We start from the raw sequence: 117,801 nt of genomic DNA, 5'->3' as shown, positions 1-117,801 counted from the left end.
ATTTTACTGTAAGAAAAAATGTTTCATGGGGAGAAAACCGTGTAATCTTTGTTCTGCTGGAGACAAAGCTGAGTTTTATAAACTGCTTGTAGCGAATTTTTACAAACCGTTCTTTGTGTGGGGGTGTGGAGCACAGGAAGCACACCAGTAAGTAGCAAGCCATTTTTCTATTATGTTCCTAAAATAGATCAGAGGCTGGCACCCAGCGCTGCATCTTGGCCCAGACCCCTGAGCAAAACCAGGCAGAGCGGAGGCCCCTCCGGGATGCTCTCAATTGTTTGGTTCTATCTTAACGTAGAGAAAGAATTTCCAGATTTTTCTCATGAGAACGTCTTCACAGCAGTACTCGGCATAACTAAAACTTGGTGAAATGTTTCCTCTCCTTAAACACTGCCAAACCAAGGACACAGAATGCTCTCAAACACCACTGTCAAAAACGTGGCAATCCTCTCCCTATAAGAAGGAAAACGACCAGCACCGCCTGTGGCCAATTTCTGCTTTGCAGGCTGGGCGGAATACCTGATAAGGGTGATGTTGGCTCATCAATCCAGTGACCCCCTCTGGTGCCTATAGGTAGAGCAGCACCATGAGTTTCTGCTCCCACACCTCACCAGATGCACAATTTGCAAACTGCCTGGCTGCACAGGAACCTGCCTGAGACCAACATCACCTGTGCAGTACCGAATGGAAACAGACAAATCTAAACACAGCCCAGAATCCCCGGGCTCCGGGCTCTGGGTTATAGGCCTCCAATGACCAAGAGCAGAGGAGCGCTGACAGGAAGACGGCACCATGGGAAATGGTCTGTCCCCGAGAGACAGCCAGAGGCTTTGGCCAGCAGCCAAGGTGCTGAGCAAGGATCCAGAGCCCCCTCTCAGCGTGACAGGACTGGAGTCCTTGGAGAGGACACGGAGAGGGGTTAAAGGAGAAAATATAATTTTGGGGGGATTCACTGACAGGGAGGTAAACAAGACGTGAGCTTCGTGACTCCCCTCACAGATGGCACAGTGAGCTGACCCAGACTGTGGGCCGATCGCCTCCTTATCTTCAGGTGCTCGGGTTCCCTGTGGTCGTTCTGCAGGAAAACAGCATGCCACGGGGATCTGAGGCCCCACAGCAAGTGGCAGGGGCATGGATGCAACTCCTCCAGCCTCCTAACTCTCCCAGCAGACAGGTGGCAGATACGCTGACCGCCAACATCCCCTCCTGGCCTCCACATCCTGGAGGAAGTGATAGAAGCGATGTGTGAGGCGGCCCCTTAAGTTGTGGTCCTTCCAGAAGCCATTACATTAAAACTATGAGTTTGGGGAGGGGGGGAGTGGAGGTAAGGGCAGAGGGTGGGGCAGGAACTGGGTGGTAGGGAGCTATGGGGGGGGGGGGGGGAAGGAAAAACAATTATAATAATCTGAGCAATAAAGATTTATTTTTAAAAAAACCTATGAGTTTAATATGATGCCTGAGGGGTAAATGCTCTTTTGTTACTCACTTTGGTTTTGTTGGTTTGGTTTGGTTGTTTTTCCATCATTGTTATTAAAAATACTTTTTTTAGCCCTAACCGGTTTGGCTCAGTGGATAGAGCGGTGGCCTGCAGACTGAAAAATACTTTTTTTTTTTTTTGCCCTAGCTGGTTTGGCTCAGTTAATAGAGCATCATCCTGTGGAGTGAAGAGTTGTGGGTCTGATGTCTGATTCCAGTCTAGGGCATGTACCTGGGTTGCAGGCTCTATCCCTGATTGGGGTGATGTTTTTTGTTCTCTGTCTCTCCCCATACCTTCTGTCTAAAAATCAATGGGAAGATAACCTTGGGTGAGAATTAACAAAAACAAACACCCTCTTTTTTTTTTATCAAAGTAAAATCTACACATAATCAGATGCACAAATGTTAAGTGTGCATGGACTCTTACACGCATGTAGACATGCACACCAAAATTCTATGGTTTGGTGTGGTTTTCTTTATCCCCACCAGAGGATATGCCTGTTGATAACAGAGAGAGAGAGAGAGAGAGAGAGAGAGAGAGAGAGAGAGAGAGAGATCGCCACCATCGAAGAGAGACATTGGAGACACATAGATTGGTTGCCTCCTGTGCGCGCCCCAATCAGGAATAGAACCTGAAATCGAAAACCTAGGCATGTGCCCTGACCGGGAATTGAAACCCCAACCTTTTGGTGTACTCGGCCAGGGCTCTGAAATTCTCTTCATTCATTATCTCTCTCTTTCTAAAAGTTATTTTATACAACCTCTCTGCCAATTTCAACATCTGGGTTATCTGTGAATCTTTTCCAATCCATTATTTCTCCTATTGACTCGAGTCTCATTTTCCTGATTCTTCTTATGTATAGTAATTCTTCATTGTATACTGGTCATAGTGGGCAATATATTTCAGAGATTGTGGCTTCTATTATCTTCTTTTGAAGACTTCTGAATTTGGTTCTAGCAGGGAATTAAGTTACCTTGATCCTACATATCACCTTCATCTTCTTGAGACTGGTTCTAGGCTTTGTTACACTGTGTTTTGATTTTTCTGTCCTAGCCCTTTGTCCTCAAACATTGCCTTACTCTAAGGCAGTGATTTTCAACTGGTCAGGGGTCCTGACTTCTGTTCCCTTAGGTTGTCAAATAAATAAATGACAATAGCCAATACAGCAATAGCTGTCTGGTCTGAATGAATCAAAATTCTACCTATATTTATGTCATATTGACAAAAAATATTTTTGGTGTGACACATAATTTTAGTAATTAGTTTACGTGTGCCATGATATGAAAATGGTTGAAAATCGCTACCATTCTTTCTGAGGTTTCATTAAAGGACTTGAGGTGCTTACCGAGCCCTTGGACTTTAATTTCTAATTTTATCTCCCCACATGGGGCAGCTGCTGAAACCGCCACCCAACACTCCCAGGCTTCCAGCTGCTTTCTTCTGAGTGGCTTGGGGTCTCACCCCACATAGGCTCAGTTCAGGATTCAGCCACGGATTCTGCATGAGTTAGTATGCAGAGGCTCAACTCTCTAGGTACCCCAGTTTTCTGGGGTTTCCTCACTAAATATCCAGCTGTACTTACAGCCCCAGATCCTAACATCTAACCCCTCAGTCCAAAACATCTTGAGTTCTAATCCCAGTGCACCCTGAAGATAAAAATGTCCTCTGGGGAAGTAGCTGTATTAATTCAAAGGTTGTACCTACTCTGGTCCATATCTGCTTTTGGTTACTCTACAGTGCGTGCCTGCAAATAGTTACTTTTTCTATATTGTTTGAAGTTTATGATTGCTATTGGTAGGAAGGTTACTGTGATATAAGTTGCATCCCCATTGCTAGAATCTAAAGTCCTCTGCCACCTGTTTTGAAAAACAATTTAATTAATAGTTAATAATACCCATGCTAGGAAAAAAAAATCAATCCCATTGTTAGTCTATAAGTCCTTGCAGTATTTGTCTTCCATAAGTAAAAAGAGAATTGGACTTCACGTCCTAATTCATATAGCACCTTTCTAAGTACCCACAGGTGCATAACCCTGAATAAGACTCTCTGAGAGATGAAGAGATTATCTTGGTCCTGAACCTCAGGAACGCTATTCTGAGAGAGCCGCTCAGAGCTGCTCAGAGGGGTGGGCTCAGGAGCTGACACTGTGTATAGGAGACCAGACACCCTCAGCCTTTCTCCGCAGAGACACCCATGGCATGTAATTATCCTGAGAGCGACGCCCTCTTGCCAAGGCACCTGTTTATGCAAAATTCTTGTCATGGGGCAGCACTCGGTAAGGGTGAAATTATTATGGTAACAACACTTAGAGCAAGTAATTTCACAGGCCTCATCTTTTACCTGCCCCTAACAACAAATGACCAGCGACATGTTTCACACCTGCTGGGGCTCTCCTCTCCAGAACTGCCGCGATAGCACGGTGGAGCGCCCTGCAGTCTGGAGAGTGCAGGTGACAAAGTGTGTGGGAAGGTTATCTTGGCTTTGGTAGCTAGGAAGGCTTTCAGGGGGACTTATAGGCCGGGAGGCAGAGAGCCTGTGGATGGACTTCTAACTATCACCCTTTAAAACTACTCAAATGTCCTGTTCATATGTTTTTGTTTTTTTGTTTTTCTGGAAGAGGAATCCAGTTTTCATCAGATTCTCAAAGACAGTCACTATCCCCACAAATGGAAAACCCACTGGTCTAGAACCCAGACTTTTTTGTGTATATATATATATATATATATTTTTTTTTTTTTTTTTATTGATTTCGGAGAGGAAGGAAGAGGGGGAGAGAGAGATAGAAACATCAACAATGAGAGAGAATCATTGACCGGCTGCCTCCTGCATGCCCCCTCCTGGGGATCTAGCTCACAACCCAGGCATGTGCCATTGGCCAGACTGGGATCCTTCAGTCTGCAGGCCGACACTCTGACCAGTGAATCAAACTGGCTAGGGCCATACTTATTTTTTTTTTTTTAACCATGAAATGTATCACTCAGTATTTTTAAGTGGCCCCCAAATATTTATATTCTTAGTTATGTATAAAGTATGTCATCATCATCATCATCCATCACGATATCCACTTAAAATGAGGTTGTTAGTGACAGGCAATGGGAACTCATGCTTTGTTTCTTATGATTGCTAATTGTTCTCAGAGCTAATGCCTCAGAGTGAGGTCAGTGCAGAGCTCCTCCCAGGCGTAAGGAAACTCTCTCATTTTCTTGTCTGCGATTTGGGGGAGTGTCTCTTTGAGGATCTTTTCAGTCCTTTCAAGCCATTTGTCCACTCTTTGAGTTTTAGCTAAGATTAGGTTATGTAATCCCTGAACCCATTTAACCTGGCTCATCCAGAGACAACATAATCTGAAAAGGATCTAATGAGAGAAAGTGCCACTGCAGCCCACAGGGGTACCTTGTGACTGGCAGATGGCCCCTTAAACTGCAGTTGTGTATGAAATGCTACAATTCGATACATAACATTCTTATTTTTAGTTTAAAATATTTAAATAAAATATTAAAATATTCAGGGACTTTCTAGTATGTTCTTCCTGTACCCCGATGGGCAGGAAAGCAATGGCTTTGTATACCTTACCTGATTCTCCTGTTTACTTTTATTTATTTATTTGTAAATATATTTTATTGAGAGGAAGGGAGAGGGAGAGTTAGAAATATCGATGAGATGACATTGGTCAGCTGCCTCCTGCACACCCCCTATGGGGGATGTGCCCAAAACCAAGGTACATGCCCTTAACCAGAATCGAACCTCGACGCCCTTTAGTCCACAGGCCGACACTCTATCCACTGAGCCAAACCGGTCAGGGCTCCTGTTTACTTTTAAATCTACCTGTAGCTTATGGAAGGAAAATTTCATGCCTTTCTCAAAACTATTCATGCCTTTCTCAAAACTATTTATTGAGAACAGCTGCGGTGTCCGCCTCTTCCCAGAAGCTGGGGGCGCAGGGGTGAGGAGGGAGGGCTGGCCAGGTCACAGGGCCTGGGAGCAGGAGATGGAGCTGACCGCCCCTGGGCTGGACCCCGCTCTCATCCCATCTGTGCTGGGCCAGGGCTCACAGAGTGCCACTCTGAACCTCGTCCCTGCGCCTGCCCTTCCGCGCAAACCTCTGCCACCCAATCCCCGCCAGCCCTCCGCGCCATGCGGAGATCCCCGCTCCCAGACACCCACGGCCCTGGGGCGGGTAGTTACAGCGGGGGCTGCACCCTGCAGTGCCCCGGCCCGGCCCGGGTCCGCGCCCCAGGCATCTGGAAGCACCGGACGCCGGCTCCTCTATTCCCCCCTCCCACCTCCCACCGCCACCACCGTCCCCGCGCCCCATCCCCGGAGTCCCCATCCCCAGAGCCCCCAGCTGAGTCACCCCGCGTCCCGCGTCCCCGACCCCCAACCATCTCAAACCTCCCGCCGCCTTCAAGCTCCCGTCCCCGTCCCGCCCGCCGCGCACCAGACCGTGGGCTCCCGGTCCCGGGGGCCACCCGTACCCGCGTCCCCGCGTCCCCGCGTCCCCGCGCCGCTGACGCCATGACGCCGGCGGGGGCGGGGCGGAGCGGGGCGGCCGGGAGCCGGGGGCGCGGGCGGCGGGAGTAACGGTCCCGCAGCAGCGGCGGCAGCGGCGGCGGCGCTGCCGATGGACATGGGCACCCAGGGCGCGGGCCGCAAGCGGCTCCCCAACCGGGAGCGGCTGACGGCGGAGGACGAGGCGCTGAACCAGATCGCGCGCGAGGTAGGAGCCGGGCCCGTTATGCAGGGCGGGGGCGCGCGCAGCTGTCAGGCAGCTGTCCGTCTGTCCGAATGTCCCCGGGCCTCAGCGGGGGTCTCGGCGGGCGGGCCGCCTGTCCTCCGGCCGCCCAGGGGACAAGCCGGCGACACTGACCGCTCCCCCACCCCACCCACCCCCGGTCCCTTCGGGCGCGTGGAGCTGGGGCGCCGCCCCTGGTGCAAGGTGGCTCAGGCGGAGGAGGGTGGGGGGACAGGCGCCCCGCTTTGTTGTACTGCACCAGAGGGGTGCTATAGGCCCGTGGACGTCCCCGGAGGCCACATGGCCCTGGCGGAATGGCCCGGCCCCTGCCTGTGACCGTTCGTGGTGGATTATCACACATGGTGCGGCTTGGGCAGGGACTTGGGGGTCAGTGTGACTCTTGTGAGACCGGGTCCAGGCACACAGGTTTTCACCAAAGTTTCCTGGGCAAGAGTTCATCCTAGTGGGATGGGCGATGCTCCTCCCAGCGCAGGTTCGCCGTGTGCTGGTCTGTGCCCGCCTCTCCTCCAGCGAGGGCGCCGCGGAGGGTTGGACAGCCCGTGACAGCTGGGAGGAAGCCCAGCGGACTGGGAGCAGCTCCCTGGGGAGGGGGAGCCATTCCTTGGGCCTGGGGTGGACAAGGAGACGTGATTGTTTCAGGGTACACCCTTTTGTACCTTTTGAGCTGTGTGTGTGTGTGTGTGTGTGTGTGTGTGTGTGTGTGTGTTCGCGCGCGCGTACCCACGTGCTGGGGCAGCGGAGAGTCCCACAGAGCATTGTCCTCACATGGAAAAACTTCCAGGGATGAGGCTGGGTGTCTGTGGTGTCGAGTTACCTCGGCCAGCTGTTTATTGCCTCTCTATTCAATGAGCAGTTCTTAGGTGTTTTTAGTGTATGGCTTTTATGGACACATGGTTGACTATTGATTGAATACAGACTTTTGTTTTTCTCTGTATGAGAAAGAAAAGGGCTTTCCAGGCAAACTCCTATTCATCCCTGAAAGCCCAGCGTAGATTTGGTTCTCTGTGAGGCAGAGCCTCCCTGCCTCCCTCTGTACCTCAGCTGTCGCCCCTACTCCTGCTGTGGCAGTCACGTGGACTCGGCGTTATTTGTTCACCTGTCTGTCCCCCTGTGGAAGGGGACACCCAGGCAGGCAGTGTCTTACTTTTGAATCCCCAGAGCTCAACACAGAGCCAGGCACTTCGTAGATGCTCCTCGGTGCCTGGTACATTCATTAATTAAAAAAAAAAAAAAAAAAAAAAAAAAAAAAAAAGTACAAGGCACTTATAGTACACTTGGCTAAATATAGCTGTTTGCTAAGTGCAGTAGCTTGAATATAATCTCCCCATCAAAGACAGGTATTTATGTATGCATTTGATCAACAGATCAAACGCATTTCTCTGGGAGGTCAGTGGCGACAGATGACCATGGCCTCATCTTTCTGTCAGTAGTTTTGGGGCAAAGAAACAAGAATGAGCGTTCCTGAAGCTCACCTCCTACCTGCTGGTTTTTATAAACACAGACTGAAAGGGACAGCTTTGTGTTGCTACTCCCCGGGTTGACATCCTGAGGTCCTGTTCTTAGGTGTTTTGGCCCCCCAGCCAGGGAGACGCAGTTGGAGATGGCATTCAGATGTGGGGTCGGACGTCGGCTTTGAAACTATACTCAGCTCCCCATGTACTGTGCCGCCCCAGGCAGAGAGCTACCCCACCCCTCAGCCTCGGTATCCTCACTTTTAAATGGGGAAAATGAACCCCCGCCTTGGTGTAGGATTAAAAAAAAAGTAAAGCGAGTAACCAGGTAAATTGAGAGCCACCCCCACACATATCCTCACAGTCAAACCAACCATGGATATGGGTGTTACAAGTGCTAGCTGGAGGGAGCAGATGCACTATTTTATCTTCTTCTACAAATTGAATTGTATTTCCCAACTGTGAATATTAGCATCACTATTCAGATAGAGTTCTTATAAAAATTAACAGTAGGGTCTTCAGTCCGGTGTATTTGCTCAGTGATTGAGAGGATGCCTGCCGGGCTCCCCACACTGGTCCCAGGGAGACTGGGAGGCAGGGCTGGACCAGAAGAGCCACCCTGAAGGGACTGGGTCAGAAAGGGGTCTGACCATAGAGGCAGGAATTGAAGGCAGAAAGAGATTTGATATAAAAGGGCATGGGTATCGTGCTCTGGAGGATTGGAAATGAGGGTTACACTGGCTGATAGGCCTAGGAATGGCGATCAGAGGTGGCAATCCCAGAGAAAGTGGCATTTTGAGTGATTTTGTTGTTTTTGTCCTCACCCAATGATATTTTTCCATTGATTTTTAGAGAGAGTGGAAGGGAGGGGGAGAGATGGAGAGACAGAAACATGGATGTGAGAGAGATACGCCCTGACTGGGCCCTGGGATGGAGCTTGCAACCCAAGTACTGTGCCCTTGACCCAGATCAAACCAGGACCCTTCAGTCCACAGGCCAACACTCTACCCACTGAGCCACACTGACTAGGGCTTTTGAGTTACTTGAAGGGACAGAAGCCCTAACCTAGACTGGCATCTACATTGGTTCGCGTGCGGATTCTCCACCAGCCTCACAGACAACACCGGCGTCTCTGTTCACACAACCTCTGCAGCTGACTCTGCGGGGCCATCCTCTGTGGGTGGCCTGGTCCTCAGGGTGACTTGTATCTGGCAAACTGGCTGCTATGTTCCCAGGCTGCCCCACATGAGCCCACACCCCATCTCTTCTGAGAGCTAGGAGTACGCGTTCCTGTCATATTTCCTGGGCTGCTCCTCACGAGGCTCTGTGACCAGGACAGTTGGCTCAGTAGCCCGCACCAATCCTTGTGGTGAGGGGATGGGGGGCCCATCCTGGGACTGGGGGAGTTGACCACCCCGGAGCATTTGGGGAGATGTGGGGCCTGAACAAACACTGGGGAGCACTGGAGAAACTGGCAGGGAGTGGGGGTGGATGTGGGTCTGGCATCCAGGAATGTGCACCAGACCCTAAGTGGAGAATTCCATGCAGAGATGGTCACCAGTTAGGGGAGCAGGGCCCAGTCCCACTGGATCCCAGTTAGGCAGAGGGGACCAACTCCCTGCAAGCGATATATTTTCTATAATATTTGTACAGTTACGTGTGGCTTAATGAGGGCATGTTTGTAGGGAATGGAGGTACAACTGTCAACTCTGTATATGTGTTTGCAGGAGTAGCTTGCTTCTCACTGTCTGTCTGAGTTGGCATTTGGGCTCGACGTTGTCAGGATGAACATCCAGGAAGCACTCTGAGGCCGTCCCCATGAGGCTCGGGTACCGTTTCTCACAGCTGGCCGAGGTGTTTGCGGAGCAGGTGCATGTCTCTCCTGGCGCGATTAGCATCCTGTTAATGACTTCTGGTAGCTTCCCAAATCTCGCCTTCAGCACTCTGCCTCTGAGTGAAATGATACGGCCCTCAGGACACCGGTATTCCTGCAAATGGAGAACGCCTTTCCCCACACGCACACGACAAGTAATGATGACAACGGTGTTCGCATCCCTCTGTGACCGAAGGCCGTAGTCCCTTTTCCTTCCGCACCCACAATGCAGTGCTCTCCCCCGTTGCTGGTCCCACTGCGACTGTCCTCGGAGCACATGTTCCCTGCAGGCGTGCAGGTGGTGGCTGCCAAGATCCCCCTGAAGGCAGATGTTGACTCCCTGGCCTGTGAGCGCTGGCTGTCATGGGTCACGGACTCCCCCTTCACTAGAGATGCTCCCATGGCCCTTAGCAGTCACTCTGTGGGGGAGAGACATGCCACCTCAGCCAGGGGCAGCTGCAGCTACCAACTGGGGCAGTCCCTCCAGGTGAAGACAGCTCTGGGGTGCATTCAGGCTCCAGAGCCCCCGTGAGATTGTGGGATGGGGTGAGGGAGAAAGCCAGCTGAAGACCCCACCTCCCCTGGCCTTTCTGCTCTCCTCAATCCCTCTGCTGGCACCCCCCTTCCAGGTCCCTCCCTCAGGCTCTGCTTCTGGGGACCTCAACTTAAGACAACCTCCCATGCTTCATTCTGGGGAGTCCCATAAACACAGGTCACTCTAGCCCTAAGTTCCCCGTGTCCTTCCCAAATAGCCCTCATAGGTCAGCCTATTAGAAGGACCCTGTCTCCTTTTCTCCTCCAAGGACAATCTGGGGTGGGACTCATGCTCCTTCCAGAGCACCCCAAAAGCTGGCCCAGTGTGGGGCCAAACCACCTTCCAGGGCTCCCACAGAGGGCCTCCTCCGGGGTCCTGACTGAGCCCAGCGGCAGGATGCACTCCAGATCTCCTGGTGCAGTCCCTGCCCTTGGGCGGGTAACAGGGCCCACATTTACCTGACGGCAGTCTGGTTGCTACAGCCCATTTCACCTCATTTGAGCTGTCACCCTCATGCCTTTTTCCAGATGAATTTGCTTTTTCTGAGGCAGGCCAACATATAAACACCAGCTGGATACCGACTGGACCATGTCATGCGATGTGGCCAGCAGTTTGTGACCAGGAGGGAGTGGGAAGAGCTGGGTCAGACACTGCTCACAGGGAACTGAGCTGCCCCACATCCCAGCAGGCACTCGGGGGACACCCCCCCCCACCCCACCCCCACCTCACTCATCTTCCGGAGACAGACACACGCATCTCGGCACATCACCCACGGGTGATAGGAATGTGACAGGACAAGATTCCAGGGGTCTTTTATCACTATCAGGGCTGTTGGGGAATTGCAAACCCTGCGCCCTTGACCTTGGGCTGTTTCTGTGAGTCCTGACAAGATGGTCTCATCAGAGACAGACTCAGAAACTCAGCTGTGGGCAGTCCTGCTGGTTGCCACTGGCTTGGGCCCACCCTTGGCTATTTCTGTCTGAGAGCCAGCTGTCCCCTGTCTCTTTTCTGGGTGAACCTGCGGTGACTCACTGGCTCTGTGATTAGGGCTGTGATTTGTGTGCGGATGGCATGAAGAGGTTCCATAGCAGCATGGAAATCAGGGGACCTGGATTATAGCTTAGTCTATACCCCGCGAGCCTGGTCAGGGGATGGGATGGAAAGCAGGGAGATGGGAACTGAGGCTGCTTTTGAGGCCAAGCTGCCAGGTACCCCAGAAGCTCCTCTCCACAATTACATTAAGTCCCATTGCTGGAGGTTAGAGCATCTCTGTCTGACTGAGAGCAGCGGGCTCAGAGGTGCTAAGTGACTTGCCTAAGGTCATCTCGCAACTAAGAGGCTCCAGTTCTTCAGCCAGGTCCCTTCCGCATCAGCTTTTTGGCTCCGTCCATGGCCTATTCTAGGCAGTGTCCTACAGTCAGGCCGACGGGCCTCCCATCTCTGGCACTGCTGTCCCCAGCTGACCTCGGAGCCACCAGGCATAGCAGTTCATGGGAGAGTCCCATATTCTCATTTTATTTCAATTCTCTCATCTTTTCAAAACTAATTTTTATTTAATTAAAATAAGAAATGTTTTTACCCTTGTCCCACATTCTCAGACCATCCTTTTAAAATATGTCACATCATGTCACTTCTCTGATTAAAGATCTCCAGTGGCTTCTCATGCCACGTGGTAAATGCCATGTCCTAAATGCCATGCTCATAATGGCCTTGTAAGACTGTCTGATTTATAAATGACTAGAGTCCCAGTTCACAAAATTCATGCACTTGGGGTGGGGGTGTCCCTCAGCCCGGCCTGCGCCCTCTCACAGTCTGGGAGCCCTTGGGGAATGCCTGACTGACAGACATCATTAGGGCTGCTGCAGAGGCTCCCACCACCATCTCTGTGCTCACCAGCCGTGAGCCTGGCTTCTGGCTGAGCAATGCTCCCCCTGTGGGAGCGCACTGACCACCAGGGGGCAGCTCCTGCATTGAGCATGTGCCCCTGATGGTCAGTGTGCGTCATAGCGACCAGTCATTTTGTCGTTCAATTGATTTGCATAGTAGCCTTTTATTATATAGGATATGAGTATGCAGTATGTATGGAGTTTTGAATTTCAAGTACTCCCTGCTGGCTTCCTGGTTTGCGGAGTGAGGACTTAGTATTCATGGGTGCAGCCCAGGCCCTCTCCCCACTTTGCTTTCTCCTCATCTTCACAGCATAGTTACACTGTGAGTTTAAATTAATAAGTAGTCACAGCCAGAACACTGGTAGAGTATGGGGACTCAATTCCTGGCTCTGCCACTTGCTTCATGAGCTGGAGCACTCTGTGCCTCTGCCTCACCCAGCCCCTCATCCCCCTGCGTGAAATGGGGAGATTTAAGAGTGTACTTCTTCCAGGTGCTTATGAGGGCAGGTGAGATGTCTCATGAAAAGATCTCAGGACGATGGCTGGCACGTCGTACATGCTGGTGGTGATGATGATGTCCTCCCTTACACAACCTCCTGCCTTCTCAGGGTTATTTCAATTTTTTCCCAATTGCTCTTCTATCTACGTATCTATCACATCTAATGCTTCACAAACGTTTCAACAGAACTCCTCACAATATGTGTTTCTGTATTTTTAAACGGATCAGATCTATCAATTCCATGATATTCCTGCCTGGAAAGTTGAGGTGCTCAACTTTATCTGCCACTCCTACTAAACTCCTCTGTTCTATATTTAATTTCTCTTTTTAAAATATATTTGTATTGATTTCAGAGAGGAAGGAAGAGGGCGAGAGATAGAAACATTAATGACGAGAGAGAATCATCAATTGGTTGTGTCCTGCATGCCCCTTACTGGGGATCAAGCCAAAAACCTGGGCAAGTGCCCTGACCAGGAATTGAACCGTGACTCTCACAGGTTGACTCTCAACCACTGAGCCACCCCAGCCAGGCTGTATTTAATTTCTAATTGTTTTTAGTTGTATTTTTTATTGTTGTTATTGTTATTGTTGTTGTTCTTTGTTCCTTTTTTTATAGCATTTTTATATTTTTTCTTGGTTCACTACTACGGTGCCTCATCCTGAGAATATTCTCTTTTTTGCCTGAACTTTTCTTCTGCAGGATGTCTGCTTCTCTTCACCCTTTGCCTGCTCTGGTCTCTGTCTGTCATCTTGGTGCCTCCCCAAGTGTGTGGGGGTCCCTGGCTGACACGAGAGAGAGAGTGAGGCACTAAAAACCTCCGGAAACAATTCCGGTGAAGGCCAGAAGGGAGATGCACAAGATTGTGACCAGGCCACATCAGAGGTGCAGTGGGATGGCTGCAGCGCTGGCACCAGGCATTCAGTAGTGGCTGGGGGCATGGGCACACAGCCTGGGTCCCCTGTCTTCAAGGCCAGTGCCCTTCACCACAGGGTCGGTGCTCAATGCTAAGGAGCCAAACTTCTCTATTTTGGTGCCTAAAGATAGAGTTTTGTTTTTGACTAAGGAGGTAGGTGGTAGGCATTGAGAAGAAAGTTGAAAGTTAATCTGAGCCATATACCAGGGAAGCACAGTTCATCATATCTGATATCCAAACGGGACAAACAAGGAGACAAGTCATTTTGATAAGTTTTCTACTGAGAGTGGAATGCAATGTCAAATTAGGTGAGCAAACACAGGGCGTTACAAAAATAAGATTTTCATGGCTGCGGGCATCAAGGATAATACATTTGTTTGTTTGGAAAATTCTCTAAGAACTGAGCTATACTTTCCACAGCACAGATCTGAAATGCCTGGAGAGTTTAGGTAGGCAGAATGTGATAGGGGGTTGGCAGTGGGAAGCTCTCGGGTCAGCAAGTATGTCGGAGCCAGAACTGGCCCGAGCTTCCAGGGCGGATTATCTTGCAGTGTTCCCACCACTTCTTGGCCTGGGCAGTGAATGAACCGTTGCACCGAAAGAAACCAGGAGATTAACGTTCATTATACATTCACCTCTGTCACCTAACTGTCCACTTTTCTACCCTTATCCTTGCGTCCTTTTATTTTTATTCCTCACCTTCTCTATGGCATCCCTTAGGCATGTGGAGGTTTCAGGTTGACACTCAGAGGTGGGCTATCCATGTTGACTGAGCAGCTGGTGTGACTCCTCCCTGGACACCCTAAGACACTGCGTTAAGTCACCCCAGATACACCGAGAGCCGTTGCAGCCATGCAGGCCGGCAGGACCTCCTATGGGGACAGAATGCTGTCCCTGTGCCGGGTGTCAGGGCAGCCACTGGCCCGAGTGCTGTAGAGCACCTGAAAGGTGACTAGTGCACCTGGGAAAATGCATTTTAAATTTCACTTGATTTTAATTCATTTACATGTAAAGAGCCACCTATGGCAGCGGTCCCCAGTGAGATAGCACAGCTTCAGAGCAGTGATCAACTCTTGGTTGACTATGTTGTCATAGAGGCACAGCCTATAACACGGGATTGTTATGGAGTCCCATGGGGGTGCGTGTCACTCACCACCTGGCGTGGAAGGGGAGTGACCTGATGACCCAGGTGGCCAAGGGAACTGACCAGCATGGAAACGTACGGGTTAGTGCAGAGAACTCCACCTGCCTTTTCCTCACATTGTTCCTTCAGACCTCTCTTTTTCTTGTTTTTATACAATAATTCCCCCCCAATATTTGAAGGGGATGGGGTCATAGCCAGGCTCCCACTGTTCTCTCTAGTGGGAGAGGCAGTGCTGCTTGAAGGGTCAGGATGTGCCCCGAGGACAGGGGTGGCACTCAGGTATCAGATGAGGACTGAGAGGAGAGAAAAGAGAGCTGGCTGATGGAATTGGGGGGAATTATAAAAACAAGAAAAAGAGAGAGGTCTGAAGGAACGATACGAGGAAATTACCAGGAGGTCTGTGCCTGTGGGGAGGGGTACAGACCGCCCTGGGCATTGGGTAAACGAGCTCAGAGTTGAAGCACTGAATGCCACGTGTGGGTCACGTGTGGGCGTTGCGTGGCAGACCTGTGGACCGGCTCCTTCCCTGTCACCGAGAAGGGCCCTCTGTCTTCAATGCAACTTTTGCTTCTTGGTCGTGAATTTAAGACTCAACAGCGAGATGCCACCATGTTTTTCGAGCTGTTGTCATAGCCAGGCCTGAGTGCCGGCCTGCGGTTGATTCCTGGGGGTATCGATGGGCCCGCCTGCCCTCTCAGAGCGATCACACAAGCTGCCTGGCTTTAACCCAGGCCTGGAGCCCACGCCAGAGTGAAGCGGCCACAGGGCTGTGGTGAGTGGTGGCCACCAAGTCTCCCAACTCTGCACTTCTTTTCCCGGGCTTTCCTCCTCTTCTCTGCCCGTTTCCCAGCCTCGCGTGCTGGACATTCGGGCCCAATAACTCTCCGATGTGGGGCTGTCCTGTCCTCGTTAGGGTATTTAACAGCGTCCGGCTTCTTCTCCCAGGAGTGACAACTGAAACGGTCTCCAGACAGTGACAAACACCCAAGGCAGATGGCCATGGAGGACACTGCTCTGCGTGTCCATCCCTGTATGTGTTTGTGCCGCTGGCCTCAGCTACCCAGCTGCCTCCTTCACATGAAGCGCCTGTCGGGTGCACAGCTGTCCTCCAGGAGGCCAGAAAGTGGGGCTGACGAAGCCACGTTCTCCCTCCTGGACTCTCCCCTGCAGGGGAGAGTAAACCTCCTGGAAGAGAGTGGGAGGGCTGAGTGCCCAGAAAGCTCAGGTGGGGGTTAGGGAAGCTGTGCCCTCTCAGGAAGCTGGGCATCAGCTGCCAGTGGGATTACACTATTGCTGTGCCAAGTTGATGGTGGGTGGGGTGAGGAGAGGGCACAGAGAGGTGAATTGCAGGCACAGCAGTAACTTCTTGCCGCCTCTATGGACGAAGGTGCAGGTGGGTGAGAGGGGGTCTTTGAGTGACATCCTGTGGGGCCAGTGGCTCCTTTCTGCCTGTTGGAGACACCCATTTCCCGGTGATCCCGGGCATGCCGGAGGCCAGCGGGTCGGTGCAGCCTGACTCAGCTGGGCCGGGAGAGTGTGGAGACACACATCTTTCTCTCCCAAAAAGGCGAGGCCCCACGGCGCAGGTGCGCTCCAGGGACACAGGCCAGAGTGGCATCCCTGTGGCTGCTGCTGGACAGCTGCTGAGGGCCACCTCCACCCTGTGTTAGCAGCCACCTGGTTGCCTTCCAAGCCAGCAGGTTCACGTCCCCACGCTGCTCATGGGCTCTGCCTGATCCCTGCGCCTTCACAGCAGGGAGCGGGCAGGAGGCCAGGGAAGAGACAGTATTGTCAGGCTGCCTGGCCACTAAGCTAGGTGCTTCCACCAGGCCCTTCCGCCTTCCGGTAACCCTGAGGTGGCATTTCCATCGGTGCCCGCTGGGCCAGAGAGGGCAGTATCCTGGGAGGGGGCCAGGAAGTGGTGCTTCTGTTCGTTTGAAAATCCCCGAAGCGCAGGGAGCCCCCATCACTCAGTGAGTGTGAGGGTGTGACCGAGCTTCCTCCCAGCTTCACCTCCTCCCTGGAAGCCCAGTGTGCTGCTGGAGGAAGGGGGGGGGGGGGCTCTCTCAGCCTCACTGGTCAGTATGGGGGGGACTGGTGGCCCATTAATACCAAGATCCCCTCCCCCCAGGGAGGCCCACCACCCAGATCAGGGGGCCTGGGTGTTGGAGGAACTAAAAGACCAGTGACAGCACATTCATGGGATTAACCGTGTCCCCGGATCTCCTGCCAGGCACGTTGCATGTTGCTTTTGCCATTCACAGCTGAACTTCTTAAAATAGCCGGCCGGAGCCCAGGACGCCTGTGCTGTAAGCGTGGCCTCTCTCCCTTCTCCGTGTTCCTGGTGGCAGACCCTGGAAACCATCCATGTCCACCGAGGCCGCCATCCCTTTCCCGGCCCCCTGTCCCCAGGCTGCAGGATGAGACAGGAAGTGGCTACAACCACATGAATGCCCTGCGTCCTGTCTCAGTCCCCTGGGGGTGCAGATGTCCAGCTTCCATCTTCCTGAGAATCTGAGGAGGAAAGCACCCCAGATGGCACCCCTCCCATTGACTGAGAATTCGGCTTCCAGATTCCTTCTGGTTCAGCACATCTGTTGTACTTGGATTTTCTGGTTTCGGGAGCAGTGTCACCATTTCAATATATCATTCCGTTCCTAACCCCTTTTCTCTAACCAGCACGTGCAGCTAATGGGCTGCACTGGGCCTGGTGGTGGAGGGACGCCGCGGGGACTGCTGTTCCGTGTGGTTTGATAGAGACAGAGTGACAGGCAAGAAGCACAAAGTGACTTACCCGGACACTGTATAGTGATACTAACTCCGCTCAGACAGCTTCTACGCAGCACTGAGATTTTTTAATTCTTTCAGAAAAGGATGCGCCCGGCCCTCAGGAGGGCTTCGGTGGCGGGCAGCTTCCCTCCGGGCCCTCGGCATGTTCATGCAGAGGAGTCATTTCTCCAAGAGACACACAGGGCGGGCCAAAGTAGGGTCATTGTGCCTGAGCCATTATTCCGAGTTAGTGAAGCTGTTGTAATAATCGTGACCTGCGTGTCTTTTTCCACACGAACAACTGTAAACCTACGTTGTCCTCCTGGTGTAAGCGGGCCCAGCTCTGCCACTGACCAGATCCTCTGCTGTCTCGCAGCTTCAGTCTCTCACCTGTGGAATGAGGAGAGCTGAGGGGAGGGGGGGGGGTGTCACTCGGGAGATGACTCGCGTCGGCTGCCGAGTTCTGCCTCTCCGGTGAGGGCTCAGTCCCCTCCGGCCTCGCCTGGCCTCCTGGACGCCTCCCTGCCCACCTGTCTCCCACCCCGGCCGGAGATGGGCCTCCTTCCCGGCTCTCCTGTCACACCTGTCACCGGGATGCTGTTCCTTCTCCCCGTCAGACCCTGCAGTCTGGCCATGCCAGCCCCGTCTCCGGGGGCCCATACCTCCATGCGGGTCCCTGAGAGCCTCCTGCGGGATGAAGGTGGTGAGCACAGTGGGAATTCGCCTACAGCATGGTGGCCAGCATCTTCTCATTAACATGAAATCCTGTGAATTCGGGGTTTCCTCCCAAGTAGCTTAATTTCCCTTTGTCAGAATCTACATATGAATCGCATGTCCCTCATCCTAAATCCTGATGCTCTTGCTGGCCATCACAGGATCAGGATACAGAATTGTCTGTCCTCGGATTGAAGACCCCATCAGGGTTCATTAGCAAGAGGCCAGCACCACCCAGAAAGCACACTTGTCCCCGATGTCACACCGGTCGCTGCGTAGGGGCTTTGACACGTTGTCTCCTGGCATGATCAGATGCTTTTAGAATGGAGAACAGCATTGTGGGAAACTGTGAGACCAGTGAAATCAAGCTTGCCTCCTAATTCCCATGACGGAGATATTTTGTTCACCCTGAAGATCATCTTTAGAGTCCGATGGAGGCATTGCCACGTGGAAGGCCAGATGGGACTCTGGTCAGAGCCTGAGTCCAGGCCCAATGTCCCACTTGCTGGCTCTGCCACTTGGGACAAGCCAAGTGGCTTCTCTGAGCCTTGGTGCTCCCACCCATAGCATGGAGGTGAGGCGTGGTTGTGAGGACTCGATGAAGGGTAGAAGCATGATGCTTAGAACGGGGAACTCCTGCCAGTCACCGGGCATCCGGGCTCCTCACACACACCCTCAGGGACCACACAGGGGATCGTTGGGGCCACGGCCCACGGGTGTATTGTGGCCACCTGCCTGCCGAGGACTAGGAGACAGAGACCTGGCTCCAGCCCAGCCCCAGCCCAGCCCCAGCCCCAGCTGCCTACCTGGGGGAGCGCAGGGCTGCAGCAGGATCCCAGGGACGAGTCCTGCTCCGTGCTGACCTTCTGAGCGAAAGAGGGTTACACCTGCTTCATCAAGTTCACGTGAGGCCCAAAGAGAAAGCGTCTGAGATCATGCCCACCAGCCCTAAAGAGCTTTGCAAATATGAGAAAGCAATGGTGTTATGGACAGAAAAGGGAAAATAAATTCCAGACACCCACAGAATTCCAGCCGTTTGCAGCTGCTCCGGCTCTGTGAGGCCGTGCTCCCCCCCTCCCCCCCATGGCTGTGCCTTTTCTCTACGAGAGGCAGCCTCTGTGCCTCCCGATGGTGACGCTGCTCCCTTCTCACACGGGAGGAGGAAGCAGGTGCGAGCCCAGCGTGTCCGTCAGGAAGGGTAGGAGGAAGGGGTGTGGAGGGAGACACGGGAGCCATGGCCCCCTCCAGGCTTCCAGGCCCCTGGACCCTTCAGGCCCGTGTGGAGGTGAGGACGGAGTAGACTAGAGGCACCATCACCAGGAGGACCACGGGTCCCCACAGGCTGGTCAGGGTTGGGCCTCCGGGGCAGACACGGGTCTTCCCCAGCCTTCCCCAGCCTTCACTGACACCCTCTGCCTCTGATCCCCTGCATCTGCCCGTGTGAGGCCACGTCTCACGAGAGCTGCTCCTCATGTTTGCATAAGCCGGGTCCCATCACTCACAAAGGACATCACTGGATCGAGCACCTGGAAGAGCAGTGGGAGCCCAGGCTCTGGGCCTCTATTGGACTTGGCCGTGAACAGCACCCCTTGGAGCACAAGGCGAAGGGTGGCGTGACACTGAGATTCCGAAGGCGGCAGCACGGCTTGCCCGGCCCACCTGCCTTCGATGAGCCGATGCCGCCAGTGATTCTGTTGTTTAAATGGTCAGATTGTTTGTGTCCGGCCTGTGGCACTGTCACAGCAGCCCGCGCGGACAGGACGGGTGGGTGGGTGCCCACACTCCCGCGTCCACGGTGGGAAGGTCACAGAAAGGAGCGGGGACGTGCCTGACGGGCCTGTTGGTCTGTCCTTGACTACTCTCAGTCCTGCTTTATACACATAAGGCCCTGTTGGTAGAGGTTCCTGGAGTTACAGCTTCCTTTTAAATCTGCCCAGTTATTCCCCGTGGCCATCGGGCTGCCCCGGATCTGCCGTCTTCCCATTTGAATTCTCTCTTTACTGCGGATCCTGGAAAGCCGCTGCGGGGTCGTGATGGGATGGTGAGCGCCCCATGGTCCAGAGAGGGTTCCTCAAACAGCAAATGCTGCCTGGCATGTCGGAGAGGAGGAGCTCAGGGGAGGGGCCATCACAGCCTCCAGGGGACCTTCCGGTAGCAGCGTCTTCTCAGGGCTCCCCCGTCACAGCCGTGGTCGGGGTCAGGGTGAGCTGCTCCCTGGTTTTCAGCGCTTCTGCCCTGAAACGGCACATCATTCGGGCACAGGCGGCAGGGAGGACACTGGGCAGGCTCCTGGGGTGGATGTGAAGGCCTTTGCGCCCAGTACAGAGGGACGAAGACTCCGCGACCTGTGCAGGGCTGGCAGGAGGAGTGCCCTCCCCTCGATGGCGGATGGCGTGTGGCCCGTGGGGAAGCAGGGCTGGATTCCACCCTGTTAGCCCCAGGGCCAGGTCTGCACGCCCACGGTGGCCCTGGTCCTGAAGAGGAGAGGAGTGGTCGGGGAGGACTTCCATCCCATCCCCCGGCCAGCTGTGGCTGTCACTGTCCCAGATGCTGGCCTGGCTGCGTCTCCCCTGAGACCGTGTGATGTCTGCCTCCCTTACGCCTTCGTGGGGGTTTTTCTGAGAAGTTGGGCTGTTCTTGGAGTAGGAGCCAGCTTTGCTTGAGACGTTTCCAGACCTGGAGGAAGCACTTTGTCTTTTCTCTGATGCTCAGACAGGCAAGTGCTGCCTCTCCCGACCGCCTGCAGCCGCACCAAACCTGGGGCTGAGGCTGAGTCTGGTGCCCGGGCCACCGCCTCGCTGGGCCGTCTGTATTCGGTGCTGATGTCACGCTCGTCTGTTCCCACGTTACCGTATGTTGGAGGGACTCGCTGCTTCTCCATGAGCTGTGGGCGGAGGCCCTCGAGTGTCCCGGGGGCCATTGCACTGAGGAACCGACAGGGAGGCCAGAAATAGCCACGGCTGCCCCCTCACCTTCCCGGCAGCTGCCGGCCCTCCTGACCCCCCACCTCCTCTTTCCCTGGGTGGAGGAGGTTCTTTCTGAAACCATGTGGCCACACGTCAGAGGCGCTTCGTTCCAGTGTCCAGAGTGTCCGTTTCTGCCCGTATAATGGACACCCACAGCTCAGAAGACCCAAGGCTCCATCCAGTTCACCTCTAGGATGTTTGCTCTCTGAACTTGGAAAGTGACGGAACCTCAGCTTTTCTCTGCCTCTCTTGCCTTTGGGTAGTGAGCAGGTGAAACCCCTTCTCTGAGAAACCCCCACACACCCTCATTTCTCTGCCCAAGCAGTCCAGACAAGAGGGGTAGCTGGGGGTGAGGGGGTGTACAGCTGGGGTGGGTATCCAAGCCTCATGGTCCAGAGAGGGTTCCTCAAAGCAGGGAATGATTTCGGGGTTCCACGGAAGAAAGAAACCCCTGAAATCTAGCAGTTTATTACATGTTACCTCATTTTCTCACATTCCCGAAAGACTCACAGCTTTTCAGGATTTTCTCTCTTTCTCCCTTCTGTGTATATACTGTGGTGAGATATGTCGTTCTGGCTGCCCCCAGGAATCCTCAAAGCAGGTGTCAGGGGAGGAAGAGTGGGCGTTGGTGTTTAATGGAAACAGAGTTTCTATTGGGGAAGCTAAAAAAGTTCTGGAGATGGATGGTGATGATGGTTGTACAACAGCATGAATGTACTTAATGCCACTTAACTGTACACTTAAAGATGTTAAAATGTTAAATTTTATGTTATGTATATTTTACCACAAAAAAAAAAAAATGGTAGGGGAGAAGGGACATTGAGGTCCGATGGACTGCGGGTGTGCAGCGGGGGTGTGAGTGCCAGAGGGGAGGTGGGGATGAGAACGTGGGAACCAGCAAGAAATAAAAAATTAAAATTAAAAAAAAAATAAAAACACCAGAAAATGCAGGAGCTATTCTGCAGAGGAGCTTGGCTCTATAGAGGACCAAGAATACAGAGAAAATTTACAAGGCTAAGAAGAGGAAGCTTGCTTTTTGGCCATTTCTCCATGGTGACCTCGGAGGCAACAAAAAACTCCAGTCAGGAAGCTCTGACCACAGCACCGCTTTAGGCGGGGCCGAGGGGGCTCTGCAGCGCCCACTACACCAAGCGGGTGACCGGAAGCAGATACCTCTGGGGTGACGGCAGCGCTCTAAAATTAGATGTGGTGATGGTTGCACTTCACCGTCAACTTACTAAAACTCCTGGAGTGGCGCGCTTAAAGGGGATGCATTTTATGGTGTGTAAATTACACCTCAGTAAAACTGTCAACACACACACACACACACACACGCACACACACACACACACACACGCACACACGCACACGCACACACGCACACACAACTGTGCTTCCCTGGAATCCTTGCTTGTCCCTTACACAGAGGCCCTGCCTGCTGCCCGCTGTCCCCATTTCACCAGGAGAGGAGCGTGGTCACGGGGAGGGGGCTGCGCCTCCCGTATCTGCCGTCTGTCTGGGCCCTTCACAGTGTAGAACTGGAGAGCGTTCTAATCTAGACGTGGTGACCTCATCGGAGGCAACTCAGTGGCCCAGCGAGTCTCGGCTCTACTTCTGGGCACCCGTGATGAAGACTTCCCCGCAAGTGGGGGCCATCAGACTGACGCCAGCTGGTCACAGCTCCCTCAGCTGCAGCCATTCACTGGCCCTTGGACTGGGCAGCCCTTGAGGAGTCTCGGAGGGTGGGCCCTGCCTTCCCCAGCCCCGCCTGTCACTTGGGACTGTTTCCACCCCGTGGCGTCAGCCCAAGAAGCAACAGAGGGTCAGCAGATAGGAACTTGGCAGAGCCGACCCGCAAATAGCTCGGAGCCCTGCCTTCTGTTTCAGAGCCATTCATCACCTCACCCCTGTCTGTCTGTCACAGGCCCTGGTGCCATGAGGACATGCCCACCGGGGTGCTTATTGTTGGGGAGGCACGCAGGCCTCCGTATGGGACAGAGAGCAGCTGTTCCCACCCGGGTTCCAGCTCCATAAAGAGTACATATTAAGCAGCCTCACTGAGCTGTCTGCTCAGATCAAACAGGGACGGTTGCTAAGAGCGCTCCTAGATTAATAGCATCAACTCAAACGATCATAATAACTTAGAACAACTAAGGTTATTAGAGATTGTTTATCTCCACCCCATTTCCTTTACTTAAAAATGAAATTCAGAGGCCCCATGGTGCACCCAAGGATAACACCAACTTAGGGTCCTGACCCAGATGGGAGCCCAAATTTCTGGTAGCCCCAGGCAGGACTGATTCCTTTACATCGGGCCCAGTGCCCCCGGGGCCCCTGTATGTAAAGGCTTCAGGGAGAGAGTTCTTGCCATTCTGTGGTTCTGTAGCGTCAGCAGGCCTGTCTGTTAGGGAGGAGATCATTTTCCACACTCGAAAGGAAAGCAACCTGACAATCTTGGGAAATCCGTGAATGTCTGTGACTCAAGCTGGAAGCAAGATCTTAATCTAGAATGAAATTAATTTAGATCAAACTATCTCAGCCCAAATAGTTCAAGGAGTTCTTATCCACATATTTTTTGTTAATTCACATAATGCTTTATTTTGGTGTATTTTATTTTTTTTTATTAAGATTTTTTAATGTTTCTGAGGTATTTGGTTGGTTTCATTGTTTACAAGTGTCTTGAAGTGTCAAAACTGTCTGGCACATACAAAACACTTTTTTTTATTATTATTGATTTCAGGGAGAGAGTTAGAAACATTGATGAGAATCATTGATCAGCTGCCTCCTGCATGCCCCCTACTGGAGATCAAGCCTGCAACTGGTGCCAGAATCAAACCTGGGACCCTTCAGTCCACAGGCGAGGCTCCATTCACTGAGCCAAACCAGCGAGGGCCGGAACGTGTTCTATCGCTGGTTTTCTTTCACACTGAGAACTACTAATTTGAAAGCAGCACCTGGTGGCCTCCCCCTCTAGGGTCCCTCAGTCTGAGAGGCTCAGGGCCGTGGATGCAGCTCATGCATCTCAGTCACTTTAAAAAGCATTTTTTATGTATAAGTCTACATAGGAACTACTCTGCTAGGGCATAATCATCAAAACTAATTGTTGAAACTGCAGTTGCATAACAAGAGGTTACAGTGATGTTGGTTTATTTTTTATGTGAGAGGACTCAGCATCCTCATCGTTTTCATGGATAGGATTTTTATGTTTAAAAGGAATATGGATGTCTGCAATTTTTCTAAGATGCTGAAATCAGGTGAAATAGATGATTAAAATCTACACTGTTGAGCACTAAATGGCATTTCGTTGATTTGTAAATTAACTACTACTCCGCCATCTTTGAAACCAGTGGGAGCGCGTGGGCAGGTGGGCCAAGCCCACTAATGAAGGAAGCTGATATGCTTGCTGGACACTCAGCACATCTTTCACTGCATGATGGGATCTGAAAAACCACTGCGAGCAAGGCAGGAGCTCAGCAAGGTGGCCTCATGTCCGCTCTGAAACCAGTGGCCTCCATATGTTCACGCCCTACCCAGTTAGAAGATAAAAAGGAAGAAATGCCCCATTTTTAATAACTGCAAAATGCATAAAATACCAAGGAATAAGGTTAAGGAGTGCAGTTTATGTGAAGCAAACTTTAAAACAGTACATAGAGACACCAAAGATTTCAGCAGCAGGAAAGGCATACCATGTTCTTGGATAGGGTGACTTACATTGTAAAAATACCAAGCCTCCAGACGTTAGCCTACATAATGCAAGCCCCCGTAAAAATAGCAAAATGATTTATTTTGGTACTAGACCACTTGATTCTAAATTTTATTTGGAAAAATTAACAATCAATAATAACCAGGAAATTCCAAAAAGGGCAAATTCCCGGGGGAGAGGGGTGGAGCACTGTGCCCAGGGACAGCTGCAGGAAGAAAGATGACAGCGTTCTCCTGTTGGCTCTGTCCACCACCTGCCCCAGGCACCTGTGCAGCTCAGAATAGGAGTCACCCAGATCCCTTTGGGGAAATGTAAGATGTGGCTGCAGTCGGTGTGCCTCGGGTGACACATGGCAGCGTGTTTGCGTTGGCTTCTGAGGCCGCCGTAATAAATGGCCGCATACCAGGTGGCCTAAGACAACAGAGACACATTTATGCTCTCACAGTCTGGAGTCCGGAAGTCCAAAATCGAGGTGTCGGCAGGGTGGTTCCTTCAGGAGGCGCCGAGGAAGGCTGTGCCTGGCCTCTCTCCTCGCTCCTGGTGGTCGCCCCAAACCTTCCGTGTCTTCACGGAGCATTCTCTGTGTGTCTCTCTCCACACTTCTCTCTTCTTAGAAGGACACAGGTCATCGGAAAATGGCCCACCCTACTGTGGTGTGACCTCAGGCTAGCTTGAGTGCGTCTGCAAAGAGGCCACTTCCAGATAAGGCCGGGACACAGGCTCTGGGTGGGCGTGGTGTTTGGAGGACAGGGGGCAGCCTGCTGCCGTGAGAAGCATCATGTGTGTGGATTCATTTTTCAGGGTTGGAATGTGTGGCACGTGTCATGTGCTCGTAAGCCCCTTTTTCAGGTCCAGCTACAAAGTGAATTTTTTCCTTTCTCTGGTCCTTGAAGATGTGTGACGGTATGTCGTAAACTGACCTGAAATATGTGTTTGTTCTGCAGCAAAACCCGTGAATAACGCCTCATAACTAGGGCAGTTCATGCTCCCATTCTCTATCTGGCTATTTATAGTGGGACCCATTTTTCTCTGGGTCAGAGGGCATTGGTTAGCATTAACAACCAGAACTTGTTTAACAAAGATGACTAAACAATGCTAAAGATTGTGGCCTTCTGCGGACCAAGGAGCGGCATGACTTCCAGGCTTCCGATGACGAGGCTTGGGGAGGACTGTGCCGTGTCCTGGTGCCGCCTGTGGAGCCTGGGGAGCCGGTGGGTAAGGCAGGGAGAGGGGCAGGGAGAGTTGGGTCTCAGTCTGGAAGTGTTGCCAGGACGGGGAGTCCCCAGGCTGGGGAGTCCTCAGGCTGGGAGGGAAGAGGGCAGTGTCGCATGCAGCAGAAAGACCCCAAGGGACTCAGGTAGAGAAGCCGCTGGAGCCTTGGGAACAGGAGGCCCCTGGTGGCTCAGCCTGAGCAGTTTCAGTGCTGTCCTGGAGGGGGCGGTGGAGGGACCACATAGACTGAAAGGACAGTGGGCTGGGGAAGGGCCCCAGGTTGGGGCTGGGCTCAAGGCAGAGACCATGGCTCCCTCGGGTGTGGTTCCATTTGCCACAGCTCATGCTGACGGCTGCTGTCGGGGCTCCATGCTGCTGCTGACTCCCAGGAGCAGGTACGATTGTTGTTCCCTGAGCTCGGGAAGCACCTGGTATCCAACCTGTTTGCTATTTCGGGCAGCATCTCAGGCACCTCCTGTGGGACACCTCGGCTCTGCCGCCCCAGCAAGGCCACTTCAAGACGAGAAGGCTTTTCTGGGAGCCGGAATGAGCCGGCCTTGGACACCAGGCACCCGGGCACTCCAGTGGGAGCCGGCCCCCGAGGCCCAGGGGCCCAGAGAGGAGGCCGTGGGCTCCGGGGCTTGGATTCCTCCTTTGGAAAAAGCAAGGGATATTCTGCCTGGGGGCAGAAGCTCCAAGGAGACAGGGCTTGCTTTATTCTACGTGAAAAGGAACTTTTCAGAAAGGAACCCTGCTCCAAAATGGACTTCCTCTTGAAGGTGTGAGGGTCTGATCTCTGGAGGTGTGTTTTGCTGCCTTCGTTGAAATTTTCTGCTTGAATTTTTAAAGTGTGAGCAAATATCATTTTACGTAAGTCGTCCCAAATGTCCACAATGGCTGGGTGGAATTCTCTGACGTTTGTCAGTCTATGTACTGGGCCCCGTCTCCTCTGCTGCAGTGATCTGGGGACAGACCCCTGTTTGGTCACCTGCGTGCGTCTGTGGATGTCGCAGGCTGAGAGCGTGGGAAGCCTGGCGCAGACGGACGTCCGCCCCCTCGCCTGGTTGTCCAGAGCATCGCCGAGCTTCAGGCCGGGAACCTCGTTCATGAAGCTGACCTGGGGTTTTCTCCGGCAGCTGACCGACGACTCCAGGCTTATCCCCTTACCTGTGTTTATGATTTGAATGATTCCTGACACATTTAAACGTGCTTCTTCCTCCCGGGAAGTACCCCGCTTCTCTGCTTGCGGAATAAACCGTTTACTCAGGCGCTGTGGCCCTTCTGCGGGACCAGGGAGGGCGTGGCTTCCCGCTCCCGCAGTGGGCAAGACTGAAGTCTCAGTTTCATTCCCATGTTAAGGTAAAATACAATAGTAATTTATATTAAATTAAAAAAAAAAAGAAACAAACAAATGCTGATTTTCTCATTGACTGGAGTGAATTGTTCCCTGATGTCTTTATATCTTAAAATAACTTGAGGAGCCTGAGATTTTGAACAAAACGTATATAAATGAAATAACGTGTAAACCTTCAAAACATAGGGGTCCCAACTCCCCCGGCTTCTAATTGGAAAGCCAGCGGGGTTGGCATCCGAGCTTCACACGAGGATGCGTTGGTTCCCAGAAGTAGCAACAAGCCAAATATCTTCATTTGGTGCTTTGTTTATTATCAGCACAATGCTTATTTTTTAAATATATATTTTTAATGTATTTTTATTGATTTCAGAAAGGAAGGGAGAGTGAGGGAGAGATAGAAACATCAATGTTGAGAATCATTGATCAGCTGCCTCCTGCACGCCCCCTACTGGGGACCGAGCCCAAAACCCCGGGCGTGTGCCCTGACTGGGGATCAAACCATGGCCTCCTGGTTCACTGGTCGGACTCAGCACAACATTTAAAGTGGGAGTTTTATTCTGAGGAACTCGCTTCCTGCCGTGACACTTCCAGGAGGCACTGCAGCCGTGAGACTTGCTCTCCGTAAACGTGGTTAACTGGAAGGTTGGACACACGGAGCAGTATCACTGTGGGTTTGTGGAGCTGTTAGACATTCTCTGCTGGCTGGGCTGGGCTGGGCCGGCTCGGGGAGGACGCAGAAGCCCCTGGCCTTTTGGGGGGTGCGGCGCCCCATGCTCGGAGCAGGACAGCCGCTCTTCACTGATCGAAGGACCTCTGACTGTGGTCAGCACTGGCGTCCTCCGGGGCAGGGGTTTCATTTGCGGGACTGCCTCTGACAGTCTTTGGATGGTGAATGCTGAGAGTTTCCATGACAACTCAGTCCTGCTCCAGTGACCCCTTACCCCATGTGTCTTTGGTTCGAGACACCCAGGAGCCCACAGCCTCCCGTGGAGATGCCTCAGGGTTCCAGCCACACGAGCCACACGACTTGGGGCAGGCTATTGCGCCTTCTTGTGACTCAATATACTTACTTGATAATGGGCTCTCACCCACAGGCTTGTGGAAAGAATAAACAGCGCCCACACATGGCGCTGGCTGCAGAGCCTGGCGCAGGGCGAGCTCTGGGGCTGGCCCACTCCTGGGTCCAGCAGGTGCTGGTCTGCACTGGAAGCTGGCTGTCCCAGGAGAAGCGTCTCGCCGTCACTCCTGGTTCAGGTTGCTTTCCCAGCTGTTAGGCAGTCCCACCTGCTGGGTATTTTATCCTGTGAGCCCCATGTAAATGTGAGCAAAATGTACATGTGGAAGGGTGAGCGTGCCTGTGGGGAACCCGGTGCTTGCCTCCAGGTGGCTCTCCTGAGCGGTAGTGTCAGTCACACTCGCCTCGTGTTGTCCTTCCCACCACAGGTGAGGTGCTGTGACTAGTCTTAGCCTTTCTCAGTTGGATAGCGCAAAACTGGTGGCTCTTTCTTTCTTCCTTTCTAATCCTCGCCCGAGGATATGTTTTTATTGATTCTAGTGAGAGAGGAACAGAGAAACATGAATGTGAGAGAGAAACCTCGTTGCCTCACATACTTGCCCCAACCAGGGACCGAACCCACAACCTAAGTGACCTGACTGGGAATCGACCCTGCCCCCTTTAGGTGTATGGGATGACACTCCAACCAACTGAGCCCTTAGCCAGGGCTGATTCTTACATTTTGAAGTTCTATTTCAAATTGTGGAAACATACCTCGAAGTGTTAGCATTTATTTTTTCAGTGACTGATGGATAATACATTAGCCCTTTCATAGCTGTTGTAAAGATTTCTCTCGTCGCCTCACCTGGATCCTGTGCCCCTGAAATAGTTCCTCCACACGTGGTCTTCTAAGACGTGGAAGCAGGAAGCCGGAGTTAGTGGGACCACATTGGTGACTCCACCCTGGGTAAACCCTCAAACACATTCCACTCTTCCAAAAACAACAACACGATCATCTCCTTAAATGTGGACTGGCTGAAACAGACACCAGCGAGCAGAAGCCTACCAGGCTGCTTCACGGCCACCACTGTGTGAGGCGTGTCCATCCGACACGCAGCCTGGCAATCACTGCCCTGAGTCAGCCCCAGTCAACTCCTGGCAGAGAGGAGCGTCTGGACAGCTCTGAATATGAGACCATGAGCCGTCTAACGAAGCCCAGCTGGGAGGAGCAGGCTTCCTGTGTTCTTGGACATTTGACAACTGGGGGTGGATGGTTAGCACTCTGCAAGGGAAAAGTAACGTATACTCTGAGGACTATTTGAGGAGAAAGGCTGAAATGGCCCAGGAAAAGCGACTGGCTATAACCCAGCTGGTGGGGTAAAGGGGGGGTTGTGGATGGAGGTGGGAAGGCTGGGGGCCGGACTCCAGGGCCAGGTATAGAAGAGCTAGTAGACACTTCGGGGAACCTGGGCCTCTATCCTAAGATCAGCAGGGTGCTTTCAAAGGGTTTGCACAGAGTCCTCACCTGTCCCCTCCCTCTCACTCCTCATTTCCCTGTTTCTGTCTGTGCTCCCCTCATCTGGCACAGTGTGGGGATATTTCTATTTTATGTCACGGTACTTATCCTATATAATAAAGATGTACAATAATATGCAAATGGTCATTACTCCGTGAAGTGTAATGACTGATCACATAGCAACCAGATCATGGATCAGCAGGAGTGTGGGGCAGCGAGCTACAAGCAGGTGGCAGAGACCTACAGGAGGTGCCTGGACAGCAAGCTATGAGGGGTGGCGGAGGCCAGAGGCAGCTACAGGAGGGCGGAGCAGTGGGCGGAGAGCTACTGGAGGACGGTAGTGAGCTACTGGCGAGCTAATGGTGCATGGATTTGTGCACAGGACTACTAGTCTATATAATAAAAGGGTAATATGCTAATTAGACCAGGTAAACCAGACATCCTCCAGTCATCCAGTCCTCCTTCCAGACAAAGCCACAGTGGTAGGGGCCGAGGCAGAGGTGATTAGGGGCAACTAGGAAGGCAGGTAGAGGTGGTTAGGGGCAGTAAGGCAGGCAGCCAGAGGGATTAGGGGCAATCAGGCAGGCAGGCAGAGGTGGTTAGGATCGATCAGGCAGGCAGGCAGGCAGGTGAGCAGTTAGGAACCAGTGGTCCCGGATTGCAAGAGGGATCCCCCAAGGGTCCCGGATTAGAGGGTGCAGGCTGGGCTGAGGGACTCCCCTGCCCCCCATGCACGAATTTTGTGCAGCAGGCCTCTAGTCACAATTATAAGTAATTACTTATTGTACAATTACGTAACATCAGTCTTCTGTAAGGTTTGCTCACCCCTTGTTCACTGTTACACCTGTAGTAGGCATGTGGCAGGTGCTCAATCCTAGTTTGTTGATTGGATGAATGTATGAGTGAATGAATGAATGAATGAATGAATGAGATTACACTGGCAGCAATAAGGGGACTGGGGGGGGGGGGTGACTGTTAGGGATCATTCTAATCATTCTGAGGAGACATGCGGCCTAATAGTAGTCAGTGCCGAGGGGGTGCCCTGAGGGGCTATTAAGAGAGGATGTCAGCCCTAGCCGGTATTGCTCAGTGGATGGAGCATCAGCCCAAGGACTGAAGAAGGATCCTGGGTTCAATTCCGGTCATACGTTGTTTGCAGGCTCAATTCTCAACCCTGGTCAGGGCACATGCGGGAGGCAACCAATGTATGTATCTCTCTCACATCGATCTCTCTCTCCCCCTCTTTCTCTCTTCCCTCCTCTTTTTCTCTCTTTCTCCCCCTCCCTCCCTCCCACTCTAAAAACCAATGGAAAAAATGTCCTCAAGTGAGAATTGACCAAAAAATAAATAAAAATAGAGACATTGACTAGATGGAGAGCTGAGGGGAGGGCAGGAGGGACGGTGTCTGAGAAGCCAAGGCCCTGTGCTGCGCACCCTGCAACATTGTCTCATCTGGTCCTTACAGCACCTCCGGCTCTTCTGTGCTTGCTGGTCCCTCACAGATGAGGGTGGGGAGGCACAGATGCTAAAACCTTGGGAGGAAGTACAGGAGAATGACTCTAGGGGGCGAGTGGAGCTGTGTTGGATTTGTGTCAGAGGAGATGCCTGTGGGAATTCCAGGCAGAGATGTTGTGCTGGAGGTGGGCTGAAGGTCGGAGAGGCCAGGATTAGAAATACAGCTGCAGGGCTCAGGGATGCATAAGTCATGGTCAAAGTGGTGGGTCTGAGAGAGCCCAGGGACCCTCGCATGTGCCCCGTGAGTATGGGGCCAGCGTGTGTATTGCCTATTTTCTGTGGCATTTGGAATAGACCAGATATGGCCGAAACCGGTTTGGCTCAATGGATAGAGCGTCGATCTATGGACTGAAAGGTCCCGGGTTCGATTCCGGTCAAGGGCATGTACCTTGGTAGCGGGCACATCCCCAGTGGGGAGTGTGCAAGAGGCAGCTGATCGATGATTCTCTCTCATCGATATTTCTAACTCTCTATCCCTCTCTCTTCCTCTCTGTAAAAAATCAATAAAATATATTAAAAAAAAAAAAAAAAGGAATAGACCAGATATGACCCACGCAGGAGTGTCTGCTGTTTCCGTTAAATGAGAGGTCTGTGCTAAGGCCGGGCTTTGGGTTAGATTTCCGGCGCTCCCTGGACCTGGCTAGGAAAAAGCAGCATTATCACCAGTGATGGATGCGGGCCAGGAACTGCAGTGGGGTTGGAGTACGTGTGACATTGTCACCGATAGAAACCCCAGGTATTTTCACAACACGCCACAGTGGCTGTGGACAGCTGGGGACATCACTGTGTCGGTGTTACAGCAGGTGTGAGCCCTTGCCTAATGCGTGAATAAAGACACATACACACGCTGGTTCTAAGCTGGTGCCTCTCCAGGCCCTCCGGTCGTGCCCAGCCCTGAGATGCCCGGGCCAGAGCTGGGCACGCCTCCTCTCAGCTGGCACAGCCAGCAGGCGCAGGGGAGGCGGTGAGGGGGAGGGAGGGGAAGGAGCCTGCCCTCCCTGTCTGCTTCCTGTTTCTGGGATCATCACCCCAGCACCGCTCCTCACCCCGGCAGCTGCAGCTGGTTCTCTTTCTAGTGTTTTCCACGCACTCAGAAACCACCTCCATCCTGCAGCCTGTCAGAGCTGTACCTCTCCCCCCGCCAGGAACAACACCCCAGCCCTAGGTGTTCCCACATTTGCCACCTGTGTGTCTCCTGAGCCCCCTTTGCCTTCCCAGCCACCCAGCCCGTGGAGTGGGTCCCTGTATTAAATTACTCCCATTGCCCGGCTGGTGTGGCTCATGGTTGAGCCTCCACCTATGAGCTAGGACCCTGGTCAGCAAACTCATTAGTCAACAGAGCCAAATATCAACAGTACAATTGAAATTTCTTTTGAGCTGAAACCAGTTTGGCTCAGTGGTAGAGCGTCCGTCTGCGGACTAAAAGGTCCCAGGTTCGATTCTGGTCAAGGGCATGTACATTGGTTGCGGGCACATCCCTGGTAGGGGGTGTGTAAGAGGCAGCTGGTCGATGTTTCTCTCTCATCAACGTTTCTAGCTCTCTAGCTCTCTCCCTTCCTCTCTGTAAAAAATCAATAAAATATATATTTTTAAAAAATTTATTTTGAGAGCCAAATTTTTTAAACTTACACTTCTTCTAACTCCACTTCTTCAAAATAGACTCGCCCAGGCCGTGGGATTTTGTGGAAGAGCCACACTCAAGAGGCCAAAGAGCCGCGTGTGGCTCGCGAGCAGCAGTTTGCCGACCACAGAACGAGGACGTCATAGTTGGATTCCCAGTCATGGCATATGTCTGGGTTTCGGGCTCAATCCCCAATAGGGGGCGTGCAGGAGACAGCCAATCATGATTCTCATCATTGATGTTTCTGTCTCTCTTTTCCTCTCCTTTCCTCTCTCTGAAATCAATAAAAACATATAAATAAATAAATAAATAAATAAATAAATAAATAAATAAATAAATAAATAACTTGGGCTAACATAACTGGTGCACTATCTTTTTTCCTGACCGGTCTCTGATGGACACAGTATATCAGGATTTAAAGATGAATCTAGATAATGTGTGTCAGAATGATCCTTTTCCTCTGTAACCGTGTGTACTTTGTTTTAAGCACTTAAAGATGTTATTCTGAGGCTGGCCACAGGCTTTCCCAGCCTGCAGGGACCCTGTCCTACGAAAAGTTGGGAAGAACACAGAGTGGTCCCCCACAGACCTACAGTGCCTCCTCCCTCTCCCCATCCGGCCCCATTAGCTCACAAAGCCCCCAGGAACACAAAACAAAAAGGTCATTGTTTTCCATTCATCCTTCCTTTCTTTACAAATAAATGAGCTTGGTGTTATTTCTTACCCTTTAAAAATAGTACTTGCTCATTGAAAAAATAACTGAAAACAGAAAGGAAAATGGTTCATAAAGACAACCATGGCTCTGTTTTGGCGTATTTCCTTAGAATCCTGGCTGTTGTTATTTTTTTATATATATTATTTGGGACACAGTGGTACATGTGTGCTCACGTACACTCTACATGGTCATAAGCATGTGTGTTCTATTACATACTTGTTATAAACACCGTCTTTATAGCTGGACAGGGTGCCATAAAGTTGACATTCCAAGGCTGACTTGGCCATTTTCGTATGATGGATCTAAAATTTTAATAATAAACTATTTTTATATTGTGGTAAAATATGTATAACATTACATCTACCGTTTAACCATTTCTAGGTGTGCATTGAGTGGCATTAAGGACACTCACATTGTTCTGCAGCCATCACCACCATCCACCTCTAGAAAGCTTTTATTTTCTCAAGTTGAAACTTTGTCCCCCTTAAACAAGCCTCCATTCCCTCCTGCCCCCAGCCCTTGGCAGTCACCTTTCTACTTTCTCGCTCCATGAATTTGGTTAACGTATGTTTTCACTATTGTGTGTTGCTTTTCCAATAAAAGTTCATGATAAAATGACTTGCATGTATATACTAAATGCAAGCAGTGCTTGTCTGATGCCTGCCTGCTTTCTTTCTTTAAAAAAAAGAATAATAATAATAATTTAACGTAGCCACTGCCAGCATAGAAAGCCACCTTGCCAGCCCTCGTTCTTCTTTTTTTGAAGCTATCTGAAAATTCATGGAGGGTCATGATGGCTAAAACCTTTCCATTTCTGTGGATTTCAATACAGATTGCTCATGGGAAGGAGATAGTTTTTAAACAGAGATGTGCTCTGCTCTGGTCAAATTCTCTGGAGATTTCTTACCACACCGGCTTCCTAATCTATCGTGTGGCCAGTCTCATGTAGAGCTCACACCATCTCACTTCTGTTTTCTGGGGAAAACTCCACGCTGGTTTTCTCTTCCTCCTTTTGTGGTTTTGCATAAACAAGTAAGTCAATTGGATTTTTGTTAATTTCTTAAAATATATTTTTTATTGATTTTATTACAGAGAGGGATAGAGAATTAGAAACATCGATGAGAGAGAAACATTGATCAGCTGCCTCCTGCACACCTCTTACTGGGGATGTGCCGACAACCAAGGTACATGCCCCTGACCGGAATCGAACCTGGGACCTTTCAGTCCACAGGCCGACGCTCCATCCACCAAGCCAAACCAGTCAGGGCGGATTTTTGTTAATTATTTTTTAATTGTGGTAAAAAACACATACCATTAAATTCGCCATCTTATCCATTTTTAAGGTGTGTAACTGTCTCCACCCTTGTATCCATAGTTCTTTCCATCTTCCCAAACTGAAACGCTGTGTCCATTAAACACTAACTCTCCACTCCCCAGCCCCTGGTCGCTGTCCTTCCACTTCCGGTCTGTATGAATTTGGCAGTTCCATGTATCTCGTGCACATGGGATCAGATAGTATCTGTCCTTTGGGTTTGACTTCTCTCACTTTCCGTACGTTTCCAAGGTTTCTCCCAAGTTGTGGTAAGTGTCAGGATTTTCTTCCTTTTTTAAAGCCCAATAATATTCCATTGTATGGGTAGGCCACATTGTTATTCATTTATCTGTGGATGAACACTTAGGTTTCTTCCACTTATAAAACTAAATTGTTTTCTGTATTTAATATTATTAGACTTTTTAATGTGAATTAACATACTGATGACACTTGTACTAAAGTCCCTTTTTAACATTGTATTGGTTGTCTGATGCTGTGAAGCCAACCTGAAGCTTATACCCTAGGCTCCTTGGAAATGCTTACTTGTGGCCACCAGGGGGCAGCAGTTGAAATGTGAACACCTTCCACAAGATCTGTTTTCCTGATTTCTCCTGCTTCTCTCTGCCCACACCCCTTTACCTTCTTCCAGAGATAAAGATGCTAATAGGCAGAGTTCATTCTACATATTTTATTCTAAATGTAGGTCAAATATTTTAAATAATCATAGAACACAAGAGCTCAAAGCTTTGGATAGTTTTGTCTTTTTGATACTCTCTTAGTTGTTTCACCCTGGGCAGAAAATTTCTTCTTTTTCAAAAACGGTGCCATAGGAGAGTTCCTTCACCCCAAAAAGGAAGTTCTTGAGTTTCTATTGCCCAATACCATTTTTTGGAGATACGGCCGTACCTCCTTAACTGGCAGGAGAAGTTCAAGTTCAGCCATCGAGTTCATAACTCAACCAGGAAGTGACTGGGCCTGAAAGAAAGTAATTGTCACTAAGTTCTGGCCTCTTGTGCTAGAAAAGTAATAGGATCACTCTTGCTAGAGCCTCGTGACTTAGACTTCCAGTTAGTATTTCTGTCATGTGGGTCTAACGAGTTTATCTAGGGTCCTACACCAGGGTGCACAGGGCATGCTGTGGGTTCTGAGCTGCACAGAGGGAGAGTCAAATAGAGCCTGGAGGGTGGGACAGGAAGGCAGATAAGGAGGGGCTGGTTTAGGACAAAAGTTAACTCCCATGTCTCTTTGTAAGTGATGACTGTATGCATTAGCTTTAGATTCTTAACGCTCATCAAACTATTTTATAAGAATGTCCATTCTTTTAAAAAAATTATTGATTTTAGAAAGGAAGGGAGAGAGAGAGAGAGAGAGAGAGAGAGAGAGAGAGAGAGAGAGAGAGAAACATCAATGTGATAGAGAAACATTGATTAGTTGCCTCCCGTACGCACCCCGACTGAGGATGGAATCTGTTACCTGGGTATGTGCCCTGACTGGGAAAGGAACCAGCAACCTTTCTGTGCATAGGACCATGCTCCAACCTCCTGAGCCCACCGACCAGGGCAAAAATGTGCACCTATAGACCAAACATCTTTACGTTACTATGGTACTTACTCAAACACTGATTACGACTAATCACTCACTTAACCCTATAAGCTCTATGAACTTAGTGCTACTATTACTCACATGAGGAAGCTGAGGCAGAGAGACGGGGTGTGCACCTGTCCAAGGCCATCAGCCAGGGTCAGGCAGGGGCCATGCTGGCCCCAGACCCTGAGCTAGTGTCCTTCCCTCTCTGCCTGCAGAGAACAATTGTATTCTAACACTAACAATAATTAACTCTCACCGACTTCCATCCTATTCCTTCTCCAGGTCTCTGTGCTCCTTTATGTTTTATTGATAAAAATTAGATTCCAGCGCATAGGCGAGAGCATCTCGTTGTGAGACTTGCCATTGGTTTCCTCTCAGGTCCGTGTTGGGCGACCGACAGGAAGTTCTCTTTGCAGGCCGCTGTGATGCTATTGGACGTCTACCAAGCCTGTCCTACCCTGTGTTATCACAGTGCAAACAAGCTGCTGTGTCCTATTCTTTCCCTAATTGCAGGGTATCCAACGGGAGAAGATGGTAGGCCAGGCCCCAGTAACGGTATAATAATGGGAGTTCTGCTGCTCAGACGGGACAGGAATCAGCACTGTAACTCCTGAAAAGTAGATAAAATGTGCGACTACTTGCAGACGAGGTGCATGTCGAATCCAAAAATCCAGCTCCAACTGCGAGTTCAGTGGAATACTTTGTAATGAATGATGCAAACAAAAATCCACAGCATTCCCATATCCCACAATGATGATGGTGTTGTTTTATTTAATAACAGCAAGAAGGTAAAAGTCCATTCAAAGGAGCATTTAAGAACAAAGAAATAAGCAGGACCCCTTGGAAGTAATATAATATTACAGTTGTATAATATCAACTGCAAATGAAAAAATAAAAAGATTAAAGGCATTTTCTTTCCTTAAAATAAAAAGAGAGAGAAGCAGGACCTCTATGAAGGAAATTAACAGTGTACTGAAGGGCACATCAGGTTAAAAAATGGAGACAGAGCTTCCTCATTTCTGAATGAGAAGGCCACTGTTGAAAGGATGTTACTTAATCCCCAAATAACTTGTAAATATAATGTACCTCAAATAAAATCCCAGTTGAAAGGAGAAGGTTGGTTCAGAGTTTACCAAGTAAACTCTAACATTTATCTGGAAGAATAAATAGAGAGACCAGCCAAGGAGGTTTTGGAAAAGAATAATGAAGGTTGTTTTTAACCTTTTCTGTAGCCTGCAGATTTCCTGTTCAAACAAAAGCTTACCTCCCTGCCGGCTGGTCCTTTACTGCTTCCGGAATAAAGTTCAACCTCCTTAACCTGGGTAGTACCTGTCTGCTTTTTAAAGAGCATTCTGACAAGATCTAAGGGTGTTCTGAAAAGCAATTAAATTCCCACACTTCCATCTCGTAAACAGAGCAGCTCTTTGTTTCTGGGTTTCCTTCCAGTCTTTGTGTGCGTAGGTTTCACATAATCACAGTAGGAATGTAGTTGTCGGAGGACAAAAACACACGCACGTGTGGCTTTGGGAGTAGCAAGGGGGCAAAGCCCAAATTCTGGGCTTGGAGGTAGGCAGCTGCCCGGGAGAGGGCACAGCTCCCGAGCACCCCAAAAGATGCTGATGAAAGCCATAAACCTAACCCAAGCTAATTAAGTGACGCCAGACTGCCTCCGGCTTCCCAGAACCTGTATGTAAACTGTAATCCCAGAGCCCCTTATTTTGCAGGAATCGTAATCTGTGCTTTAGAATAACCCTGCAGGGTCGTGAGGGCACCTCTTCGTGCCAGACTGGGTTCCCACATCACTGTCATCCTGCCAGGAAGTACAGGAAGCTGAAAGGGTCCCGGGAGTGAGTGCCCAGAACTACCAGCTAAGAGGTGTCAGGGCGGGGGTTCCACGTGGATTTCCACCACCTTGACCCCCGTCTCTGTGCATGTTTAGCTATGGGTTTGCATGACTTCCCTGTACAGCTGTTAAGTCAACCTGCTTGTACAACGTGGGCACGTGGGGAAAGGTGCAAGTCCCTCCAGACCAGGGGTCCTCCATGGGGACCACTGTGCCTCCCAGGGGACCGACCGTGGTCAATGTCTGGAGAGACGCTGGGTTGTCATGATGAGTATGTGAGAACAGGCTGCTGCTGCTCAGAACAGGCGTCTCCGCAAAGAATTATTGGCCCACGAAGTCAGCAGTGCAAGGTTGAGAAACCCTGCTCTGTGTTTATATTTCCCCATAAAGTCCAATCCCACATTTAACAGGGATGCTCCGAGGCAGTGGGGATAAGGGGACCGGCTCCAATGCCGTCTGAGTAGCTCAAGTCGGGCCCCCTGGTGAGGAGAAGCCTTTGGAAAACTGTAGTGGGCTCGGGACCACACCCTCCGTGAGTCGAAGGCGGGTCCGAGCCACCCGGCAAGGTAGAGTAAAAAGGTGCGTTTACTGGACCTCTCTGCTGGTACTCAGAGATGACGTGGTCAGAGTGGCTATTTGATCTCCAGTTATTCCAGAATTTCCACTCTCAGGCCAAACATGTCTCTCCAGACTGCCATTCTCCACTCGTCCTCAACCTTCCCGTGAAGATCATCTAAAATCTTCATTTTTTAAAGGTAAGGCTTTTATATTCTCCTCTCATGTCTTAAGGTATCGATTTGTTCATACAACTGTTAACGAAGAAGGTGAACGGCAGACCGCTCGTAATCTGGCCTCGAATGGTGGCTGACGTTTCTCTGAACTGCATCTCAGGGACTAGACTGCAGAGGAAAACCCCTCACACTTGGGTGTGGGCATGTGTTGGTAGCTCTGTGCCAAAGGGGGTAGCAGTTGTTTTTTTCCCCTTTAGGAAAATTCCTTCTCTTAGAAAGAGTGCTATAGGGATGCTGTTGTCGGACTTGCACACCGTGGGAAGGAGGTTGCTTGCTCCTCCTGATGCCTTGGTCTGCCCCCTGAGTCAGCTCGTCTTCAAGTCCAGCTGCTCAGCAAGTGTGCCTGGTTTTTTAAGCCTCAGAATTCATCCTCAGTGCCTTTTGCTTTCCCTGTTTGCTATGGGGGCCGCTGAAATTCAGATCACAAGGCCCTGTGTCCCCCACACTCCCTTTCTGTGAATGGCAGCTGTCAGTCACACCAGTAGACATGGCTGTTTCTGGACTTTCCAGCTAGCCGGGCGAAGGTCTGTGTCAGAGAGCTGGCTGCGAGGAGCATGCAGTCTGTCCCAGAGCACTGCACTCACAGGCAGGCTTCCTGAGGCCCCGGCCAAACCAGTGGGTGTTGCTTTCTTTTTTTAATCATCGTTTTCTATTCCATTTATTTCTCTCTTCTCAGTGGGGTGCCCCATTGGCTGGTGAATACAGTGTTTGGGAATAAAGCTGGCTTTCCTAAGTCACTATCCATTCTGATCAAAATCATTTTAAATGGACTGCTCTGACAGCGTCTATAGGTTGTTCTCTTTGGATGAGAGTTAATTTGGGGGGCTTTTCAGAGTGTTCCTGTATGACTGAGAAATACAAAGTGCGTTTCAGCTGTCTTGTTCTCAGTAGTGTCAGAACATCATCAGCTGACACTCGCAGTGCACTGTGTTCATCAGAGACTGACCTTGGTTGGCCTGAGAGACGCCCTCGGGGTGTTTGTGGCCGGTTCCTCGGTGACGATACAGGGGGGATGTTTCTGTGATCGCTCTGGCCAGGCTTTAAGGGCCCCGGATCTGAGGGCCAGATTGGCAAACTTGGTACATTTGTTCTCCACGTCGCTATGGACTCATTCCTGGACCCTTTAGAGGTGAACTGAATTCCAGAGTAAAATCTATCAGAAATTGTTCTACGTGTGGGTCCGATTTTACCCCGTGGCTGCATTTTTGGGCTTGCTGGAACTGCACACAAGGGCTCTGCTCAGAATCTGAAAACTGTTCCCGGGCTGGGTCTGAGGCAGCTCTGTGACGGGTCCTTCCATTTCTGTTCCACCTGCTTGTCATCCTCCCTCAGCTCCGGGCCACAGTCCCTGCTACAGACGGCTCTTCTCGTCATCTGTCCTCTTCTGCCCACTTTGGCTTTCTCATCTCCATTTAGCTCAGAATCCTGGGAGTCCATCCACGCCCCACCCTTAGTCACGGGCCCCTCTCGGGCCCTTCCCACCCCCACCTCACTGTTTCCTCTCTCCTCAGACTCCTGCTTCTCAACCGCCAAGCAGGTGCCGCTGGGTCTTTCCCATCCTTACAAACGGACAGACAAATGAACAAATCTCCACACACCTCAGAGCCCTCCCCATAGCCCGCCTTCCTCTCGGACTGCCATCCACCATGCCATTGAAAACATTTCTTTGTAGAATTTTAACAGCAGAAAGCAATAGCCCAAGCTTTTCTGGCTGCAAATTCAGCGCTGGCTCTCCACTTCACCTGCATTGTTCAGCTCCCCTGCTCACACCAGCCTCCGGGAACGTGGGTGAGAGCTGGCTGCCAGGAGACACCTCTGTTTTCTGTTCCTCTAACCATCCTGTCTGTCTTGGCTTGTTCCTGACATACCTCTTACTCAATAAACGTAGGCATCCAAGCCTCCTTCTCTTCCGGGCATGCTACCATTTTCATCATCATCTTACACCAGTTTGTGTTTCTGGGTAAAGGGCCCAGGACACCTGCACCCTCCTCTCTGCCACCGGCTCGGATTCAGTCCAATGAAAACGCCCACTCTTCACCTTCCTTAAAAAGTCCAAAGGGAGTTTCTTTTAAATCTGGATGAAGAAGAAGTGTGGTGAGGTGCTGGGAGCTGAGTAGCCATTCCTAAAGACGTGCCACTTTTTTATTTTTATTGAGAGAGAAAGGAAGGGAAAAAGAGAAGATGGAGAGAGAGAGAGAGAGAGAGAGAGAGAGAGAGAGAGAGAGAGAAGCATTGATGTGAGAATCAAACATCAACTGGCTGCCTCCTGCACGCCCTCCATTAGGGATCGAGCCCGCAACCTGGGCATGTGCCCTGATGGAGATTCAAACCGGCAACCTTTTGGCGCAAAGGATGACACCCAACCAACTGAGCCACACTGGCCAAATCATGGGGTGCCCCTTTTAAAAGAGCGCTTCCATTCCCAGTTGCTACAAAAATATGAAATAGTTGAGATTGATGAGAGTTAATGATGACCTACCAAAGTCCTCATTTTATTAGGAGAATCATCCATCCACCATCATATATGGAGTGGTGAGAACATGTCCCCATACCGGAAGAGCCCCCTCATAGTCTGGGAGGAGGGGAGAGGAAGCATGGGTCATCGCAGCCCTAAGGATGAAGCCTGTGTGACATCCCAGCACAGGGGCGGGCTCAGTTAGCAGGAGCTGTTTAATGCTAGAAGCAAGCTCACTGTGCTTTTTAGCAACCCCTACTCCCCGATGCTCTGTCCACTGGATCCTGGCCCAAGGATCAAGCTCACTGTGGGCCTGAGCTGGGCCAGCTGACCATGTGGATAGCTTTCTCTGCAGACAGCTCTCCCATCCAATGCACCTACCAATGGCCCAGGGCTTCCTGGGTGTGGGCATTGCTTTGCCAAAGCCCTCGGTCCAGGCTAAGCTCAGGGAGGTGGCTAAGGCCACTCCCAACCCTGTCTGTTGACTGTTCCCAGTGAGAACCCCTGGCTGGCTGGCTGGGTGTGGGGAGGGATGATTCTGTGTCAGACCATGTCCTGGGTGCTAAGCCCTTAGGGCCATGAGTGGGGACCTGGGTTAAGAGCCTGGCTTCCTTCTTCCCACACGTGTCTGTGACAAGTTAGACAACTTCTGTGAGCCTCCCTGTATGTGTGAAGTGCTTTGTAAACTGGGGTGCAGTGTGGGCCTGGGTGATCATTTCATGAACATCTTTATCATAAGAGTGCTTTTTGTTGTTTATTTAATATATTTTTATTGATTTCAGAGAGGAAGGAAGAGGGAAGAGAGAGATGGAAACATCAGTGACGAGAGAGAATCATTGATCGGCTGCCTCCTGCACAACCCCCAACTGGGGATCGAGCCCGCAACCCAGGCATGTGCCCTTGACTGGAATGGAACCCAGGACCCTTCAGTCCGCAGGCTGATGCTCTATCCACTGAGCGAAACCGGCTAGGGCAAGGAGTGTTTTTTCATACCAGTCAAAGGTTCCACATAAAGTAATAATGTAACTGTCTGCAGAAGTAATAAAGTAATAATATACTGTTTATAATAAGATAAGCTTATTCTGCTGTCATCAACATGGCTAGTGATCCATGGAAAACAGATGTCCCGGCTGTGATTTAGAGAAAATGGTTTTGTGTCAGGTATCTGACTCATGGGGCGGCAGGGAGCCGTCTGCGGGAGGACCTCTCAGAGGGTTTGTCCTGTAGCTCTAGCGCTTAGCACCAAACCACAGCAGGAGGCGAAGCTAGGGAACCTAGCAACCGACCAGCACCATGGAGACCAGTCAACCCAGCTTGGGTGTGGCCCCAAATTGGTTAACTGTTCTGGCATTTGCTGGTTAGCTAGGAGTCTCATGTTCCTAGAACAAAATTAGACCATTTTATTATTTTGTTCTTTTCTCAGGAAAGAAAGTTTTGCACATCAGAGAACTGCCTTTTATTATTATTATTATTATTATTATTAATATTATTATTATTATTTTTTTTTAGATTTGGGACCTTTAATTCTGATTGAGAAGGCACAAGCACGGAGGCTTTTAGGAATGCTTAAGACAGCCAGAACTTCCCCAAAACCTCAGGGGCCCTCTTAGCACAGAGTCCCTGGGCTGAAATAGCGGCTGTGTGTGAACAGGTCATTAACTGCTCGGCAGCATGTAAGGGGCCAGAAATTCAGAGTCCACCTGTTAGACGTGGCATACTGACCAAAAGGAGACAAAACTGAACTCGTGGCATTGACCTTGAAGCTCTTTATGAAGAGACCCCAGGCCTCACTGAACACCCCTCCCCGCCATGCTGCTCACACCACCCCAGGTTCTGTTGACCTTCTGAGGATGGAAACCCAGGGCTTCTTGTCTGGTTTCTTCTCACCTGATCCTCTCAGGTGGTTTTAATTTTGCTTTCTTCGAGGTAAAGTGTTTGTGTTATTCTGCCACGCTGCCTCCAGAGCTGTGAGAACTGGGATGAAAATGCTGTGCCCCTCCCTGATTCTCACGCAACACAATGTCCCTTTGCACAGCCACGCCCCTTCCTTCGGCTTTCTAGTGGATTTTCCCAAAAAACCAAATTTGTGGGCTCCACCAGTCACTCATTAATCATCCTCACAAGTGGCCTTGCTATCGGGAAAAATAAAAAGGAGAGAAAGGCATGCCCTAGCAGGGGGCTTCAATGAGGGGCCCCTTTTCATGAGAGAACTGTTTATATAAAAAGTAACAGAAGGCAACTAGGCCCTCTCCACTTTATTCTCAGGGGCTGGAGTCTAAATAATAAACCCAAGAAGCGTGAGTTCAGCACTCCACGCATCATATAGACTGGCATGGTCCTATGGTTTGAGGCTCAGCCACGGCACAGGAATGGCTGGGCTAACACACGTCAGAACGTAGCAGCTTCCCAACTAGAAGAGCGACTTTCAACCCATGTGCCACAAGAATTTTTAAAACCTATTTAATCAGGGGTTTACCTATTTTCCCTTAGATTGTCAAATAAAAAAATGACAACAGCCAACACAACAATAGCTGTCCAGTGCGAATGAATCAGTATTATACCTATTTTTTTTTTTTATCAGATCAGCAACAACAAAAAAAGCATTTTGTTGTTGTTGTTGTGCCGAAGGATTTTAGTAATTAGTTTATGTGTGCCATGAGATGAAAATGATAGAAAATTGCTGGTCTAGAAGCAACTTAGAATAGCAGTTTTCCCTAATATGCTACACTCAGTGGAATAAGACATCTCTTATTATTGAGCACCATTATTATTGTATTACTGGTAGTTTGTTCCTGGAACTGAAATTAGCTAGTTTCCGCAGCTTCTGTGGGGGCTCTGGGTTTGTTCTCCCCCATGGGCTGCCAGTCTGTCCTGGTCCTGCCATTTGAGCCCAGGGTTGCCAGCTTCCTTCCTGCGGTGGAGGAAGGCGTGAGCGCCTTGGGTGGGGACTTCTGGGAGCAGAGGGAAGAGAGTGGGCTCAGAGCCGGCAAGGCAGGTGAAGGTGTGTGTGTCTCCCATCCTCCCAGACCACGGGCTCTTCCGTGTGGTCACAGGGTTTGGGTGGCACATAGCTCGAACGTTTGCCTGTCTTGGTGGGAATATTCACACCAAAGTCTCCAAGAAGGCAGTTTCCTTCATGGCAGGCTACCATTCTCATCTGCAGAGTTGTTCCTCTGCTAAAATTCAAATTGCTTTTTGCGATCAATTCCCCAAGTCCTATAGTTGTTCATGTAGAGCCGTTTAGAATTATTTTCTCCAATTCAATTTCGTAGAGCCAAGAATTGTAATCCATGAATATATTTTAAAGTGTCAGAGCAAGAAAATCAGGCAATAAAAGGCATTTCAACCTCTTTAAAATTCATTTTTATGGGCCCCAGGATGCTACCCATCAAAGCTTGGTGCTGTTCACCTTAAGCAAGGTTGAAACCTGCAGAATTTCTCCCACAGCGGCCACCCCGGGCCTTTACTCCGCCTCTTTTCTGTCGCCCCTACCCATCCTGGGTTAGGCCCTCCAGTCCCTCAGAACCTCCTCTGCTGACCCTCCCCCCCATCCTTCCCGAGCTCCGCCCCCAGAAGCCAAGCCACGTGCGCGGGGCCCCCTGCACACAGTGGAAGGTGAGTGGGAAAGTCATGCCCTAACGTGTTACCCAGAACTGGGTGGGGCGGGGAGTGGGACCTTGGGTGGCTGTAGCATTTAAATGTGGATTTGCGGTCTCTCGATGATTCTGGAGCTGCCTTTACAGAGAATGAGGCCAAGCGACTCTGCAGGAAGTTCCCGTTGGGAGTCGGGAAGGTGGCTTTTCTGAGACGGGCTTTCATACACGTGTCAGAACAGGCAGCCTTTCTGATAAATGTGAGGATGTCCTGTGGCTCCTGCCGAGCCTGGCGAGGTCTGGCTGCTTTGTCTGCAGGACTTTTAAAGACGGGGCAGCGCGTGTCCTGCGTCCTGCGGCGGGAGGGGCGCGCGGAGATGCTGGGCTCCGGACCCGCACGGGGACGCCTCCTCCCCACGCCCTCCCCGCCGGGCTCCTGCCCGCAGGCCGTCCCGGCCAGACCCTAGGCCACACGCCCCGGCTCTGAGCCACCGGATCCGCGCCGAACGCTGGCTCTGCGTTCTCCGCCGTCCCCCGCCGGCCGACAGGGAGGCGGGCGAGGGCAGGCCCGGGGCACTTGCTCTTACCCCCGCGGGCCGCGCACTTTCGTTGTCCTGCAAGCCCGCCCCTTTCGGGGAGACGCGTTCACGGGGGTCCCCGGCCGGCAGGTGGTGCTGGGCTGGGGCTGAGGCTGCCAGGTCCGTAGCTGCTCCCGTTGGCCTGAGTTTGGGGGACGTCGCGGGGTGTAGCCCGCAGGACTGTAGCCCGCCGGGGCCGGCCGGCGGTGCGGACCGCGGGGACTGGAGTTGGGGGTTCGGAGGCAGCTCGCCCCGCCCCATAGGCCCCGCCCCCCATGAGCCCCAAGCGGAACCCTGCCCCGCGCGGTCCCCGCCAGCTTTCTTTTCCCACAGCCTCTCCACCAGCCCTTCCCGCGCCTGTGGGCGGGGCCGGCTGTGTCCTTTAGGCCCCCGTCCCCCTCCCGCTTCCCCACACACACACCCCGCCTTCCGGTGGATTCCCGGGTGATGGATAACCCGCAGCTGGGACGCGGGGCGGGGCGCGCTCCGAGGACGGGGCGGGCAGGTCGAGGGTGGAGGTGGGGCGCGGACGGGGGCGGGGCCGTCGGGGCGGGGCGCGCGGGGAAGGCCGCGCCTCTGCGCCGGGGGCCCCCCCACCGGCCGGGCCACCTGCGTCACGCCCATGCGGCCGCGCCCGCCCGAGCCGGGAAGCGGGGAGGGCGCCTCCGCCTGGGGAAGGGCGCGTCCGGGCCGTCGCGGGGCCGTCTGTGGGCTGAGCCGCCGCGCTGGGGATGCAGCTGAGCTGAGAGCCTGCGCCCGCGGACCCGACAGCCCGCGATCCCTGAGATCCCGGACCTTCCCCGGCGGTGAGCGGAGTGGGACGTGCGGCCGGCAGGATGACCAACCCGGCGGCCACGCAGAACAAGGAAATAGACTGCCTGAGCCCAGAAGCTCAGAAGCTGGTAAGGGGAAACTTCCGCTTCTGGCTCCGGGCGTTGGGTCCTTGTGGACTACGTCTAAGGTCCAGGGCCGTGGGCACCTTTGGCTGCACCGATGTGGGGTGGGCTCCGCCTGGCCGGGGTCCCCTGAAAGGAAGCCCCCCGCCCCACGCGAGGATGTGCCGGGGGGGGGGGGGGGGGCGCGGCCCGCTCCGCGTTTGGTGCGTCCCGCTCCTCCTGCGAGGAGAGCAGGTTTCATTGGACGGCGCCCCTCCCCGGGGCGAAGGGACCTGTGACCGGTTCTGCCAGCTGTGTGGCCGGGCGGAGGCCTGAGACCCGCGCTCTGGCTGGACTCTGGACTCTAGTGTTTAGCTCTAGAGGGTCCCTCCAAGCTGGTAGTTTGGTATTTTACAAAATACAGCGCTAGGAACTGGTGTCCAGAGCCGGGACCTGGGCTGTTCTGAGCACTTACCCTGCTCTGGACCTTCGACCCGAACAGGACTAATCCCCCTCCCCCAAGGACCCCAGTCCCCAAATAGACTCTGGCCCGTCTCCTGGGATCCGAGGGTCCCTCCCCCAAGGACTCCAGTCCCCAAATAGACTCTGGCCTGTCTCCTGGGATCCGGGGGTCTGGACAGGACCCTGCAGGAATTCACAATTATCTGGCTTAACACTCATGGATGTGGGGTATTTGGGTTAGAATTGGACTGGGGTGGGGTGGGGTAGGGAAGGTTGGTAATTACCCACTGCCCTGAGGCTTGGGGTTGGTCCTGAATATCTAAAGGTGAGAGGATGGATGCACTTTGTAAAGAAACACTTAACAATGTTTGAAGTTTATACTACAGAGAACTTGAGCCCAAAACAATCACTCCTTCACCAGGTAGGAATTAACCACCTGCTGGGTGTTTGTGAGGGGTTCAGAATGAAAAGACTGTCCTTACCTTGAAGGAGTGTCCCAGTAGGTAAGCACCAGAGGAGTGCGCCCTTGGGAGTTAACTTCCTTGCTGAGGATGGTCAGGTAGGTTCTTAGTGTCCATTTTACCGTGCTGCTTCTGTGACCTCATACAAAGCTTCCGCTGTGGGCCAGACCTTTGCCACTGGTTCCTACCCCTTAACCCAGTGGGTTTAGGGACCTGGGAACCTGCAGAGAGACCTGGACTCCCCGTCAGGGAAGGGCCCTTGGAGAAGGAAGGGCGAAATGCGGCTAGAGGCCAGCGTTCCCTTAGATGGCCAGGACTGATGATGTTAATCCTGGCGAGATTCTGGCTCAGAGGAAGGAACTCTGGGCGGGGACTTTTTGAAGAAGAAAAGAGTAAGCGTGGAGAACGGGGATGTGAGGAAGGGAGGGACCTGTCCCTCAGAGGAACGAGTAGAAATAGTACCTGGCTCTGGAATCACAGGCAGAAAAGTCTCCTTAACCCTTCACGTACCGTGACCCTTGACTGGGTCTGGGTGAGACGCCTGCTTCATAGAAATAGGGGAGAGGGGAGTCTGGGCCGGGCCCTGAGGGAGGAGGTGCTCCATCCTCACTGGCCCACCATCCCCCCGTCCAGCGATGTTCAGTCCGTGTGCCGCAAGATGTTTTGAAACATGCAATACCTGTTTGATCAGGGGCACTGACCTGCTCTCCCTTAGATTATCAAATTTAAACACGACAGCAGTCCATACAACAATAGCCCTCCAGTGTGCATGAATCAAAAGCACACTGACTTTTTTTCGTCAGATTGGCAGAAAATACGTATTTTGGTGAGCCGCAGAATTTTAGTAATTAATATATGCTGTGCCATGGGATGGAAAAGGTTGAAAATCGCTGCCCTACCAATTCCAGGATCCAGTAAGTTCTGAAAACCAAAAGTTGTTGCTTTTTTGGGTACGTTTGTGGCAGAATTCATTTGGCAGTGAGACCTGTCCTGGCTGGTGGGCGTGAAAACATCCATACATTTCTCTGCAGCCCCGTTAACGGTCTTGGTTAAAGGGTGTAACTCAGGATTGTGGCAGAATGTATGGTGGCCTTTCTAGTTGAAGCCTGACACATACCTGGTTCTGGGATTTCCAGTAAGCAACTGTGAACCTGTGTGAGGGTTGTTTTTAGTAAACGATAGCAAACACTCTTGGAGAGTGAGGGTGGGAGCAGCCGTAGAAGGGAGTCACCCCGCAGCCGCCCTGGGCGCGGCAGTGTTCCGGCAGGAGGCCTCTGGGATTTTCCTTCTGTTCGTTTGGCTCCGGTTGTGTCCTCCACTACGTGAGCCTGTTGTCCTGGGAACGGGGGTCTGCAGTGGGGAAGGAGGGCTGGGGGCCACCCCAGGGCCAGAGGAGAGCCAGGGCTGGCAGGAGGAAGCAGGATTGCCAAGCTCCACCTCACTTGGCAAAGCAAACAGCAGGACGAGGGTGGGAGCCCAGCTCCTTCATGACAGTCGGTGCCAGCCGTGGGAGGGGCAGTGTGGAAACCAAGCACTTCTCTCACTTTTGTAACTTCCCATGTTTGAGAGGGGTTGTGTCACCTCTGGTGGCTTTCCACATCCTGACTAGCATGAGCTGACAAACATCAGTCCTGTCCGGAGAGAGGCTGTCTGGGTAGAGCGGGGGCACGGTCTCCCAAGCCCCATCTCACTAGGGACCGGTGCCAGGGTGCCTACCTGAGTGGGAGTGGGGACGAGTGTGGGGACGAGGCGGTGCTCTGGGCGGGTCCTGCCGGGGTTCAGCCGGAGACGGTCGAGTCCTGAGAGCCCGTAGTTTGTTTTAGATGGGCCACTTCCTCAAGCAGGCACGTTATAGAAACACTAAGTTAGGTCTTTTCTCACATAGTAAGAGTGTCCCACGAGGGCAAAGATGGGGACTTAAATTTCCCTTTTTCTTTAAGAGTTAGTTTCTGTGCAGCCAGAAATAATGTCACAGAGCGGAAGCCTCCTCAGTAAAAAAAAAAAACACAAAAAAAACCTTTCAAACCCTGCAGTCTAAACTGCCTCTCTTTTGCTGAGCACAGGAAATCCAGTTATTTATAGTTGCAACACTGTTTTCTCTCAAAGCTGATTGGACTGTTACCTGTTGGCGTGAGGGCCTTATCTCGTTTGTACAGGTCTGTGAGGTTGCCGTTGGTATGATGTGTTTGCTCCTCAAAAGGCAATGTTGGAGAGGAATGCCTTATCCCTGACAATCGAGCTGTGTGACTCAGAGAGGAAGCGTGTATGACTGGTTACTCACATGCCAGTTTCCAAAATCTCCGTTCGTGTTTGCGAATGTTGATCCCGGAGGCCCCGGGCCGTAGGTGTGAATTGCTAACCTGTGAGGGAATACGCCTGGTATATCCGCCTGGTGTATCCTGCTGTACCTCGGTTGTGGGGTAGGCAGGAGAGACCTTTTATTGCCTCGCTGTTTTAACTCGATAGGGTTCTCTTTTTTGAATAAAGACACTTATTTTTATGAAATGGATTTACTAGGACTTTCATTATTCAAACTATCTAGGTAAACTTAAGTAAATTAACTTGTTTCTCCTGAGTTAAACAAAGGATTACTTTGACTACATCCAAAATTTAATCATTCACAATTGCCGGGCATATGGCCGCAGACCAACACTGAAGTGTGTGTGTCCTGTCCCCCCCCACCCCACCCCCAGCTCCAAAACTAACAAGAACCCCAGGACACAGGTGTGTGTTCCGAGACCCACTCATTCGGGGGCCAGGAGGGAGGGCAGCGTTGCAATGGTTTCCTCCTTAAGGCTGTAACTTCGCTTTAAAGCAGTTTTGCCTTGAATCTGAAGAACAGCTACTTTGTAATAGAGACCTAATGAATCGTAAATGACGGTAGTGAGGATTTGTTTTAAATTTTGACCCCAATCTTTCATGTCTGTGTTAGTGTGGTAGAGCTTATGAAAGAAAGCAGCATCCTTTCTGATCCTCGCATCTTTTTCCTCATCTGTGGTGCCTGGGTGTGTAGCCTTCTTGTCTCTGCTGCCCTTAGCCCTGAGCTGAGCTGAGCGAGCTGAGCTGAGCTCACACTGCTGGGCCTGCAGCTGTGGTGCTAGTCACAGTCACTGTAGGTAGCATTTCCCAATCCCCACCCCCCCTCCCCCCCGTGTCTGCCTTGCCAACAGTTTCCTGTGGCGCCTTCCCTAGTCCTGGCCACCACCTCATGAGGCTTGGTGATCTCCACTTGCAGATAAAGAGGAAACGGAAAGGTCAGGGGAATTTCCCAAGTCCACACAGCCAGCAGGAAGGGGGCCCTCTGACGGAGCTGGTGCTGATGGCTGTCACCGCTGTGCACAGCGCCAGGCAGGGTCTCAGGCTGGAGACTGCCATTGGCTTCTCGCAGCTCCCCGGCCCCACACGCAGGATCGGGTCCGAGGGGCTTCTTTTTCCTGACAGGGCCCTTCAGATCCCAGCCCTTGCTTCTGAGTGCCTATCGAGACCTCTTCATTGTATCAAATGCCTCGTTTCTATTTCTGGGAGTTTTCAAAACTTTTCAAAACAAAAGAACACTCGATGGACTGAAGTTTTCTAAATATGGAAGAGAATACCAGAAACGGGAGGGCCGCAGACATGTCTCCTTTTTCCAGTTTGTGTGCTGGACTCCCTTTGTCACTATCAGTCACTGTGTCAGCCCTCACAGGAACCCCAGGAGCTGAGCCTTTTCCCCGAGTGGCTCCTCCCTAACCCCGTGCCACCCAGACAGCCCCCTGGAGGGTGGAAATGATGGCTTCTCCTTCTTCCCTGGCTAGTTCCGGGACTGGCTTTGGACACAGGGAAGACTGTCAGTAGTTGTGTCCGCCTAATAGAGGAGAGCGTGGTGCTGTGAGAGTCCCCCTTATTCTGAGAGGGAAAATGCTTTGTGACACCTTGACGGGGCAAGGTCTGCAGGGAAGACCCTACGTGGAGCAGAGAACAGGGAACTAGGAACGAGAAGGGGGAGGTGCCCAGATGCCAGGGCTGCAGGGAACCTGTCACCTGGAGAGCCACACAGGTGCGCGGGCTGCTCTCACCTGTCAGCCCCATGCATGGTGATGGGTGGCCGTCATGCTCTTGTCCGTAGTTCCAGCAGCTCTCGTTGAGGCTGGTGAAGGAAATGTGAACACTCACTCTTCTCAGAAAAAAATAGTTCACATGTGTTCACAGCCAGAGGAGGAAGTGATTTTCTTGGAGGGTAATGTGCAGCGTCGCTACCCACCCTCAGGACTGAGCCGAAAGTTCCGAGTCATTGCACTCAGATAAAATAACGTTAATAATTTTGATCCTGGTTAATGTAAGTTAGTTGTTTTGGTATGTAGGGTACTTTTAAGAAGTTTGTTATCCTGAAACTTTTAAGAAGTTTATTATTCTGAGATTCCCAGCGGCACCGTGGGGAGAGGTTGGCAGTGCTTGACCCCTGGTGTGGAGATGACCTTTCAGAGGCAACGGAAGCACCTCGAGGTGCCCAGCCCTAAAATGAGGGCTGATGTTCGGAAGGGACACAGCTTGTCCGAGCTCATGTCACTGGTCAGGGGTAGAGCCAAGATTGGTGGCGTGGTCTTGAGACAATGTCCCTCTGTGGAAGCTCCAGGAGAGACCGAGAGGCGGCAGTCTGGACAAAGGTGTCACCCATTGCTTCTTGAGCTGTTTGTCCAGGTGCCCCAGGAGTGGGGGGGGGGGGGGGGGAGGGGGGTGTTCCAGCTCTGTGGGGCCCAGGCCCGGTCACGATCAGCTTGGCGAGATAATGGCTTCTTTGAAGGCTGCCGTCTTATCACAGAATTCCATGATAATTTTAACGTGTGCTCCATAGCTTACCTGAGTTGCTTTCTATGGAAACATAATATTAAACTTCAAAGAGTTACACTTTAGTCTTTAACTTGGTGTCCTTCAATTCTTCAAGGAAAAGTGATACATTGTGGCATGTTTATTTTCTGGCTTACGCACTGGCCTCCAGATCTGTGCCCTGAGCCTGTGGCCACGCTGTTTGAACAAGTGTGGCCGAGCGGCAGCCGTCCGGCCTCCGTTCCTTTCCAGGTTTAAAGCTGTAGTTCTCGCCCTGTCAGACCCCAGGCCTCTTTTTTATTACACATATTTTAACATCTTCATTATGAACCTGAAATTAAATTCATTGATGGTAACATCTGCCAGCCTATATAATATCATGTCAATAGAATGTTTCACTGAACATTAAAAAGATGCAAAAGGAAGGTAAGTTGCAATACTGGAATTCCAGAGAATTTCAATGCTGGTGCAGCCTGCAGACACATCCTCGCTGCAGAAGGCAGATTGATAGAGACGCACCGTCCTCACACCCAAGCAGCTAGTGGTGACTTGACATCCCAAAATTATGACTGACCCTTAGGAAAGTTCTGAACAAAATCAAGTGTAATCTTCCCTTGCTTTCCTGCTGATTGCATTCCTGGGATAGTCAATGCGCGTTAAAACTGTGCAGAACACGTTTTGAGCTTATGTGTAAGTTAGAATCAGTTTGTCCATCTGAAAGTGATCAAGTGCTTCTTCTGTCTGCCTGATGGCCAGTGAGAAAGGTCCTCATTGGGCAGCCTGTCTCTGCAGGCCGGTGCCTTGCCCCTAAATGCCATTAGTACCCCCTCCAAACACTGTGACACCCCCCCTCCAACACACCACGATTTCCAAAATACTCTCTCAGAGTTGGCATCACCCAGTCCACTTGGCTGCTTTGAATAGCAGGTTATTTTTAGACTCTACTCAGTGCATGTGAGAGTCTGGGGGTTTACATAGAAAACAAAAGTCGGTGGCTGTTTCCACTTCCTGCAGCAAAGGCGGCTCAGGGAAAAGGCTGTTGCAGGCCGCCTGCTCCGGGCATTGTCAGTCCCTCAACGCGGGCCTGCACGTGTGAGCTCCGGGGTCTCAGGCCCATCCCCTGGGAGCTGTGTTCCTTTGTCACTGCAGGAAGGAATCACATGGACAGAAGTCCCCTGCTTGTTTCTGGGACTAAAGAGGTTTTGTCACCACTTCAGGCACAATATTCCTCTCACACAGACAAGGAGTGAACTTTAAATGCATCCTTAAGCTTCTCCTGGGAGGTTGTAAGCTGTAGCTATGGCATGTGGCCGGACAGGAATTCTGCTTGCTTATCAGAAGAATTCTCCAGCCTGGAGGCCAAAGTGGATGCGCATGGTCAGTGTTAAAGCTCCATCGAATGCCGTGCAGACAACAAACTGCTCGTCTCTCTCAGCCCCACGCGGCATCATTCCCACTTGGCATCTGCGGCAACGCACCAGGGAGGTGGCTGTCATGGGGTCCCGCGGGGTGTCCAGGCCCAGCCCTCTCTCTCCTGATCCAGGTGGTGCTCTTCACATTGCTGACAGTTCCCTCCCAAACAGCTCCTGGAGTGTCAGCGCCCGGCACCACGGAGCCTGTGGCCATGCGCACGCCAGCCACGAGCTGTGGGTGTCCCCGGGCTCTGGCTTCCCCAGCTGCCATCGCGCTGCCTTTCCTGACCCCACGGCTCTCTCCGGGAGGAGGAGATGGCGAAAGCACGTCTCAGCCCATTTCTGAAGAGTCGCCAAACCTGAGGCTCATGAACCCCTCCATCTTCCACGTGGCACGTGAGCCCTGGGTAGCTACGGAGTACAGAGCAGAGTGAGAGCTGGCTCTCTGGTTGCGGGTGCGGTGCTGTGGGATGGAAACTCCGCTCTGTGAGAGTCCCAGGGACGCTCCGAAGCTCAGGACAAGTAGAGACAGAGCCAGGAGTCCCTGACGAGGTGCTGGGCTCATGGAGGAGCGAGTCTGCCTCCTGCCCTCACCCCTGTCCTCCCCGAGAGCCAGGACTCCTCCCCGAGAGCCAGAGACATGTATGTCTCTGCTCTCTGAGGAGCATCGTGGGTGGGGGGGCATCTGGGTAAACGGGCAGAGCCACAGGAAGGACACAGACGTCCCCACGCAGGGTGCCAGGCAGCACTTCCTGCCACTTACAAACCCTCCGCCACAGGCAGGAAGACGGTGTGACGGCAGCCACATGCGAGCTCAGCGAGGGCACGGCACGCCTCTGCCGGGCTCTCCCTGCTTCCTGGCCAGTTGCTTCTCTGTCCAGCTCCGCCGGCCTCAGTCCCCGCGGAGTGGGGCTCTCCCAGCTCCCTGACCCCGGAAAGGAGCAGCCCTCTTCTTCTGAGGAAGCTGTTATCTCTGGAATTCCTGGCTCGGAGCTGGCCTGTCGAGCGCTGGCGGGACAGGTGTGCTTCTGATTGTTTATCCCGAGGCCTCTGCGTCCTGTTCCAGGGAAACCCTCTTCGGTGCAGGAGGTTGGGTTAGACCTGCAGGTCATCAACCCATCACTAAGGTGATGCCTGCTGTGCCGTGATTTCCCAGCAGAGCTCTGCAGCCTTGGCCCAGCCTGGCCCCGTCTGTGCCGCCCCAGAGGTCAGGTCACAGGGAGCAGTGTCTCTTCCCAGCCAGCCTGTGCGCCCCCTGGCTGGTCCCCTGGCCGATCGCATCTGTGGCCTCAGCTGGTCACTGGAGGGCTGGCCTGCGGGACCCTGGCCGGGAGGGCTGGGCTGAGGCTCAGATCTGGGCTTCTCGGTGCACCATGTTTAGCATCCCTCATGCATCGTGTCAGAGTGCTGTCATGTTTGTCTGTGGTCAAGTAAAATGTAAAAGTGGAACTTTGGAGTCAAAGGTTCCAATTTTTAGAATTATAGTGAGGCAGCTTAGGTGATAAATGGTGTCTTCCCATCCCCAAACCCAGGTCCATAAAGCTCTGCTGACTGGATTCCAGGCCAGGCCAGGAGGATCCGTGGGGGAGGGGCTGGCGTGTCCCCTGTGTGGGGGATGGGACTGGCATTCCCGGCCATTCCCAGCTGCACTGTGGGTGTGCCTGAGAAAGCCAGGGAGCCTGGATCTCGTCAGAGGAGCCCTGGCTGGTCTGTGCCTCCATCAGAGCTAAGAGGGGGCCTGGGTTTCCTTGGGTGGGGGCACAGCACTGCACGCTGTAGCAGCAGAACCCAGCCACCTTCCAGCCGCAGGGAGCATGGTTTTGGTTTGGGGTCCCTTTATTTTCTTCCTTCCTGTCCCCCTTCACCCCCTCCCTCCTTCTGTTATCCCTACCCCCCTTCCCTTCCAGGCCCCCCTCCTCGACTTCCTTCCTTCCTTCCAAAAATGTTGCTATTTATTTCAAAACTGTCAGGCAACCAGACGTAATTGGGATGACAGAAAGCAGAGGTCCCCACACTTGAGCGGGGGCATGTGGAAGCCCAGATGGCTGCCGCCCCCCCAGGTTCTGACTCAGGGGGCCCGGGTGGGGCCTCAGGTGCTGCATCTCGGACAGGTCCCCGTGAGGCCCCTGTCCTGGGAAGGACACTGTGACCACCATTGGTTTAAAGAGCCCATGTCCCACCTCCAGCCCTAACAACCCTCCCCTTACAGCCATGTGGACCCCACCGTCCCCACCCAGGTTATGTTAAGGCAGATCTGAGCAAAACCATAGCATTTCATCCTCAACATTTGAATGTGTATCTCAACAAGGATGGTATCGGGCAGAGGAGGGAGGTTCAGGGCCCAGACCTCAGGCTGAGGCGACGAGCTGCGGGCTTGTGGCCACCGCCTGCACGTAGGGGAGAGAGCGGCCTGGGACCCTGGGGCCATGCAGCCGGCCCAGTCGGAGCTGCTGGTGACCAGAGCCTGGAGAGCCAGCCAAGGTCGGAGGATGAGCTTGGGCGAAGTCATCAAGGGAGCGGCCAGCACATTCCCACTGACGGCTGGCTGGGGTGTCACAGTCCTGTATCTAAACTGTGTTTTCACACCCCAAGCAGTCTATCCTTTGTCTCCTAAATTCCACAGATCCGGGTGCTTTCCTCCATTGTTGTCATCTCCCTTGAGGTTGGGGGCTGGGGGCAGGTAACACGGAGGCCCTGCCCTAACCCCAAATCCCCAGGGCCTTGGAGGGGGTGGTGTGTCCAGGTTTTGAGCATCCTGTGCATGCGCCTCGGGGTGGTGGCCGGGTGGGGCTCTTCTCCAGGGTTGTCTGGCCTCCGGGACCACGTGGGTCTCTTTGGGACTGGGGGCCTCTGACCTCCCGCAGTGGCCTCACAGCTGAGCCTCATCATTGTCCTGCGGTCCAGCCAGCCCCGCCCGCTCATGTTCACGGCTCTTCCATCCGCCCAAAAGCAACCGCTTCTCACTTGCTGGGCTCCCCGCTGCCCTCCCCGCCCCTGTTCCTGCACCCAGAGAGATCTTTCTGTCAGAAGTCAGGCCCTGCTGTGTCCCCGCTTAAAAGCCTTCAGTGATTCTACGTTCCTTCAAGCTGAGGTTCCAGATACAGGAGCTGAGGGCTGGGCCTGGATAACCGGGAGCCGAGTCCCGCCCTCGGGACTTTCCTCCTGGCCAAATGCCCTGCCCCACACTCCCCGGCGGCCCTGGCTCTCTTCCTCTTTGCTCCTCAGGGTCTAGCTTAGGGCTTCTGTCCCTCCAGGAAGCCCTCCTGACACTAGCATTGGGTTAAGTTCCCGCCACCCCTCCACCCCCACTTGTCACTTGTTCATGGTCACCAATTGCTTCATCTGCATCCCAGGACTCTCAAAGCGCACCTTTAAAAGTCCTTCCCGGGCCCTGGGCAGTGCGGTGAGTTCCTGTGGCCGGGCTGGTGACCTGGGCTGGTGACGGCTGGTGAGTGGTGGCCCCTGCAAGCGAAGTACAGAAAGTGAAAGTAGCATTTGGAAACTCTTCAACCCTCTGACATGGCTGTGACCTCAGCATGCAAGTGTGTGTTGTACACAAGTGTCAACCGTGATGGATTTGCCAGGCACCGAGGAAGCGCTGGCCCGAGGCCCACTGGCCCCTGAACCGGCATCAGCAACTGGAGGGTGGGGCCGGGCTCAGGCGACTGGAGGGGATGAATTTGGGTTTGCATGTCACCTTGGCGGATCATTGCCATCTTGTGTTTTGTTCATGTAAAGACTCGCTCATATCAGATACATTCTCGCGTGAGTGATCGTTATCTCCTGGGCTCCGTTTCATGTTCTTGGCAATGTCAGCGTCTTAGGAAGAACCGTGCGATGAGGACTCGAGTTTCTCTTGGAGGATCTCAGGCTGGCGTTGGGTTATTCTGCTGATGATAGCCTCACAGGGTGAAGTTGCCTGTGCACGGGTTTCGTGCTGAAGGGCTGACCCGCAGGGGCCTCGGGCTCTCAGCCAGCGGCCCACAAGCATGATCCTTACCTCCTGCGTCCTGAGTGCTTTGCTGTCCCATGTACGAGTCCTGTGGGTGCTGCATAGGGCAGCGATGGCCAGGATTTGAAATTGCATGGAACTGCACATTTATCTCCTTTCTAAATCATATTCTGTGGGCCAAGTTGATCTTTCTTCGGGATTGGCTGGCTGTGTCCTTATGAGGAATTTATTTTATAACTTGGTTTTGTTCACGTGGTTCCTTTATCAACCAAGCTCATGTCCTTCAATCGGGGGTTGTCCTCAGGGATAGGACAGACTTGTCCGGCTGGACCTGAGGACCAGAGGGGACGGTGGACCGTGGCGGAAGCCCTTTGCTGGGCAGCTGGGGTCTGTTGGGACATTACCGCACTCCTGTCTCCCTCTGCCCGCCGCACAGCCCCTTCCTCTGTCTTACATTCCACCCCCTTCTTCCTCCATGCCCTCCCTTCTCTTTCCCAGCCCCCCTCCCAGCCTCACCCCAATCCCAGCTGGTGGGCTGTGGCCGCCTGGTCTGAGCCGGTGTAGACACTGAGCCCGCAGGCTGCTGCCCTCGGTGTGAGCGTCCTCGCTGGCCGCTCCATGGGGCTGGAGGAAGCCTGTAGCCAGTGCCAGTCTAATGGGCCTTCCCTGCTCTCCCCTCCCGCGCTGCCCCTCACACAGTGTTCAGAAAATTGAAAATGGCCGTGAGGAATCCACATGCTGACACGGCAGTGGTTTTGACACCTTGATTTGACACCTTGATGTGGTCGTGAACAAGCCAGTCAACCACTGACAGCTCAGCTGTGTGGTCAGTTTTCCTCTTAGATGAGAATTTAGAAAGAAGATGAACTTAATTCCCTACAAGCCTGGGATGGGGTCATGGGTGTCCCCTACCCCAGGACCCGCCGTCCCAGCATGAGCCTGCCACGCGGGAGCCCACCGCTGGGGAGACCCTGTGTGACCCGACACTCGGCCACCTCGCTGCTTGCTGGCCCACCGACCACCCCAGAAGCCAGTGCCATCCCCAGTGGCCCCGTTTTAAGGTTCCTCAGGGGACAGTGGGGTCGGCTGAAAAATGTGTCTACAGATCTGGTGGGAGAATTATGAGGGCAGCCCCGAAAACTAAGTGGATGGAAGGTGGAATGCATTTGATGCCAGGGAACCTGGACCCTGACAGGTTGTGCCATTTGCCTCCCGAATAGTGGGTGAGCATGAGGTTGTACAGCATGAAGCAGCGTTCAGGTGCCAGGCTCGCCGGCACTGGTTGGCCGGGGTCAGGCGTTTTAAACACTCCCAAGCAGAGTACGGGAAAACGGCCGCAAGCTGAAAGACAGATTCTTCTTTAACGTAATACTTCAACAGCTCTGGTCTTGGTCTTGAGAAAAGATGGCTCCCCAGCCCTGCAGGAGTGGAAGGGGAAGCTGAGGGCGGAGGGTTGTGGAGAGGGGACCGAACATGAGTTGTGGAAATCTGGGTCAGAGTCCCAGCCCTGTGCCCTCGGACACGTCTGACAGCCTCTCCCAGCCTCCGCTTCCTGCTCTGTAAAGGGAGGGACTGAACCAGGGACCCGTGGTCCCATCCTGCTCAAATGTTTCGCTTCATGCATTAGTCTGTTGTATCTTCAAAGGAAGGCAGACTGCCCAGGCCTGCCACTTGGTGGCTGGGTGACCTTGGGCACTTTCTCGGCGCCTTAGTCCCCTCATGTATAACCTGGGGGCGTTAATAGTGTCTACCTAATAGTGCTGTCGGTAGCAGTAACTCCTTCCCAGAGCTATGCGAGGAGCACATGGCTACTATAACGGAAGCCCTTAGAAGAGAGCCCGCGGCACTTGGTAAGGGCTCCATAAGTGGCGGCAGTCATTGTTACTTGTCACTGCCACGACCCTGGGCCCTTTTAACTCTTACGAGTCTGTGGTGGCATTCCTGTAGATCCGTTAACCTCTGGACAAGGTTTTCTTTCAGCAGCATCCTTGAGACCCAGGCCCTGGGAAGGGGCCCCCAGTCCGCGTTCTAACACCATTTCCCGGTGTGTTTCAGGCGGAGGCCAGGCTGGCAGCGAAGCGTGCGGCCCGCGCGGAGGCCCGAGAGATCAGGATGAAGGAGCTGGAGCGGCAGCAGAAGGAGGTAACGCCGACCTCTTCCTGGTTCTTTTCACGGGCGATTTAATGTGAGGTGGAGTGTGTGAGTCAGAGGCACCTGTCCGTCCGACACAGCTCATGATCGGAACGCCCCTGTGCCTGTGACTTATGCTCAAGGTCAGGCCAGGGAGGGTGCATAGCACAGATGCCAAGCATGCCTGTCCCAGGCGCCCGCCTGCGGGATCCGGACGGAGCCACCTGCCTGCATACTAGCAGGTCCACCCAGCCTGGCTTTCTGGCTCTGCACTTCAAGGTCTGTCTTCTGAATTTAAAATAGGAAAGAAGAACAGACGATTGGGTTTTTATACTAGCTAAACCGTTTTGTTTAAAAATGTTTCCCCTATGGTTTTACACTTTCTTTAAATTAAATCTTTATTGTTGAAAGTATTATGTAAGTCCCCTTTCCCCACCATTGACCCCTTATAGCCCTTCCCCACTGCCCACCCCAGGCCTTCACCACCCTATTGTCTGTGCCCATAGGTTATGCATGTAGCGTACAGACTCTTCCCACCACCGCCCCCTTCCCCGGTTTACACTTCTTAATAGGTTTCACAAAGCCTGAAGCCGAGGGCAGTACAGAGCACAGAGTAAGCGCCATGGATGCATAGCCAGGGAGGAAATGGCCGCCCTGGGAGAGCGGAGAGTGGTGTGTTTACACACCTGTGAAAGGTGTTTGCGACTTGTTTTCTTAATCTCGAGCTGGAGCCAGAAGTCATGTGGACAGCTGAGGGCTCTCTGCCTGGCAGTGAGAGCTCTGAGCTTTTCCATGACCTTGAGGTCGTGGGGGAATGAGGGCGTCCCTCGCCACGCCGCGGGACCCTGTGCTCCTGTGGGCCACGCCCTTGGAGACCACCTCCCTCCCCCCAGGCCCCACCGCAGGCTGCGCTTGTTCAGAAAATTCGAATGGAGTGTGTGGGAAAGAGCCGGCCAGCTGCCTTCCCCGGGGCTGGCTTGTGTACACAGTCTTGTTTGGTTGCTCAGGCAAATTGTAAGAGTCCAGCTGATGTTTTAAAACTTGTGAGATTTCAGAGGGAAAATCTAGATTTCCAGGTTCTCTTAAAACCATTGCAGATTCCGCCACTTTCCTGTAGGATGAGGCTCCAGACATGGGTGACTCGGGGTCACTCTCTGCCTGAGGGTCTGTCACTCCCTGTGGGGGGGTGTCCCTGGGGGAGGGTCATGGCCAGAGGTGAATATGGGGAGGAAACCCGTCCTTGTGGTTTGAGGAATGGGTAGAAGGTCATTAGAAACTCCAGCCCGGAGAGGACCGGGTCCCCGAGAGGCCACCCCGCACAGTGTTGTTGGGAAGGGACTGTGTTGTAGGTCACACTTGTGCTGTGTTTCTCTGTGAATATAGGCTAAACAAGTGTTTGCAAGTAGGTTCTCCTCCTTGTTGGAAATACAAATACAGTTGGAAGCAAGTTCTGGTGTTCATGATATAGAATTAACTTAGTACTTCAATTGTTTGTACTTTTTTCTCTTAAGTCACTGGAAGGAGCGTGGGGTTAGCGTTTTCTCAGTGCCCTGCCCCCTAGAGTTGCATTGATCATTTTTAAATTGGAAACATGATTCGGACTTTGAAACTTCCTGAGGCCCAATGATTCTCTGGAAGCACCTTCCTGTCTGTTATCTTGGTTGAGGACAAGGACTGGAACCTGATCAGTACCTGCCCACGAACTCGGGGGGGGGGGGGGGGGGGGAGTGAGCCTGACCTGGAGTGACTCTTGAGGTTCATGCAAAGAAGCATTTTTTAATCCGAAGCTAAGTGTTTGGGCTGGGACGTGGAGACAGGAGCAGGTCTTGTTTAGCAGGCCCTCGTCACATCCTGAGAGAGCGTCCCCCGAGCTTGGGAGCCATCCTGACACCAGCAGCCTCTGCCCACTCGGACGGACTCAGGTATACATCGCAGCCTTCGGACGCCACCCTATAGGATAGTCTGAACTAGAAGAACTGGATATTTTGAATGACAAGCTGCTTTTTCAAACCACCTGTGTCAATGTCCCTTTAAATACTTCTGTTCATTCAGTAGACACTTGCAGGCCCTCTGGGAGCCCCTCCCCTCTGCTTTGGAAATCTGGGTGGCCGTGGGCATCTGGGCAGAGGGCCTCAGAGGTCAGGGTGCCCACACAGTGGGCAGAGGCCCATTCTCAGGATGCATCACCATTTGCGGAGGCAGGTGCCAGCACCAGAAGCCTCCCACCCTCTCGGTGGCTAATGGTTTTGATCGGCTTTCCCAGTTGCTCCAATAGCTCCCAGTCCTTTTTTTATCGAGGTCTTAAAAGAGCTCTAAGAAGAGTTTGCCCCAAGTTTCTGTTGCTGTGCCAGGTTTTGCCACGGTGATTGAGTTTCAACACGGGATCGCCCCTCCTCCCCCAACTGTCCCCTGAGCTCTGTTGTTGGGGCTGCACCAGCAGCTCAGGAGAGAGGGGACAGTGAGGCTTAGGCATCTGACCTTGGTGTTCATGGTGGTGTTAGTCACCATTTTTATAGCTTTTCTCACATTTAAGAGAAAGTGACTTTCGCCAAGTATACAGTGTAACATTTGTACAAAATCAGGATGAAAATGAGTTACAGTGTATGTCAGGCATTTCAAACTCGTGGCCGTGGCCGGCGGGCCGCATGCCTTGGCCCCTGTGCGTACATATCTGTCTTCCAAATTATACATTTAGATAAAATATATCCTCTCCTCATTTACAGACAGAATTAATTTAAATGTGCACTCCATAACCTAAGCAGGTTCTTGCAAAGTTCTTGATTTAGAGAATAAAAATGAAGTGGAATTAAGCCAGGAAGCCATGTGTTTGAATGGCTTCCTTTAAACACCCAGCCCTGTTTCTCTGTTTGAGTCAAAGGAAGTCGTCTTCTGTTTCATTTTAATTCTACAACCTACAACAACCCTGCCTGGTAAGTCACGGCCCTTTAATCTCGGTAGTGCGAAAGGGGCCTCGGTGGCTTTCACACAGGGCCGGGCACCCCGAGGACAGCAGGGGCTGGCACCTGAGCGTTTACAGGGCCCAGGGCCCGTGAAGCCTGGCCTGCCCTCGGGAGTTTGGCACCTGCTAAGGATCTTGGGCTTTGCAGAGAAAAGCCAATTAAAGCCTGGGAAACCCGGTTTAAAAAACGCTACTGTTGCTCCCTCGCTCATACACACACGTCTCATTTGGTCAGTAGATGGCATTGCGATTTGAAATTCTTCATCGTAATGGTGTGTTTCACTCCCATTGTAAAGACACCAGTGGTTCACAGGGGCCAGAGTTTTTTGTCATGATTCAAGTTCATGGACCATCTCACACGAAGGCAGTCTGGTCGTTTGAGTTCTCTCGGCACTCAGCTCCCCAGCAGAGATGCCCGAGACATCGGACAGAGTTTCCATGTGTGGGGTTGAGCTGTGGGAGGAGAGAGAGGGCAGCGTGGCCTCCCTGTGAGGAAACACCTTAGGTCACGCCACTTTTTATCTGTCTCGTGTGCATCGTGTGTCTGTCCGTGCTCACACTCCTCACGGACGGGCAGGGACACTGTGAAGACGCCTCGCTGCTGAACTTGAACTCCCACTGGGGTCAGGTTGCAGCCTGGAGACCGGCCCCCATGCTGTGAGTGGTCGGGTTGTGCAGTGACAGCCAGTGTGTGCTCAGGGGGAAGCGGAGACAGGGACTCGGGTCAGCACCGCCCGTGGGGACCTCACATGAAGGCAGCCGAGAGCGGGAAAGCCCCGTGGCACCTGGCAGGTGAGCGCAGAGCCCGGCAGGGGTGCAGGGTGGGGTGGAGGCCAACTCCATCCTGGGGTTCATGGCCATCACATCATTGACTCACACAGGCGACTACTTTGCTCTCATGCATGCAGGGTCTTCGAGGTCGGAGTGCCCCGCACTGAAAGTGCATTGAAATAAAACAGAGGTGTCTCTTACTGCTGGTCCCGGAGAACTGGGTGGGGCAGAGGGGAATGGCAGGGCCATCCCGGAGCCCCCGCCGTGTGGCAGTGCTGGCCTGGGGACTGTTCCTCACACCCTGTGAGGGGGAGTTCGGGTCTTATTGGCAGGTGAGGAAGCCAGGCCTTGGAGAGGTGGGTGGTTTTACCCGCAGCCAAGAAAATGGCCAAGGTTTCCATCTAGAACTGAAAAAGCTGCAGAGCTTGCAGTCTTCACAGTGCACCCTCTGCCTCAGGATGAGTGTATGCTCAGCAGTGAGAGCAAACAGAAACCGAGGGCAGCTTCACCGTGGGATGGAATTGGCTGGGAGCGTGCTGGCACTCGAAGCAGAGGGGGCCGGGTGAGCTCACAGTCCTGGTCGTTTCACAAGTGGAAGCGCACCTTGCAAAACAAGTTTTTCTCTCGGTGCTGAGCCGAAGGAACAGTGTGATCCACACAAACTAGGCAGTTTTATTAACAAGAGCGTCACAGAGAACATGGAAGCAGTAGCCCCTCACCTGCTGTTTCTCGATTGGACCACGTCCGGGAGTGAGGAGCGACGGGTGTGCCTGTGGGCACCTCCAAAGCGGGTCTCGTCACCAGTTCAGATGGGGGTCTGGCTTCCTTAGCCTCGCTTTGGGCTGTTTGAGCGTTGTGAGGATTCACTAAGGAAGGAGATAAGTAGATATTCTTTGGGAAATCCAAGTGGACCTTTGTTTCCCATGAGAACTGCACTCATAGGAAAACGGTGGTGATACGATGCCCAGGGTGCACCTGACTTGATAAACAGTCTGTTGAGGATACCGTGTTTGAAGTATCATCATGTGGAGTGTACACCCCTGTGCTCGCCCATGTGCCACTACAAATGCCGAGTTTCCAGGCCTACCGTTTGGCAGTGCCGTGAACAATGCCCAACTCAGTCCCTGTTTCGTCGGCTGAGTGAGTGAGTGAAGCAGGTGTCTCTTACCTAGTGATTCCTACGAGATTAGGAGAAACCTCTGAAGCAAACTGCTGGGTCAACGTATGATAATAAGCTTTTCAAAAGTACATTTCAGCTCTGTTCTAGAGCCACTCTGCCTCGCTGGAGATGGTCTGGTGTTCTGTCTGCATCCCCAGGAGGGAGGACAGGCGAGCACCGTCCTTTACGTTTGCGGGTTTGACCCCTTCACTCTCTAATCAGGTTTCTGTACTTTTTTGTTACTCTTTTATCACTGTAAGAAGAAATTTTAAATTGAGGACAAAGTCTCTTGTCCCATTCGTGGTAACAGGTTACAGACTTCTGCCTTAGCATACTGCCCGGATTCTCATGGGCACTCAGGTGAGCGTGCCGTGTTCTGCTGATCTATCTATAACGAATGCCAGGTAGAGTTAAGAAATGAGACTTCAAACGTTTTTTAATTCGTACTTTACCAATCAGTCACTGTCTCCCCCTCCCCCAATGTACATTTACTCATATATCTGGGTACTTGTAAAATCTTTCTGTCTGATGTGTCGACTTTTTAATTTGGATTTTACATTTCTCTCCCTATTTCTCTTGCCTTCTCTGTAGATCTATCAGGTCCAAAAGGTAGGCTCTCTGTTCTTGGTTTTCTGTTTGCATGCACTGGCTTTCTCTTGCCGAGGGCCTGGCCGCCTTTCAGAACTAACGCCTTTCGCTGAAAACACAGAGAAGTCCTTCCTGCTTCCCTCGCTGCTTTGTGCGTGAAGGGACTTGAACAGGATGCTTACGTGCCCGCCTCTGTCTCTGCAGAGAGCACCTTTCCCTGGCGCATGTGTGTGTGCTGAATGCTTTCCTCACCTTCGTTTTTCTCAAGAAATCAGAAAACTGTTTCTTTGAGGGGGGAAAAAATTAATTCTAGGACAGCATTAAATCACATTTCAGAATTTGGGAAATCTTTTGAAATCAGGTGTTTAAAGGGAACAATTATCCTTCCATATAATTTTATTTGAAAACGTTAAAAATATCAGTACAGATTACCATATGGTAAGAGATTACCGTACTATTAACAATTCTGAGTAGAAAAGAAAATGATGACATAACAATACAATTCTGTAGCTTCCTGTCAGCCTGCCTCTTTCCCTAACATGGAGAGTGCTAGTGTGCGGCTGGCTCCCAGTGTTTTGTAGCAGCAGCTGAGGTTCAGAACTACATGGGCTGAGCAGGCCAGACACGGAAATTAAGGAGAAAAGCACCAGGTACATGACGCCCGATTCAGCAGGAATGAAGGGAGCAGTGAGAGGTTCCCTGAGAGTTTATAGAACGTGTACACAGTCTCCCCATAAATGGGTTTTATATGACACCTACCGTATTTTCTTCTTATACACTTACTCACTTTATAGTGGTAAAGAACCACTATGTTTTTCTCTTAGAGCAGCTAACAATTACATTTAACTTCAAAGATTAGGACGTGGGGGCCCTTTCGACACACTGTTTACAATGCTGTCCTTGAGTTCTTTCACTAACTGCAGCCCTGAAATGCCTTCCTGTCCTGCCCCATCAGTACCACCTGGAAGAGGGTAAGGAAGTCAGTGAAGTGGGCACCAGCATCTGTGTGTGGGTTAGATTTCGTAGGGCCTGAGAATTAAAATGTGGACTGAAGCTAGAGCCAGTCACACGTACAGTCTCCGGGCAGAGGTAGCAGGTGACAGGAAGGCCGGAGCCCTGGCTGTAACTGACAGAGCAGGCACGACTGTTCTCATGCCGACACAAGAGACTGTCCGCTAATCACCACTTGGATTCATTCATTTGATGCTCGTCCGAGATGGCCATTGTTTTCTTCTCCCTCGCCCACCAGTTAGAACTCTGCCAGAATGGAAATGTGTGTGCAGAGTGAAACGAGTCCTCAGCGCAAAAGCAGACACACATTTATACAATAAAGATGGGTCCAAGGGCACGACAAGGACGAGGAGGCAGTGGGGTTCTCCAGCCCATTTGGCTGCTTTGAGTGACGGTTTCTCTTCTGTGGAATCACAGCTATTTCTGAAAGCCACGCACCTTGTGCGTTAGCCTGGCTCTCCCTTCCCCCGCATGACTCACCGGCTAATCCTACTCACTCACATTTGAGGTGCCGTGTGCTTCCTGGAGTCCGCTGTGCTGCCTGCTAGCAGTGCCGGGGCAGCTAGCAACTGCACTTGCTGTTGGCTTCTGGGGCCCCCCCTCCACAGGATGACACGGAGACAGCGAGAGTTACGGCCGCCGTTTATAAGGCAAAGGCCACCCATTAGCTAGATGGAAGAGCAGAGGATCGTTTGCAGGACTTGATGTAGTATGTGCAAAAAGAATAATGGGAAAACTCATGATAGAAACTACTTTTGGGATTTAAATAATATTTTGTGAACTTAACATAGGCCCTTCTTTTTAAAAACCCATTTCCAATCTTTATAATTAAGCCATAAGATAAAGGAGGTCGATGGCATTACATTATACTTACCTGGAATCTAACAGTGAGAGTTGGGAATGCAAAATAGCTTTAAGCTATTGAATTTTACGTAATTGGATATTAAAATATGACTGGGAATTGTTTAATTGTATTTCTTGTCTCCATTTATAGTCTAAGGCACATCACTCATAGAAAAAGATTTGGCTCGTGTACTTTTGATACTGCAGTTCTGTACCGGTTGAGTTTTTAAAGCATTGCTAAATTCTCCCTCCCGATTTTTCCTCTTCCAATTCTCTATTTACACCACCTCTAAGAGAAAGGGGCAAGGCCATTAGGGATCTTAAATCTGGCCGCCCTTCGAAAGAAACAGAGACCAAACCCACTGTAGCAGCATCCGGTGGTGGTCCCTGTAAAAGAACCCCAACAGTTCGTTTTACCTCTCACCCCGATTGCTTGCCCTTCTGGTCAGAAGGTTTTACTGTGTGAAGAGGTGAATCACGTCTACGTTACAGAGTGTGGTTGGTTGTTCCCTGATTTTCTCATTGGAAATTCAGGGCAAAGAGAAGAGCAAAACCCTGTTCTTTGAGCTTTACCTGGGGTCCCCTGCCTTTGGGATTGCTGTATTTGGTAACAGGGATGGCCCGTCTGAATCTGCTTTTCTCTCTTAGGCCTCCGTAGTTTAGACAAGCCAAATGGAAACATGGAGGCATTCGCTAAAGAAAGGCAGGACGTAACTTGCAAACATTATTTGTTCCCTGTACAGAGGCCTCCCCCTCTGTAGCTATAAAGACACCCAAAGTTTGTAAGTTCAGCGTGGGTATCAGAGCAGGAACAAGTGTGCAGAAATCGGGGGGGGGGGGGGGGGACGGCGATCACAGTTGCCCCCTTTCTGCTACATTTTCTCATTCCCGTTGTGGCGACACAGAACTGCTGTTGGCCTCCGCCCCTCGGAACCAGTACGGGGGCTCCCAGTGCTGTGGCTCAGTGTCCATCCTGGTCTCTAGGCCCCTGCGCCCCAGGAGTGCATTGTCCTGGCTCCCCAGGCTTGCAGGTGGGAGTGGGGTGGGCGGGGTGTGTCCCGGGCTCTGCTGCTTTGTCTTGGCGTGTTCCCCTCACCGTGTGGCTGGGCAGCAGCTTGGGAACGCATGTCACACCAGCTCCCTGTGCATGGACCATTTCCCTTCTTGCCTAATTGTCTCTCCCTTCTGTCCTAGAAATATTATGGGCTGTATACGAAATGGGGTGACATCGAGCAGTGGATGGTAGGCCTTGGATACGATTTTAAGAAACTTGCATGGTTTATAATTTGATTATTACCCAGTTTAATTACATAAATAGATTCCTGTTGCTCCATAATTTAATACCCAGAGGTTTCCTGCCATTTCTCCTGCGTCTGGCCTGGTTGTTTACATCCCAACAGGGGCCTGAGTAGGAGGCCCCTGGCCAGGCCTTTGGTCTGGTCTGTGCAGCTGACTCCTGGAGTCTCCAGGCCAGTCTCCAGGAGGTCGATGCCCCCTGACCGCCTGGGCAGAGTGCTGTCCACTAGGGGCACTCGGGCCGGGCGTGTGTCCCAGGCGTGAGGACTCACCCATTTCCACCCTGCCTCCCGGGCTCCAGTTGGAACCCAGAAGCCACGTTATGGTCCATTTCCTTCTCTCACTATCGTCATCAGCTGCCTCGTCACCCTCATTCCATCCTTTATCTGCCTTCAATGTTTGCCCCGCCCCCACCTCACCCGATATTACCACTGAAACCCCTGTTCTTTGGCAGAAAAAAAAAGTCCTGTGCCTTCTCACTATTTCCTAGAACAGCTTCTCTACCCTCCTATGCAGTTGAGAGCTAGCTCACCCCTACCATGTCTTTAGGACCCTCCCAGGAGGGTGTGGGTGATCCACTGCCCACTGGGTGCTGTCCATGGTCTGGAGAGGACATGGCTTCTCCTGTCATTGATCCATGCACCTGAGTGTGCCCCTCCTCCTGTCCTTGTCACCAGCCTCCTGGTCATTGTCACATACCTTTAGCACTTGAGAACCTGGCCAGTGTGGAACTGTCCTGCTAACTACTAGTATTCCTGATACAAAAAATAATCTGAGGAATCATAGAATTTCTTCCTGGCATCGTAGGTGCCTGCATAAAATACGAAAGGCGGTTCTGGAAATATATGGAGCACACACTGTTTAAAAAACGATGAACTGCAGCCTTCACTGTGTGAGAGCCATCATGTTAGGCCTCTGTGGCACAGGCAGCTGTACTTGCCTCCAGTCCCAGGACACCGTGGAAAGGTGTCGCTGGTTTCTGTCCCACCGAGAAAGAGAAAAGCTGCTCGTTACCGTGGTGAGCCGCTCTGGTGATGCGGTGTGCGGCTTCAGGGATGTCCCGGTGTGCAAACGGCATCCGTGAACGCACACAGCACACCAGAGAGCATGCGTCCTTACGGGCTCTTCATGGACATGATTTCTCTTCTGACCCCCGAGGGGAGGAGAGCAAGGTTCTGAATGTAAGAAAAAAAAAAAAAAAAAAAGCGAGTGGGTCGAAATGGACCAGACTTTAGAGGTTATAAAAAACTAGGACTCGGCTTCTCCTCCACCACACACTTGTTTTGAAAGCCGAAATGAAATATGCCCATTATTTACGTGTTTAAATACCCCACTTTATATATGGAGAGATAAGAGATCAACCAAAAACCGAAGGACTTGTATACATGCATATAAGCATAACCAATGGACGAAAAACTCTGGGGAGGGAGGGTATGTATGGGAGTGGAGGGGGGGGGTGGTGGTAAGGTATGTACACATATAATACCTTAATAAAAAAAAAAAAGAGAGAGAAAACAAACAAATAAATAAATAAATAAAATAAATACCCCACTTTAGAAGAAAACATTTCTCGCCCGCAATGTAAGTGAAGCTTTCAGCAAAGGCAAAGGGAACGTTACCCGTTTCTATCAGGAATGCTGTGCGGACGGTCCACGCCTCCCGTGTCTTCTCTAACCTCACGCTCTCTCCTCTGCTCCGGCAGGAAGACAGTGAGCGCTGCTCGCGCAGATCCAGAAGGAACACCTCGGTTAGTACCGCGTTCACTCGTCACTTTGGCGTTAGGATGGAAATCTGACTTGTATGTTTAGTGATTCATCTGTTACCTCAATGATGTTTATTACAGAGGTTAATACTGATATTATTACCTAAACGAAGACTATGAACTCAACTTGTAGCACTTTGACCTAACTTTGGGGAGGGGAGAGTGTTTGAGGAATTTCTGAATATTATTATACTCATAACAGTTTTAAAGCTGCTTTTGCTAACGAATACCCACGAACACTTCACAAAGGAACGTGCATCGAGGCTATGTCGTCGTAGACTCCAGTGAAGTAAACAGCAGCTCTTTAATAAAATTAATTGAAAGCCGTATTATCTGGAAACAGCCTGCTGGAAACAGAGGCGCACACAGCCCGAGCTGGGTAGGGCCTCGGCTCAGGGCGCCGAGCTTATCGGAGGCTGCCCGTCGGCCCCACGGCTGTGGTGTGCGGCCAGCCGCCTCCCGCCGAGAGCTGGCGTGGGCTTCTCTGTGTCACATTGTCACTTCATGCCTGTTTCATCCTTTCTCTCACTAGGCTTCTGATGAAGATGAGCGCATGTCAGTGGGTAGTCGCGGAAGCCTGAGGGTCAGTAACCTGAATGCTTGCGTCTGCATGGTTCAGTTATGTCCACGTCCTTTGCTTTCCATCCCTGCATTCCCACGTCCTGCTCGTTATCCCTTGTAGTCTGTAGTCAATATCCAACTGACAAGGCACTTATTTAAAATCTCTGCAATGGCCGGTGCTTCCTGGTTGCTGTAGAAGGATTACGCCAGCAGTGAGGGGCATACGCATAGGGGGTTGAGTCTTTCTCAAGAGGGGAGGTCACAGTGTTTTTCTTTCATCACAAAACTGCCGCATCCTGGTGAAGTTGGCTGCGCGGCTGGTGGGATAAAGGCGAGTGTGAAGGAGCAGGCTGCCAGTCGTGTGCTATTTGCACACATGCTCCCCGAGTCTGAATCTCCGGTTCAGTAACTGTCAGTGGAAGTCATTCTCCGTGATGTTTCTGCAGAGCTCCATGGGAGCTGCCCGGTGGGAAGTGGGGCCGGCTGCACCCCTGGGGCTGCTCTGCTCGCCTTCAGGAAGCATCAACCTGGTGAAATCTCTTCCTCACTGTCGCTTAGTGGCCGATAAACACAGCAACGTATTTTCCTTGAACTTTTCAAAAATATTCATAATTACATTTGAAAAAGTGGCGTGCTTTGGGAAGCGAAGTAGGGAAACTGTGTTTTTAGGGCATTAAATTAATTTGCAAGTGCCTGTTTAGTTTGCCAAAGGGCTAAAGCTGCCCCTCACTGCTGGTGGTCATTAGGGCTCCATGTAGCCACCGTGTGTGACTTAGGGACCATAGAGAGCAGAAGGCTCGTTTTTGTTTTTTTATCACATGGCAACCAAATCACTGTCACACCCAGACTTCTTCTAGGGCACTGAAAATGCCTTCGGTTCAGCTGTTGTAACAGTAAATTGTGAAGGTGCTGCACTGTTTCATTTCTTTGCAGGTGCCAGAGGCAGATTTCAGAGGAGGAGTTAAAATTGCTCTAACTGCTTCAGATTTTAGGAATTATAGCAGCATCTGCCATGGAAGTTCTCTTTAACATTATGGGGTTTATGGTAGTTATCATTCTAATGTAATTCCTTTTGCAAATACAGGAGCTCCTAGGAAGCATGATAAAAATATAATTTTGTTAAGACGTCCAGCATTGCCTGTTTTCTGTTTTTGTTACATCTTATTTGGCTTTTTAACTGGTTCTTGGTACCTCTCTTTTCTGCTGTTTTCCTGGTTCGTCCTTACTCCGGCAGTCGCAGCCTGACCTGGAGTCTGGGGGTCCATACGGCTGGGTGAGACGTTTGGATGACTTGCTGTGTGATCCTAATGGTGCCGTGTGACATCATAACGGGTGGTATCCTCACTAACCATCTTTGTTAGAAAAGACACACATGCCACCCACCAGTCTCTACCTGGGGGCCGCAGGCCAGCAGCGGGTGTTTGGTCTTCTACCTGGAGCCTCCTGGGCACCCTCTGACCCTCCTGGTCGGGCTCTGGGCCCAGACTGGCACGTGCACGCTGTTTGAGCACCAGTTATTGGCCACACTCAGTGCCAGCAGCTCTGGATCCCAAGGGAAAAGATGGTATCCTGCCTTCAAGGAACTCAAATGAGATCAAGAACTGTAGTTCCTTTAAAACATTAAATTTAAGGTCATTTTATCTCATCAAGTCCATTGTTTTCTAATCTGTATCCATTCAGATTAAACTTACAACTGGGCTCCCTTGCCAGAAAGACCCCAGTTCCAGCAACAAAACAAAGACTACCAGCTCAAGTTCACAAGTATTCTTTTATATCTACCCTGGAGTTTCTAGTGCTGCCTGCTTTCTGAAGCCCATAAGCATGAACTGACAGAAGAAAATCTCATCTCTCCAGAAAGTGCTCTGGGCTTGAACGTGGCTCAGTACTGTGGTCATGAGAGTGGGTTGCACATCCTTCACTTTGGGCACTTTTCTAGAAGCATTTGTGCTTTATTCATTCTTTTGCATTTCCAAATTATTTAGCAAATACCTGTGCTTAAAAAATAGGTATTTTTACCTCTAAGTTGACAATTAATAATGCCATCCACCCACCTAGCACCCCGGACCCTTACAGCCTCCTGGTGGGGCTGCTGTCTCCACGTAAGGGCAGGATAACCCCGGGGGTGGGTTGCCAAGGAGATGCTCGGTCCAGCCTAGCCTCGGCCTTGAGGTCCAGCCCCTGGGACCTGCTGTGGACAGTGGGAGGCGAGAAGCACCTCAGTAGACTGAGAAAGTGCTCTTCCCAGCATCGCCAGGCCCTTCCACAGGGACACTGGCGTTGAGAGCATTTCTGTGACCACTGCCGTTCTCGCCCCTTTCTATTCTTTAGTCATTAAATGTATTGGTGACACATTTCTAGATTTTTAGCCTTTTTCTTTCCATCTGAAAGTGAGTTCCATTCGGGGCGTCCCAGTGGTGCAGAAGCCTGTATGTGGGAGTGATAGTCAGGAACACCTGGCGCTCACTTTCATTTTCAGTTTCACTCCTTTTTACAACCAAATTCCGAGCATCAGGGAGTGCATTTTGCCTTTCTTCTTTTGTTCCCCATCGCTCATGCCCTTGAAGGTGAGCCGTCTTTGCCTCATTAGAAAAATAATCTCGCACTGTTTATAGTGTGAAGTTCGAAGGTGGAAGTTCGTGGGTGTGTTGCGAGCACTGGGCGGTGGTTGTGAGCTTCCTGGCTAATCACGAGTCACGAGTGAGGGCGATGGATTCTGATGAAGCATTCATTCTTGTGTCTTATTTCTCATCTTTTAGAAAATGCTAACCTCTGCATGTCCAATGCTCTCTCTGATAGCAGTGTGTCCCCGTGTATCTGCATGTGCGACTCACCTGGGAAGCTCATTAAAATGTATTTTCCCAGGCCCCTGGGTTCCAGCTTCCTAGGCCAGGGCCCATGGTCCTCAGAGGCAAGCCAGGTGACTCAGTGCAGGCGGACGGTATGCCCGGAGTGCGGAAAACGATTCCGTAGAACAGGCTGGTTGGACATCAGAGGTCTGCCTTAACGAAGTTGTCTGTGGACTTTTTATTCTGATGTTCTAGTTAACCTTCAGCTCCCTTGACCTACCAAGGCTCATAAAGCAGCCCACCCATCAACATACAGCACATAAAACCCTCTGAGGGAGCACTGCTGGTGTCTTTCAGAAAGCCCAAGTGCCTGTGGTTAAGAGCCCATAGAGTTGGGGATATGTCCTAGGAATATGTCCTCCCATGACAGAATTCTCTTCCACCAGAAAAGGGTGAGTGTTCCCCCAAAGCCCTCAAACTAAGACTTCCCTGCGTAGTCATGAAATACCAAAAGAAAAATGATGATGGATGAGAGAGGATCACCCACCCTCTGCTCTGCTCCATGCTGCTGGCCGTTAGAGAATGAGACCAGAAGAAAGATGTGTCTACAGGCAGCAGTGGAAACGGAGTGTTTACATGTGAAACGTTTTTATTCCTCACTCATGATAGTAAAGTAAAGGTGACCCAGAGTGGATCCATGTTAGCCTCCATTGTTCTATTTTTCCCAGAAACTAGTTTTTAAACAGCAGGAGAATGCGCCTGAGGTCTGAAATATTCAAGCCCGTGACACGGGTTTCCGGATCACATACTCTTTGTTAGCTGAGAGAAGAAACTAGACTGAGTAAAATTCCTGCCCATCTCTAGACGTTTTTTCTATTAAAACTTATTTCAGAAAGTTTAATATCTCCCCCAGAGTTTTCAAATTGGTTTCTACGTACTGTAATATAGAAACTTCAAGCTGGTCTGTTGTTTTTTTTTTAGCTGGGTCAGAAGTAAAGACATACTTTTATAGTCAAGGTTCGTGAATCTGGTTTTTAATCTGTCCAGAAATTCACTTACTTATTCTGCATTAATGTCGTGACTGCAAAATATGGGCGACCATCTCCCCTGCCGTTTTCATCAGTTGGATCCTCACGGAGGCCTTGGAAAGTATACGTTAGTACTATGCACAGTTCCGCAGCCCAGGAAGAGGGCGGCCCGGGATTAAATAACTTAAGGTCGCGTGACAGAGCTTCTGCGTGGAATTTGGACTCCTGTCCGTGACCCCTGGTATCTCCTGCCTTTCCTGCCTGCTCTATGCCCTGCTCCTCCTTCCTCTGTCACCAGAGCTGGTTATGTCTTTGTCACTTGACAGCTGTTGATCAGCCGACATGTCCTTGTAGAAGAATGAGCGCAGTTTAGAAAGCCCAGCACGCTGGGTTAGGGAAACTTGAACTGGGAGCAGAGAAGAGAAGAGGCGGGCAGTACTGAACTCGATCGCTGCTCTCATTTTTCTGGAGGACAAATTATGAGATCATGACATATGTCCTCAGATTTTATTTTGGGAGGAAAAAAAATAGGAAGACTGGATGAATGAAAAACAAATGTAGAGAATGTATCCTACTATTTTTCCATAACAAACGTTTACATTTCATTATAGATTGAATAGAAGCTGTGTCTGAATTTCTAAATTAAACTTCATTATGGGTCACAATTATCAGGATTGAACACTGACCGGCTCAGGCGGAACCATGACCCCCTTGCCTGGTAGGCAGGTTCTCGCACGCTGGGATTTCCGCGGCACCGCCATCAAGCTGGAAACGAGAAGAAACTGCCCCGAAAGCTCCTGCGCCCAGGCCCGCAGGCTTAGTCCATAGGAGGGATTTTGCCTTAAGTCTCAGAGGCCCTGTAGTTACAAGTGACACGGAGAGGACTTTCCCGGGGTGCAGAGGAGCAGGTGGGAGGCGGAGGCATTCAGGATCACGCTGGGACGTGGGCTGTCCTGGGCTCTCATTCATCCGCTCCCCTTACACCTGGCTGAGTCTTCCTTGCTGATCTGTATCTGTCTATAACCTGCCTTCATTTGTATGCTGATGTCACTTTCTTCTTTTCTTCATTGAAACAGACAAATGGTTACGATGGAGAGTTATACGGATCGCAGCCCCCGAGCAGAAGATCTGGCAGGGTTAGTACAGTGCATTTGCATGGCACAGAATTCAAACAGGTTGCTGCGAAGCTTTTAAAAAGCATTGCTCCATCTAGTTGCTTTTCTTTCTGTGTTACAGTGGTTCTCTTTTTTTTAACCCCCCTCCCCAGCACATGACAGCATGAGAGCTAATGTTTTTCAACTAGTAAACAGTCTTAGAATGTTAGTATTCTGACATTCTAAGTGGTAGTGTAAGAGATTCATATTGATAAGAATCCCTAGGTTTAAGAGATCTAGAACTAAAGATGAGCTCTTTCATTACTTTATGGCCCTGTATGTGTATAATGTGTATATTATGTATGTTCAGCCTTCAAATATACTGGAATTTGACATTTCCAGCCTTCCACGTTTCTAGTTTGTAATCATAAGGATGGCTGAGCCTGTGTTTTCCTGGATACCAGCGTTGGAATGCTCACGTGCAGGGTCGGAGGCAGAAGGGAGTCATCCTTTGGGGGGGATGGGGGCGTAGAAGAAGGAAGAGACCAAGCAGGAGTGCGGGAGAGGAGCCGGGGAGGCCTGGGCATTTATCAAATCTCTTTGGATTTCAAAAGGCTAAATTGCCTACATTTTTAATTGTTTCATGATCTGCTACAGATCTGTTATACATTAAATTATGTAAACTCTTCCTGTACTTCATGTTTGCTTCACTTTCTTTTTTGTAATAATACATTTTACTAGTTGTGTAACATAGTATTTCGTTAAATTTATCTTAATTATATTAAGCTATGTCATAAATATACTTAAATTCTGTGGTCAGGTTTCAGAGGGGTCACCCAACCCCACCTTAGCTTTCTGAGATGGCTGATCGGGTTTTCCCCTCCTGCCTGTTAAGGATTGCATACACTTGGCCAACAGGGGAGGGCAGTTGGGAGGTACCAGGCCTGCAAGGGAGGGCAGTTGAGAGGGACCAGTTCTGCAAGGGAGGGCAGTTAGAGGCGATCAACCCTGCAGGGGAGGGCAGTTAGGGGTGACCAGGCCGGCAGAGGAGGGAAGTTGGGGGCAAACAGGCAGGTTTGTCTTTGTACACTTTTCCCCTTCGAAGCTAAGAAAAACATCCTCCCGCTTACAGGCTGCCTTCCTACTTACGTGGCTCTTTGCACAGGCCTCCTTTGGACTTCCTCTAGTCCTGTTACATATTTGTTTACGTTTCTGTCCTCTCTGGGACAGGGCACGCGGCACACCACGGTGTCCTGCAGCCTGTGCCCCGCTGGCCCTCAGGACAAGAGCCACAAAGGGCTCTGATGCCCCAGTCGGCCCGTCGGGGATGTATCAACTCGTCTGCAGCTTTTCACCCTCAGTGCATTGCTCCACCGTAAGCGATCACAGAGCCTGTCATTGAGAGCTGGACATTGCTGTAGAAGCTCTTTAGTCTAACTTCTACCCAACATCACCTTCTTCTCTAGAACATCCCGCACGTGTAGTTGCCACTTTTTGTGACAGGACAAGGGACACCAGGCTCTGTTCTACAAGTGCAGCCAAATATATTAACCTCTGGTTTTTATGTTATTGGAATAAAAGTATGCTTTATGAGTTATGAAGACTTAAGTAATGCCTTTAGAAATATAAGAGAACTTGACTGTAAAACTGTGTGTGCCACAGAGTAAAACTGGATATAAAACTGATTTAATAAATAATCAAGAAGTATAATGATTGAAGAACCAAATAGCCTACATCTAATGCAGCAAGCAGCATGGCTAGGCAGATCCGGGCAGAACCCGACAGCCGGAGGATGAGCTTGGAGAAAGGCTGGGAGGGGTTGGGAAGCTTTCTAGATGTGGGGAAAACCAGTGTGGGAAGGAGTAAGAAGACAAGGCTGAAGGTGGGCGTTTGGAAACAGTGTTTCCTCTATAGAGAACTCAGTCTCCATAGGGGGACCGCTTCATTGTTTTGATTCCCACCTCATGCCTGCATTTGTAGCATTTATAATCCTCCCCACCTAAATTCTGGGTTGGTTTCGGGAGTTTTTAGAGTATATATCGGGTAAAATCACAATGACGGCTGTAGGCCAGTTGCTTTCTCTGGGTAGTGGTTCTCAGATGGCTGAGCAGGTGGCTCTCTCAGGCTGAGCAGGAGCCCTCAGGAATGCTGGCCTGAAGGAAGATTGCAGAATTTGCATCAGTGGAGTTTTAGGTAGCTAAGAAGGTATGTAATCCTGTAAGTCTAGACCAGCAGGTGATAGACCGTCCATCATAAGGAATTGTCAATAAGACTAGAGGTAGGAAATTGTGGAAAACAGTAATAGTGAAACTACAGGCATCACGGAGGCATCACACTGGAATGTGAACGGCAGCTCAGAACCTCTGGTTGCTAAGGATTTCGGCTGCAGCGGCGGGTCTCCATCCTCCCTCGGAGGGAGAGCCAATGTGGTGTGGTTGTGCACTCTGTGTTTGCCTTTGACTGGGACAGGCGGGGCTTTGGGGACGACGGGAAGGAACTGTGGGTCACTTACAGTGTCTTCTTTGGTGCCCAGAACTCCACCTACAGCGGTGACGGCAGATCCTCTACCGTGTCCTCATCCAGAGAGGAGAAGTTGGTTGGTTTCCATTTATATCTTTCACATCCTCTCTCCAGAAACTACAGGTTCTGTAGCATGCAACCTCGTGTGTGTGTGTGAACTCAGCTCTTTTCTCTCTTAACATCTACTTTACAGATTTTCATTTGGATGGATTGTAAAGGCAGTTGTTGAGCAGTAATTAGTATGATAAGTGTAATTCAGATGAATTGCGCTGGTCAGCTGGGTACAATGAAAGGAAGTATTTATGTGGCTGTTTGGTAGTTAGAATTCATCAGAAGGAAACAAAAAAATAAGAAAAGCTTGAACCTCTCTCCTTGAAAGTCCCTGGAAACAGAATTAGCGTTAGAGTGCATGCAAATTTGGTGGCATGGAAATCAAATCCAAATCCACAAGTCTGCACAGCCGAGTGCCTTCCCACGGATGTGCATCTGTTCCGACAGGCAAATAGTTCTCAATGATTGAAGGGCCCTGGGAGGTAAGGCTTGCTTGTCCGAAGTGAGGTTCGTGTTCACAGCAAACACAGAGCTCATGTAGGAAGGAGGATCACAAACGTTAGCATTTACTTCTGGAACAGAAGACAGACCCACCTGCCCCGACACGCCAGTGCAGTCAGGAAGTATCATCACTAAGAAGTGTGCTCACCCTTAAGGTGTAAACCGAGGGGGGAAGATGGAATAAGGGGGAAGTAACCAGGCAGAGCCACAGGAGTCTGTCTCCTTGCCTCTGTCTTGCCTGGTCCCCTCTTACTTCCTGCTTTTGTCGGGGGGGGGGGGGGGGGCGGCGGATGTGCAGACATTGCTGGCAGCCCCATCAGCTTGCTCACCCACTTTCCAAACGCCCACCGCTGCCTCCCGGCCCCTGTAGTAATCACCACTCCAGCCTCACTCCGGGCTTCTGTACCCTTCTTCCCCCAAGAGTGTTGAGTGAGCTGTAAGCAGCAAAATATGGGTGTGTTTTAACACCTTTTGTGAGTGTTAAACTACTGATGGGTTTTGACACTTTAAGAGTTTTGTGGATATTCTGTGCATTTTCTTAACTCGGGAAATTTTCGCTATTACAAAGAGCACTCTGTCCTTCAGAAAACTTCCTGCTCACTTTCCAAGCGGAGATGTTTGCTCTCAGATAGAACGTGGTGGTAGAGACCCCGTGCCCACTGGTGAATTGTTCACCACAGTGAAACAATCAGAACTCCGATGACACGTGTCTGACTCACATTCATGTAAGAGAAATCACCACATCCCCGCCCCGGGTCAAAGTCACAATGAGAGCTGACCACTTGGAAGCGTCAGGTCGTTGGCACTTCCCTCGGGCATGTGTCCCAGCATCACGCTGCCCGGCACCTGTCACTCACCCGCCCTCGCAACCTCCCCGCCTGTTGCCGGGCTTTTTGGATTTTACTTACATCTAATAGCAGGAAGGTGTCTGTGCAGGATGCAGCCCTGGAGAGTTCTCTAAGGAGCATCTTCCGCCTTATGCCGGAGCAAACCCTGCCCCGTGGGTGTCCGGAGGGGGCTGCGGCCACTTTCTCCACACAGCGACGTGGGCCTGTGCTTTCAGCCCCTGGAACAAGTCCCAACGTTTGTGATTAATATCAGCCAGTTTCTCCCTGTCCAGCCCAGAATTCCATTTGCCTGCTTGGGTCATTTTGGTGCCACTTACTCAAGGCGTAGGCGGGGCAGGCAGGAGTAAGGGCCTTGAAGGGGTGGCGGGCATCTTAAGGTGTCCCCCTCCCCCCCAGCTACCTGAACGGAGCCACTGCACCTTCAAGGGCAGCCCTGTTCTTGTCTGGTTGGAGCACAGAAACGTAGCTAAGAGCGGCCTCTCCCAGGTCCTTTCATTTGGGTAAACATTTTATTTGGGAAAGTTATTAACTTACAGAGTAGTGTCTCCCAGCAATATCCTCTAGACCAGTGGTTCTCAACCTTCCTAATGCCGTGGCCCTTCAATACAGTTCCTCATGTTGTGGTGACCCCCAACCATACAATTAATTTCGTTGCTACTTCATAACTGTAATTTTGCTACTGTTGTGAATCGTAACGTAAATATCTGTGTTTTCCGATGGTCTTAGGCGACCTTGCTAGCGGTTCTCAACCTGTGGGTCAGAACCCACAGATTAAGAACCACTGCTGTTGTGGACGTTTGCTTCGTGCAAATACCCAGGAGGCCACGCCAAAGGCCGTTTCCAACGAAATGTTCTGCTACAGAAAAGAAAGGTTGATGGCTCCGCAAATTCTTGGTTTTGAGCTTTTCCCGCCAAACTTTAAAAATCAGGACTCCAGTGACAAAGACGTTCAACGCCCCTGTGGTCCTGCTGCCGATGAAAAGGAATGAAATCTGATTTTGCCTGTGTGCAGACTCAGAAGTCCCCATGTGGCCCCCACCGTAGTCTGTCAGCTAACGGGGCCGTCTTTATTTCCTTCTGATCGTCCTTCTGTCTCCCGCCCCGCAGGGCATGCTGTTACTGATTTTGTTGTGAGAGGTGGTTTTGTGTGAATGTACAACACAATGTGCCTTTGAGATGAAATGAAGCCACAGCCTCGCCCCCTCCCCTGTGTTCTCTGGTTGCAGGGGCCATCCTGCCCTGACCTCGGCCTGGCCCGCGGCGGCCTCGCGCCCCAAGTCCTGTTCGCCCAGAGTGGAAGCCGGGTCTGTCTCCCCTTCTCACGCCCCTGCGCCCTCCCCCTCCTTCCCTGGGTGTCATTCACGGTGGAGTAAGCGTGTGGACACTTCACCCTCTTCCGTGTGAACCCCGAGGAGCCGAGCCCAGCAGTGGTTTTCATTGCTTTGCTGACTTGCTAAGACTTTTCTCAGCTGTTAAAAGCATTATCGCACGTAACTCCAGACCTTATATAGACAAGGGGGATTTAGGAAGAAGGAGGCTCAAGCAAATGGATCTTTTCAAAAGCTCAGGGCCCCCAAATTGGTCTCTTGGGTCCCTCCTCCTCTTCCAGCAATTGTTCCCCATTTGGGTTTTCATTTGTTTTTTTAAAAAATATTTTTCTCTGGTTGCTGTGTCCAGGAAGCAATTTGGAAGGCTTTGGGGCATGATCGGCCTCCTCCGTCTCTGAGGAAGGGGGACAGCCCTATTCCTTTGGCTCACGCTCCCCTCGCTTCCTGTTTGCACGGGGCCGCCTGCGGGTCGGCCGGTGCTGGGCCTGTGAGCTGCAGGGAGGCGCTGTGGCTCTCACACCAGGAGGCCCTGTCAGAGCTCCAAGTAGGGACCCAGTCACGGAGGCTGAATTGTCCTCTCCCCCGCGTCGCTGAGTGACTCACCCCTGGTCATGCACATTCCAGGGCTGGCCCGGTGGCCCTGTGCTGCGGCTTTCCGTGGCCTGTGCCTGGAAATGAGTCACGATGCTATTCTGGGGCTCAGTCTGCGGCCACACCAGCCTTCACGTCCCAGCACACCCTGCAGGGCTCTGGCTGGCCGGCAGCCGCAGGCCGGCAGCTCCTTGTGTGTCATGAAGGCTGCTCCTGGCACCCTTCGCTAGAATAAATGCACTGCTGCTCCCTCTCCCTGCGTGGACGTGTGCGGATTAACACTCCTCCGTGCTTTCTTAACCTGGGGTTTGACTGCGGGTTTGGTTGCTCTTGTGGCTGTTGTTTACCTTGTCACCATTCTGCCTCATCCCCTCAAGCCTTCTCTCAGGAACACCTGGAAAGAAATGACTAGAAAATAGTCATATTTCAAAGATGCTGGGAAGCATAGTGTTTTTTAAAGTTAACAATCACCTTGCATTTCTCTTGCCTGTGAGCTTGTGTTTGTGTCTATCAGATATACTGAAAACATTGACTGTCTTCTAACTGTCGCACAACACTTTGGCTGCTGGGCTAACCAGAAGTGTCTGATTACCTGGCTTGGGATTTGTTGCCCTTTTTTGTCAAGACTTTTAAAACATGTCATTTACTTCCATCCTCCAGCCCTCCAGTCTGCACAGCGCTGTCCGGCCAGCGGGGAGTTACCGGGTGCGTGTGCTCTCGCCCCCCCCCCCTTTCCAGGCCCCTCTGCCTGCCCCTTCATGGCCCCACTGTGTGTGCACGCCTCACCCCGCACACCTGCCTCTGTCAGCTGAGAGTGACCTGCCAGTGACATGGAGCTCACGCCTACATGGTGTCTGTCACCTTTGGCCAGATCTGGGTTTTATTCTCCCCACAGCTGACAGTAACTGTCACCCGGCTTCAGTCCCCAGGGAGGCAGTGTTTGTCTAGCCTTGTTGGGCAGGAATGGAGCAAGGCGACGATTACTTAGCTCATTGGCAGAAAGAACGGTGCTTTTTACTGCTTTGGTGTAGCAGTAACAGGTATTAATCCTTTGTGTGCTGTGTTACTTTGGAAATGTCCAGTATTGAATACAAGATACTTATGTGAGTGGGAAACTTAAATATTCAAAGTGGCTGTGCTAAGTGGGTTAATAACTTCCTGCATCTCCTTCAGATTGCGAGAATTAGACTTGTGAATTAGACACAACACCGGCCGAGCAAACCAGCTGTGTCAGGGGAAAGGGAGGTGGGAGGCCCTGTGAGCTGGGCCAAGGCTGACATGGGCGTTCACGGTATTGTCAACCCTGTCACCTCGGTGTTTCGTTACATGGGGTTTTCATGTTAATCAGATACCCTGTTTTCTAGTTCACACGTTTTAAATAATTATCACAATCAAACTGCAATTAATGTCCTATTCTAGTCCAAAGCCACTTCATATTAGTCATTTTCTTTCTCTCTTTTTTTTTTTTAATGTATTTTATTGATTTTTTTTTTTCTTTTTTTAAGAGAGAGGAAGGGAGAGGAATAGAGAGTTAGAAACATCAATGAGAAAGAAACATCGATTAGCTGCCTCCTGCACACACCCTGCTGGGGATGTGCCTGCAACCAAGGTACATGCCCTTGTCTGGAATTGAACCTGGGACCCTTGAGTTTGCAGGCTGACTCTCTCTCCACTGAGCCAAACTGGTCAGGGCTTAGAGTCATTTTCTAAGTGCCAGGTACAAGGATGCCGTGACAGAAGTCAGGCTATTTGAATGATTTGCTCAGCTAAATCTGCGCTAACAGGTGTTCACTCAGCGAGGGTCTTTTTCAGAGTCATAGATGGAAAGAACCTACTGGTGTCGGCAACAGCTAATCTCTCTCCCTTGGACTTTGCACATCCCCGCCCTGCTCCCCAGCACTTGCCGGGGACAGTGGCCGTGAGCCCTCCCTGCATGCCTTCCCTCTCGGTGTCCTTCAGGATGCGCTCCGGCGTGTGCCGGTCTGCCTTGGCTTGTGTGGCGGAGTTTCCTGGGTGCGGGTGGGCGAGAGGAGGGCGCCCTGTCCTGACGGTCTGGATCTGTTTTGGCCATAGGGGTCTGTGTTCGGTGACAGCAGTCTCGGTGGGGCCCAGCGGGGAAGCGCCTCTGGTTCCTGTGCTGTAAGGCGCTGCCTGTGCTCCCAGAGCTTCCTCCCATCTGCTGCATGACCTGGGTGGCTCGCCCGGCACCGCTCCAGCCCCCGGGATCGCTGGCCTAGGTCACAGGGAGGAAGGACTGTCTGGTTTCACTTTCCCTCACACAAAGGGGCATGGATAATGGGAAGCACGAAGCCTGTGGGTGTTAGCTCAGTGTCCTCACTCACTGCAGTCACAGGGAGGGGACTCCTCAGCTCTTCCCTGCCGCGGGCAGACAGTGCGTCAGCATGGAGGAGTTGGTCTGAGGAGGAGGAAAGGGAGAATCAGACAGCCCCCCGTTATTTCCACCTCCGGGTCGTCGAGGACGATGAACACATTCAAAAACTCAGTACATTACACGTGTGCCATTTCCTCATTTTATTTTGCCTTCCCACCTCTTCAAAGCATTGGAAATGGTATTTCAATAAAGGTGTGGTAGTTGCACATGAAATACTTGTTGAATGAAAAAACTGGGCAAGTGAACGAGGGGGTGATAGAGGAAAGCAAATAGAGAAACGGATGGTCAGTCGTGGAAGCGAGGGAGCTAGCGAGCCTCTCCCAGGACCAGTGGAAACCGAGCATCAGCCCTCCCCGGCCCTCCCCATGGCCAGCAATTCTGCACCCCGTGCACCCCCACAAAGTCCCATAAAAAAGCGCCACGCCCAGGTGCAATAAAATGGCTTCCAAAGAAATACCCACAAGTCCCATAAAAATGCACCACGCCCATGTGCAATAGAATGGTTTCCTAAGAAATACTTGAAGGCGTTTTTCTAATTTTGCTTTCCTAAATGATTGGCTACTTTATAAATTAGTCAAATAATCCAATTTTATGATTTTTTTTTAATATTTCTCCAATCATCGTGAATATTCAGAGGTTCTTACAAAGTAACCAGTATAACCTACAGTTTTCTTTAGAATGTGATTTTATGAATATTACATCTAATGATGAAATAACATAGCATTAGTTTTCGTTGACATCTAATTAAACATTTACCAATTTTATATTGCATAACATTGTTCATGTTGTAAAGCTTGCTTTCCACAATTCTTAGATATTTGTGTAGGCCGTTACAAAGTTCATAAAGCTACTGGGTGAGGTAGCTTTAGGTCATATGTGATGGATAAGTGCCATTAAGTGATTTTCTCTTATCAGAAAAGAGACAGCATACTCATTCTTTAAGAGGATGAGACTTCCCCGAGAGCTAAGTTTCCTGTGGCCCACGTAGAACTTCTGGTGTCTTAATGGGAACGTGTGTCATAGATTCTCTTTAAACGCCGGCTCTGTAGCTGGACTTTGCTGGAGTAGCTGATCTTGGCCTTCAGAGGCCGTAGCTCCTGTAGGTCCAGCCTCGGGTGGGACTTGCCCTGGGGGAGGGGCTTTCCTGGAATGAAGGAAATGAAAGGCCTTCTCGTCCAGGCAGCACGGGTCCCTAAAACAGGGCCGCGTGTCCCTGATATCACACCATGCCGCCAATTAGAGAGAATCAGAACAAATTCTTTCCCTGCCGAATTGTGCATCCCACGCAGGAGGAGCTCAGCACGCGTTCGTTTCTCCAGTTGAATAAGTTGAACCCTGGGGTCAAACTTCTCGGAAGAGATCTCGGGGCGGCAGCTCTCTGCTCAGCAGCAGAGCAGCTGGCTGAGTGGGAGGAAGGTTCAGGAGCTCCCACCTCCCACGCCGTCTCTCAGCCTCACGGCCCCTCTCCACGTGGACAGGGGCCCCCCTTTCAGGATGGGGCTTGGCAGGGCTCCCCCAGGCTCTCTGCCCAGAGAGGAGCTGTGGCCACTGGTAAATACACGCATCTTGTGAAGCAAGCTCGGGGTCCATCTTCTCCAGAGCCCCGAGAGCGCCCCCAGAGCCCAGGCTGCCCCAGCCTGCCCGGGCCAGCCTTGCTCTAGGAGGACCCCTCTCGCCTCCGTTCTCCCCAGACGTCAGCCTCCACCACAAGAAGTGTTTACAGCTCAGTGACTTCATTATCATGAGATGGAAAGACTGGAAAGCAGAGCTGTTTTGCTTGAAACCCTTGCTGCTGTCCGCCCTCCTTGCCATTGGTATGCTGTGTGCGTGGTGCAGGAAGGACAAGAGGCTGTGTGTGAAGTGGCTCTCTGTTGTATGACAGGCCGGGCAGTGATCAGGAACCGTGGGCGTTGTTTCTAGCAGAAGGGGGAGAGGCAGGCGGGGAAACGCCCACCGTGCGTCCTCCCTTAGCCCTCGGTGCCTCGTACGGTCGGGGTCCTTCCCGTCACGGATGACGGGCTGAGTCACTTTTCCAAAGTCTCATGGCCAGATGAGACTTAACTGAAGATGGAGCCTTGACTGAACTCAGATCTTTCCAACTTCCCCCACCCCCACGTGTGTCACACTGACCCCCCAACACAAGCAGCTCCGGGGCAGCACGCGGACCATCACCCCACGGACTTGAAATGTCTTTGCAGGATCAGGGCAGGGAAAGGAGGGGAATCAGTTTCTGCCTAGGAGTTGGGGAAACTTGAGTCGGCAGTAAGCTCAGGACACTCTGCCTTATCCCTGCACCCTGAACCAGGATGCGGAGACAGGAACTGGCAGGACTAGTCTGCCGGAGGAAGTCTCCTCTCTCATACCCGCAAACCCAAGGGCGACGAAGGTTCGGGTTAGGTGTTTTCCTTTATTTTGCGCAGTAAAGCTACAAGAGGAGGCTAGAGGGGCTGCTGCACATCTCTCGTATGTCCCGTGTGGCCATGGTTCTTACATACCGTCGTCCGAGCACCTGAGACAATGTCTTGCCTCTGAGCGTGAGTGTGAGTGTGAGTCAGTAAAGGAATGGATGCGGAGAGGATGGGTCTGGGAAACCAGCTCCTCTTGACCAAGGCTGTTTATAGTCTCAAGTTGGAATTTTTCATTCAACAAGTGTTTTTTGAGTGCACACTGCATGCCAGGCCTCACCTGGTCACTGGGACTCGGAATGAGACCAGTGCAGTCCTCAACCTCAGGAATCACATCTGTGGGAAAGCGGGCCCGTGAAGAGCTGGTGTTTAAGATGACAATGGCGAGCACCCCAGCGCTCTAGCCCCTGTACTGTGCGTGGGGTGACGCCTGCGGGTGTCCCAGTGGGTGCCCTGTGTCTGCTGGACACCCGTGATCCCACCCTGCCGTGCTGGAGAGGAAAGTAAGGATTAAAAAGCAGCAGCACAAGGAAACGTGAAGCGAATCTAGGATGAGGACCAACGTGACCACAAATCGAAGTTAGGAGGGTGTGGCTCCCAGATAAGTTGCTGGCGTTTTCCTTTCCCGGGAGAGAGTTTAGGTAGGGGACAGACAGGTCGATGCCTGTCTTTGTCTGAACCTTAGCTCTCACTTTGCTTCCACTTGGGAAGAGGGCAGAGAAGCCAACAGTCCCCTTGCCCAGCGCCAGGCCCGGGTCTGCTCTCCGGCTCCGTGCGGGGCCGGGAGGCGGCTCGCCTTCTGACATCCATTCCACGGCAGCGAGGTGGCCCTCTGTGCACCCACCGGGCGCGACCCCACGCCAAGGCCAGCAGGGGCTGTGTGTCACTTCCTCCTTCCTAACCAAGCGTGTGTGTTCTTCTGATGTGATGACTAATGTTTTTCATTCTTTCTGGGAAGCCTGTTCCATGCTCACCTCTCTCCTCTGCATTGCACGGGGCTGCCTCTCAGCTACAGAGCCCCGGCGGGGCCTCTGTCCTCCATGCATCTCTGCTAACCTGTCCTTTCTCTCCGCCTGCCTGCGGCCACCGGGCTGGCACACAGCCCTCGGAGCACAGCGGCCACCTCAACTCCAGCTCCCGCGCCTCCTCCAGAGCCAGCTCGGCGCGGGCCAGCCCAGTGGTGAGTGTGCCTGTCTGTCTGTCTGCTGCCTCTCTCCTCCTCACTGTCTGCCCTCTGTCCGCCTCAGCAAGCCTGGACGCAGGAGAAAGTAGCGAGGCTGCTCCTTAATCTGATGTCTAAGCACAAACACAAGTGTGGGGAGGGGGGCGCTACCCAGTTGGAATATTACTATTCCCTGATCCCGGAATTGCATTGCAGGGTTTCTGAAGGACCAGGTAAGGGCTGTTTAGACAGCGGGGCTGGGAGATGGATCTTACTGGGAAGAGGGAGCTTTGAACAGTGGGAGGAACGTAGTCATGTGCATCAACGTGTTGTTTTTTATGATTTAAAAACGGGAAGGATTGGCTTAACGTTCTGTTTGACATGTTACTTGTTGTTCGACCCGGGCGGTTTTAAACACGCAGCGTGGGCCTGGCAGTCCGTAACATCCCTAGCTGTGCTCGGTCCCCACCACCTCGCCATCCCCCGGGGTCTCAACCTCCTCAGTGTGTGCGAAGCCACAGAAGGCACTCCTGCTGCTCTCTCGGCACGGAATGACGCGTTTTGCTTTGGGAAGTAAGGGGCCCTGCTATCTAGTCCCCATCCTGCCAGTGTCATTACGTGTTTCCCGGAGTCTTTGGAATATTGGGCTCTTTCACCTCAGCGGATGCTTTGTATGTGGCTGCCGCACACTCTCTGAACAATAAGGGATTTACAGGGTGGTTTGGCCCCGGGGACTCCTGGGGGGTGGGGGGAGGCTGGCAGTGACCAGAGGAGGGGTGCTGAGTGAGCAGGAGCAGGGCCACAGTGAACCCTGGGCACAGGACAGAAAGCCGGGGAGCGTGGGCCCGTTTTCTCCACTCCTCCATCACGGAGACGCTCGATGGTTCTGAGCTCAGGCTGTGCTCCTGCCTGAGGTGTAGCCGTGCTCCTGGCAGTCGGAGAAGCCTGGAGCTGAGCTCTCTGTGGCCCACGAACTGCCTCTCTCTCCTCTTGTATGTTCTTTAAATTAGATTCAGTCTTTCAACGTCACGAGGGTCCCTACCAAATGCAGATGTCAGCTGCTTCCGGGGAAGCAAAGGGACCCTGGAGCCTGGGCTCCTATTGCTGAATGGGGTGAGCGGGCGGCCTCGGTGCTCCTCCCTGGGTCCTGCCTCCGTGCCAGTCATCTCTGGGCTAGCACTGGTGTGTTCCTGGTAGTGGAGAAAGGTCCCTCCCCACCATTTACCCGGCGGGGTGAGGAAACAGCAGATGGGTAAGGCGGTGGGTGTTAGAATGGAAGATGTCCCCAGCGTGGGCTGCAGACACCACCTCTGTGCTCGTGTCACCTGCCCACCCACCCTCACCACCACTGGAGCCTCCGACCCACCCCACCCCACCCCACCCCACCCCATCCCATCCCATCCTGGAGGCCAGCCCTGGGGGGACTCGTCCCGAATGCACCCCCTGGGCGGTAAGGACACCCCTCAAAGCCAGGTGCTCCTCACTCGCCAGGACCCATCGGGCAGGAAGAGCGAGATACTCAGCTGATCAAGATCATGTAACTTTCGTTTTTAAAATCTGGCAAATCTGCTTCTTATAAATGAATGTTGCAAAATGACCAAAGGGCCCGATTTTCGAACTCAAGATTCCTGCTGACGGAGGCCAGCACACCTGCCGGCCTCCAGGGCGAGCCTCCTCCCAGCTTGGCTCTTCCCTAGGTTTTCACACATCATCTCATCTATGTGGAACCTTCCAGCTCCTCGGAAGAAACACTCTCCATGGAGGTCAATGACAAGCCAATCCTCCTTTTGGAAAGAAGCACGCACCGTTGAGCAGCGAAGTCTGTGGCTCCACTTGCAAAGGGCCCTGGCCCCTGGCACACGGAATTGTGAAACCTGTGGTTATCCGACCGACCTTCGGGTTTATTCAGGCGTTGTGATGACCCCACAGAACAACAGGCTCCACCTAGTCAGACTGCAGAGACTGAAATCAGATACAGGTTTCTTTGTCAGAAGCCTCTAAATTGTGACAGATTTACCCCCATAACACGGGTTTAGCCGGTGACCCAGAAGCAGAGGGGAGTGTGAAATGTGCCCGGTGTCCCTGGGGTCTGGTTGGAGCCTGTGAGGTCCCCAACCGATGGAGCTGTGGGTGGGGTTGCAGCTTCTTCCGCAGGTGCCATCAGGGAGCGAAGCACAGTGGGTGGAGGGCCCTCGCAGGTCTAACTCTCTTTTTAACTGAGGGTCTAGCTGAGGAGATTGCAGACTGCTCTGGCCCCTTCCGCCGGTTCCCAAACTCATGGCTGGGCGACCAGTTGTTTCTTGGGAGGGCCTGTGCAGTGACATTGTTTCTGTGACCCCGTTGCCCATTCAGGGTCCGGGGTGCTGGCTTGGGGGTTGGGTGATGGAGACACCATGAGGAAAAGTCCTTTGTGCCCGGCCCCTGTGCCTGTGCTGGGGTCTCTCTGGGCCCACAGACTGTACTCTGTGCCTAGGGAGGTAGGCAGGCCAGATGGTGTATGCAGACCCTGAAATTTTACACCTCACCAGACGCTGTGGTTAAGTGAGTCTCCATGGTAAACTCATTTATAGGATGTTAGAAGGCTGGAGTTAAATATTTAATGTACTACTTTAAGCATTTGTTTTTCAAAGGAAGAGTTGCCGTAATTTAAAATCTCACAGAAGTATATTTAGAAGTGACTCTTCCCAGTAGATTTTTAACAGCTGTTATTGTGTGCACCCAACTGTGGCTGGAATCCTGCTGCACGTAGTTCCTAACGGGTTACCCTGAGGTGGTCTCACTGACCTAACATGTTTAGTATTGCTCAGGCAATGAAAGCCATGAATGCAATAGGCTGCAAGATATGTGGCCGCTGTCGCCCTTCCACGAATGAGGACGCCGGTGTCCGCAGACGTCCCATGCTGGTGTGGCCCTGGTCTCACTGTGCTCATGTCCACACCATGATGTTGGGTTCCATTCATCCCCCTGGTCAGCAGCCACCACACTGTTCATCTGTCTTGTCTCTTTGTATATTATTTCCAGAGATAAAATGCTGTGTTTTGTGTCGAAATTAAACACACCATCTGGGTTACGTTGTGTGGGGAAGGGAGGGAGGGAGTCCTTTATTAAAGCGGGTGCAGCTGCCTGACAGCTTGGCACACTGCCATCTAGTGGGAGTCCCGGGCACTGCAACAGCCTCATGCTGCTCTGTCCATTCCCAAGCAGCTCCAGGTACTTGTGTCTCAGGAAGGCGGGCAAATACCACCTGCCCCTTGTCACTGGGAAAGCAGACAGAACACATTTAGTCTACCATGTAGAATAGAGAGGGGCAGCAACAGTTAGGCATAGCTTGGTTATACCTTTCCTTGAGAGCATCGTTTTTCTACATACATGGTCTCTTTTATTAAAAACATATCAGTGTTCACATTCTGAGACCATTTGGTATTTCAGAGCAGAGGCTTTTTTAAAACTAGTTTATACCTGTTTAAGAATTAAAGAGAAAACGATGATTTTAGGGGGTTTTTTTCTTCCTCGTTTGATATTTTGCGAATTACAATTTGCGTTTTGGGTACAGGTGAAATGACGCAGGGCAGAGCTGCCTTGTCCCCGTGTGACCAATACTTTTGCTCTGTGTGTATTCTTTTTTATCTTTCTCACAAGAAATACTAATATATGTATTCATACATACACACACACACACACACACACACACACACGGAGTCTTTTATGGGGACAGATACCTTTGTAGGTGAAGGTAGGATTTCTGGGGCTTCACGTAGCTACACCATCTTTATCTATTGCTAATGACCAGTCAGAAACGCTACCATTTAAACCTCAAAGCTACGAAGCAGCGGGCTTCTCCAGATAGCTTCACCGTCTATTAATTGGGGCCTCCTCCTTCCACTGAGAGCTAAGTCACTCTCTTTATTTTCATCTCATTACTATTTGTTCTGCCAATTAGCTTATTTGGGGGGATTGAAGGCCTTGGGCCAAGCTGGTTTAATGAATTGATTTTCAGCAGACCAGGTGCTTGACAGTTAAATTCTCCTTGGTTATTTGAAATGTTTTTCTTTATTGTTGAAAGTATTAATGATGCCCCCTTTGTTTGTTTTTCCCATTGACCCCCTCCACCCTGCCCCCCGCGCCTCCCAGGCCTTCACCACTCTATTGTCTGTGTCCATGTATGCATATAAGTTCCCCATCAATCACTGCCCACCCACCTCCCCACCCAGCCCCCACCTTTCCTCTGAAATTCGTGAGTCTTTTGAAATTCGTGAAACCCACCCTTGAAAGTCATCACAGCTCAGAGCATGGGTGCAGGGTGGTGAGGTAGAACCCTCTAGATGGAGGCCACCTCGATTCCCAGGGCTCCGTAATGGGATGTAACTGCCTAATTGAGAAGTGAAAAGGGCACCTGCGGTCAAGAGTTCTGGAAAGCTCCCACGAGACACCGCTTTGCCCTGGTCTCTGGAGGACAGCCGGCTGTGGGCACAGGAAGGAGAGTGCTCTGGCAGCCGGCTGAGGGCACAGGAAGGGAGTGCCAGGATCTGAAGCCCCACCAAGGGCGTGAGGCCGGCCTGCCCTCAGTACAGCCCCCTGGCTCGAGGGATGTGGTCCCTGCTCTTGTTTTCCCTCCTGCTCTTTGGACACTGAGGAGACTCAGAGGAGAGCAGAGGTGGAGGCCCAGGGGTGGGCGGGCAGGTGAGAACAGGTGCTCTGGGAGCCAGGCCCCAGGTTGAACTTGGCCATTCTGAGCTGAGAACTGGTTTGGAATTGCCTCTTTTTGGGAAGACCGGGTATGTTGTCAGGTTTCATTCACCCCCCTGGTTGGTGATTTGTTGTCACACTTTGCTGTGTCAGCTTACCGGTCTGTTCAGGCATTCTCCTCTCAGAGAGCAAGTTGAGGAGAGAAGGTGGGGGACAGGCCTTCTTGGTGGGGGACAGGCTCGTGAGGACCTGCAGCCCAGCCTGGGCCCAGGGTGCACACAAAACGGGAAGTGGTCATCTTCGCAGGGCATCACTGCCTTGGCATCCTGACCAGGCAGCACCTGCACCTGAATGCTGTCCCACGGACAGTGTCACTGTCACAGTTCACATGTTCACGAGCCACTCCACATGGCCTGGGCCCCAGCTCCATGGGGAGGTCTCAGCCTGCAGTCTGGATGGCTGTGGGGCACGCGTGCAGAGGTCCGAAAGTCCCCGGTCACCGGCTGGCTCAGGTGTGCTCTGCACTCATCAGCTCGTCGCAGTGGATCCCAGGCCTCGAATGGAAGCAGCTCTGAGCTAAGGGAGGCAGATTGGAGACTTGAGGGGGAAGGCATGATGAGTGGCGGCTTTCCCCAGGGAGTTTGGAGACACAGGGTTTGCTGAGCACAGGGTTTCCTCATCCTCTGTGGCCTTCGAGTGGGCTCTGGAGAGGAGCCCTCCGTGTGCCAAAAAAGGGAAGAAAGAAAAGAGACGTTTCTTGTGTTGAGCAGAGAAAGAAGTAGTGCCATTGTCAGCATGGCCCCATCCCTGAGACCTCTCGAGGCGAAGGGTGGCCGGTTGCTGTTCATGCAGCCGCGTGGCTGCTCGTCCCGTCCCATCCCGTCTGCCTGCCGAAGGGAGAAGATGGGCCTCAGAACCACATGCAAACAGCAAAGCTGAGAAAAGGCAAAAGCTTGGGGCCCCACTTTTCACCTGGCAAAGTCTCCTATACCTTTTGTACCCCCCCCCCCAAAAAAAAGCCCCAACCAGCATCCCAGGTCAGGTACTCAACCCCAGATGTTTGAACCAGGGGATCACATTCACTGCGGTTACTCGCGGGAAGTAGAAAAGGTTACCGTCGGCTCACTGCTGTCTCTGGCTTCAGAGGCCACATTCCGTGAGAATGGAAACGAATATTCCGTGGCTGCGCCTTCTAGCCCAGGACCCCTGTGTTCTCGCTGTCCAATCGCAGGGGCTGCAGAGGGTAGACAGGGGTGGGGCGTGTGGTCCCCTCCTGCGTGGACACAGAGCTCCACACGAGCTGCAGGAATCGGAAAGTAAACCGGTTCAGCCGAGTGCGTGAGCCAGCTCCTCCCCGGGGGCCTGTCGGCGATCGCTGTGAGGTTTCGGCGTCATCACATTCCTGTGGACCCTGTGAAAGCGGAGGAGCCTGGCTCTGAGCTGCTGTGGGCACAGGTGTCCGTGTCACCTGGCAGAGGCTATCATATCGGAGGGTCTCATGGGCAGAGTGGTTTTTAAACTACAAAGGAAACTATTGTGTTATCGTAGCATCAGCTGACCCTGCATCTCGATGATCCATTTCATGCTTGTGTTTAATATTTGTGCGTTTTCCTCTCTAGGTTGAAGAGAGACCAGAAAAAGATTTCACCGAGAAGGTGAGGACTTTCTACAAGCCCTTATATTATGTCATTAATGAACCTAGTGGGTCCCAGGATTTATGGGTAAAACTAACAAGAAAATAATGTGAGTGAACAGGACAGTGTGTGGGCCACCAGACAGCGTCCTAACCTTTGGGAGGGGGGCGGTCCCGGGAGTCACTTCCAGTTTGTGCGTTAAACCCTCCGCACAGTGACGGACGGTAGGATGAATGCAAGGTCCCAGGCTCCACGGGCCCCTCCGTGTGGAGCTGTCTGTATTGGCTCCCGCCAGCCCAGGGACGAGGTTCCAAGCGGGAACCTGAATTCAGGTGAAGGGCCCGTGACTGCAGACGTGCAGGTGATTTTGGTTTTGTCTAAAATGGTGTCTGGTTCTTGCCGTGCTCCAGGGGTCTCGTAGCCTGGCCGGCCTGTCTGCAGCCACACTGGCCTCGCTGGGCGGCACCTCCTCCCGGAGGGGGAGCGGGGACACCTCCATCTCCATCGACACGGAGGCGTCCATTAGGGAGATCAAGGTAACGCACTCTGCCTACTCATGACCCCTTATTCAAATCTGTCCCCAAAGGGGAAAAAAAAAAATTAATTCCTAAAGTGCCAGATATTTCTTCTCAGTCCTGTCTCCGCTGCTTCCCATACACAGGTGTTCAGGTAATCCCAAGACCCAGCACAGACCTGGTCTTCCCAGGGGGCTGTCCCTGCCTGCCCCGCCGAGCAGGGCCCACTGCACCCGGCCCCTGCTCCCCTCTCAGCTTTGGGGCACGCCTGTGTGCACCCTGGGCCCAGGCTGGGCTGCAGGTCCTCACCACGCCGCACAGAGGTGCTGGGCCACTGTGTCCTCCTGCCCTCTGCACACCTCTGCCCCCTCCTTCTCTCTGTCACACACCTCGGGAGGAGACCTCACCACGCTGTTTGAGTGGCTATTTCTCCTCCCGCTGGGATGTGGGCACTTTTCTCTGGGCCATCCTCACCCCTGGGTGTGAGTCAGGAATGTGGTGCTGTTGTGAAAGTAGCTGCATCTGAAGGAGCCCACGCAGAGGGCAGTGTGTCCTCCGAGAGCTTTCTAATAATTAAAAGAGAGCCAGCTGCCATGGGGCTTTCCGAGCCGCTGGGAGCCCATTCGCCAGGCAGGCCAGAGAAGCGATTAAGTATCGCGGGGGTGGGCCAGTCCCCTGAAAGGTGCCTGGCGACTCCTGTGCTTCATCAGAGTGGTTTTTGCTGTTCTTCCTCACGTCCCCTGGGCCACCCCCGGGCCGCCTGCAACTCTGTTCGCTCCTACGCCCCACTGATGTCGTAGCTGCTGTCTGCTGCCATCGGATTTGTCTCTGCCCCTGGGTTGTGAGCACCAGTCATTTGTTCAACAAGTGCTTATGGAGCGTCAGGCTCCCACAGACGCCAGGCGCAGGGAAGTGGTGGTGAAGGAGGGACAGAGTGGGACGGGCTTCATGGTGCCTGCACAGCGGTGCTGCCTCCTGCCTCCGGTGTCCTACTGTATCCAGCACAGAGCAGGACTCTAGGAGCTGGGGTGAGCCCTTAACCACAAGGAATATTTCTTGTTCCATTTTCTGAAGCTCTTTTGCCTGTTTTACAAAATTATGCAAATATAGCATGTGAGATAGACCTCAATTTTATCAAGTCTGTGTGAAAATATGAGAACACACCTAAATTTTAATCTTTGTAACATGGAAATGTCTTTTCTTTTTCTCCAACACTTAAAAAAACAGCGACGAAGAAGGGCCTAGCTGGTGTGGCTCATGGTTGAGCATCGGCCCAGGAACTAAGAGGTCCCTGGTTCGATTCCCAGTCAGGGCACATGCCTGGATTGTGGGCTCCATCCCCGGTAGGGGCTGTACAGGAGGCAGCCAATCGATGTCTCTGTCTCTCATCAATGTTTCTATCTCTCTATTCCTCTCCCTTCCTCGCTCTCCAAAGTCAACGAAAACATACTGGGGAGGGGGTGGAGGAGAAGAGGGAAGGCACTGCTCAGACTGTTAGAGGAGGCCCCCCAGAAGCAGGAAGCTCTCGCCTCTGTCTTGGTGGTCTTGTCCGCCTCTCCCTTGACACCACTTGCCTTTCTTGCCATGCCCCCAGGAGCTCAGTGAGTTAAAGGACCAGATTCAGGATGTGGAAGGCAAATATATGCAGGGGCTGAAAGAGATGAAGGTACCAGTGGATGGCGTGTGGGCTGATGACACTAACCTAGTTTAACCTAAAAGCATCCTCGGGGAGACCTTCCAAGCGCTGCTAACCCTACTGACGCCCCAGGCTCCAAATGCCACATGGTGTGTGCATGCAGCATGTCTTTGTGCAGCCTCTGAACGGAGAAAAGTCTACTAACACATTTCCCGATTCACGCCTTGTCCTCACGCAGCCCCCCTCCCTGGCTGAAAACCAGGAGCTGCCAGACAGGCGAAGAAGGGTTTTTGTTTTCTTCGCTTCCCATAGCGGTTACATGCACACACCGCCTTCCTTCACCTGCCTCGGCACATATCTGATGTCTGCGGTGACACAGTCCCTGTGGCCATGCTCTGAAACACCGAGCATTTGCATGTTGTAACACTGTACTGATTGGAGCGGTGTCTGAATGGGCCTCGTGCTGGGTTTATTTGAGTATTAGGGTGTGGAGTCCCTCTATTGTTCTGACCAGGACATTTAGTTGTCATTCCTGGAACAGTCAGGGTCTGTGCCCTGTCTTTATGAGGCAGCCATGGCAGACCATGACCTAGCAATAGATGGTGAACCTGTCACTTCCCCGAGCTCTTCAGAAAGTACCCCCCAGTGTCACAGGGGTGACAAATCACACAGCTTTCATATCTGTCACCTCTTTTCAAAAAGAAAAATTCAGACCCTGGCTTTTAACTCATGAGAAGGAAACCAGTGAGGCAGCCCAGGGATCACTGGTCCCACCCAAAATCGATGCCCTGGTTTGCGAGTGCAGGTGAGCCCAGCACTGGCCTCTGACAGCTGACCCAGCAGCACCACCCTTCGTTAGCATTAGGTGGCTCATACCCGGGCACTCTGCTCTCCCTGCCTTCCCAAGGCGCCTTCCCCTGCTCTCTGTTTTGGGATCTAAATGCCACTGTGCTGTCTGGGTCGCGTGCCCTCTGAGGGCGGAGCCACGTGAGGGCCCTGCGTACCCTTTCCCTGGGCGGCCCTCCCCAGGGCCCACCCCCTGAGGCCATGTGCCTGTGTAGTTCTCCTGTGGGTGGAGAATCTGAAGTTCCACTTCATCCTTTCCTGGTGCGTGGGTACAGACAGGGATCCCTGGTAGCTCGGGGCAGGGGTTTGCTTCTCCCAGAGAAGCTGGCACGGTCCCCAGTTCTCGCCACGTAACTTGGCTGATTACTTCAGAAACCTGTTGAACAGCCTGACCTGCTCCAGGCAGCTGCTGCCTCGTGGGGCTGGGACTCACTGCCGGTGACCAGACCATCTCCATCGGGCGTCTCCCTGGTCCTGGGACTACATAAACCATCTTCATCCCTGGGCACGGTTAATAACTAACCTCCTGGGTGACGAGAATTTGATCACATCGAAAAGGAGGAATTTCTATGCATTTGAAGTTGCCCTGTGTTTCCTGTGTTGATTCATTTGCTCTAAGAAAGTCGAAATTTAGGGCTGAGCTGTTTTTGTTTTTAAGAATGCTGAACTGAACTTTGTTGTTGTTTTCTTACTATCATTTCAACAATATGTCCTGGGCTCTGCAGGACTCGCTGGCGGAAGTGGAAGAGAAGTATAAGAAGGCGATGGTTTCCAACGCCCAGCTGGACAACGAGAAGATGAACTACATGTACCAGGTCGATACCCTGAAGGACACGCTCCTGGAGCTGGAGGAACAGCTGGCGGAGTCTCGGCGGCAGTATGAGGAGAAAAGCAAAGTAAGCTTCAGTGTAGTGAGGAACGGTAGAGCAGATACGTAAATGTATGTACTTGGTATATGGTATGTACATATATGGTGTGTCAGTGTAGGTGTGGGGGGTGTTTTCCAGGTTCCATAAAAGTCTAAGCTTTCTTTTTTTTTTTTTTAAATATATTTTTATTGATTTTTTATAGAGAGGAGGAGAGAGGGATAGAGAGCTAGAAACGTTGATGAGAGAGAAACATCGACCAGCTGCCTCTTGCACACCCCCTACTGGGGATGTGCCCGCAACCAATGTACATGCCCTTGACCGGAATCGAACCCGGGACCTTTCAGTCCGAAGACCGATGCTCTACCACTGAGCCAAACTGGTTTCAGCTAAGCTTTCTTTTTAATAATTTTTTTTTTTTTTTTAGTTTTCAATGCATGTATGTGTGTTTATTTTTTTTTTTTTAAATGATTTTAGAAAGAGAAGATGGGAGAGGAAGAGAGAGAGACATTAATTGGCTGTCTCCTACATGCCTCCTACTGGAGATCAAACCCACAACCTAGGCATGTGCCCTACTGGGAATCAAACGGAACACAGCGAGCCATGTTGCCAGGTCTCTGGAGTGAATCTGATAGAGGGGAGGGTCTGTGGTTGGCGAGGGGGCGGGGGGAGGGAGAATACGGCCAAGCTCTTCGGCTGCCCCCACCTTTTCTGTTTGGTCCCTGGAGGACAGAGTTGGTCAGCCTCTGTTAAAGAGATGGACTGACCAAAGTAGGCATATTTAGCCCCCCTTTTTAACCCAAAGGGTAGTCCCTGTCATATTTCAAAGTTAGGGATACTTTTGGGGCCCAGAGCACAGCCAGCTCCATGGACAACACCACTCCCCTTTCGGGGACCCTTCCTAGGGCATTACCCCTAGAGAGGTACCAGGAAACACTGTCAGCTCCATCAACTTCTCTAATTTTACAGTAAAATTTACAGGGTGTTATCCAGAAAACCCAGAGAAATGGGTTCATGGTGTTAAGAAGGCCTTGGACACCGCGCTAACGTGGTCCCAGGTCATTGGTTCCAAGGCAGGGGTAAATCGAGGGGGCGTAACCCAACCAATGGGAAACCTGACTCCCCCGCCTGACGCCCTGCTCCTGTCCGCAGGAGTTCGAGCGGGAGAAGCACACGCACAGCCTGCTGCAGTTCCAGTTCGCCCAGGTGAAAGCCGCGCTGCAGCAGAGGGAGGAGATGCTCGAGGTGGGTAGCTGCTCTCCATTCTGCTTTTCCCTTGTGACTCAGGAGCCTTTTGTTGGCTCATTGCTAAAGCCACGGGTTTTCTGGAAAACAGAGAGCTTGGGCTGATTCTCCGTGCCTCATTTCATTCCTGGGTGGTCCTTTGAGGCAGCGGGACAGACGGAATAATGCCTGCATCCTAATCCTGGGGCCTGTGAAAATGTTGCCTTCCGCGGCAGAGGGGATCTTGGGGTGGGAGATTATCCTAGGTTTCCTGTGTGTCACAGGGTCCTTACAGAAGGAAGGCAGGAAGGTCAAAGGCAGACATAGGGATGACATGAGGAGGGGCCCTGAGCCAAGGAATTGGGGGCCTCTGGAAGCTAAAAGAAGGAAGGAAGAGGATTCTCTCCTGGAGCCTCCAGAAAAGAACCCAGGCCTGCCCACCCCATGGCCTCAGCCTGTAAGACTCATTTTGGACTTCTGAGCTGCAGCACTGTTAGAATACATTTTTAATATATTTTGTATTGTTTTCAGAGAAGAAGGGAGAGGGAGAGAGAGAAATATCAATGATGAGAGAGCAAATATCATTGATTGGCCGCCTCCTGCACTCCCCCTACTGAGAATAGAGCCAGCAACCCTGGCATGTGCCCTGACTGGGATTCGAACTGTGACCTCTTGGTTCATAGGCCTGCGCTAAACCACTGAGCCACGCTGGCCGGGCCATTTGTGTTATTGGAAGCCATTGAATTTGTGCTAATTTGTTACAGTGCCAATAGGAAACATACAGGGTTGATATTTACCTTTTTAGCTTGATCAGAACTTTAGTGCCTCTCAGTGAGAAATCCCCCCAGACGGGTTTCCTCCTGCGCTTTGGGACGCTGGGAGTAGAACCCGGAGCCCTGCTGGCCTTTGAGAGTGAGCTCTCCATTAGTGAGAAGCTGCCCTTGCATCCCTCTGTTTGCTGGCTCCTGGCACTCCAACTCTCCAACTCTCCGCAGGTCCACACTGCGACTGCTTTCTGTTTAACCCTTTATCTGTCTCTTCCTCTCTGCTCCTGTTCTTCAGGAAATCCGACAGCTGCAGCAGAAACAGGCGAGTTATATCAGGGAGATTTCTGATCTTCAGGAGACGATAGAGTGGAAAGAAAAAAAGATAGGGGTAGGGCTTTCAAATCTTTGAAAATCTGTTCAAACAAGCTGTCTGCTTAGCAAATGTAATGCTTTTAAGATCGTTTGTGTGCTTGGATGTGTATGCATGCAGCCCCACGCGATGCAAACTCAGTCATGCAGCAAACTCCAACTCGCCCAAACTGATAGTAACTCCGGGTTGGAAGTTGGCCTCCCACGTGAACAGTCTCGCTTTCTCAGCACGAGCCAAGGGCCTGGCCAACGGAGACACTCCGTGAGGGGGCATTCGGGCACTCTCGTGTGCGCCTTTCCCCGCTTGTCTTGGGGCTTTTTCTCAATGGGTCTGAGGAGGCTGTTAGGTGGCAAGTGCTTGAAATCTCCCCAGAGAGTCCTCAGACCCTCTCCCTCCCTGCCCATTGGTGTGATGAGGGGGAGGACGGGACCACTCCCGGCACCTGCTGTGCTTCCTGGCAGGAGCTCCGGGACGTGGTGGCCGTGATACCACATAGGTCTGGTGACAATCCCCACCCTAGAGCAAGTCATCAGAGCTCTGGCAGTGTGACACCGCACTTGTCTTCACTCTGATTCGCTCGTCCACGCGTACTCAGGGTTCTGTGCACGTGCACATGTACACGCATGCGTGTGTTTGTTTGCTTCAGGACCACCTCGTGTTTGTGCCAACAGTCGCCGGGAATCCAGGTAGAAAAATAGTCTCAATTGCTAAAATGCAGGGTGTCCCCCAAAAATGTATATGCACTTTGAATGGTTATAAAATAAGTGTTTTTCAACATACAGTTCATTTTCAAAATTTAAAAGAATCTACAGAAGTGAATAATATTTTTTATCAACTCCTGTTTTCAAACTGGTCCAGGCACTGCTAATGAGGCAAAGCGATGGAATCACAAATGTCAAGAATCATTTCATTTGGTATTTGTGTGCCTTCAGTGCATCGACTGCTGCCAGTTTGGTACCATAAACTTTATCATTAATGTATCCCTATTGAAAAAAAAAAGTCTAGTGTCACTTTAAGACCAATTTTCTCTGTTCAAAGCTTAGTCTGGCTTCACCCATTATTTCAAATCAGTTAAACCTGAAAATTAAGTGGTGAAGTGTGTACATATTTTTGGGGACACCTGATAGTTGTCTCTGGGGATTCCTCAGCATTTCCTCCTCTTCTGTATTTACGCCTTATTTAAAGGCCACCGGCCTCTGATAGTCCTCTAACATGGCTGTGAAACCGGACTGAGCAAGAACATGACGCAGAGGCAGCCCTCCGGGGCCTCCGTTCAGGAGCATGGGCAGCAGCATTGCTCGGCTGTCGTGAACTGGAGGAGAGTTTATTGCTGGCGTTTTGTTTGTCTTTGAGCATGTGATATCCAACACCCCGACTGTAGCGCTTTACAGAGTAGAAGCCTCTTCTTTACTCTGCTTCTGACATCACCTGCTTACCTGTGTGAATTTCTCTCTCCCTGCTCCGCTGCACGCTCAGGCCTTAGAGAGGCAGAAAGAGTTCTTTGATTCCATCAGGAGTGAACGAGATGACCTTAGAGAAGAAGTAGTCTTGCTGAAAGAGGAGCTAAAGGTATGAAGCCCAAGAACAGCTAAAAGAGAAAGTCCCTGGGATTCTCAGCAAGGAGTGTGTGTGTGTGTGTGTGTGTGTGTGTGTGTGTGTCTGCCGGCATTAATCCCTTTTATGTCATTGATTTTCGTTCTGTTAACCAATGCAAATCTGAGGTTAACTGACACCGAAGAGACGTGTGAAATGAGTTCTGTGGGGTCTGCTCATGACTAGATGTTCACAAACATCTGAGCTCGAAAGCAACTCTGGTTTCCAGGAACTTTTTTATATTCTGTCTCAGTGCTTCCCATGCTCATTAATGAGTTCTCCAGGGTCCTACCTGAAGTTAGAGAGTGGACTTGTTAGTTATATCAAAGGCTCAACTGTAGGGACTTCTCTAGCTGAACATAGTGTGGGCTAGGCTCATGCCATTTGTACTCTGAGGCCCACTGGCTTGCAGGAAAGTCATGTTCTATCTGGCCGTGTCCAGGGGTCTTTGATTGCTAGCTGGACACCGAATAAAAACACCCAGCATGCAGCAGGGGGGGCCAGTGCTCTGGGTGGGCTGTGAGTACTGGAGGGGGCAGTGTTGAGGCAGGGCACGGCCATGGGCTAATTCTCATATAGTCAAAGGAGACATGTCAGTGTGGCTGCTATATCCAAGGCTCAAGGCCAAAGCAGTGAACCAGAAAGCGCAGGCTTGAGCTTAGGCTCAAGTTCCCCCAGGGCTGTGAGTGCAGTGTTGGGGATCCCTCCAAGGACACGAGGGAGCTGGGGCAAGGAGATCCTAGAGTCGTGAGGCACAGCTGGCTTTAAAGTGTTTCACTATGGAGTGAGCCAGAGTTAAATTTCTTTTTGTTTATTGATTTTAAAGGGAGGGAGGGAGGGAAGGAGAGAGAGAGAGAGAGAGAGAGAAAGAGAGAGAAAGAGAGAGAGAGAGGACAGCAAAAGAGAAGCATTGATCCCTTGCCTCCTGCACCATCTCACAACAAACCTGCAACCTGGGCATGTGCCCTGACTGGTAATCAAACCCTGCACTGTGTGTGTGTGTGTGTTTGTGTGTGTGTGTGTGTGTGTGTGTGTGTGTGCGCGCGTGTGCACGCGCGTACATGCGCACGTTCAGGACAATACTCCAACCAATCGAGCCACACTGGCCATGGCGAGTTATATTTCTTTTTAATATGCCAAACATTCTAGCCACTTCCTAATTCCTACCTTAACTTAAATGTCATCACTCCTTTCAGAACATGTACACATTTATTTCTTTTTCTCTGTATCTCTTTGTAAAGAATCCAATTGGGGTTTTAAAAGTCAGGTTCACCTTACCATGACTTGCTCGATGCTTCCTGTGGTGGCAGCCTGCAGGCGTCGCCTCCAGTTTAAAAGGGCTCCCGCTGAAAACGCCCGGTCACCACACATCAGGACATGGGCTGGGCCTGCGGGAGGACCGGCCTTTGCAGGAGAGTCCAGATCTGTGTGTTGATAGAATAGCCATGAGGATGGTGCCCAGCTCTTCTTGACTCTGTGGAATTTCCCTCAACTTGGGGAAAAATAGCTTCTTCTGAAATTATTATTAATAAAGTAGAGTTTAAGCTACATCAGTCATTGAGTATTATGACGAGCCTGTTTTTGTTCTAGAAACATGGAATAATCCTAAATTCAGAAACGGCTACCAATGGAGAGACTTCAGACACCCTAAATAGCGTTGGATACCCAGGTCCTACCAAGATGACAAAAGAAGAGCTGAATGCCCTCAAGGCGACGGGGGACGGGACCCTCGGTAAGTCCGTGTTTTCCTGTGGCTCCTGTCACCTCCAGGCAGCACTGGCTCACCCTCACTGCATTGTCAGGGTCCAAGCGGTCATCACTGCCCATTAACAGTCACCGCATGCCACCTGTCCTGTCTCGTCATGGAGTTCCTTGCGCACGATGTGATCACCCACGCGTGTTGTCTGGTGTGCACCTCTGATCAGTGCTCCCCATCCATGGCTGGGGATATGTGTCTCTTGCTTCTCAGAGCTGCCACAGGAGACTGTGATCACAAGGAAAATAGTCTCAAAATTAAGTGACAGTTTTGATGGCGCCTACTTGGCTTTCCTCAGATACGTGCCAAGGATGGCTTTTTAACTTACTCTGTTACGGAATTGTCCAAAGAGGAAAACAGCAGAGGCTGTAAATCAAATTGTCAACCATTTTTGCAAGCCAACATGGCACATCCTGTGAGATGCTCTGAGGGGATAAGGTGTCTGTGGACAGCAAGTGGAGGCTGTGACAGAGGACATCTTGGTTGCCATCTCAGTGTAGCACTTAAGAGGGACAGACAGCCCTGGTGGAGAGGGGGAGGGACAGGGCTCTGGTGGCCAGTATGGTGTTTTTTACCAGTGAGAATTGGATATATCTGCCCCTTTGTCAGAGGTGACGTTTCCATGTATGTCACAATTTTGCTTCTGAAAGAATATAAGCTGGGATCCCAGTAGATTGCAGGAATATCTGAAAGGCTCACCAATTAATATTTGTCATAATAATTGGCCTGGGGATAATGCTTCAGAATCACGTGCGGCCTCACTGGTCACCTGAGTGTCCCAGGTTTAGCGTGCGGCCAGAGTGGGGTCAGGCCGTGACTGCTGTTTCCATTCGGAACCTTTCATCTTACTCCTTTTATTTATGGAAATGCAAAACCCTCAGGCTTGCTTCCAAGAGGGTGCCTCACTGTATGACACTGAAGGAACATCCAGCTCTGTTAATTGTGTAAAGGTTGCTGAAAGAACATAAGCTGGTTAGCATCCACCATTCCTTTGTACTAGCTAGCTGAGCAGTTAGGAATTTGATTACGCTGCTCTTGTTCAAATACACATTTTGCAAGTCTTGGATAATAGCTGTGAACAGACACTTAAAGAACCAGAAATACCAGTTTTATAAGTGTCTTCAAACGTTCTTTAATCACTATCAGTAAAGAATTGTGGGCACTTCCCAATATATAATCTATTTTTAGCTTATGTACATATAAGGTTTCATTAATAGAAAATGTACATTCTAAAACAAGCACTGATAGAAATCTTCAAAGGGTGAAGCAAAACTAACCCTAAACGGAAGTCCTCCTACTTTCCCCATTTTCGCCGGGTCAGCGCACTCACCGTGGAGACCGCGGGGTCATGAAATTGTCAAGCTTTGACCTTCAATGACATGGTATCTTATATGCTGCGGTTCTGTTTGTTTGAAGAATCCAAACTATAACTTCATTCCAAAGCAGTGACATGTTTGTTAATGCATAATTTTTAATAGGTGAGTCATTTGTTATTTAGCTAAGAGGTCATCCTAATGTGAGAGATTGCCTCCCGCTGGGGCTCCCTGTCCCTTAGGGAACGGGGCGAAAGTGTGGAGGGCACAGGCCGCTTTCTCAGGAGACAGCGGTTAGGTGGGGGAGAGTGGGCTTCTTTTTTACCTTGTTTACGCTATTGCAAAAGTTATCTTCCTCAAGATTGACCCAGAGGCTGAGTTTTTAAGACAAACGGAGTGTTGGAAGCTGCCTTTAGGGCCATGGGCTCCACAGTGCAGCTTGAGAGCTGACAATGTGTGATGTCAGATGTGCATTTGGGAATGAGCATGGGGAACACCAGCCTGAAGTCCTTAAAACCCATCCTTTTGGATTGTTCGGCTGCCTGATCCAAAGCTCTTTCTAGTTGTTAAAACTTAACTTCACCTTTCAAAATCAGTTCACACGAGAGGGCACCAGCAGCCACTCGCCGTGAGGTGGTGGCATGGCCTTGGCCGGTGGCTGTGGGCAGGCGCGGTGGCTGCTTTGTGGCACAGAGCTGGCGGGCTTCTGTTCCGGGTGACTCTGTGCTGACTCTATCGAGGAGCGGGGCTGGGTGGGGATGAGAACTTGTGTTTACCTTGTCATGTATATTAAGTGGTCGCATCATGGGGTCCCTTCAATTTTCTCAATGGTCTTTTAGGAAAAGCCACTGCAGTGGAGGTGAAAAATGAAATTGTGGAGAAGGTGGGGAAAAGAGAAATCTTGCAAAATACTGAGCGGGAACAGCACAAAGAGGAGCCCGTACAGGATTGTGTGGACACTGAGGTCTTGCCTCCTGGTGACAGTGCCGAGAAACGGAAAGCCTCTGAAGATAGTGCCCCCTCCCTAGGAACATTAGCTACAAATGAGGGACAGGTTCAAAGCCCAGCGCTAAAGAGCACATCCTTCCTTGAACATGCAGAGCAGGTTGAGTCCAGGGAGCTCACAAGCACCCCAGATGCTAAGAGCTCAAGTGAACCAGATGGTGAAACCCCGGGTCCTGTGATTGGGCAGGGCAGCCGGAATGCCTTGGATATCAAAAACCAAAGTGAAGAAGCTGCAGAAAAACAGGAACAAGAAGAGCAAGCTTTTCAGACCAGTTTGGGAGAGGTTAGCACAAAACCACACCAGGAACCTGCTCCTGTGCAAATACCTGAAGTTGAAAAGGAGAGCAGCTCCCAGGGTGCGGTGGAGGCAGGGCTAGCTGGGTTGGAGCAGCCAGCGGGCACAGTGGCCTCCCGTCCTCCAAGGTATAGCAATGACACAGTGAGTCATGACACATGTGTGGTCAATGTCCCCAAGGAGTTGGGCCCAAGGTCAGAGAAAGAGCTCACCAACCAGGAAGGAGCTGAGCCCAGGGAGGTCCCAGTTCCAAGCACAGGAGCAGGGGGGGAGCACAGTGAGGAAGAGGATGAGGGGAGAGGGTTCCTGAGTGAGAAACCAGTCCAGACAGAAGTCCCGGCCAGTCCCTCTTCTCCAGAAGCCAGTGCTCAGGAGGCAGCAGGTGCACATACAGTAAAGGCCAAGAGAGAACCCAGTGAAGAAAAGAACGACCCACAGGGGGAAGGGTTGGATTCATCCCCAAAGAAGACAAAAAACAAGAAAAGGAAAAACAAGAAGAAAAAGTCACCAGCACCTGTAGAAACCCCTCAGGATGTTAAGGAAGAGTTAACCTTTCAGAACCCAGATCTAAGTGAAGTTAAGGAAGAAAAGCAGGTAAACTCTCCTGATGAAAAATCAGGTGTGGACACACAAAATGAGGTCACTGGAAATCACAAACAGAACACTGTGGCCGGAAGCAGTGAAAGCCCAGGCTTTCCAGAAGACCCTAAGATGGATTTGGTTGGAAAACTGAACCACGAAGATGGTGATGTCAACACCGAGGTGGGGAAAGGAAGAGCTGATGGAGAACCATTACTGTTTGAAGGCGATACCATTCAGGCCTCAGGCTCCAGGGCCAGTGCTGAGGGGTCAGAGGAAGGAGCTACAAAAGCTAACGCTGAAGGAGCTGGAGCTGCTCCCAGCCGTCCCCCAGAGAATGAAGAGGTGCCTGGCAGTGCCCGGCTCGGAAGTGAAAGTCCCTCCGAGGACATTAACGCTGCCTCTCAAACAGAAGGCACAGGGGGCTGTGTGGTGTCCGAGTGTCCAAGCCAGGGCGTCAGGAAGGTTTTAGGTAGCCTTAGTCTAGAAAACGATGACTCGGCACCAGCAAGAGAGTCAGGGGACTCCCATTCAGAGTGCAAAGAAGAGACAAGGGGCAGAAGCGAGAAGGACAAAAGCAAAGAAGACTGCGCGTTGTCATAGGTTGAGGCTTGGCGGAGTCAGAGAGGGGCCAGGACGCTACTGAGTCCAAGCAACAGACTCTTGTCCGTTAGCTCCGCTGGTGAGATGTTCTAGATGGAGGTAGACACGTATGACAATCGGCCACCGCGTTATCTACTACTCTAAGTTATAGACTGTTACTTGTAGATTTATATTTTATTAGGGTTATCACCCAGATTAGAAAGAAAGACACATTCGTTATCATGTTAAGTTTTAACTGAGAGCATTCCAGTAGTATCAAACAATAACATACACTGTTTATATTTCTGCCTATAATCAAAATAAACACAGTTCATGCCTGCCTTAGGCTGATATGAATGTGGATATTCTTGACCAAATATATCAGCATCTAATTAAAATGACCAGATAGCATTCTAGGATTCCTACATCATGAGTAAATTAACTTGTCTCATTCAAATATACGTGCTTTCATATTTGCTTTTGATATGTACATGATAACCTGCATGGTATTTTATTTAAAAAGGAGATCAACGGCCAAACATCACGCAGGTCCCTGAGTGATGAGATTAGCGCCTTAGGACAATAGCTCATCACTTTAGGGATAATGAACCTCTTCAAGTCCTGGGAGTTGTTATTTGCCTTTACCTCATCTAAGGATTTTATCTCAGCTAATGCTGTGGAGTTCATTGTTCATGATACCTGAGCTTATTTTATAGATTTTTTCTTTCTTTTTTTAAATTTAATACATTTTAATTAAAGAAATTAAGTGGGTGGGAAGGATGGGGGGGGGAGAAACATCGATGTGAAAGAGACACATCAATGGTTGCCTCCCACACGCTCCCCGGCCAGGGCGGGGGATCAAACTTGCAACCCAGGTACTTGCCCTTGACCAGTAATGGAACCTGCACCCTTTGGTGTGATGGCTGACATTCTAACCACTGAGCAACACTGGCCAGATCTTATTTTATAGATGTTTACTTCACTTCATGCCAATTATTTATCCAAGTCGTTTTACATAAAGATTTTTTAAATTATTTTCTGGAAGAGATGTTATGTTGAAATTGCATTTTCTATACAATATCAGGGTGCGGAGAATCATTTCTAAAAATTTTAAACCTTAAGATCACTTCTCTTTCTGTTTGTCTAATCATTATTCAGAAGACCAATAGAAAAGAGTACTGTCCTCCAGCAAACTGCTAATTAGACTATGACAGGTTATTTTCAATAGCTGAATCGCTTTTGGTATTTTGGTATAAATGTTTGCATTTGTTTGTCTCCGTATAGTCTTATTGGAAAGTTCTTGTTCTGGTCTTCCTGAACAAAATATATATTTCCTATATAAAAGATAATTTTTAAAATAATTGTAACATGAAATTGAAAAATAATTGTAATGAACATTATGAATGCTGTTAACACTTTATGAGAGTCTATGACTTCATCGTACTGTTACAAGATGTAATTGAGTGCAAAAAAGACCAAAGCCTCAATAAAATGTGAGGCCAGCTTGTTATCATGTATTTGAAATAAAGACATTTTTCTAGTTTTACAAGCCTGTGGTTCCACTCTTTTGGCTCCTTGGACTCTGACCTTGGCTGCTATCGCACCTAATTCACCTGTGAGGCTGTGCCCACTTCCGAGTTACTGATTCCCTGTCAGGGTCCCGGGAGGGACTCCCGCTGAGTACCCTTCATCAGTAAGGACTGAACTTTTCTCCCGGCATCTAGCATCTCAGCTCTCCCTATGAGGGGCACACACCTGCAGCTGGCCCTCCTCCCTCTCAATAGCACATCGTGGCAGCGCTGTGCCTTTTTGGTGCTCTATAACTCAGAACCAACAATCACTACCCGCTGGGCCCGTGGCCACCAGGGACTCCAGTCCTGAGCACCCAGTGCCACCCTGGCCCGGACAAGCCACAAGACAGGGGCAGAGGATCCCGGCATCTAGATGGGCCGAAGTTGCATCATCTGGGGAGGACCGCGGAGACCTCCCCGCAGCCTCGCCTGGGAGCTGTGGCTCTGAGGAGAAAGATCTCCGTCCCGTGGGCCAGGACTTAGCGCGCTTTGAAGAGTGTGGTGAGAACGGCAGGTAAACGATGACTTTCTGCATAAGGGTCCTGAGTGGAGGGTGATGGGGCTGCCTGAAGCCCACGGGTGCCTATGAACAGAAAAGCCTGAGGCTTGCTGGAGAATCAAGTCCAAGGGCGGCAGAGGAGTTGGGAAGGTTTTAGCTGATGTCTCTATCTTCAGCAAAGCTGCTTTCATATTGGAATGCACATTGGGAAGCAGCCTTCCTCTCCAAGGCCTCTGGGGCTGAACTCACTCAGTGTGAGATCATTAAGCCACGTTACGCTCTTTCCTCCTTCACCCAGGTGATTTAACAGCACACCTACGGACACGAGGGTAAACTTCCCATCCCTCCCGCCAGCCAGCAGTTTCCCTTAGTCACGTGTTTCCTGAGTAAACGTTGTTCACCACTTCATATAGGAAGGGCCCTGTGCAGTGATCAAACAGACAGGACCCAGCTCTGCGTGGCAGTGGACCACCAAAGAGAAGGACTCTGAAGAGCCAAACCATTTCCTGGTCACCTGAGTCTTCACTGTGAGCATCAGCTCCTCTGCTCCAAGTGTGAGGTGACGGTGTAGTCCAGCATAGTAACTGATGCTCACAACGGAGGCCCTTAGATGGTGATGGAAGGGTTACCTTAGGTCTGTTAGGTTTAGCAAGGCACGGGGTATTCCTAGCAACCTGGGAACATTCCGGTGTCGAAAGATTCAGACTCGGGAAAGAATCCAGGCACACCCTGCCAAGCACATCCCCAGGGGAACCAACACCACAGAGGTTCCACCGTAGCACAGAGCAGAGGGAGGGGCACATTGATCACATAGAAAAGCTGGCACATTTCTCGACCCAAAGCAGAATGTAGCTACTGTATGTAGAAGTAAATCTTCCTTCAAAAATAAAGTGTCAGTATGGGTGCATGTAAAGAAAAGGGAACGGGACCTGAGATTTGAATTATAGGTTGCGATTTTATAATATACAAAGGCTGGGAAGTAGTAAAGGTTGTGAGGTTTTAGGAATGAGATGGATGGCATTGACAACTTTCTGTACTGTTAGTATTTCCAGTTCATGACCTGATCATTTACACCCCCATGGTCACAGGGATCTGGAATGCTCTTTCTCGGGGGTTAGATAGTTTGGAATTTCTGTTTTCTGTCACTAGACTCCTGCCCCAGGAGAGAATCTTAGCTCGCATGCCACCATGAACGCCCCAGTAAGATTTACTCCGAGCATCCAGGCTCCAGAAGGAAAATGGGTGTGTATGTGTGTGTGTGTGTGTGTGTGTGTGTGTGTGTATGTTCATGTGTGCTTGCTTGTTCAGTGTGATGAGCATACATACAAAGGGAAAACTTTGTCTTTCAGGAGAAAAACCCTTCCTCTCTTTCCCTTTCACCTTGTCCACTGTCCCTCTTACCTCAAAGACTTAACATTTTTCCAGATGTCAATGGCTTCAAGACCACTTTCTGATATATCCAGAGTTTCTTATGATGCCTGGGATTTTGTACATAGGAATATAAAATAGATAAGATAAAATGAAAAGTGATGTTGAATAAGAAATCTGGGTTTATAACTATAAATTTTTTTTCAGTGTTGGGTGGGTGGGTTTATAGAAGGAAAACAATGGATCATCCCTGAGAAGCAATTTGACTGTGGGTAAATCAAAATGGAGTTCAAAAGGATCATGAAATTATCTTGTACTTAACATTTTCTGGAGTTTATTTTGTTACTGTGCCTTCCAAAATAACAACTTGGGGTGTTTGGACAATTAGTGTGAGCGTATAACTTGGGTTAGAGTGTGGCTATGTGACTTTTTAAAAGAAAACAGAGGTGCATTTTAAATGAACTGTTTCCATTTCACATGGCTGATCAAAAGCAGGCAGTGTGAGAGCGCTGGTCCCTCGGGTACAGGACGCTCCAGCAGGGAGTCCGGGCCCAGCTCTGAGGTCTGAGTTTAGGTTTGGAAAAACAGTGCAGTGATGCACTTGGGGCGAGGCCCTGAGGCTGGGTGGCGAGGCCTTGGAAAGTTGCTTAGTTGTTCTGGGCCTTGGGTCTTAGGACGGAATAACAGAGCCGCCCGCATGGCTCCATGGGCGAGAGAGGCTGGTGGCCGTGCCTGGCACAGTGTGGGTGCACCATACACGAGCATCGCTCTCTCATCACGTCACACCAGCTCTCCTTGAAGCTGGTGTAGGTTTTGGCCCAAACCCCCACACTCCTTGCAAGCTGTGGATCCCCCCTGCACTGAACACTGCATTCAGGGAGATTTCTGGGTGCTTATGTTTATGCATCCTGATATATCTAAGTTGTGGGAGGAAGGACAGAAACCTAATTATTCATGCATTCTTCCTCAAAAGAATAAAAGTGTTTGACAAGTGGGTTAGCACATATGTAGTCAGCAAAGTATGATTTGTGGTCATAGTCAAAACTCGGGCCTGGGTGAGCCTCTGAGAGAAATACCTCTGGGGGCACACTCAGGACGTGTGGGCTAATGAAAACCCCGGCGATGTGTCATGGTGATGCTCAGTATGTTTGTATCTTGCTAATGACGTTAAACCATGAAGCCTGTGAGATCTTGTGTTGCAGTGTGGTTTGGCCCTAGAGCCCTTGCATGCTAACCCCAAGTAGAAGATTAGCCCATTTGCATGCGGTCGGACGCTGACGAGACAAGCATGTGCTGGGAGGCGAACTCCTCCCCTGCCCTGTGTGTGGCCTCATTCGCTGTGGTACGTGTTTAATACCTTCATCCTCAGTTTCACTAACCCGAGTGCTCATTCTCCCGTATAGCCATCTGCTGCAGGTGCAGTCCACAGAGCCCCCCTAAACCTGTGTCTTTCTGATTTCTTCAGACATTAGGTTGAAAAAGCTTGTTGACGAACGGGAGTGCTTACTGGAACAGGTAACAACCTTTTTATTGCTTTACGAGTTGTCGAGTGGGGCGCCTGAAACCAGGAACCTTCCCATCCTTCCTGCTTGCTTTGTCAGGACCCTTGACGCATCATGCTTAAAAACAACGATCACGCCAGCTCGGGCTCTTGAAAATTTTTATCCGTCTGAAGTCATACGAGGTTTAGAGAGGAGGTCTCAGAGAGCCACGGCCGTGTGCTGGGTTGGGGAGGCAGCACACAAATCACTGCCTAACATTACTCGTCTGGTGGGGACTCGGTTTCAGCACTTCTGCGCCTAGGAGGCTCCAGATGCCCTCCCTGGCTCCTTAGAGAATAAAGCAGAGCTTAACAGCACCCTGAATTGCTAACACTGACAAACATTTAAAGTACTAGAGGCCCGGTGCATGAAATTAGTGCACTCGGGGTGGGGGTGGGGGAGTCCCTCAGCCTGGCCTGCACCCTCTCTCAGTCCAGGAGCCCTCAGGGGATGTCCAGCTGACAGCTTAGGCCTGCTTCCTATGGGGAGCAGACCTAAGCTGGCAGTCAGACATCCTTAGCATTGCCATGGAGGTGGGAGAGGCTACTGCCACTGCCACTGCGCTTGCTAGCCATGAGCCTGGCTTCTGACTGAGCCGTGCTCCCCCTGTGGGAGCTCACTGGCCACCAGGGGGAAGCTCCTGCAGTGAGTGTCTGCCCCCAGGTGGTCAGTGTGCATCATAACAACCAGTCGTTCCACCATTCGGTCGATTTGCATATTAGCTTTTTACTATATAGGATTTTATGTACAATCTCCTCCTGAATTCAAGAGGAACATCAGCCTTTGAATAACTTCTCACCAAGTTACATAACAGTCCATGCCTGAAATTGTAAATATGATGGCATTTTCATTCATTATACTTAGTTTCTGAGACGAGCACTAACTGGCAGAAGTTAGTTTATTTATTTATGTTGATTCCTTTATTAAAAGGGAGAGACTCCCTTTCTCCTCATGGATTGTAACCTTTGTCTGCATTTCTCTGGGGCTTATTTATGTAACCTATGTCTCGTTGGCATCCATGCAAAATAGCTGTAAGGCAACTTCCAGTTCTATCCATGGGTTTTCTCCTCTGCCTGCTGCTTCCTTTGACAGGCTGTAGGCCCAGCTTTTCTGTCTGACTGGAATGGAGGAATTAACATCCTTTCTCGGTGGGTGTTTCAGATTAAGAAACTCAAAGGGCAGCTGGGAGAAAGACAGAAGAATGGCAAGCTAGACCTGCTGCGCCCTGAGGACGCTGTCTTAGAGAACGGGACAGACGTGCACGTGATGGACCTGCAAAGTAAATGTCGACCCTCGTGCGGGGGTAACCACTCTGACGTGTGGGGTGCTGGCGTGCTTGTTTGGGAGGGGAGAAACCGCCCTGGCGAGGACAGCCCAGTGTTCCCCACACCCCCAAAAGCCCTGATTGCAAAAGCAGAGGCATTTCTCAGTAAGATAGAACAGGATGAGCAGGTGGGTGAGGCATGGATGTTCCTGTGTGAGCCCAAGAAGCAGGACAGGTGCCCCAAATCGTGCCCAGCGAGGCCACCACAGGGTGTGCTGCAGGAAATCACTTACTGTGCTGGATACAGCCGCCTTTTGGCCTGCTGAGTGCATGGAAAGTTGGAAGGAATTTTTCTATGCCAGTAAACTAGGAAGGGGCGTTAGGGGTTATAACTAGGCCCAGTCTCTCCCCTCTCTCTTCCCCCACCACTTCTTTGTCTTCTTTGCTCACAGGTGCACTCTCTCCCGGGCACTTTCCCAGCCTGGGCCCATGGAGAGAGCGCCCTCCTATCTCAGCTCAGGACGCCTGGGGGGCCACAGGCCAGGACTTAACACATTTATAAGGCGATGAGGAAGTAAGGGCTTGATTCCCAGTAACTATTGTTTCGACATTTTCAAAGCCCAAGAGCTTAACAAATTTTCCTTCTTTTTCAACCTTTAGGGGATGCCAACAGACAGATCAGCGACCTCAAATTTAAACTTGCAAAATCTGAGCAAGAGATAACTGCGCTAGAACAAAATGTACGTGCACGCTCCAGCAGTATCGGGCACCTACTCCGATGTGTGCAGACCTCGCCCCTGAAAGGCTGAGGACAAAAAGCAGCAGACATTTTTAGCACCAAAATTAAAGATCCTCAATGCATTTCCTACAAAGAGAGAGCTTAGGGAAAAATAGGTCCTTATTGGGATTTGAGTTGTGAAAGTCGATACTGACCCATTGTAAAAGATGGTTAGCTGTAGGATGTAACTAATGTAGCCAGGGAGGGTTGTTCTTTTTTTCTTTAAAAATAATTTCTAAAAATATGTTGTTTTTTTTTAATGCTTCCTTCAGGGATGCCCTCTCGCCTCTGGCTTCTTTCTCTTTCCCAGCCGGACCAGCTCTCTCTGGTCCCTTGTGAGCACTCATGCATCTAGCATAGTGGTCTGCAAACTTATTAGTCAACAGAGCCAAATATCAGCAGTACAACGATTGAAATTTCTTTTGAAAGCCGAAAACCAACTTCTGCGCATGGGCCATGAAGTTTCCATCGCACTGCATGTGCTCGCCCTCATGTGGTATTTTGTGGAAGAGCCACACCCAAGGGGCCAAAGAGCCGCATGTAGCTCGCGAGCCGCAGTTTGCCGACCACTGGTCTAGCATGTTGGGCAAATTTTGTGAGCTGTGTCGGAATCAAAGGGAGAGGGAACAGCAGGCACTCTTCTCCACTCCACTGTGTACACGTGGGTGTAACTTTTTGGAGTTTTTATAGGGACACAGGAGAGCACATGGAAAGTGATGAGTTTTATAAAGCCTGCATTGATCTCAGCAGAATGGAAGCCTCTGAGAGGCAGTGCAATGCCACCCTGAACCCTCCTTCTCTCACTCCTGTCTCAGTTCTTGCCTTTCCTCCTCCCTCTCCTGCCTCCTCACACCACTCCCGGGAGAGATCAGACTGGAACAGAGGGCCTGGTGGAGTCTTTGCTTCCCAGCCCTGTTCTGCCTGGACCGGCCCGTTTTCCTGCAGATTCGTCCTGTAAAGGGGGACGATGGCGGCAGGGTATCAGCACTTAGGGAGCCATGCTTTTGGACTAGGGCCAGAGAAGAAATGAGTCCCTAATAGGGGTCAGTCCTGGGTTGCTCAAAAATAAGAACAAATAGCTTGCTTGACTAGAACCTATTTAATAGTCAAGAAGGCTTGGTCGTAATTCTTTGCATGGTGTACTCTCCCGTTTTATTAAATTATATCCTTTGATCGCAAATGTAATAAAGCAATTGGAGAAAGAAAACAGGCCAATCCATTTTGCAGCTGGTTTTTCCTTCCTCTTAGGTAATAAGGTTAGAGAGTCAAGTATCACGTTATAAATCAGCTGCTGAAAATGCAGAAAAAATAGAAGATGAACTGAAGGCTGAAAAACGGAAACTCCAAAGAGAGGTAACTGCTCTGGGCTGTTTCTAAGAAAAGAATGGGGAGCAATATTCTAAGAAAAGAATGGGCGAGCAGAGAGAGGACTTATGTGGGGGGATCAGCCACTGGGTTACTCACTGTCTCATCACGAGATCGGAGCTCAGTCTGATTTCCTACAGTTTCACTCTAATGTGTTACATGTGGGTTGTTATTTATTCTGCTTGGGATGTCAACATTTCTTGACTGTTAAGTCTTTTCTCTCAATTTTGGAAAATTTTTAACCATAATCTCCTATGTCATTCCCGATCCCTGGTCTCTCCACTTTCCCTCTGGGACTCCCGTAAGAGATCAGACCTTTTCATTGCAACCTCCCGTGTACCCACTAAAGGCTGCCTCGTCTCCTTACCCCTCTCTGTTTCCTGCTGTATAGTTTTTGCAGGGACCTCCCAGTTCACCCCTCTTTGTTTTTTTAGTGTGTTCATTCCTGACACTTCCCAGGTGTGGGCTCATACATGCTCTCTTTCCTAACTGTGTCCTTATTCTTTAAAGATTCCATGCACAGCTGTTCTGTTTTGCACACCTGGCGACTGAGACCTGTTCAGTCTTTGGGAGTCTAATCCGGGCTTTTTTGCTTCTGCCGACTCCAGTGGTTTGTCCATTCATGTGTTTGGTGAGGTTACATTAATTTGTAGGAACGCTCCAGGCCTCACTTGGAAACTCCTGCAAAGGAAGCTTATAAGGCAGTGGGGTTTAACCTGTCCCACGACCCGAGCCCCCATCTTAGAAGCAGAACCACAGATTGTTCCAGGCTCTGTGGCCCCCCTCCCGGGCGTCACCGCTTGGCCTTGCACATTCCTGCTTTGGTTTCTGCCTGCACAGGCCTTGCCCCTGGCTGCACAGGGCTGCAGAGACCACCTCCTCTGGCGGGCCTGGGTCAGCTCCCGTCTGTGTACCTTTTGTGGCACCATGATCCCCAAGTTTATTCCATGTCTGGGACCTAGTTGTTTCAGAGGAGAAAGTTGCCCATGAGGCCAGCATCCTGAACCTATGTAAATTAAAAAACGTGCATTCACACACATGTGAGTATGGATGTTGGGATCTCAGTGGGTCCAGGTTAAACTGTGTTTCCGGTAGGATTGTGGTCTTGGTAATCCTGTTATGTTTGGAGGAAGCCAAAGCCTCAAAGTTGCCTCTCCTCCTTGTTCCCAGCTCCGCTCCGCACTGGACAAAACCGAAGAGCTGGAAGTGAGCAATGGCCACTTAGTGAAGCGTCTGGAAAAAATGAAAGCCAATAGGAGTGCGCTCTTATCCCAGCAGTGAGCGCCAGCCTCGCACGGGAGCCTGGCTGGGCCTGGAGAGCATCGCCACGCAGGCTTTTCTCCGTTCCTGTCCTGTCTGGGAGCTGCTGTTTTCCCTGCTTCTGGGAGGACACCCGAGGACTCTGCCGCAGGAGCCCCAGCAGCCTCGATGCCTCCCTCCGTCCGCAGACCCGCAGATCCCTACCCAGCTGGGCACCACCCACAACCTGCAGGTCATTTGATAAGCACACTGGGCCGTGGGGGTCAGTACCCGCCAGCACGGCAGCCTCTTCGTGCCATTTAAAATGGTCGTCTGAGTAAAGATTAAAGTGGGACTTGAGTTTTCTTTTCCTGTGTCTTGCTGAAAATAAGGGGAAATGTTACGGTTGAGACCTCCTTTCCTGGCAGAATCTGCGATGGGAGCGGTGTCAGTAGTATCTCTTAGTCTATGCTTTTCACACACGAACACTGTGGAACCACAAGCCATTACCAAGCGAAACTCTTTCACTGAAACAAGGGAGTGGTCTAGACGTAAAAGTGACCTTAAGAAGACTCTTTACAGGCAACAAATGAAGCTTTTCTAAGGGATTTTTGCATCCGTTCAATCACAAGAGTACTTTTTTTCCAGGGAATTCGGCAATAGCTTACTGAAAATGATAGCTTTTCATTTGCATTATTTAATCCTTATATTTGGAATTGAAGTTGTTAACTTCTTTTAAAGAATGTACTATTAGAAAAATTAAAGAAAATGAAAGGTTGAAAGATTTTAGATTGTGGCTTTTTTTCCCATTGAGAAAGATATTTAACTATTTTATATTAATTGTTCTGTATGTTTGAGCTCATCCTTTTTATTTTTTGAACATATCACTTCATTTTTTCCCTATTTAAAAAAAAAGGTATATTCACAGTGAATAAGAATAGTGGGGGTGGGGGTGGACTCTTCCAAGAATGTCAACACTAAATTT

The 117,801-nt window shown here is 51.2% G+C and overlaps 1 protein-coding gene across 50 annotated transcripts; it reads left to right on the top strand.

The window, feature by feature from the left end:
• Positions 1-6,005: 6,005 nt before the first annotated feature.
• On the top strand, positions 6,006-117,600 carry LRRFIP1 (LRR binding FLII interacting protein 1). 50 transcript variants are annotated; one of them, XM_084892731.1, is made up of 26 exons: positions 6,009-6,194; positions 59,794-59,880; positions 65,349-65,366; positions 68,394-68,441; positions 70,198-70,242; positions 70,790-70,840; positions 72,053-72,091; positions 75,709-75,768; positions 78,260-78,322; positions 80,873-80,950; positions 82,226-82,270; positions 83,639-83,704; positions 87,465-87,542; positions 93,830-93,865; positions 94,255-94,380; positions 95,954-96,025; positions 97,567-97,737; positions 98,860-98,952; positions 99,994-100,086; positions 101,545-101,637; positions 103,252-103,393; positions 112,095-112,144; positions 113,332-113,449; positions 114,095-114,174; positions 115,461-115,565; positions 116,748-117,600. In XM_084892731.1, exons 1-26 carry the CDS (start codon positions 6,099-6,101, stop codon positions 116,856-116,858), a joined length of 2,064 nt encoding a protein of 687 aa, XP_084748857.1. In that variant the 5' UTR covers positions 6,009-6,098; the 3' UTR covers positions 116,859-117,600. The 50 variants fall into 50 exon arrangements, with proteins under 50 accessions (XP_084748831.1, XP_084748853.1, XP_084748864.1 ...); XM_084892732.1 differs by lacking the exon at positions 6,009-6,194 and adding an exon at positions 46,339-46,675; XM_084892739.1 differs by lacking the exon at positions 115,461-115,565 and having other exon boundaries at positions 6,008-6,194.
• Positions 117,601-117,801: the final 201 nt, after the last annotated feature.

This window comes from Pipistrellus hanaki (assembly GCF_964339955.1).
Source record: "Pipistrellus hanaki genome assembly, chromosome: 8".
NCBI classification, from domain to species: Eukaryota; Metazoa; Chordata; class Mammalia; order Chiroptera; family Vespertilionidae; genus Pipistrellus; species Pipistrellus hanaki.
Note: the sequence above shows the minus strand (reverse complement) of the source record. Positions and strands in the feature narration are given on the sequence as shown.

Coding starts and splice junctions, on each gene's coding strand:
- LRRFIP1 (XM_084892705.1), top strand. CDS start 6,099: ATGGACATGGGCACCCAGGGCGCGGGCCGCAAGCGGCTCCCCAACCGG. Junction 82,271..83,638: donor GGCCAGCGGGGAGTTACCGG/GTGCGTGTGCTC, acceptor TTTTGGCCATAG/GGGTCTGTGTTCGGTGACAG. Junction 83,705..87,464: donor GCGCCTCTGGTTCCTGTGCT/GTAAGGCGCTGC, acceptor GCTGGCACACAG/CCCTCGGAGCACAGCGGCCA.